Source organism: Callorhinchus milii, unplaced genomic scaffold (genome assembly GCF_018977255.1).
Source record: "Callorhinchus milii isolate IMCB2004 unplaced genomic scaffold, IMCB_Cmil_1.0 Scaffold3, whole genome shotgun sequence".
In the NCBI taxonomy this organism is placed as follows: Eukaryota; Metazoa; Chordata; class Chondrichthyes; order Chimaeriformes; family Callorhinchidae; genus Callorhinchus; species Callorhinchus milii.
Genome location: NW_024704744.1, coordinates 31,566,843 through 31,711,021, shown reverse-complemented (window position 1 = coordinate 31,711,021; position 144,179 = coordinate 31,566,843).

Below are 144,179 nucleotides of genomic sequence, written 5' to 3'. Positions count from 1 at the left end.
TTCACTTAGAAGAACAACAACAACAACAACTTGGATTTATATAGCGCCCTCCATGCCGGACGGCATCTCAGAGCGCTTTACAGTAACAGATCCCGGGACCGAGCCAGGGAGAAGGGGCGAAAGGTGACCAAAGGCGCGGTCGAAAAGAAAGGTCTTTAGCAGAGACCTGAAAATGGGAAGGGAGGGAATGAGACGAAGGGAGTGAGGAAAGCAGTTCCAGAGCCTCGGGCCATAGTGGCTGAAGGCATGGCTGCTGAGGGTGGAGCGGAGGACTCAGGAGACGAGGAGGAGGCTAGACCCGGAGGAAGGCAATGGGTACTGTTTTGAGGAGAGAGGAGGTCAGAGAGGTAGGGGATTGCAGAGTAGTGCAGGAACTTGAATATACGGGCGAGGATCTTGAAATCGATCCTCTCTGGGACAGGCAGCCAGTGCAGTCTGGCAAGGACTGGGGTGATCGGGGAGCAGAGTTTTTGCGGGTGAGAATGCGAGCGGAAGAGTTTGGAATGATTTGGATTTTATGGATGGCAGTGGATGGGAGACCAGTGAGGAGGGTGTTAGAATAGTCCAGCCGAGAGGTGACAAAGGCATGGACCAGGGTTTCAGCGGCTTTTGGGGAGAGGTATTGGCGGATACCGGCGATGCGTCGGAGGTGGAAGAAAGCAGTACTGGTGAGGGACCGGATGTGGGGGAGGAAGGATAATTGGGGGTCGAACCTGACACCTAGGTTTCGTATGGGTTTGGAGAGTTTTAGGGGGAGGTTGGGTAGATGGAGGAGGTGAGATCCATGAGATTTTAGACATCGACGAGAGCGAAAGAGTATGGCTTCCATCTTGTCAACGTTCAGCTGAAGGAAGTTTGTGCTCATCCAGCCCCTGAGATCTGACAGGCAGGCTGACAGAACATCAGGGGACTGGGGGTCACAAAGAGAGGTAGAAAAGTAGAGTTGGGTGTCATCTGCATACATGTGGAAACGTGCCCCATGTCTGCAGATGACATCCCCAAGAGGGAGCATGTAGATCAAAAAGAGGAGGGGGCCAAGGATGGATTCTTGTGGTACCCTGCAGTTGACCCGGTGAGAGCGGGAGGAGAAGCCGTTTGTGCAGATGTACTGCTGGCGGTTTGTGAGGTAGGACTCGAACCAGGCGAGTGCGGTCCCACTGAGGTGGATGACGGAGGAAAGGCAGTGGAGGAGGATGGCATGATCGACTGTGTCGAACGCGGCGGAGAGGTCCGGGAGGACAAGGAGGCAGAGGGAGCCCTGGTCACAGATAGAGAGGATGTCGTTTGTGACTTTCACAAGCGCAGTCTCTGTACTGTGGTCAGGGTGCAAACCAGACTGGAGCGGTTCGAAGAGGGAGTGGGGGGAGAGGTGTGCGCGAAGTTGGTTGGCAACAACGTGTTCTAGAACTTTTGAGAGGAAGGGCAGATTAGAAATAGGGTGGTAGTGGCTGGGGTTTGAGGGATCTTCGGAGGGTTTTTTGAGGAGGGGGTTGATGACAGCAGTTTTGAGGGTGGCCGGGACCGATCCGGAGGAGAGGGACTGGTTGATGATGTCAGCCAGTAGTGGGCAGAGGAGGGGGAGATGGGTGACCAATAAGTTGGTGGGGAGGGGGTCGAGGCAGCAGGTGGTGGGTTTCATGGAGAATATGGGTTAATTAAGGAGAGCCAGCATGGATTTGTTAAAGGCAAATCTTGTCTAACAAATCTAATAGAATTTTTCGATGAGGTAACGGAGAGGGTGGATAAAGTTAGTGCAGTTGATGTAGTTTGTATGGACTTTCAAAAGGCATTTGACAAAGTGCCACATAAAAGACTTGTAAGAAAAATAGAAGCCCATGGTATAAAAGGGACAGTGGCAGCATGGATCCAGAACTGGTTGGGAGACAAAAAGCAGAGAGTTGTGGTGAATGGCTGCTTTTCTGACTGGAAGGAAGTGTACAGTGGCGTCCCCCAGGGATCGGTATTAAGACCACTGCTCTTCTTAATATACATAAATGATCTGGACTTGGGTATAGCAAGTACCATTTCCAAGTTTGAAGATGACACAAAGTTAGGTAGGGTAGTAAACAGTGAGAAGGATAGTCACCAACTGCAGGAAGACATAGACAGAATGGTAAAATGGGCAGACACATGGCAGATGAATTTTAATGTGGAGAAATGCAAGGTATTGCATTTTGGAAGAAAGAATGAGGGGAGGCAATATAGGCTGGTAATACAATCTTAAGGGAGGGTGAAGGAACAGAGAGACCTGGGGGTTCAGGTAAATGACTCCTTGAAGGTGGCAGGACAGGTAGATAAAGCTATAAAGAGGTCATATGGATATTTGGCTTTATAAATAGAGGTATAGAGTACAAGAGTCCGGAGGTTATGATTAACCTATATAAAACACTGGTTAGGTCTACAGTTAAAATACTGTGCCCAGTTCTGGGAACCACACTATAGGAAGGATGTTAAGGCATTGGAAAGGGTGCAGAGGAGATTTAAAAAGAAGGTAAAAACTGTTTCCACTGGTGGGTGTGTCGGTGACTCGAGGTCACAGATTCAAAATAGTCTCTAAAAGAAGCAGAGGGGAAGTGAGAAGAAATTTTTTCTCGCAGTGAGTTGTTTGAATCTGGAATGCATTGCCTGAAAGGGTGGTCGAGGCCGATTCGATAACAACTTTTAAAAACGCAGTGGACGGGTATTTGAGGAGGACAGGTTTGCAGGGTTATGGGGAAAGGGCTGGGGCGTGGGATTCACATTACATTGTTCTTTTCAACAAGTCGGCACAGACTTGATGGGCCAAATGGCCTCTTTTTGTGCTGTACAATTCTATGATTCTATGATAGAGTTACCACCGAAAGTTGGCCTTTTTTAAGCATGGGAAGCTAAAAATTGCTGACGTCCGGTTCATTGGATCATGGACAATTTCACTTCCTGTTTGTGCATGTGCAGCATACATAGTATCATCTCCCCAAACATATTATAACTGTGGAATAAAGTGCTGTCAGTGGAATGTTTGTGGATTTATTTATTTATTATTGTCATTTGTAGGTTAATTGCATTTCTATTACATGAACTACTTACTTAATGTTGTCAAATAGAAATTCCAGTCTGAGTGTTTTGAAGTTTGTGGAATCCTGTAGCTCAGCGGTTAGAGTACTCGCTTTGCAAGCAAGAGACCTGAGTTCAATTCCAGGCAGGTCAGGGCGAAACCTTGGGCAAGTTTCCTTACTCCACACACCTAATAATAATCCCTCCAAAAACCAAAAACAATAATAAATTGGTCATTTTCAATCTACGACTGTTTGTGGGACATTGCTTTGCGCAATTAGCTGCCGCGTTCGCCCACAAATATACAGTCAATTCACTTTACAGTGTGTTCTGTGAAGCGCTTTGGGACATCCTCCCGATGTGAAAAGCGCTATATCAAATGCAAGGATTATTATTATTATTAGAGTAGGAACTGGACACTGGAGGCAACATAATGACCCAGAAATTGATTAATTTAGCAAAACGCCAGCTGGTATGCAAGAAACAAGTGGGCTGGCTGGTTCTTCTCAAGTGTGTGAAAAGGGAATTAGCGTTTTAGTGAAGCGTGCTATAATGGGGTGGAACTGTATTTGAAACAATACATTTTGTTCTCTCAAAATAATAAGCTAAGATGATAAGACCAATGTTTTTGCTGGAATGTATAATGAAGATTTCTAGTTCCAATAATAGCAATTCTTTTACACACTGTTATTGAACATCATTGTATTCTTTCTGTGCCAATTGGAACCTTTACAAATGTTAGTATTTGTGAAATAATATGAATACAGTGTACTTGCATAGCAGCTTATATTGTCACTGATTTAAAACATATTAATTTTCTTAAACTTTGTTGACTTTTTTTTAAACTACTTATTGCAATGTTTCCATTTCAGTGAAGGTGTTAATTTCAGCATCATGAAAATATCACCAACTGACTTCATCTATAATGTTTCAATACTCTATAAGTTCAGAACCTATTGGTATAGTTCAATTGCACAGATCCTTTCTGGACCTTGTGTGTTGTTCATTCGATTTGGTGCACATCTTATCAAAGTTTGCCCACAGTAGCAATGAAGCCAAAAGGTGAGGCTGTGAATAATGTGAATAAAAAAAGTGCTTAGATTTGTTGACACTTGTTTATTTTTTTATAAATCTTCAAATGCAGATCAACTATTTGAAATACAGGAGAATAAACATGTGACTGACAGTTGTTTTATTGCGTTTCAAATGTTTTGTTGTTTGTTAAGGAATACCAGATGCTGTGCATATGATGCCAAACATATGGCATTTGGCAAAGCTGCAGTGATCTGCAGTAGATTGTTGTAATGCACGAAAAAAGAACCTTTTTACAGACTGCACTGACATGTTAGGTCTTGCAGCTGGATTCAATTTTGCCACTCGGCTGGGCTTTTCCTTGCAGCACACTTAAGATTTTTTTTCTGACATTGGCATATATTTTTCTGAAGTGGTTTATTTTATGGTAAATATTGCAAAGGGATTGTATACAAGAGATTGATGGAAGGCTTTCTATTGATGACTTTGTGTTTAACCGTTTCCAGTTTGTTCGAGGGATTGTTACTGAAGGAAGAAATATAACAAATGAAGGGGCCAAAATTGGCCTGTAACAGGTGTGGTAGAAAAAATATTTTGCTTGACAATATCTAAAGTACAGGACATTTACAGTTTACCGAGAGGCAATTTAGTTACCAAGAGGCAATCGTACAGAATCATTTTTCATCATTAGCCTTCAATATTTATATTAATGTTTATGAAAAAAGTCAGAAGTAATAATATGTTTTAGACTTAAAGCTCAAGCCACAAGTATATGTTGTGCCAATTTTATGAGCTTCATAGTTGAGGGAGTAGTTAAAGCATCATCTCCCCAAACATATTATAACCGTGAAATAAAGTGCTGTCAGTGGAATGTTTGTGGATTTATTTATTTATTATTGTTATTTGTAGGTTAATTGCATTTCTATTGCATGAACTACTTACTTAATGTTGTCAAAATAGAAATCCCAGTCTGCGTGTTTTGAGGTTTGTAAAACTGACCTTACGTGACAAGGGAATCATTGCATAAGGAACACACAATCTGAAAACAATATCCCATTCTTCCAAATAACCTACTTGGCAATTTGGTCAGTTTTTCATGAAGTTAAATTCAACCAAGGAGCGTACTCTGGCTGGTCTTTTGAGGGGTTGTCACAGGAAAAAAATGCTGATTTAAAACCAAACTAATTCTTGAACAAAATAAATGGAAGATTAGTATTACTCTAATTCAAACAAGTTATTTTTTAAAATAATAAGAGCTATTTTGAGAATATAAATTATAGTTTTACTGTTTTCTAAATGTTGAATCTGCAAATTGGCACCTGGCAGTACTCAACAAGTGAGTTATTTGTGATCAAAGTGAAAAATTTGAGCCTGAAATGCTATTTTCCCAAATTTGCAGAATGCTGCGCTTTCTTACCCAACCTTAATCTTGGAATTCCACCTAGTCTTAGCCAGTAACATTTAAGAATTCAATTTTTTAAAAAAATTTAAAAATTCAATTTTTTTAAAAAAGGATTTTTCACACTTATTTGCCACTTAATACCAAATCTATTTAAGGTTCATACTAAGTGAAAGTTTGGCCATCATATTATAATAATACTAATAACAATAATAATCCTTGTATTTGATATAGCGCCTTATCACATCTTCAAGACGTCTCAAAGCACTTCACATAATATACTGTAAAGTGAATTGACTGCATATTTTGAGGGCAAAACACGGCAGCCAATTACCCACAGCAGTGTCCCACAAACAGTCGTGGATTAAGTGACCAAATTATTAGGTTTTTTTAAAAATTTGAAGGGATTATTACCCTTCAAAATATGTTTAGGCAAAGCCCAGTTTGGACAACCTGAGTCCAATATCTCAACCCCCTGTGGCAAAATGGATAGCGAACAAAATGGGTTACCACTGATTTCACTTTCTGTGTGTTGCTTGCATAAATCCTATTGCATAAGCGCTCTGGGACGCTATCCTTTGAGAAGGTCACTATATAAATGCAAGTTGCTGTTGTTGTTGTCCTTACATTTGATTTTGGGCATTTCACATTGGGAGGATGTCCCAAATGATATTTGGGAGGTGAATGTGGCAGCCAATTTGCTCAAAGCACCATTTTTCAGGTAAACATTAGGTGAATGATCAAATTTATTTAGAGGATTGCTGGTCAGGACATCGGGAAAAATGCCTTTTCTTTTTGAATAGTGTGATAGGACCTTTAACATCCACCTGAACAGTCAGATGGATGCACCACATCCCCAGCAGGGTAGACCACAACAACAACACAACTTGCATTTATATAGCACCCCCAGAGCGCTTTCAAAGTCCCAATGCGGGACTTGAACCAAAAGCCTTTTAACTCAGAGGTGAGATTGCTAGTAGCTGCATCATGCTGGAGTCCTGTAGCTCAGTGATTAGAAAGCTCGCCTCGCAAGTGAGAGACCTGGGTTCAGTTCTTGGCATGGCGAAATCTCAAACAGAAAAGTCTCCATACTCCACACGCCTTTGTTTACCTAGCAATAATAGGAACCTGGTCACTCATCAATTGGCAGATTGCTTTTCTGCGGCTAATAATTTCTTAAAAAATATAATAACAATAATAATTCATGACTGTAGGACACTGCTGTGCGCAATTGGCTGCTGCGTTTTGTGCACAAAATATACAGTCAATTAACTTCACAGTATATTCTTTGAAGCTCTTTAAGATGTTCAAAGATGTGATAAGGTGCTATAGCAAACGCAAGGATTATTATGCTGGCATCTTATATTCAGGAAGCACTGCTGACGTTACTTATAATAATAATCCACAGTGTTTATTGTGCATAGTAAATATGTTAAACATAAGTAAATAAGTCAATTAATTTTACAGTATATTCTGTGAAGTGCTTTGAGACGTCTCAATGATGTGATATACAAGGAATATTATAATTATAATTATTATTATTATTATTATTATTATTATTATTATTATTATTATTATTATGTGTGCTGCCCAGGAAGTGAAGTCAGCGATGATCTGGAAGTCAGATATTTTTAAGTTCGGAAGGCAGTCGTTTCGCACTAGACACTGGAAGGATACTAAGCCTCCAGCAACTGCAGGGCCATTGAGAACCACATTGAAGCTAACCTACTCTCCAGCCCTGTACATATGGTTTGATGCGTTCTCTTGACAAAACACACTGTATATTGAAACTACGTAGATGAGATCAAAAGATAAACTGTAATGTTGGAAATCTCAAACAGAAAATGATGGCAATGCATAGAAAGTCCATGAATATTGAATAATACAATGTTACAGCATAGGAACAGTCCATCAAGTCTGTTCTGGTGTTTTTTTTAATATTCTTTGTTTTCAAGCTTGTGGAGGAGAAAGATGGGTTAACATTTACCTGTGTGATTTTTCATCAGAGCTAGTACTAATCAACTCATTTTAGGATTGGAACTAGTATTGCTCTAGTTATGATTAGTCCTTACCAAAATGTTGGCCTGTTACTTTTCAATGCTTGTAGACTGGAGTTTTTGCCCATTGTCACCTGTTATGAAACAATAAGATTCTTATTCACTGAATATTTGTCAACAGGAATTCCTTACTTGAAAACAAATATTCCTAAGGGCATGGCATTTTGATAATATATTGACATAGGCAAATAAGTTATTGATATACAGCAAAAAAGTTTCACTAACACTGGATCAAACTGAACATACAATGACTTAGGGTATGTACTGTGACTGGCACAGTTCCAGTAATATCAATATACAATGTTTAAATAAGCTTCGCCAAAGAGTAAAGTTACAAATAAAGCAAGTAATCACAGCGTGGAACCATAAACTACAAGAATGCAGGGATGAAACAAATGTTCAATGCCACTAATTTTACTATTTTGCTTTATTTTACATTCCAACAATCATTTTTATTTTTTCTATCAGGAATGTTTCATAATAACAAAATGACACTTTTTGGAAAAAGCTGCCATGGTCAATGGCCCATTGCTCCTTTATCAGTAAAACATTATGCAATGTTGAATGAACCACGTCACACAAATTGCATGATAAATTGATTTCTCATACACACTGTTGGAAAAATTGTCACAAAGATGTATATGGCTAGTAGTCAGATTGTTGAAAACAATCTGTTTTCAATTTAACTGTTGTTAAAAAATAGTTCCCTCAAAACTTGTCAAAGCCACACAAATGATCTTAAAGTATTGTTACAGGTGATAATGGTAGTTAAAGAAGATCCTGTGTCAAATAAAATATTTTACGTGTGATTGCAAGAGCAAGTACCCACACATTACAAATGGTATTCTGTCAAATATTTCAAGAATGAGATTTGTATTTATATCAATAGTTCAGTTATGTTGTGATTTTTTGCTAAACATATCCAAATATTACTGCATGCAGACCTGCAATTCAGTACCATGCGATTAAATTTGGAATGTAGCTGCTTGATTTGTATTCAGTTCCCAATCATCCAGTCCTTCTGGTTCATGTTTGCTTATATTTATATATTGTATGTTTGGTGACTTTTGACATGGAATGTAGGTAAACAGTATTATTATCAAGTGGCTAATAATAGTTCAACCTCAAATCAAAATGGTTTACTTATTACAAATTGGCTGTGGCCCCTGTGTTTGCCTACAAAATACACTTTGCCGCAACTCCCTGTAAAATGCTTTGATACAATTTAACATTTTCGGTACTATATCAAATTAAAATATATTTAATTATCATGTCCGTCTTTTAAAATAACTTATATTAAATTGTAAAGCACTTAAGGATCAAATTAAGAAATATCTGCCAATTTGTTTGTATGCAATGTATCTGTGTGATTGCTTGTATCCTTTTCCTTAATTTAGGACTTGATGTTCAATAGGCAGCAGTCTCTATCTGAGGCTGGTTTATAATGTGTTAATAAAACATGTGAAAGTGATTTGTGCTGAAGCCAGGCTTTCAGAACTCCTTTGAGAAGTTGTTTCGATGGGACATTGATTCACACCTTAGCTGTATCAAAACAGTTTGTGGGAATAAATTCAGGGTCTACTTATAAATATATATAATAATAATTATTCTTGCATTTGATGTAGTACCTTATCACATCATTAAAATGTCTCAAAGCACACTTGGTTCTTTGCCTTCAAGAACTTTCAGTACACCTTGTTTTAATGTTAGCAAAGAAGCCAGCCATATATTTGACCCTTTACTAACATTAAAAAGGTAGCAATGATTAAGGGATTTATGCACATAAAGATCTCACCTCTGTCTCCAACGTATGTCTGCTTGCCAGATTCCTCAGCTCCTTCCTACACAAGTTGTAGACCATCCAAAACTCTGCACTCAGTAAACTCTCCCACACCAGGCTCTTCAAGCCCATCACCCCTAACCTTCCGTGTGTCAATTGGCTCCCCATCCTCCAGCAGATTGAAATTAAGATTCTTGTCCTCACTTTAAAATACCTCCATGGCCTCGCCCCTCTGTACCCCGTACCTCCTGCAATCCTACTGTCTACTCCCTCTGCACAGCAAACACTGCTCCTCATCTCCCACCCACACTGACCCATCATTGACGGCCAGAATGCAGCTAATCTGCTTCCACTCTCTGGAACTCCATCCCAGAATCCCTTTGCCTCAGTCCTGTCTCCATCTTCAACCACACCCCCCCCCCCCCCCCCCTTTAAACCCCAAATATACTTATCACTTCAACGGCGCTTTTGACCACCTTCTCCTCTCCCCCCCCCCCCCCCCCCCAGCATGGGTTCTTACTCACTTCTGTGAAGTGTTCTGAGACGTCCTAATGTGAAAGGTGTTCTATAAATTTAAATGTTTTTTGTTCTAAGGCCATTTTAAAATGTACGATCATGAAGCATTGTGGAAAATTCTTAAATTTTCATCCTTTTAAAAATAGCTGGCTTCATATTTAATTCGACTCAAATAGGTAGAACAGACATAGAAAAACAAGTGTTATAATGCTTCACAGGATTTTACTGTAAAATGGAGTGACACTTGGAGGTGAAGGCACATCCCAATTGCATACTGAAAAGCTGTGAAACAATGACCAATTTTATCTGGACGACTATTGGCCAGGACAGGACACTTTGTAATGCCATGGGATCTTTAACGTCCAGGCATAGATACATCTCATCCAAAGGATGGCACCTCTGACAATCCAATCTTACATAATATGAAATATGTATCAGATAATAAATTTCTCTGAATAGTCTGGAAATATCGCTCCTCCATTTAATTCTGTGAAGTTTTAATTCATGCCAGTGATTTTACCACAATAATCTGATATCTGGATTACAATGGGAAACATAAAGTGCTGAGCTTCGCTCTCACGGATGGTGATGCCATCTCACCCGCTCAATTAGATTACTGTTCTATAATTCACTGTCATTCAGTATCATTTCTATCTGTGTGTTGTATATGTGATGTTTAAAATTCTTTACATTGAAGCAAGTCACATTTAATTTAAGTCGACTTATCTCATGCATGCAAATGCAAGTAATAGCTACAAGCTGTCAGAAAGGAAAGCAATGTTGATTTACGCTTTTAAATACCATAAACCTAAATGGGTATTCCACTTCTGACTGCCATAATTTGGCATATTAGCATGTAGTCTTGTAGAAATCTGTATCCCCTTTCGTATCTCCTTCCTGCTTTGATTTCCTGAATATTTACTCTTATGACTAATGAATTTGTCATGTTATTAGGTGGAACTAATAAATGGCATCAGATAACAGTGGCATTCAGGTGTTACACAGCTGTTAGTTTGGTTCAGTGTGACCACTTGTATCATTAAATGTAAGAACTTATTTATATTAATAATATTCCTGTTTATCGTCCCAAGAGACTATATTAATCAACAGTACCAGAAATACCATATGTTTTTACAGGGCCTTATCATGTCAAAACTTCTCAAAGCTCTTTCCAATAGTTACTGATTGCTCTTTGTACCAACAAATGATCAGAATTGTTCATGGAAATAAATTATTTTAGCTGCATAAAAAAGTAACCAATTGTTCTCACAATTTAGTTTCTATAATTTTGATAATCATGTGTTTAACTATAATAATAATAATCCTTGCATTTGATATAGCACCTTATCATGTCTTCGAGATGTCTCAAAGCTCTTCACAGGCTATACTGTAAAGTAAATTGACTGTACATTTTGTGGGCAAAACACGGCAGCCAATTGTGCACAGCAGTGTCCTTCAAACAGTTGTGGATTGAGTGACAAATTTATTATTTTTTTGAAGGAATTATTACCCCCAGAAAAGCGATCGGCCAATCGACTAACAACCAGGTTCCTACTTACTGCTAGGTAAACAGAGGTGTATGGAGTAAGGAAACTTGCCCAACATTTCGCCCTGAGGTGCGGACAGGTAACAGTTAAGTTACCCGTTGGCTTTGAACAAATTGGGGTTAATTTAGCATTTCATCCAATGTTTATCAAATTGAACTTGCCTGGGTTTTGGATGCTCTGGATGGATGGGAAGAAAGATACCTGTCCATAAAGCTGGGATCTTTCTGTCTTGAAAACCATGGTCTTTATAATTTTAATACTCTTTATAGTGACTGTGCATTATGTAGTCAAAAGTCTTTTAGCATCTTTCAGTGCTTTGGGATGTCCTCCCGATGTGAAAGGCGCTTTTGTTGACTTCTAGGTAGAAGGAGACTGATTACTCAGGGTTTGTTCCGTAAGATGTGGGAAACCTGATAATTGGCAGTGAAAGCCATGACCCAAAAGTCAGATGTCCAATGCTGGAAATCCTGGTTTCAAAGATGGTAAAAAGGAGCTCAGGGATCTATAACCGGGTACGAAAGAACAGTTTAATTTTCTTATGTGCACCATGATGGAATTTAGTTCAACTGCTGCACAGTAATACAACAACAACTTGCATTTATATATCACCCTTTCATAGATAGTGTCTCCCAGTGCTTAACAGCGGGGTGGTTTCACCCCAAGCTGGAAAGGAAGGCACAGTCAAAGAGGAAAGTCTTCCAGTGTGATATAAAGATGGGCAAAGCGTGGTCAAGACAGAGGGCTTGAGACAGAGCTTTCTAGAGATTTGGGGCATAGTGGCTGAAAGCACCTCCACAAATTGTTGAGCAGAGGGGGACAAGAGACGTGCAGAAGACCTGAGCCAACTGAATGAAAACAGCAGGTAGTGGAATGGGGTGTGACCAGAGCGGAGAAGTAGGGAGGTGCCACGTTGTAAAGAAATTTGAAAGTGAGAGTGAGAATCTTGAAATCAATCCGTTCTGCAACAGGGAGCCTGACAAGAACTAGGGGAGTGGAGTCTGATACGGATGAGGGCACCGCAGCAGAGTTTTAAATCATTTGAATCCTGTTAATAGTGGAGCTGGGGAGACTGGCGAGGAGTGCATTGGAATCTCAAAGACAACATATAAATTCATTCAAGACATTACTTTAATGAAGCCCCAATCACAAACTGTTGAAGTCTGCCTTTTTGTTTGAACTGCATTTACTTGAATGTAAGGCACAGGCTTTTCATTAAAAAGCACTCCAAATTTAGGGTGCATCTTGAAATCAGTGGCACTTTAGAATTGCAGTAAAGATACTGTTAATAACTCCCTGATTATTGTTCCAAAATAATAGCCCTTCACCTGAATGTTCCAATGGTTCCTTGGTAAGAGCTATGCTAAAATTTCATGTTGAGATGCTTGTCCACAATGTGACTGATTTTTCTCAACAAGTAACTAAGTTACATTTCAGTCAAAACTACCCAGTCAAAGGTATAAAGTGCTCCAGACAATGCAAAAGATGAAAGGCCCACATTCCATGACTGCCATGGTCCCAGACATATTTATTCATGTTACTGAAGTTTAGACCCAAATCGGTTCCATCCTAAGTAGACACAGGGGTTTTCCCCACGATTCAGTGCAAAATAATAGCACTTCATCTGAATGGTTATCAGTCTCCAACTGCAGCAGAATGCTGGTCTGGGCTCTGTCAAAGGACTTGATTATAACTGTATTAGACATCTCAGTTAACTGTTTGCTTAAATGTCAATAGAAGGGAATTGCCTCCATGCTTTAATGGATCTTCAAATTCCTGCATGGTCTTGCTGCATCCTACTTTTGCAACCTCCTGCAACCAAACCAACTCTGCCAAAACTCTGAGCACCAGCTTACATCATGTACCCCAACTTATCTGTCCCACTCTCAGCAAGCAGGCTTTCAGCTTTGCTCTCTGGAATTACATCCTGAAGTCCCTCCAACTCACTCCCTCACTCCCCTTGCTCAAGGCATTTGTCAAGATGCACCTCTTTGACCAGGTTTTCGGTCATCTTTCCACTCCCACCCCTCTCAACTCACACCAAGATACATTTTGGGAGTGAGGGAGTGAGTCAGAGTCAGGAAACAGATGGAATTCCAGAGTGTGGGGTACATTACAAGTCATGTATCTGTAAGCCTTGCATGACAAGTAAAGAATGTGGTCACACATGTAAATGTGACAGTCAGAATAAAATTAGTTGCTGATAAATGTCTAAATTCATCCTTCCATCGCATTCTCCAATTACAGACTTACTGTGATCAGTATAATGAAGGAATTTAAAATATATTTATAAAACAGTCATTTGCCTTGCATTGCAAGGAGATATAAAACTCGTTAAGTATTCACGATTTGAAATTAATCCTGAATTGATTCCTTTTGGTTGCTGCGGGATTGACTTTTCATGGTTGTTGGGGAGACTATTCTGGACCTAATCCAACTGATTTCACAGTCATGTCTCCAAAAGATGTTAAGACCTCTGCAATGAAGCGAATAAAGAAATGGTAGTGACTTTTACAGATTAATTTTTCACTGTGAAATTTATAAAATTATAAAATTAGCATTTTATAATTATTAAAATTAGAATTCTCCACCCCCACTCTTTTCAACTCCCCCTTCCCACTGGCTCGAGTGCTCGAGTGTGTAAAGTGCTTTGAGACGTCATCCGAAAAAGATGCTGTATAAATATAAATTGTATTGTAATAGTAGAATTATTGGCTAAAAAGTGTCACCATTTTGCTGAATATTGCAGTCAAGCCTAAGCAGCTACGAGTATGATCACCACCTTCCTGATCCCTGAATATAGCACCTAGTTCAGCTCAAAACCCTCTCAAAGCCACCGACAACCAACATTGGAGCTGCCACACGTGGAGTGGTATTTGAGTAACGCTTCATGGGATAGCATCTTAAACTTAGGGAGAAGAGAAGAAAGGGGAATTGAAAAGAGGATTAGGAGGGTTGCAGGGTCATGTGGAGTATAAACTAGTAAGATAGTCTAGTTGGGCCATTGGCCTAATTCCTTGCTGTAGAGTTCTATGTAATTCTATGTAAAACAGCCCATTGAAAACTTGCAGACAGGACATCATTTGGGCCATCATGTCTGTGCTGTTGCTTGCTGTAGTTATTTGAAATTCCTCTGCTCATTCTCAATGCCATTTGATATTAGTTTTGCTCCAGTATTTATCCAATTCCCCATTAACACTGTTACAGACTCAGCTTCAAATAGATGTTTGTGGTAAAGTATTTCATGTTCATATTCTAACAACATACTGTGTAAAAAAANTCCTAAACTCCCCCTTTTTTATTTCTGATAATATTTCTTGCAGTTTTTTATAAGGAATGTGACTTTAATATCTGTGTCATCTAACCAACTCAAAAAATAGACATTGGTAACCATTCATTTTAGAAGCTTTCAACCAGTTAAAATAATGAAAGATAAAAGAGTGCTTGCCCTGTTTGGTGGCTGCGATTAGGAAGAGTATAGTGCTCAAAGGGTTAAGTTGCAAACAATGTTTTCTGAGGGCAGCTTGAGTTGTCACAATGACATTACAACTTACCTAGGTCAGTAAATATAAACTCCAACATACAAATGCAAACCACACGTAGAACATTTTTTCATTAAAGGAAAGACTTGTCTATTTAAAAAAACCTGCACTATTGGCCTCAGAATATCATGTTGACTTTATCCAAGAAGGAAATACAATTTATACTTTATCAAATTTGGCTGAAAAGTTGCAAATCATATTTCAGAGGCTCTTTTATTATCTTATTGACATTTCTCCTACACTCTATCGTTTGGAATCTAACCTATTAAAAGAGGAACTGCAGCATCAAAGCACATGGTACACACGTGGCCTTATCTCTGTGACCACATTTCTAGTTTCAGCCAACAGATGGCAAAGTTTGGAAAATGTGGAATATTATCAGCGTATACTTAATGTTTTCCAAGCTCGTGTAATAAAAAACAAATGCAGTTAGTGCAGAATGTACAAATTGCTTTCCTATGTAAAAGTGACTTTGAACATTTTTGGATGAAAATAGCTTGTTTTAGGTCAGGTCACATAAATTGAGTTTGCTTTGTAAATGTAGAGAAAGGAGGCAGGCAGCAATCCAATGCAGTGGAGGGCAGCAGCTAGTGCAAAGAAGGGCAGCAATTCATTGCAGTGGAGGGCAAGGGCCTGTGTACTGGAATGCAGCCATCCATTGTAGAAAAGTGGAGCCATCCAGTTTAGTGAAGTGAAACCTCCCAGTGCAGTTCACCTGCAAGTGCAGAGGTACAACACAGGTTCTATCTCTCACATCTCAGTTTGCAAACTCAGCAATCCGTCTTCTGGATGAGATGTTAAGCAGAGGTACTGTCTGCCTGTTCAGATGGACATTAAAGATCCCATTGTACTATTTGAAAAGAGAAGGATGTTTCTCTGACATCCTGGCCAACAATCCCCCATATAAAATTGGTCACTCACTACATGGCTGGTTGTGGGACATTGCTGTGTGCAAATTGGCTGCCACATTTCGCCACAAAAAAATACAGTCAAACCCCTTTACAATATATCGTGTGATGCACTTTGATATGACTCAAAGATGTGATAAAGATATATCAAATGCAAGTATTATTATTATCATTATCCTTATCCTGCTGTAGAAAGGCAGCAAGTAAGAGGTCAGGCTTCTCCTGTTGGCAGTGAGGAATAAATAGGGGGCAAAAATTGTGTAGATTCACCATTCCTAAACATTTCTTTAGGAACATTTTTAATAACAACCACAGGATTGGTTGATATGACACAAGGGGCTATCCAGGCCCCAGATACAGTGCAGGGAGAGAGAGAGCAATGAGTATAACCTGAGGTTTGAGAAATGATTAGACAAGCTAGGACTTTTCATGCTTGAAAAGACTCATGTTAGTGTGTAGATGGGTATGCAATATAAAGAGTCACCATATAGCATCTCTCCCCTGGCTGTTCAAGGATAGCATGATTATGATGTGGGAGAAAATATTACATAATACAGGTCAGACCCAGTGATGGCTTTGGTGCTTAAAATCAAACTCCATTTTATAACAGGGTGCATTCTAAAACGACATCTGATCATCATTTCCGGGTCATCAGGTCGCCACTGATATTACTTCCTGTGCATGGAGCAGAATCATGCAGTGCATCTTAATCTGCCAACACTCCCACTATCACTGCTGGATGCCAACCAATCATTCAGGTAAGAAGCTGAAGGGTATTTCATTTCTGGTAAACCACAGTGTCACAATGCGACAATACTATAAATGGGTCTGACTGTAATAATAATCCTTGCATTTGATATAATTTTGAAACATCTCAAAGTGCCTCCCAGAGAAATGCTGTCAAGTGTCCTGACTTTATAATAAAGTAGATAATCGCAGTGGCCAATTTGCAAGCAACAAACAACACAAAGTGAGTGTTTCATAAATCTGGAGGATTGTTGGCCAGGACAAAAGATGCTTTACACAAAACAGAGAGTGGAGAAAATTAGAGGGTAGGTGGGGGTGAATATTAGAGTGGGGTGGATAAAAAATAGATTTGGCGGAGAGAAAAATAGAGTGGGGAGGGGAGAAAAGATGGTTAAAAAAAATTGATTATTCTTAGCGAAATTAGCTGAAAAATAACTGGGATGTAAAACAATGTCAAAGCTGCTTCATGATGGGGACAGTTGTGCACGGCTGGAAATCAATCAAGGGTTTCTGATGGTTTGACCGTAGCAGTGGAGCTCAAGTGGCTTATGGATGTCAGCAGAACCAGTGAGATTGTATTACAGCCTTAAGCTCACTGACAGCTGTTTGTCATTGTATCTAATATATGCTGAGTTTTTTTCTTTAGAAAAATCTTTTTTTCACTAATTTTCTTGCCATTAGGCTGACTGAGCAAGGCAGACATAGGGAAAGGCGTAAGAAGGAGCTGATGGGGAGGTATTCAACTAAAAGATATATGGCTTCATGTCAGGTTACAAAAATATTTTGGATTACAGATGGTGGGTTAAAGAACAATTCAGGTCACTTTATATTTTGTAGTTCCCTAGGGATTTCATGCCTATGTTTTTTTATTGGTTTCATTATTGCCCATGAACTCAAATATTGCTATATTAAACAGTTGCCTTCTGCTTTTAATAAGCTGTCAGTGTTCGATCGCATGTTAACAACAAGGGACTTGACATTGCACCTAGTCTTAGCCTGAAAGACCTTTTAGACATAAAATTTGAAGATGGAGCAGAATTGTAGAAAATTCTGTCTTAATTTGGAAAACATTTATTTTTAAGAAATGTGGAACATTGGCTTCCATATTAAACAGAATTTAAGGACTTTCCACAAGTATGCACAACCTTAAATTTCAGTGCAAAATAATCTTACAGGATAACCCTAGCTGAAATTTAGAGCCTATGAGAAGGTAGAAAGCTAGGTGTGATTCAATAAGGGAATGGGAGTTTTTCCAAGTGTGCTGGCCAACAATTCCCCAGGTAAATTTGTAAGTAAAGTAAATTCACTTCATGGCTGTTTGTGGGACATTGCTGTGTGCAAATTGACTGCTATGTTGGCTTACAACATATAGTTATTACACTTTAGAGTAAATCCTGTTAAGTGCTATGAGACGCCCTCCCAACATTATATGAAATGCAACGAATATTGTATTGTTAATCAGTCTTACTTCACTTACATCATTCTAGGCTGAAATGGATCACAAATCCACATGGTAGTTTGATTGTTGTCTTAAAATACTTTAACAAATGTTTAACGCAGTCATTGCCAGTGCAATGAATATCAGTTAGAAAATAAAACCAGAGGCGCTCTTTCAAATCCTGCAATGACAGTGAGTGACGTTTATTAATTCAGTATGTTTCTTCACCATATGAGAATTTTTCCTTTCCTTGTTCGTGTAAAATGTGCATGTATAATCTGAGCCCTTTAAAACCAAATGTCAGATTAAGAGTAAACTATTCATTATTTGTAGGAGGGGAAAAAAAGTTATACTCAGTGCTTAAGAGCTAAGAGGTTGTCATAACAACAAGCTGTCTAAGGAAGGATTTGGAACTCTAAACATTACTTCTGAACATCTTTTCAGGTTAGGCACTAATCTTATTTTACGGCAGTGGCTGGATACCGTGATACAAATCAGAGTTCTCCTCAGCAAAAAAAATGTAAAACTCTGAAATGAACCATGAACCACTTTGAAGAAAATGAAAGAAATCAGAAGATAGACATTTAAAGGTTGGCAAACCGGCTATTTTATTAGATTGATGCTTTGCAACCGTTGTAACAACATTGATGACATTTTCCACATAGGAAAAGATCCTAAAGTGCAGCTTGAAATTTAGGTTGCATCAAGCAGACTATTTGTGCTTCTTAAAGCTGACAGAACTGCCTTGTGACAGGCATGGAAAAACAGCAGGCATTTCGTTCTTCTCTCCAGAAAGATCACATTATAACTGAAAAGCGATTGGAATAAAAAAGGAGGAAATGGAAGCACTTAAATTCATCTGACAATTTCAAGCCCATCTTCCTCTACAGACTCTCCGGTGTTCTTAATACATGAGAATCAAACTAACTGCCAGCAAAGGAATCAAATCACCGTGCGGAATTCCTGTACCTCTGGACACTATTAAACATTGACATGAAGTAGAACCAATTTCTTTTTGTAAGTTTTCTACATAATCTTGCATTTGTTATATCCCTTGATCATGTCACCAAAACACTTCACAAGAGTTTACTGTGAAATATAGTGACTGTGTATTCGTTGGCAAATGTGGCAGCCAATTTACTCACAGCTGTCCCACCAATAAGCATGAAGTAACAATTTCTGAGGATTGTTGGCCAGGACACCATGAGAAACTCGTTTCACTTTTTGAATGGGTTGATGGGATCTTTAACGTTCCCTAAACAGGCAGATGGAACATCTTATCCGAAGGACAGCATCTCCAACAATGTATCAGAGCATCAGTCTAGACTATGATGTGGTACTTGAACCTACAACCTTCTGACTCAAGAGGTATGAGTGCTACGAACCGAGCCATAGAATTATACAGCACAGAAGAAGGCCATACGGCCCATCGTGTCTGTGCCGGTTCTTTTAGAAAAGCTATCCAAATCAATCCCACTTCCCCACTCTCTCCCCATAGCCCTGCAAACTTGTCCTCCACAAGTGCTGATATATTTAAATAATAGGGGCTAATTTTAGGTATTTCCCAATGGGATTCCTCAATAAGAAATCTGAGTTGCTCAAACAGGGACTCCTTGGTAACCGAAAATATGTCACACCGATCTGCAGGAAATCCATTCCGACACAATCTACTTCCGAAGCAGAGTTCTGGTGAGTCGACATGAAACCGAGAGGGATTCCCATTAAGAAATATGACAAATTAGACTCCAATGTTTGATCTGAAATTGAATGAATAGGGAATCACACTAAGATCCGAGTGGTTTTCTCTACGTCCAAGATTCTGAACCCATCAACTCACAACAAACAAAACACACCACAAGTTACAAAAAAAATTAAATTGCGTACCTTTCAACATTTTGTTTATATATTTATATATAAGACTTTGATGCAGGGATGTGAAACTAATTTAACTTCTTGGATTAGAACTTGTTCCCACAATTGCATTCCTTATTCAGAATTCTAATCTAATTTCTTAGATTGGAATTCTGAATAAGGAATGCACATTGTGGTAATTCAAAGATACCTACCTGTATTTAATAATTTACTATAAGCATTATTTGTGTATATGGTGTACTATGTTCAACAAATTGTTTAACTGAACTACACAATAAATTAGTGGCTTGGGTACTGGAGTGATCATTTCTTGGTAGAGTATCTATCACGCATTCTAGCATCTGAGATAGTTTGGCAAGGCCTGAGGAGGCCACTAAATCCATTCCTTTATAGGATAATCAACAGTGCAGGTCAGGAGTGTCTGATTAGGGTCTGTAATCCTTCAAGGGTTTAGCTGGGTATTGGTGCAGCAACTCCGCAGACAACTAAAAATTACCATAAGCTCAAAGAACAGCAAGAAGGTTACAGAACTTCTTAATGCTTTAAATCCCTGCTCATTATAATTTGATTACTGAGACAGATTTCTCCTTAAGGCTTAAGTGAAGCTTCTCTTTTGTAGCTCAGTATGAATGGGCCAGCATGCGCTTCTTGTGAGAATTCTCTTTCAGGTATGTTGCCTGAAGATATGGTACATTTTTCAAACAAAACTCTTTCTTTTAAAACTGTTACTAAAAAAGCTTGTCTTTGATGCATGGTTGGTTCTGTTAGTTGATAGTTAAGAGACGTATTCAGTATTTTCAGCATGTTCACAGATGTACATTAAGTATTGTTTTTTTCCCCCCTTTATCGTGTATAAAGTCAAACAAAGATCGTCTTTTATGTGGCAAGCCCTCTGTTCAGCCATGTAGATACTGAATTGAATCAATTCTCAACAGAGTACTCAACACACTTTCATCCTTTTCAGCAAAACGCTAACACAAGGTCTATTTGTCAACCCTGCTTCTTGACCTACACTAGTACGGAGGAAGTCATTGAGAAGATGCATAGGCTTTAAATTAAAACGGATGCTCTTTTATTTTGAATATCCACGAATAGAAGTGCTCGAGATCATTCACTTACATCTATTTCGGTGGGATTCATCTCTCAGCCTGAGACTCAGTGTTATAGAATATCCAGCTCCGTCATACTAATTCCCACCAGTGCTAAGAATGCAGAGGTACTTTATTTATCGTAACCTATTCAGTGTTATACTCAACAGTATATTTCTACTAGGACTCACACCCATTTCAAAAGAATTCATTTGCTGAAAACATTGCTAACTAACAAATTCTTACATTTATATAACTTAGAGTAAAATATTGTTGTTCAGAAAAATCCTATGCAGGAAAGGACATATTAAATTGTGGTTAGAATGCCTATTTTATGGTCAATATAAAATTATATGAGCCAACCTGATGGTATTCACACAGCACCTACATAAAGTCACAAAAAACTTTACAGTAGTTACTACAAAATAGCCTGTAAAATACACACTGACCACGATTTACAGTAAATCTTGTGAAACGTTTCGAGATGTCCCTCCAACATGACTATATCAAAGTGAAGGATTTGATATAGAAATTTACAGGACAGAAGGAGACAATTTAGTCCAACAAATCTGCACTGGCTCTCAGAGCAAGCTGTTCTTTTAATCCACCATCTTGCTCTCTTCCCATACCTCTAACCTGTCTACTTCTCTCTTGAAACTCACAATGTTTTCTGCCTCTACCACTTACTTAGCAGGGCATTTCACATCCCAACAACGCTTTAATAATAATAATAATCCTTGCATTTGATATAGCGCTTTTCACGTCGGGAGGACGTCCCAAAGCGCTTCACAGAACACACTGTAAAGTGAATTGACTGTATATTTGTGGGCGAATGCAGCAGCCAATTGCGCACAGCAATGTCCCACAAACAGTCGTAGATTGAAAATGACCAATTTATTATTGTTTTTGGTTTTGGAGGGATTATTATTAGGCGTGTGGAGTAAGGAAACTCGCCCAAGGTTTTGCCCTGCCTGGAATTGAACTCAGGTCTCTCGCTTGCAAAGCGAGTGCTCTAACCACTGAGCTACAGGACTCCACAAAGGACTATAGGACTTCACACGCTTTGTGAAAATGTCTCCTAAACTCCCCTTTCGCTATCTTAAATCTATGTTTCCTCGTCACTGACTCCCATATTAGTGAAAGTGAAAATAGCTTCACTCTATTTACTCTGTTAAAATCCCTCATAGTTTTGTATACCAACAACAACAACAACCACAACAACAAGAAGATTACATTTGCATAACGCCTTTCACATCAGGCGGACAATCCAAGGCGCTGGACAGTATACAGCATTTCAGACCCGAGCTGGGGTCAGGGGGGGAGAAGGGAGGGGAGGGGAAGAGGGGTGGCCGATGGTATGGTCGGAGAGGAGGATCTTGAGGCAGGACTTGAAGGAGGCTAAGGAGGGGGCGAGGCAGAGTGACAGGGGGATGGAATTCCAGAGGTTGGGGGCAGAGTGGCCGAAGGCTCTCCTACCAATGGTGGGGCGAGTGGGTCGGGGGACGTAGAACAGGCCGGAGCCAACTGAGCGGAGGGAATGGGCTGGTTAGTAGAGGGTTAGGAGGTCACAGACATAGGGTGGAGCGAGGCCATGGAGGGCTTTGTTTTTGAGGACCAGGATCTTGAACTGGATCCTCTGAAGGATAGGGAGCCAGTGGAGTCAGGCAAGAGTGGGGAAGATGGGGTCATGGAGTTTGGTGCGGGAGAGGACACGGGCTGCAGAGTTCTGGATTATCTGCAGCCTGTAAAGGGAGGAGTTGGGATTGCTAAAAAAGCAGGACGTTTGCATAGTCGAGCCTGGAGGTGATGAAGGCATGAACAAGAGTTTCAGTGGCCTGAGGGGGTGAGGTAATGGCGGAGTCGGGCGATGTTACGGAGGTGAGGGAAGGCAGAGCGGGTCATGGCTTGATTGTGGGGAAGGAAAGACAGTTGAGGGTCAAACAAGACACCTTGGTTCCTGACTGGCTTGGTGAGTTGTAGTGAGCAACCATGGAGGTTGATGTTGCCAGAGCCTGAGGTGCTGAGGCGCTGGCGCGAGCCAATCGGGAGGGCCTCAGTCTTGTTCACATTCAACTGCAGGAAATTTGCCATCATCCAGGACTTGATGTCTGACTGCCAGTCTGTCAGGACAGCAGTGTTCCTGGAGTTGAGGGTGGAGGCAGAAAGACAGAGTTAGGTATCATCCGCATACATATGGAAGTTGACCCCATGTCTGCGGATGATGTCACCAAGGGGGAACATGTAGATATTAAAGAGGAGAGGGCCAAGGACAGAGCCAGACATGACAGTGCGGAGGCTGGAGGAAAAACTGTTAGAGGCAACAAAATGGAGACGGTGAGAGAGATAGGAATCGAACCAGGCAAGGGCAGGTCCATGAAGATTGAGGAAAGTGGAGAGGCGGTGTATGAGGATGGAGTGGTCAACAGTTGTCGAGAGGTCAAGGAGGACAAGGAGGCAGAGGGAGCCCTGCTCACAGATGTTCAGAATGTCATTAGGGCTGTTTCCGTGCTAAGGGCAGCCAAATGTGGTGAAGCCAAATCTGCTGATGGACCGTTAGTTTGGATTTGGTCCAGGCGCGTTCGGCAGCTGGTGTACCTGGGAGATTTACGGGAGTATGAGGTAGTTCGGGAGGTGAGGGGGGCAAGGGAGTCCAGAATGGAGGAGAGGGAGTTATGGAGAAAAGAGAGTGAGGAGGGGAGGTCAGTCAGTGAGGGCCAGAGGTCTAGGAGTTCGGATGACTCCAGGGCAGTGAAGAGGTAGAGAGAGGAAATTTTTTTCCATGGACGGTATGTGATGGTGGAGGGTTGGGAAAGGGGAAGGGGTACTGAGGTATTGAGGGAGATGAAGTGGTGGTCCGAGATGGCTTTATCGATGATGGTGATGTCCGAGACTGTGAGGCCCCGGGTGATCACCAGATCAAGGGGGTGGCCACGGTCATGGGTGGGGGAGTGGATGAGGAGGGAGAGGTTAAGGGAAGAGAGGAGGCAGGAGAAGTCGGCAGAGGTAGAGCAGGAGGGTGTGAAGTGGAGGTTGAAGTTGCCTAAGATTAGGAGGCGTTCAGAGCAGTGGGAGAGGGAAGGTAGGAGGATGGAGATCCTCTCTTAACCTTTTCTACTCCAGTGAAAACAGACCTAACATCTCCAATAATGCCTCATCCATGGTATGATTCTCATAAATCTCCTCTAAGCCCCTCCCAGTTTATTATTATGGATTATTATCAATATTAATATTATTGTGCATTTATAGGAACTTCTGACAGCCAATTTGCTCACAGTGAGGTACCACCAAAAGCCAGAAGGTGAATGATAATAATAATAATCATTGCATTTGATATAGTGAGTGCCTTATCACATTGTTGAGACATCTCAAAGTGCTCCATAGGATTTTACTGTCAAGTGTAGTGACTACGTATTTGTAGGCATACACAGCAGCCAATTTACACAACAATGTCCGACAAACAACCATGAAGTAAATGATCAATTTTATCTGGAAATTTGTTGACCAACACCAGTAGAAATTCTCATCTCTTTTCAAATAGTGTCATGTTCTTCAACATTCACCTGAACAGGCAGAAGGACCTTCCACAATGCAACCGACTGCAACACGGCACTGGATTGCAAGCCTACACTGTTGGGTTGAAAGTCTTGCCATGGAACTGGAACCCCAACCATCTTATCCAGAGGCACGAGTGCAAAAAAAGCCAGGCTGACACTTATTATGTGACAGCAGGCTAGGATCAATAGTATGTTGATGAGTACAAGCAGATAATAAAAAAAACTTTACATTTGATATAGCCCTTTTATGTCAGAAGGACGTCAAAAAGCGTTTCGCATAATTTACTGTAGTGACTGTATATTTCATAGGCAAATGTGTTAATTTCCACACAGCAATGATCCACATACAGCCATGAAGCGAGTGACCAATTTTACTTGAGTGATTTAGCTGGTGTCCTTGTCTGCATCAAAGTAAGTCATTACACATCGAAGTAAGTCATTGCATTGTTTAGTATTTTTAAATAAGATATAGATGTAGTGTATAAACACAAGAATGTGTCACTGGCATTTTATAGTCCATTAGTCCATTTATAGTATTTGGCATATTGGTCACAGTTATTTACAAAATAGGTAAAGATATTTAGAAAGGGTTCAAAGAACCTTTAAGTGTATTTTTGTCTCTTCTACCTCTGGTGTACATTAGCTGGCACATTTGCCTACATAATATTTACTTTCATTTCTAATCAATTTTATTTTGTAAAACACTTCAAGATGTTTATTTTATGTGAACACGCAATATAAATGGAAGTCAGAAGGTTGTGGGTTCATGTCCGACTCATGGATGTGAGCTCATAATCTACTGCAGTATTGAGCGAGTTGAAGGTGCTGTCGTTCAGAATAGACGTTAAACCAATGTCCCTTATGCTTCCTCAGGTGGATATTAAATATCCCATTGTACTATTTCACAGAAAAGAACAGATGTTCATCCAGTTTCCCACAGATTTTTATTAACAAATTCCTTTTAAAAAAAATTGAACAATATATCCCATTGTGTCTAAGTGTCTATCAGAGGGAATAGAGGAGTGAAGAAGAGGGGAATAGAGAAGTGTAACAATGGGGAATAAAGGAGTGTAGCAGAGGGTAATAGACGAGTGTAGCAGTGAGGAATACAGGAATAGAGGGGTGTAGAAGAGGGGAATAGAGCGGTGGGAGTGCATATGGAGTATAATCATTGGCATGTCTTATGTTCTCAACAATGTGTAGAACACTCTGTTATTTCAGCAGTTATAAAATCCAACAGTCACACCAAGAATCCTCCACTCAGTTCTTTCTGCTTTCTCTACCTCCTGATCCCCTTCCATTGGTCCTAGTCAATTGGTTCTTATTTATTAATTAGTATCCAACAACGTGGACGAGCTGGGCTGAATGGCCTGTTTCATTCTATGTAACTTTATGATGTCCTGGGCAGTATTCTGGCCTCTTCAGAATTCTTTAAAAATAGGTTTAATGATTATCTTGTTTGCTTTAAAATACCGATTAGCTTGCCTACATAACAATAATTAACACATTTCAAAGTAACTCATTGTGCTTTTTATTATTTTAAAGCAAAAAGGCATAACATCAAATTCATATATTTTCTAAGGGCCAACAACAATTATACTGGGTATTAGATCAATACTTTATGAAAAGAAACTAAAGGAGCTCAATTTGTACTTATTCAAGTTATTAAAATCATATAAAGGGAGTGGATAAGGAGGAAGATTTTTTAAAAATAATCATGGCATTTGAGGTTTATTAATAATCCTTGCAACCAATCCTGGTATTGTGTTGAAAAAATTGGGAACTAGGGGACATGATTAAAAAACCAAGCAATGTTCAGTTTTATATCACTGAAATATCAATCCCTTCCTTCCTACCTAGTTTTTCTTAGCTAGGGAAAAGACTGCCGACTAACACAATGAATGTGGAATAGTTGCAACATTCAAGAAGGAAATTGATCAATTCTTGAATCCACATGAAGTGGAGAAATCAGTTAGTTTATCCATCAGGACAGAAGTGAGATTTTAGTTTATGCAAATAAACATGAACGGTAGAGTGAGATTGATTGAACGATTGAATTGTCTTTTCTCATTCTAGCATTCTGTTTTGATGATTGTCTTACTTGTGAAGGTTTCACCAAACATTTCATCTCTTACATACATTAAAAAAACATAAGAAATTATTTTAAAATGTCACTTTTAATTCTTCCAAAAGAAACCCATTTTCAGCTCTGTATGATAATTAAAATGTAATATTAGTTAGATTAGGCATTTCCCAACATTTACAATAACTGTTCAGATATTTTTGATTTTAACAAAGGTGAAAGATAATCTACAAAATTAATCTGACTCAAGAGCATCATTAAGACATCTCAAAGTGCTTCACAGAATGCAAAGTGAATTGACTATATTTTGTGGGCAAAAGGTTGTAGCCATTTGAGCACAGCAGTGTCCCACAAACAGTCCTAGATTGAGTGACCATTTTTTTTAGATTATTATCCCCAGAAAAGTGGTCTGCCAATCGACTAACAACCGGGTTCCTACTTACTGCTAGGTACACAGAGATGTGTGGAGTAAGGAAACTTGCCTAAGGTTTAATAGATCATCAGTCAAAATGCAAATTGGCTGCAGCACTAACTAAAACAATGTTGCATTAGGCGTTATACTGTCACTGTAGTACTACACAGTGCCAGCCCTTCTCTCTCTTTCACTTTCTCTTTCTTCCTCTCAAACTTTCCATCTCTTGTCTCTTTTTATGAATTTCTCTATCTCTGTCTGATTATATCTGTGAATCTAACCCTACATTTCCCATTACTGACAAGAAATCTAGTTGTGTGCATGCAGGAAGTTGTGATTATGCACATGAGATTACTAGAGACGGTGTACTCAAGCTGTGCAACTACATTATGATCTGAACCTGAGCACAATGGATATTTTGATGGTAACTTGCAGGTCCACATTCACTTCTGCACTGGAGCTCATGTGGATATGCAGGCTTGTGGATTAACAGGCTGGTGTATGGATAATTGATGCTTTGATGTATCTATATAAGCAAGTGTTTTCCTGAGTTCCAACATGTCGGCTTTTTTTACAACAAAGCAGAAAATGTCTGGCTCGAATGTCCTCATTGCTATCTCATCGGCTTTACTGTAATGTTTAGAAGATCACTATCTTGTGATTTGCAAGTTTTTCCACTTAAAAAGATGTGGCTATAAAGCAATTTATTCATATCCATCAAATCTGGGATCGCTTAGTAACAGTGAATTAGTAACAGCAGAAGGTAAATTCCTAATATGAGCAATTCCTGATGTAAGCAAATCTTTTTTGCTTGGCAAATTCAATTTGTTCTCAACATGAATTGGCTCTTCGCAAGGAATATTAAACATTTTAAGTTCAAAGCTGCAATCATAAGATGTTATGTTGCTGAATTGACTGCTTATTCTGCCACTGCTCAGTCCCTCTGCCTCATCTCCTTCCACCCCACCTTAAAGCTTGCCTTAAGGCATCTCTTTTCAATAGTGCTTTTGGTCACCTTTCCCCCCATCTTCCTCAGCTTTCCCACCCCCACCCCCAGCTCAGGCTGTGCTTTGAAACATCAAAGGCACCATATAAATGTAAATTTACTGTATTAAAATTTCACATGAGAAATATGTGAAACCATGTGAAAATATGTGAAAATATGTGAAACCAGGAAGCTAATGGAGCATAAGAAGACTTATGTGAACTGGGAAAAAGATTTTTAAAAGAAATAGTTCTTATGTTTGTGTACTGATTGGACTATTTCCCTTCAGTGAATCAATAGGGAAGCGTGGTGTAGGAAAAGATTTGAAATTCCCGTTGTTTATCACCTTCGTGTAACAGAGGGTGCTCTATATGGTTGGAATTGTTACAGATTGGAGTTGAAGAAGGACTTGCTGGAAAAATCATGTCATAAATGGAACCTCAACAGAGCAAAAAATATCTCAGGAGATAAATGTGCAGCGTTTCCTGGGAGCACTATCAGGTACACTCTGTGGGATCTCAGCTCTCTGGCAATCTCAGGTCAGAATCAAGGCCTCATTGGTGAGTGTGACTTACTTAAATGGGATTCTCTTGTGACAGATGCACTTAATATCCCAAGGTGATTTTTCCAGCATCAAGGTGCCATTTACACTGAAACATCTCGTGTGTCAACCTGGCTCAGTTGGTAGCACTCTTGCCTCTGAAGTGTTGCGTTTAAGCCCCATGTCAGGACTTTAAATTCACAGACAAGGCTAAAACTCCAATGCAGTACTGGGGGAATGTTGCATTGTTGCAGATGCCAGCCTTTCAATGAGACATTAAACCAAAGTCCCGTTTCCCTATTCAGGTGAATGTTAAGAAATCCTGCAGTACTATTCAAAATGAGAAGGAATTTCTCTTGGTATTCTGGCCAACAATATCTCCACCCCTGATAAACTTGTTCATTGATGTTAGTGGGACATTGCTATGTGCAAATTGTTAGCCTATAAAATAGTCACTACACTTTACATTAAATCCTGTTGCTATATCAAATGCAAAGATTATTATTATCTTCTTGGGATTCATAAATGCTTTACTTGGTCTGAATAAACCATGTGGAGGATAATTTCCCAGATTTTCTCTTCCTGCGTATAAAAATTCAAGAAATATTATCCACATTATAGAAAAGTGCAGTCAGTGTGACTGACTCTGGGTTGATGACTGTTAAATACTTTGGCGCATTGCACTTTTCTCAATACTAATGCTTCTTGGTAGTTGGATTATCAAAAGCTTCTAGAGAAAATAATGCTTGAAACCCAGTCAAAGAAAACAATATGCAAGATCTTAAATATATCTCACCACTGATATTTAGTATACGAATGGTGTAGTCTGTGAAAATGTTATTACACAATTAAGGGCTATAATTTACGACATTTCCTAAAACTCTTGTTAACAACAACAGAAAATTGCATATATATAGCGCCTTCCATGTCTAGAGGATATCCCAAGGTGCTGGACAGTCGAAGGTTTGCACTCGAGCTGGGAGTTGGATTCAAGGGAAGTGGAGGTGGGAAGATAATAATAATAATCCTTGCATTTGATATAATGCCTTATCATGTCTTTGATGACCGATGGTGTGGTCAAACAAGAAGGTCTTGTGACTGACATTGAAGGAGCCAAGTGAATGGACGAGATGAAGGCACTCCAGGATAGAATTCCAGAGAGAGGGGGGCCAGATAGGCTGAAGACCTGAGTGCCGATGGTGAATTGGGAAGGGCAAAGGACGTGAAGTGGAGGTTGAGGGCAGGTTGGTAGTGTTTAAGAAGATCACAAAGGTAGGGTGGGGCAAGATTGTGTAGGGATTTAAAATTTTAAAAAATATTGAAAGCATTTTTCAGCACATTTGATGGTTTAGAAATATTATAATTATACATTTTATATTAAGAAATACTGGAAAATTAACCCATCGGATTCAAATCTTGGGAAATATTATACATGTCATCTTATATTTATAGTGCAAATAGGAGTAGAGATGTGTACACTATTTAACCTTTTATTACTTTCACAGTAGAACTCAGATTTTAAACATGTCGATATTGGTATTTTATTTTCCTGATAGTGATTGTGAAACTATGGTCTTACATTTCAATAGCAAATGTTGTTCCATTGCCAAGATGTGGAACAGCTGTGATAAACACACAGTGAGACAGGAGCTGTTCCTGACAGCACTGTATCGTGTATTTGCAGTCAAAGCAACAGAAAGCAGAATTACTTTGCCAGAAAATTTCATGCTTGGGTCAGGATTCATATAAGCTGCTCATAAGTCCAGGCAATTGTGAAATCTTTATACTACAGCACATTGAGTGAATCCTTCACTAATACAGTTTAAGCCAAAACAGAAAGGACTTCTTAAAAAACATCTATTCTAAAAGTGCTCAGATTGCTAAATATGTTGCTGACTCTAGCTGCAATATTATGCTGAGTTTGCTGAGGGTTAAGAATCAAGTATGAAGGTAGTATTTTATGATGGGGTCAGGAAGTTTAATTGTCAATATAAAGCGGTTTAGCACATTGCAATTGATCTTTTGTTTATGCATTTTGTTGCTTGATTATATCTTGCCACGGCATAAGGGGCAGGCATGTAGCTTAGTGATTAGAGTCAATTCACTTCACAGTATATTCTGTGAAGCGCTTTGAGATGTCTCGAAGATGTGATGAGGCACTATATCAAATGCAAGGATTATTATTATATTCTATATACAGACCACGCCTTTGATTCCCGGCAGGGCAAAACATTGGGCAAGTTTCCTTACTCCACACGGCTCTGTTTACCGAGCAGTAAGTAGGAACTCGATAGTAGGTCGATTGGCACATCGCTTTTCCTGGGGTAATACACCCTTCAAAACAATAAACAATTTTTTAAAAAATTGGTCACTCAATCCATGACTGTTTGTAAAACACTGCTGTGTGCAATTGGCTGCTGCGTTTCGCCCCCAAAATATACACTTTGAGCGCTATATCAAATGTAAGGATTATTATTATTATTAAGGGAGTTGAGGCCTGAGAAATAATGCTGAGGAGAACAGAGGGCTTGATCCCCAGTTTGGTTAAAGGTGATATGGGTAGTTAGTGAGCAGGGATGGGTCCAGGGAAGACTTTTTTTGGATAGGGGTGATGACAATTATTTTTAGGGAGGGTGGAAATGGTGCCAGTTGACGAGGAGAGGTTGACGAGGTCTGAGAGTAAAGGGGTGAGGAGGTGGAGCTGGGAGATAAGGAGAGGGGTAGGGATGGGGTCGAGGGAGCAGTCGGTGGGCTTCATACGAATTATAGTGGTGGTGAGAGAGGAGGGAGAGATAATTCTAAGATGTGTAAGGAGGGATAGGTAGGGTCCGGAGTGTGAGGGAGAGATGGGGAGGGGGTGGCGTTTGGGAGGGCGGAGGCAGCTGAATGGATCCCCTCAATTTTGGTCTCGAGGAAATCCAGCATCTCCTTGCAATTGGAGTTGGAGAAGAGAATGGGTGAGGCACGAAAGGGTAGATGGAGGAGCCGGTTGGTAGTGGAGAAGAGAAGCCTGGATTTGTCCTTAGCCTCCAAGATTACCTTGGAATACAAGGAATAGAAGATTACCTTGGAATAGAAGGACTATTTAGCGGGGGCGAAGGTGGAGAGGTAAGTTTTTATGTGGTCCAGCCATATCTGCAGGTTGACCGTTAAATCAGCCAGGTGTGCTCGGCGGCACGCACTTGTCCCTTGAGTGAGCAATGGTGGCTCGTGTACCAGAGTGAGGTTCATGAGTAGGAGATGGCTCGGGAGGTGAGGGAGGCAAGGGCATCGAGAATGGTGGAGAGGGTGTTGTGGAGGAGAGTGACCGAGGAGGATAAGTCGGTGTGGGGCAAAGGCCAGAAGTGGAGGAGTTCAGACGACTCCAGAGCAGCGGAGAGGGAGTGCGGGGAGATTTTTCAGTTGGGTGGCGGTGGGAAGAGGGATGGAGAAGTTAAGGGAGATGAAATGGTGATCTGAAATGGTTTTAACTTTGATAATCTCTAATTCACTCAAGCTCTGCAGCCCATATCTTCGTTTGCAGTAGTACACCTATTATTTCCATCGTTATCGAAACCCACAGGCTCCCAGTACTCTAGGGAACCAACTTTTAAATCCTTGTCCTGACCTTCAAATCTCTTCATGGTTTAAGGTGTAAGGGCTGCTGGGTAAATTCAACAAAATCTAGATATGTTCTCTCACATGTTATAGATTTGTCACAGTATGAAAAGGATCAATATAAAATCCAGATCAATGTTTCCTTTACTTGAAACAGAGAGTTGTGTGATTGCTGGGTACTTCTCTTTTAATGCAAAGAAACCCCTTCACAGATCTTTTCCTGGAAACATTTGAATTAAGTGATAGGCGATACTTTTGCTTTATGAATCCCTGGAAAATGCTTTATTTCCTGTGGCTTGAAGCAAGGAACGCATGAAAGAGGGGAGGCTTGAAGAGATTTTCTGAAGTAAGTTTCCATGGTTCTATGGTTCAGTCACCCAATGGACAATGACTTTAGCAGCTTAGCCATTGGAGAAGTATCTTTAATTTTCTAAGTGGGAAACATAACTTCAAAAAATATTGGATGAGGACAGGGTTGATTTGAATTGTCCTCTGCAGTTGAATGGCTTGATAGACAGCCATATATTCAAATATGAAGAATGGTCACTTGGGCAAATTACTAGAGGGTAGACAGTGTCAGCTGAACCATCTGCCATCAGTCAACACCTTCACGGGAGGAGGAGGGACAAACAAAAACAAATTTAAAAGAAAGTTAAGCTTTAGTGGTCAAGCTTGAACATCTCAAAACATGATATTTCTGCATTTTTCATTTGGAAAGAAATAGCAAGAATCTAATAAACAGGAGAAGATTTTTTTTGTGTGGCTGTGATCTTCCTGACTGAAGATATATGATGCTTTGTATTCTTAGACTTTTAACTTGTGCTGCACACAGAGACCTGCTACTTGTTAGAAGTCTCAATGCATCAGTATTATCAAGAAAGAGAAAGACACATGTCAAAAATCAATGGGTGGCATGCAGATTTATCCTCCAGTGAATGTTGAATAAATAAGTAATTCTCCTTTAGTTTTCAAATGGTTGAGTTTATTTAGAAAATGAAAACCAAATCACAGCCAATTGGACACATCAAAACTTTTAAGTACACAGTGAGATTAATGTGAAATTCCTTGCTTCTTGTTTTCATTATTTTCAGCCATTTTAATGCTACTTTTGCACTGCAAATTTTCATCCGGAGGCAACCCCAAACCATTGGAGACAACCTGGACTCCTAATTGACCAGTTTTTAAGGCCCCAAATATCCAAGGATTTTAATTGGAGTTGGATCTCCTGTTCTCCCTCTGAAGATCTGATTCCATATTTTTTAAAAAATCTTTGTTTTCTAATGAAATTCTTCAATACATTATGTGCCTTCACCATTCACTACCTTTTAAGCCAGACCTTAAACCTGTTTACCACTTTACAATTCTCATTCTCATTGCCATGACATTACTACCCTCACCACACTCATCCCTCCCCTCATCACCCACATCCCTACCCTCACCACACTTATCCTTACCCTTATTACCCACATCCTTACCCTCACCACACTTATCCCTACCCTCATCACCCACATCCATACCCTGATCACGCTCAACTCTATCTTCACCAACCACATCTCCACCATCAGTAACAACACCCTAGCCTCATGCCTCCACCACCCAGGTTGGAATTTTGATAGTAAGTTTTACTACATGTTATTGCAATAAAATTGAGTGACTGATCAGAACTTTTGTTTGTTTAGCTTTTTCCCTCACACCTTCTCCCCACCACCCACCCACACAGAAAATGAATAACCATGTTGAGAGTTTGGAGGAATCTAATAACTGCTTATTTGGCTTAGATTGTTGGAGCTAAATATCTCCTCTGCCATTTATATGCTGGCTGATTGATGTTTGTTGTACAGTTCAGTGAAGTTCTGTTATTTATTTGAGACCCTTGCTTGCTGCCTGTGTTTAGAAACAGGGGAGCTAGCAGTTAAAATGGAAATAGCTTCCAATACTTTCTGATACAATGATGGGTGAGTGGTGGTGGTGGATGGTGTTGGGGGTTAATATTACAGTTTCTAGAAATGGATATTTTTCTAAACTTGAGGAGTCCCAAAATTTCACTGCTTTTATCCTTTAGGACCATTTTGTATTAAAATGGAAGATCACGCAGAATTATCAAAGTTTCTTAAATTCAACCATACACGTGGATTTAAGCATTTTCCACAAATCTGCGCAATCTTAAAATTTCAGGAAAAATGGACTGAAAGGCTTAAGGCTAAGTGGAAATCTGAGTCCAAGGTGTCTCGCCAGCTTGCCCTGAATTGTGTCCACTTTGTCTGTGTGCTTTATACAACTGAAAGACAAGAATGATGGCCTGGGAGAGGGAAGTAGGGGGCAAAAAGATAGTCATTATGGGAAGTGCCCGATTGCCAGAGCAATTAAACAGCAGGCTATAAGAATCTTCCTGTGTGAACAATACCTGGGAAGCAGTGAGAATAGAAGCTCACTGCAGTGTTTGGCTGGAATCCACTCCCTACTAGTTTAGCTTGATTGCTTTTTTGGATACCTACTGTGGGCTTCAGCTCTTCGACCCCTACGACTAAATGAGCAGCACTGACCCATGATGAGGCAAGAAAAGACCTGGAATTTACACAAAAAATCTCTTCATTTGGGCATTTGACTGCAGTTGAGGTCCTTCTTATTTATTATGCTTTTTGCTGGCTTTTGTCCAGACTTTCTCAGAATCCAGTCAAGTTGCATGTAAAGTGCAAATCTCCAGTGAAATAAGGCTGTCACTCTGGTATTTTAGAGCGCGCCAGTTTTAGACTCCTCTTTGGTTGTAGATAATATGTATTTGTCATTTAACATGTTTCACAATTGTTACGAATGACTTTAACCAAAATAAATATGGGAATAGACTTCCGTCTTTCATCCCAACGTCTCCTGCTTATAATGTGCATGTTACCAGAGGCCCAAGTTAAGAATGTCTCCCACTGAACCACTTGATTATGTAACAGCACTAACAACAAAAACAACTTGCATATATATAGTGCCCTTCACGCTGGATGGCGTCTCCGAGCACTTTATATTAACTATATTAACATAAATACATACAACAATGTTACATAAAAATCATTGCTATCCTGCCCTGAAATCTGTCCAATATGTATTTAGATAAAACAGCTGAGTGCTCCAAACATCTGTCTTCAATAACAGCAACTTAAACAATGCAGTCCAGAAGGAATAATAAGGTGTATAAATCTTGTGTTGAATGGTTCACATTTGTTTCTGCTGGAAAGACTTTCGGTTTGTTGCTCAAGGTTTCTGTGGCTTTGATGTGAGTCTCAACTTCAGGTTCACTCTTAAACATGGACTAAATCATGTAGTTTTCTCTTATTTGTGCATATCTGCACTGAAACAGTGAGAAATCATGACAAATTTAAAGGAACTGGGATTTGGAAGAGGTATTGAACACAATGGTGTGAGCTTGATGAATTGATATGCAAGACTGACATTTGGGCTCCCTGGGCTAATAACAATGTCAAGGATTTTCTGACCTGCACTGAGATCCCAATATTTTTTCACAACCTGAGGTACTATTTCAATCTTTTACAACATAGTGACATAAAAAGACAATTTGTACCCTTTCCTAAAACTTAAAATAGGACTTTGTGGAGTATTTACAAAATGATTCTGCATTGGTCTGCTGCGATTTTGGCTATGTATCTTATCTGATTTTCTGCAGAACCAGGTGATAATTATTACATTGGTGAAAATTGCAGCTGAACCAGTTGTTAACTGAAGACTAGCTGTAAGTGTGAAAATTCATTATTCCCCACAAATGAGTTCAAGATCCTTGTTTCACTTTTAAATCCCTTCACAAGCTTTTTTGATGGCATTTTATGTCATCTTTCCTTTCCCCTCCATTTTTGGCTTCCACCCCCAGCTCTTGCGCCCATCCAGCAGTGTGAAGCACTTTGTGAAGACCTCCTGATGTAAAAGGCATCATATAAATGTAAATTGTACTGTATTTGGACCTAACCATTGTGCTGGTCAGAGGGGAGGGCAGTTCACATCTGTGCTCAGTTATCAACTGATTTGATCAGAAATTTCATCAATGTGGAATGGTCACTTCCCACCCTTCTATAATTTAAAGACATTTGTTATTTTGTGTCCTTTGACGCTCTCTGTCTCCTCACATCAAGTACAGTTTCTAGCTGGCCTTTGTTTTTTGGTCAGTGTGGTGACTGACACAAGCAGAAACCCAGCACTCTGTTTAAGAGTATCCAGACCATCTGGAAGGCAGGTGGGCAGGCTGCTCCCAGGGCATGTGCTATCGTGGAAATTTCTCTTACTGGCCACTCAGCAGTGTGTGAGAGTGGCCTGACCCGACCTCCTCTCTCACCGTGGAGCAGTGTCTGACCTTCACTCAGCACCTCCTCAAGATGCCTGAAATTGAGATTTCACTCAATGGAAAACTGTGATAGCTGCAACACCACTGCAACACTGTGCTCTTGGAACTCTTGAAAAGGCATTTGCAATTTTGTAAAAACCTTAAACTAATTCAGATGGGCACTACATCCATTAGTCACCCCACAACTGTACCATTGAGCAGAACTGCACATCGGGGTAGAAATGAGCCAGGGGTTAAAAGAACAGCTGAACCTTCTCCACAATTAAATTGAACTCTCAAAATATTGCCTTCACAGTGTTTCCTTTCAGCAGAGAATTAACCCTTTGAGAAGTGAAGGACTCTATCAGTTTCTGAAAAACGGAGAGAATAACAAGTGTTTAACAGGAATGTAGCAGATGTGAATGAGTTATGATGATCTTTCACATAAGTAAAAGACCACCTATACTTAGCTCTGAACAATGAATTATTCTTTATTTCTTTTTGTGTCTACTAGTAACTGTACAGGATATATAGGTTTGAACAAAGAACAAGAATCAGCATTCTGTGCACTGTAGTAAAAAACTCAGTTGGGGAGGGTTTTTTTCTAAAGAAGGCAAGGGAAACTACTTTATACAGAGGGTAATCAACAGCTGGGACTTCTTACCAGGAAGAGTGGTAGAAACCAAAATGCTGGACTCATTTTTAAAACAGTTTTATATTACTAATAGAAATAATCAAAAATAAATAATAATTATTGCATTTGATACAGCACATTTATTGCAGAGACGTCTTTAAATGCATCACAGGATTTACTGTAAAGTGTAGTCAGTATATGTGTAGGCAAATATGCCAGGCAATTTATATGTGCAAAAATGTCCCATAAACAGCCACCATGTAGTGAATGACCAATTTTTATCTGAGGGTTTGTTGTCCAGGACACCAAGAGAAACTCCCTTCTCTTTCTAAATAGCATATATTTTACGTCCACTCGAGCAGGCAGGTTGGACAGCACCTCTGACAATCCAGCACTGCACTGGATTATCAACAACAACAACAAAATTACATTTGTAAGACTATGAGACTATAAACTCATAGTCCCAATGTGGAGCTTGAAGCCATAACCTTTTGACTCAGAGGTAACAGTGCTATCAATTAAGCCAGGCTGACACCAATTCACCAGAAAGTATAGCTGTAGCAGGTACAGTAGAATGTCAGTTATCCATAAGTTTGTTTGTCTGCACTGGGCTCTGTTGTGGAAGTGAACACAGGACTATGAGATACTGGCAAAAAAGCCAGTTGATGCACATGTGTGAAGTTGCATGCATCTGAGCGAAATTGCCTGCAATATTATTTAATATCCTTGCCAGCCCAGCTACATCATGCTCCTAACAATCTAACATGCATGCAACTGGGCACATGTGCACCCCAGGATTCTTTTTGCTGTTAGCAAAGATACATCTTGATAATTTTAGGCTCTATAGAGTGTGGGTTAGAGTTAGAAAAACTGACATGATAAAGGTAGAAAGAAAGCCAGAGAGACTCATAAAAAGTGTGTGCGTGCGAGAGAGAGAGAGAAAGAAACAGGAAGAGAAAAAGGTAGAGTGAAAGAGGAAGAGTCAGAGAGAGTGAGAGAAAATGAGAGAGTGAATAGCACAGTATAATTTGACAGTGGCATTATAACTGCTGATGGAATAATTTTTAGTTAGCATTGAACTGTATTTTCGCACACATGCGTGCAACTTCACACGTGCACATCCAACGTGATTTTCTGCCAGTATTTCACCACCTTGTGTTCACTTCGAAAACAGAACCCAATGCAGATAAATGAACATGATGTACAATTATCCGCATTGTCTGCTTATCTGTAAGGAGGCTGGTCCCAATTAATACAGATAATTGTATTTTTACTGTTTTGTGATTGTATTTGTACTCCACTGTATGCTGAAAGGGACTTCCGCACCCAAACGTTTCTTGTGAGTTCATAGTTTTGGAATTCGGGAATTGATCCTTTAGTCAGGCCTCTTTGCACTCAGTCTTAATTGCCTTGAGTAGCGGACACCCCAGTGTAAATAATATGCCTTCTTTAAAATGAAACTGTTCTCAACTACAGTGCACATCTGTTATTAGACAACACATTGGCTGACAATGAGAAAAGAGGGTTAACATGCAACAACAACAACAACAACAGCAAAATTACATTTATAGAGCGCCTTTCATGTCGGGAGGATGTCCTAAAGCGCTGAATAGTCAGGTGTCGGGGCCCAAGCATGGGGGAGGGGTGGTGAGGGAGAATGGTCAGTTGAGTCTGCTCAGTCTGCTAACATTAGCCTTAGTGCTGTTCTTTGAAATACAAATACAAAGTCTGTTGATGTAGTACCTCCAACAATGCAAAATTAAGAAATACTGCTCACTTAATTCCAATTGAGGTGTATGGGAAGTTTACATCTCTATTGTAAGTCCTTTGAAAATTGTTTGGAGATACTGCACGAGGGACAAGCATTTGTGAATTAACATTTTCAGTTTTGCTGGGATTAAAGGAAAAACTGTGAATGGTGGAGGTTTAAAATAAAAACAAACATTGTTGCAAAAATATAGTGGGTTGATCAGTAACTCAAAGAGAAAGGAAGAGAGAGACAGATTAATTCTTCAGATGTGGGTTACACAAACTTATGTTTCTTATTTTGAGTTTAGTTTTCTTTTGGATTTTCACTCATGCGAATTGATTGATTCAGAAGGTGAAATGATAGCTTGCAAGCAAGCAGACTTCTATGTCTATTTTCTCTATTTTTTTGCAGAGAACATATTGTATTACTTGTAGTTATTACAATAAATAGGAGCAAGGTAAATACCATTGTGATTGTACAAAGCAAAGGAAACACTCACCGTAAGAGCAAGGGTACAACAAACAGAGCAGGTCTGTAACAAGGGAACCAAAAATGGTAACCGTGAAATGTGATTACATTTCACATGTGCTGCAAACCTGCACTTGTAACTCCCACAATGGAAAGAATTCAGTTTGTAGGTTGGAAATATCAGTACACAAGAGCAGCTCTTTATATTAATGTGCTTTGTTATATAACTAGTTTTAAAGAATGTCTGCTTTATATATCATTTCCTGTTCCCATCTGGTATTGGGATTTTATGCAAGGTATCTTTTAAAAGCATGGATGTAACATTAAATGTTAAAGGGTGTGGGGGGAAAAAGCCAGGAGTTGGGATTAAATTACTGTAAGTAGCTCTGGAAAGAGCTGGCAGCGATTGAGTTTGTTGGGTTGAATGGTCTCCTTCTGTGCTATAAACTCCATGAACCCGATTCTGTACGTATAATAATCTGAGCTTGTATCAGATAAATGAATCAGAATATACTAAGGTTTACAGAGACACTACTGGGGCTGGGAGACAGTGATTATGACTAGATGTATATGACCAATATAAACACGAGTCCAAGTAACAGAAAAATCATCTCCAATCGATTGGGCTCAGCAGTTATACCTGTTGGTTACATAAAATACATAGAACGTTACAGCACAACAATAGCTCATTCAGTCCATCTATTTTATATACAAGTCTCCATACCTCCTAATCCCCTCTACTCGACTCCACTATTCCCTTCTCCTTAATCTATGTATGGTTTTACCAATAGTAGTAACATACTATTGAAAAAATGATTTACAAATTATAAAGTTTTTATTCTATCCATGTTTTTGTTATGTACAAAAAATTCTTCTATGATTTTACTTTCCTGATAGAAGTGATGGAGATAAATAATGATTAGCATTTTCTGGATTTTTAGTTTCTTACAAAAAGGAAAAATGTGCTAAATTTGGAGTTTTTTTTTGAGGTTGTAAAGCAAGAAGTAGGTTGAGCCATTCGTAACACCATTTGACCCCCCAGCATTGTAAACTCTGAGAATTGTATGGAGCTGGCACTTTCTGTGGCCCAAGCGCCTCTCCAGGAGTTCAGGGCCTGAGAGTGACATTGATTTACTACCCCAGTACAGTTCATTTTATTGCATTTTAACTGGTGTTAAGAGGAGCTGTATGGAGCACTCCAGTTCTGATTAATTAAACAAATACTTCTATATGGCAACCGTAAAAGTAAAATGGGAAAAGGCATCTTGATTCATTGGCTTCTGTGCATTGAGGCTGTTATGCTTTATTGACAAAAGATAGATGACAGAATTGATATATATATTGAGGTGAAGGTTAAGGAGTGTTAAATTGTACTGGACATTGTCCCGTTTGTGAGCGGTCAGTGGTTAGCTTTAAATTATCCTGGATGTTTCCCAGTTTTTGAAGGGTCAGCACTCTGTGTACACTTAGACACGTTATGAAGACGAAGAATAGCCAGCATGCCTGTCCCTCCAGGAGGCCGGTAGCTCACAGCAGTTTAAACTGCTGTGCCATAATAAACTAAACTTAAACATTAGTCAAAACAATCCATCTTCGTCTCACAGCCCATTCCTGGTGATGCTGCCCTTTATACCTTCTTGTTCCCACTTGCAAGCCGTGACACAATGTATTGTTCTCTGTTCAAAGTCCTCGAGTTGATCCTTTAGCCTGCGTCAGCCACCACAGTGACGCCAAGCCCCCTGAGGGACAGTGCTGTGCTATGCTATTCACATGCTCTCTCGCAAATCTTTCTCCCAGGCATGGAAGGGTGGCTGTCAATAGAGTGACAAATTATTTACAGCCAGCTATTTGTGGGAGAGAAATGCCACTTGGTCTGGTGATCATCGCATCCTTAAGGAAGACAGCAGCATCTTTGTTTAATCTGTAAAACCAGTGTCTCAACTCTTCAGAAAATCCAATAGAAAACCTACAAACAAATTTATTAATTCTGCTCCACTTTTATACTACTTGTATTGCTATGTTATAATATGTTGTATTGCATTAAAATTTCTCTGTTATTTGTTTGTCCAAATTTCACAACAAATGTTTGTGTATTTTGTTGTTTCCACTGTTGGGTAACCAATTTTGTAATTAAGTACTGCGGGATCAGGCCCAACATGGGATAGGTGAATGGTAAAGTTCCTCTTCACTGCTCCAACAACAAGCCTTCACATAAATTCACAACTCTTGCTCAACTCCTTCCCATTTTCTCTTCAGCTCTGGCATTTGTTGTCAATATATTGCCATCCATATGCTTGAGAAGATGCGGCTGGCACAGCCTGAATGACCTCTCTCATAACTTGCAGAAACATAATAATGAGCCTTACATTTAATACAGGAATTTCACCTCAGGAGTACACCTCAAAGTGTTTCACAGGATGAACTCTAAAGTGTAATGACGATGTATTTTCTAGGCAAACACAGCAGCCAATTTATACTCAGCGATGTCCCACAAACAGCGATGAAGTGAACGATAAATTTTATTCAGGGAATTATTGGCCAGGACACTAGGAAAAACTCCTTTCCTGGCATACTTACGATGTTGAAATGTCTTAAAGCATTTCGGTTTTCTGTAAAGTGTAGTGACTGTGCATTTGCAGGCAAATCTGGCAGCAAATCTGCACATAGCAACATCCCACAAACATGGGTCTTGAACTTGCAACTGTCTGACCCAGAAGCAAGAGTGCTGCCAACCGAGCCAGGCTAACACCTTGAACGAGCTGAGTGGACTGGGCATGACCTTCTGCTAAGTTTACTCCTTTAGATCCCAGCATTGAGGTAGACAATAGCGCTACATTTACTGCATTATAATTTTAGTTGTAGCTCACTTGAAACTAATCAAGAAATGCAAACATTCTGACAAATGCAGAATGTACCAACAACAACAGCAAGATTACATTTGTATAGCGCCTTTGAAGTCGGGAGGATGCCCCAAGGCGCTACACCAAAATCACATGTACCAAAATTGAATGAAATGAAATAAGTTTTTCCTGATGAACTCCTCCCTTGCTTCGTCATGTAGGATTACAAAATAAAAGCAAGAAACAAGCCACTCTGAACTGACCAGACTCAAACTTCAATTCCACTTCCGTCATCAACTACTATCACAAGAGTAACAACATCACCTGCCTTTGCTGATTTTAACACCTCTTAACTCTATCTACATGATTGTTTACCCGATGTTCTCAAAACAAACATTGCAGATTATTTTCTTCCAATCCTGTGCCAGCGATTGATGGCAGCTGCTTTTGCATGCACAGTCTGGGAATTTCAGTTTCTCCTGCATTCCCCTAATTAGACTTTTATGATCCCCAACTCTTGCTGGCTAAACTGCACAGACAATTCTAAAAACAAGCAGATCACCGCTTCAAAGTTCTTTTTTGGATGGATGTCTGACACATGTGGAAACTCATTACCATGCTTAGGAATATCCTCACCAAACTGAGACCTCCACACATCCCACCACTTTATGGAAATTCCTGTGTATTGGAATGGAATGCACACTCTCTCTCTGGAGGCATGAATTCTGCTTACCTCATTCCTGAGAGAGTACGTGATCCAAGGTGTTTTCAAAACAATGAGAGGGGGAGACGTTGTAGATCTGCGTAGGTTAATTGTTTTAAACTGTGGAAACAAGAAAAATGTTGGGTGGTGTCTGACATGCTGAGAATTCTATGCATTCCACCTAAGCACTGAAATTCTAGAAATATTTATTGGCATAGAATGCACATTCTTTCCATGGAGGAACACATCCTGCTTACTTAATTCTGGAGAGTATTAGGCACAGGGTGGCAAAAGGCCAAAGCCTTAGGGACCCCAGAGAATGCACGGGGTATTGCTGGCATCTAACAGCAGCTAAAGCCCCATAGGTTATCATTGAAAGCACTGCTTGGCAAGCTTTCTCACTGCTTGTCCAGCTGGGACCAATTACACATTATCAGTAATAATAATTCTTGCATTTGATATAGAGCCTGATCACAATTTTGAGATGTCTCACAATTCTTCACAGAATATAGTGTAAAGTGAATTGACTATAGTTTGTGGGCGTAATGTGGCAGCCAATTGCGCACAGCAGTGTCCCACAAACAGTCGTGGATTGAAGTGACCAATTTATTATTGTTTTTAACAAAATGTTGCAATGCTTTGGCTTGCAGGTTTAACAGGAGCTGAGAGGGTAGCGTCTCTGCCCATAGTGACCGGTCTGCCCTTACAAGTCCTGCTGATGAGCTCGGTTCGCTGAGCTGTCATCAGCAGTGCCCTGGAATACTGGGGACCCACTTGGCTCAGGAACTGGACTACTGAGACTGCAACAGAGGCCCTGCTCAATTCTAACATTCAGTTGTCAAACATTTCATCTTGGAGCCAGTTCAGTATAATCATTATAAAGAAAATAGCTCAAAGTGGAAAACCTGCAAGAGAATTCTAGAGATCAGAAAAATAATATTTTTTATCAGAAATTTATCATTGATTTGAGATTGCAAACCTGACTGGATGGTGGAGGCACCTAATGATAGCTGGCAACTGTAGTAAAAATGGATAAATGGTAATAAAAATATGTTTAAATTATTTAGGGAATAATGGTGTCTAAATTGTGACATTTCCTAACAACGTTCTTTTAGGTGTCAACTTTACTCAGTTGGACCATTATCACCTTGAGTCAGAAGGTTGTAGATTCAAGCCCCATATCAGAGAGTTTGAGCTTAATGTCTAGTCTGACAGACCAATGGGTTACTGTAGGAGCTCTGCATTGTTGAAAGTGCCATCTTCGGGATGAGACCTTGAACCAAGGTCCAGGTAGACGGCCTGTTCAGGTACACATTAAAGAACTCGTTGCACTATTCTAAAAGAGGAGGAAGTTTCTCATTTAGAATTGATCATTCAAGTTCTGTTTTGGGATATTGTTATGCACAAATTGGATGCTGTGTTGGATTACAAATATGCAGTCATTACACTTAACGGTAATTGTTATGAAGTATCAAATGCAAAGATTATTATTAAAATAGCAACACAAGTTATCAGATTGGAAATTGCTTGTGGTAACAGGAGTTCGTCATGTGGATCTACAGAATCTCCTCTCCAATTTTCTGTACATCCAGAGAGAAGTTCCCATGGGCCAATTTGCCAAATTTTGGATCCTCTAAAATGCCATATTAATAGTGTAAATTTAGACCTAAGTGAAATTTCTCCTCTTAAATGTTTTGCAGGGCAGAGACTGTTTAAAATATCCCATAACATTCTTCTCATAATAATCATTTGGGATGGCAGATGACTGTTGGATTAACGTTTAGCAGAATACTGGTTAATTCTGATATTTTTGTTTAGCTAAGGTTCTGACTAGTAGTTTGATGCCATAATTTGTAAGGCAGAATTTCAGTGCATGGCATGCCTGGTTTTCAGGTGGAGCCATTGTCCTCAGTGAGGGTTGTGTTACAGAGGGATTGTCAAACAATGAGGTACAACAACAACAACAAAATGACATTTGTACAGCGCCTTTCACTTCGGGAGGATGTCCCAAGGGGCTGGACAATCAGTGTTTCGGACCTGAGCTGCGGGTCGGGATCGGAGAGAGTGAAGGGCAGGTGGTGGAAGGAAGGTGACCGAAGGCACGGTCAAAGAGGAGGGTCTTGAGATGGGTCTTGAAGGAGGCAAGGGAGGGACTACTGAATGGAGTTCCAGAGGGTCGGGGCAGAGCGGCAAAAAGCCCGGCCGTCAATGGTGGGGCGGGCGAGGTGGGGCACCTGAAGCAGATGACCCAAGGCATGGTCAAAGGAAGACGGATGTTGAAAGAGGTGAGGGAGGGTCGAGTCTGAGGTACTCTGGGATTGAGTTCCAGAGGGTATGGCAAATAGGCTGCAAGACCAACCACTGATGGAGGGGTGGGTAGGGTGAGGGCTCGAAACAGGCCGGTACCCACTGAATGATGGGATCGACTGGGTTTCTAGAGTTTGAGGAGGTCACAGAGGTTGGGTAAGGATGAGGATCTTGAACTTGATCTGCTGGGGGGTTGGAGAGCAAATGAAGCCAGGCATGTTTGGGCGTGATAGGCTTACGGAGCCTAGTGTGAGAATGGACATAGGTGGGTTCTGGGTAGTCTGCAGCTTGTGTAGGGATGAGATGGATAGTCCAGTAAGCAGAGCATTGGCGTAGTAATAAAGTAGGGATGTGATAAAGTATGTATTAAGGTCTCGGTACCCTGAGCGGACAGGTAGTGGCAAAGGAAGGCAATATTACAGGTGGGGGAAAGCTGAGTGGATCAGAGCACAAATGTGGGGTTTAAAGAACAGTTGGGAGTTGAACAAGACACACAGGTTCTGCAGCGGCTCCACATCATGGATTGTGCCGTGCCGCTACCCTGCATGAGGGGCGCTATATAAATTCAAGTTGTTGTTGTTGCTGCTGTTGTTATTGTTGCATCTATGCTAGCTGATGCTGTCAGTGCCAGAGGTGAGAAGACGTTGAGGGGAGCCCAGCAAGAGAACCTCTGTCTTGCGACATTGAACTGGAGAAAGTTAGAGCTCATCCAGGCTTGATATTTGACAGACAATGAGTCAGAACAGCAGTAGTCCTGGAATCAAGGGTGGAGGTAGAGATAAAATGGGTGTCACCTGCACACATGTGGAAATTAACCCCATGCCAAGTCATTGGGGATTTTTGGTCAGTGCATTGGGACAAATTCCCTTCTCTTTTTTAATTGTGGCATAGGATTATCAAATACTCACCTGAACAGACAGATGGGCCCTCGGTATAACATCACTTTCTTTTAACATCCTTCGGTTGAGCCGTTAAACCAAGGCCCCACTGCCTGTCCAGGTTGATGTTAAAGATCCCAGGCACTAGCTTAATTACTATGCAGCAGGGAAAACAAAAGCCTTTTTTTGTAACAAAGAGTTTCAAGTTCCAGCCTTATCCTTATTACTCTTCTCTGAGCCCTTTCCAAAGCTTCGGTGGGATTTTAACAGTAGGATGCTAAAAACTGCACACAGTGGAGTCAAAAATGTAACTAACATGCAAATTTGCAACTGAAAATTGCTGCATGAACTGTGATTTTTAGTTTAGGACTCACACCAGATTTGTTATCCTATTCAAAAACAAATTTGTTCAAAACAATCACAGACAATTGACAATGCCCAAGGGTCATTTTGCTAATCCTGTTTTGCTTTTTCCAGTCATTTTGAACTTTTTCCCAACAGACCACAATGTATAAAATACCTCTTGATGTGCTGTAGACACAATAGTTAAACTGTTGATTGCTCTAGAACAGGACAGCAGCAGCATTCAGTCATACTGCCAGCTCATACACAACAACAACAACAAGATTCAATTTATAGAGCGCCTTTCACGTCGGGAGGACGTTCCAAGGCGCTGTACAGTTGGGTCAGGACCCGAGCATTGGGGGGAAATGGTCAGGGTGAGGGGAGAGAAGGGAGGAAGCGAGGAGGGGGGAGATGGTCAGGGTGAGGGGAGGGAAGGGAGGGAGCGAGGAGGGGGTAGAGAGTCAAGAGGCGAGCTGAAGGCACGGTCAAAGAGAAACGGCCTTGAGAACGGCCTTGAAGGAGGAAAGGGAGGAGGCGGCGAAGGCACTGGGGGTTGGAGTTCCAGAGTCTCGGGACTGAGAGGCTGAAGGCCCGGCCACCGATGGTAGGGCGGTTGGGGCGGGGGATGTGGAACAGACCGGAGCCAGAGGAACGGAGGGTATGGGCAGGTAAGTAGGGGGATAGTAGGTCGGAGAGGTAGGAGGGAGCAAGGCCGTGAATGGCCTCGTAGATGAGGATGAGGATCTAGAATTCGATCCTCTGGGGGAAACGAGTTCTCCACATGTGTGACTGAGAAGATATGCAGAGCTGCTATATGATTGTTGGTGAATTTCTGGTGTTCGTGAGGAGCTGCTCTCTTGTCACCTCTTTTACTGATATTAAAATATTAAGGTGGTCTAGCCAATCACTTAGAATCTCATTATTCTTTTAAAACAAAGATTGAACTCATTGAACTGCCAGTGTTTGAAACATAAATGGTGTGAGACTAAGATATCAATCACCAGGCTTTTGATTCCCTGGAGAACTGGTCTTTAAATGTGGCTGTCAGCCAAAATATGACCCAAATTCAGATTGCAAATTCATATAATTCTACATAGCATTAGATGCAGGTTGGCAGGAGCCAAGGCTTGGGGACAGAGTGTGTGTTGCATTATAATGATAGAGAAGACTGGTCTTACTGCCATTCAGTCCAGAGCTAAGAAGTCATATCACTTGAGCAAATTGTCTAGGGCTTAGACTCTAGGCTGATTCTCCAGTGTCGTGTTGGGGGAGCACTGGATTGTTGGAGATGCCATCCTTCAGAAGAGATGTTAAACAAATCCATTCCACTATTTGAAAAAAGGAATGATGTTCTCCCATTGCCTTGCAGTTAAATCTATAAAAAATGTGTCAGCTTGACTTAGTGGTAGCACTTTCACCTCTGAGTCAGAAGGTTGTGGGTTCAAATCCCACGTTGGGACTTGAACTCATATTGTCTAAGCTGACATTCCAGTACAGCGCTGGGGAGTTGTTGTATTGTCAGAAGTGCGGTCCTTCAGATGAGACGTTAAACCAAGGTAGTGTCTGCATGTTCAAGTGGACATTAAAGATCCCGTGGCATTATTTGAAAAGAGAAGAGAGTTTCTCCCTTCTTTGGCCAACAATTCTCCCAGATAAAATTGGTCACTCATTTCACGACTGTTTGTGGGACATTGTTGCGCGCAATTGTGCTTCTGTGTTTGCCTACAAATATGCAGTCACTCCATTTCACAGTAAATGTTTTGGAAGTGTTTTGAAACGTCCTTCTGACATGATCCAAATTAATTGGGAACATCACTATTGTGGATAATAATAATAATAATCCTTGCATTTGATATAGCGCCTTATCAGTGTTCGAGATGTCTGAAAGTACTTCATAGAATATACTGTGAAGTGAATTGACTGTATAAGGTGCTATACCAAATGCAAGGATTACATAATTGCCCTCCTGGCTGTTTTTGGGACACTATTGTGGCCACATATTGGCTGCCGCATTCACATACAAATACACAATTGCTAGACTTAACACTAAGTGCTGTGAGACGCTTTGAGATGTTGAGATGTGATATTGCATGATATTGAATTACAGGGAATTATTATTAAATTGTTATTATTGGTTGTTCAGAAGACACAGACAGCCCATTGAAAAAGCTTTGAAATAGAAACTGTATATAATTATGTTAAGAAAATGAGTGCATTCAATGCTGTAACACTCTCTGGCAGGTGGATGTGTGTGCACGCTGCATAAGTTTGCTTTTATTGTTTATGGTGTCATCCCAACCTCTCCAGAATGTTGCAGCTCTCGTAATGGAATCCTAGCCACTATTCAGTCTCTTGTTATTTTTTTGATTCACTGCAATGTAGAAAACCAGATGTAACAACTTGTTGCAAAATCAGACAGCCAGAAGACATAGAGATTTTAGTTAATTTGTACCCTGTTGACATATAACTCAACTTGCACAGTCAGTGCAGTTGAAAAGCATTTGCCAAGAAAACAGCAACTTAAATATTACCCCAATGCCAGAAAAAGGTCTTTGGGACGTAAAGCACATTTCAGGAGGGAATTTCATATAAATAATGCTGACTCACAAGACCTCAGCTGTCAGACAATCTGAGGTGGGAGCTGCTGTTTTCCTGATAGTGCTTTTCCACCTCACTGCTTAAATATTGGTCCCCTCAACCCTTGGGTAGCTGGCTTCAGTTAGTTAAACAATTGCAGGAAATAGCAAGGGAGGGTGTGGTGAATGTTTTTAAGGTATCACATTGCCAGTTGCACACAGCAATGTCCCACAAACAGTCGTAGATTGAAAATGACCAATTTATTATTGTTTTTGGTTTTGGAGGGATTATTATTAGGCGTGTGGAGTAAGGAAACTTGCCCAAGGTTTCGCCCTGCCTGGAATTGAACTCAGGTCTCTCGCTTGCAAAGCGAGTGCTCTAACCACTGAGCTACAGGACTCCAAGTAAGGAAACAAACTTCCAGTATCTGGAAGTACATCATACACAAAAAAACATTAACCGGAATTCTGATCCAAAAACAGATCATGTTGGAGTGGAATTCACGCATAATGTGTTTAATATGCTTCCTTTTCTCCTTATTAAAAAAATCTAATAGGAATCACTGCATATGATACCTTAATAATTGTCTACGTAAGTGCAAATTATCTGTTCCTCATCATAAGCTCCTATCCATCCTTTTAATAGTAGGGATGAGCCTTGTTGCTCACCTCTGTACTTTTCCTACAGCATGTGGAAACCCCCTTATATTGTAAATGGTTGACCCTATACAAGGATTATTATTATATCTATTTATTTGAGCCACTTTCCAATTTGTATGTTATATTTATTGCACCTTAGCTCTCTTTCCTTTAATTTTCCTTTTTATTGCATACCAACATCACTAGAGGGCTCTGTGACCGTGAATAAGATCAAATATTTTGGTCACCATTGCAACATATTGAGTCACAATCCAATGATTTCATAGGCTGTTAGGCATGATTTTTAATAAAATTTTCTGAAAAAAAATTGTTGAAATTAAAAAGAACAATCAAAATCTTTACTGTTTGTTTATTGTTGATACCGTGTTTAGGTTATCACAGTTAAACTTGGAAAATCTTTATGTTACACATAGTATTGATGGAAAAGTAGCAGCATGGACAGTTTAGCGAAAAGATAGGAAACAGAGGGTGGGAATACAGAATTGTTATTCATAGTCGAGAGATGTAAATAATGGTGTCGCCCGGGGTCAGTATTAGGATCACTGCTTTTCTCCATTTATATAAATGATCTGAATTCAGATGTAAATTGTATTTCTACTATTCTATTCAGTAGAAATTTCTAATTTCTATATTTGCCGATGATTCAATCATGGGGAGTATAGCTAACAATGAAAGAGATTGCAAGCAACTCCAGGGGTACACAAAGGGATTACTTAATTGAATGGAGCAATGACAAATTAAATTGAATCCGGACTATTATGAGGTTATGCAATTTGGAAGGAAGAATAAGTAGAACAAGTATATGTTGGATGTTAAAGTATTAAAATGAGAGTAGTAGAGCAAAGGGACTTGAGGGTGAGGGGGTGGGTTAATGTATATAACGCCTGATAATAATCTCTCAAGAAAAAAAACAATAATAAATTGGTCACTTTAATGCACGACTGTCTGTGGGACACTGCTGTATGCAATTGGCTGCCGCATTTCACCCACAAGTATACAGTCAGTTCACTTTACAGTATATTCTGTGAAGCGCTTTGAGACGTCTAGAAGATGTGAAAAGCGCTATATCAAATGCAAGGATTCTTCTTCTTCTTTTATCCATTATTGATCACCCCACTTTATGAAGATGTCAAGGCAATAGAGAGGGTGCAAAGGAGATTTACTCAGATGATACCGGGAATGAATGGTTGGCCTACGAGTGGAGACTAGAAGAACTGAGACTTTTTCCACTGCAACAGGGAAAGTGGACCTAATAGAGGTCTTTAAATTTATGAGAAGTTTTGATAGTTATTAAGGAAAATATATTTCCCCTGATCAGTAACAAGATAGCATTAATTTAAGACAGTTAGCAAATGAGAAAATGGGGAGGACACATTTTTTTTCACACACAAAGGAGTTAGGATATAGAATGCCCCGCTGGGAGCAGTGGTTAAGGCAGCATCATTATTGGCGTTCAGTGGAAACTAGATAAATACCTTAAAAAGAGTCAATTACAGGGGTAATTACAGGGGAAAGAGCAGGTAAATTGCATTGAGGTAGCTGGCACCGACATGATGGGATGTACATTTCTATGGTTTTATGATACCTACACAATTACCTTTGAGATTCACAGACATGAAAGGTACTATATTCAATGTAAAGATTATTTATTAGCATTATTATTCCCTTACCTCACAATGTTTTTCGTACGAGGTAAGCAGGATGCGTCCTTCCAGGGAGAGAGTGCGCATTACATTCCAACAATCTATCTCTGGGATTTCCATGTGTAGGTGGGATGCATGGAAATCTCAGCCTGGCTTAGATACTCTTAAGCATAGTGATGGGTTTACACATGTTTCTTGAAATTTAAGACTGTGCAGAATTTTAGAAAAATTATTAAATGTAGTATTAATTTCAAATTTGGAAATGTTTTTCCACAGTCCAGGCTCAATATCTCACATAGAACACCATACAATTTCCAGTTTTATTGTGCCTTTAACATCAGGAGGATGTTTCAAAGTGCTTGACAATGCTGGTTTGACAAGCTGGGGATGGGAGTCAAGGGGTATGGGTGGGAGATGACAACAACAACAACAACAAAATTATATTTATAGAGCGCCTTTCATGTCGGCAGGACGTCCCAAAGCGCTGAACAGTCAGGTGTCGGGGCCTGAGCATGAGGGAGGGGTGGTGTATGGGTGATGGAAGGCAGAGAGGTGCGAGGGGAACCAAATGCACGATCGAAGAGAAGGGTCTTGAGACCGGCCTTGAAGGAGGCAAGGGAGGAAGCGAGGTGAAGGGACCGTGGGATGAAGTTCCAGAGTGCGGGGGCAGAGAGGCTGAAAGCCCGACCACCGATGGTAGGGCGGGTTGGGCGGGAGACATGGAGCTGGCTGGAGCCCGATGAACGGAGGGAACGGGCAGGTTGGTAGGGAGTCAGCAGGTCAGAGAGGTAGGAGGTGGCAAGGCCATGGATGGTCTTAAAGGTGAGGACAAGGATCCAGAGAACAGGGATCAGAATGGCTGAAAGATCGGCCATCAATGGTAGGGCAGAAGGGTACCACATTAAACATGAAGTGTAGAAAAATAGCTGACTTCTGGGTCACCAGATCACCGGTGACTTCATGTTCTGTATGAGGTGGTGCATGTGTAACGTGTGCAAGAAGTGGCATCAGCCAACAGACAATTAGTATTTCTTAATTTGGTAATTATTAAATCATGCATTTCTGTTGGGCAAGTCCGGCTTATTTAAATTGATAAGATTTAATCCAATTTATTAGTTGTTCAAACATTGGCAAGAAAACATCAGAGGTTTGAATAGAACATTCAAAAGGGCTGCATCCCATCATAAACACATCATTCAATTGTAATTTGTGAACAGCATCAAAGTGTGGATGGAAAGTCAGCAGGAAAGAGCCTCAAACACACTTTGAGTAGTAAGCAAAGGCTTTTTGAATATGTAGCAGTTAGATTGGAACAAATTGTTTTTTTAGCACTGTTACACTTGGGCCCGCAGTCTCTCAGTGTAATAAAAGCTGATTGATAAGCCAAAACAGAATGTGCTGTGCAGTAAAAGAGGGACCTTCACAACCCCTGATCTTTAGCTGTGAGGGAGGGCAGCCATGTTAGTTTTGTTTTGTGAAGTCATACACTCATCCAATAGCTATAAATTTAAAGTGTGCTCGCAGCATCTAAAGACATACATCCTGTCAGAAACGCCATCAACTGATCTGCAATAATTTGAAATGTTAATGATTCTTTGGCATTCTTAATTTTGTTTATGACTTTTTTACTTAAGAGAAAGAACATAATCAAATTGGCTTATTTTATACAGATAATTGACATGTAAGTAAATGAAAGCATACTGCAAATACTAGGGTAGCATATGTGTTAAAGATTGCTTCCAGGAGCATTGAGTCCCTCACATAGGAACAGAAGATTATAGAGAATGGAAAAAGAGCATTGCAGTCTATCTGCCCGGAGATGAAGAAGCGTACGAACATAAGAAATGCTAAACCAACAAAATACCAAGGTCCATCTAGTTCGCCTTGCACCTTCCTGGCAGTTGCATGCAGATATGTTCTAAACTACCTATGTACTGTATCCCATAATGTTATTTCCCCAAAGAAATCTGTCTAATCTGTGTTTAAGGAAGTAACAAAATCACACACTGCTTTATCTCTCACACCTCTTAATACCATTTCATTACCAATTACTATCTAACTGCCTCTTTAATCTGCCATAAAGTTCTATTTGTCTCCACCTTTTCCCTGGGAGGGAGGTCTATGTCACAAATTGACCACGAGTGGTGTGTTCCACTACGATGAGTCTGTCTGTTGACTGCAAGGCTGCTGCCAGGCCTTAAGAGATGCCACCAGGTTCTTGGCAGCCCATTACAAAGTGATACTGTATCTGCTGGAAGCGGATAAAACAACTTCAATCTGTATTTCATTTAGTTCTGCTGTCAGACTTTAGATTTGCTTTATTTCTGTCCTTTGTCTCTTTTAGTTTCTCAACGTTGGCCAGTTGCCCACAGACGCACTTCTCCAGCCAGGACGGCGGGATAGATATGTAAGTGGAAGAGAGATGAATAAACTATTGGTTTAATGAACCTTCCATAGCAATTAAAAAAACAAATGATCCAAGTTAAAATTAAAATGAAGGTTCTCCTCACAAGCTGTGCCAACTCTAATGGAAGATTTTGTTCCACGAGAACAGGGTATTGAAGCAGTTAAAATTCTGGCTAACCTCTGGAGACAGACACAAATGCTGACACAGTTTGTAAGTAGTTATCTTGGCTTTTGCATTTGCAAGTGGAACTCCAAAGTAAATAAACATAAAGTGTTGTATGAGAAATCAAAGACTGTGAATCTATGCAGTTTGACGTTCGTAAAGTAGCCCAAAGAGATTACGATGAGATTGCACTTTTCCATGTCTTACTAGTGAGTCAAACGAGCAGTTTTTGTTTGTTTTTCTTCCTTCCACATCTGTAGAAAACACTTGCAGAATTGTTTTTCTTTTCCCCAAACCTTTATTATGAATTTGAACGGATATTAACTATGGAACAATAATGAAGTCCACACAGCATCCATACTCGAGTGTGCAAATAAGCATTAAAGAAAACAAACAAAATGCAAACAACTACCACTATTCGGAAAAAAATAATTTGCTCAATCAACTTCAATATCCTTACTGCTGTTTCCCTCTATTTTGGAATAATCCTTATCATATCTTTTTGTGTACCTTTCTCACTATAATACTCTCCCTAAGGTAATGACAAACTGTTACACTGTAACACTTTCCCCAAGTTTTGTAAGTGATAACACATAAGAAAAGTGAGGGTCTGCCATTGAAGCTCTTCCCACTAATAAATTAACTCATATCATGATATGTAATTGTATTTTGAATAACTCTTTATGGTTTTGCTTCAATTATATAGCTTGGTAGATTATTCCAAACATTTATCCCTCTTTGGGTAAGGACGTTTTTCCTGATATCTGTTCTCAATTTGCTTTACACTAATTTCCATTTATGTCCTAAGGCCTTAATTTCTTAACTTACTTTGAAGTAATAGTCTGGGATTACCTCTATATCATTTAATATCTATACCATTGATGAGGTTTCCCAATAACTGCCTGCTTTTCTTTTCATGTAAAACTCTTTTCTATTTTCACTTTCTTTGAAGCAAGTGTTATCTTCTTCTGGTGCAGTGACCAAAACTGAATACAAGATTCTAATTATGATCCAACCAGTGCATTGTGAAGCCTTAGAATAACTTCTGCAAAATGGATTCAACTCTCTGGCTGCATATCCAATCCTGTTAACATTTTTAACAAGGAGACTAACAAACAAGCAGGCAGGCAGATATATACACCAAAAAAAGACATAAAAAGGTGCTCAGACCCACATATGAAGAAACAAAGATGTACAAACAAGCAAACTTTTTAAAAAGAGGACACAGAGACATACAAACCAACAGGTAAATTAATGAAGACATACAGGCAGACAAAGATACACACAGGCAAATTGCAAAATAAGCACTACCATACACAAGCAGAGACAGAGAGACAAGTTAGACGTACAGAGATGCACAGTCACACACAGACTATTGAGAATTCTACTTATGCATGGAAATTCCTATTTGGCTGGAATGGAGAGCACAGTTTCTGCCTAGTGAATATTCAGCTCCCTACTCACTCAATCCTGGAAAGTGTTAGGCACATTTTGGTAAGAGCTAGACTTGGAGATCCCAGATATTGCATTGAGGTACTCCTGGAGAACTAACTAAAACCACACAGCTTGCCATTGCAAACACTGTCTGCAAGCTTCCCGCTACTTGTTCAGCTAGGACCATCCTTGGTTTTCAGCGTGAATATGAGCCGGGGGCAAGGATATAATTGGAAATGCAACTGAAATAATATTGTTGGTGCCATAAACTATGCCATCAAAACAAAGAAAAAAGACTTTCAAATTGCTGTGCAGTAACAAGAATTGCTTATCTACAACAAATAATAGCCCAGAGGTTCCAGCCACCATTGTTGTTGGCACTGCAAAATGCTAAGAAGGGTTGATTATAGCTAAGTAGAAACATAGTATGCTATTCAGCTATGTAGGCTGGTCATTGCTGAACACTGGAAGCAATGGCTGCTCAATAATGCAAAAAATAATCACAAAGTCTTTCAAGATGTTTCCAATATCATTGAATAAAGAATAACATCACATCCATCATATTAGGGATTTAATTTATGCAGAGCACAATGGAAGTATGGAACAAAATACAAGTGGTTAATTTAATCAAGGGGTTCAGATAAAAAGTTATGACTAATATCAGAGAAGGGGTACCCAATAAAGGTGCACAAAATAATGAGGGGACTTGACAGAGTAAACAGGAAGAAGTTATTTCCATTGATAGGGGAGACAGTGACTAAGGGACACAGTTATAAGATACCCAAGAACAGAGAAAGGAGAACTTAGGAGGATTTTTTTCAACCAGAGAATTATTGGGATGTGTAATGCCCTACTGAGTAGGGTGGTGGGGATGGAGTCCATTTCAAGAGTGAAGTGGATGGCATATGAAAGATAGGGCCTTGAAAGGGTATGGGGATAAGGCAGAGTGGTGGGATTGAATTAATCTCCTTGCTCTATGAGCCAGTGTGGACTCAATCGGCCGAATGGCCTCCTTCTGTGCTGTAGATTTCTATGTTTCTATCTATTCTATATTTTTAATTTGTCAGTATTGACTTCAAGCCATTTATACCACCAAGAACCCCAAAACAGGTATGACCAATTCATGTGGAAGGTGGTTGGCCAGGAAGATGGTTGGCTAGGAGGAACACCCTTCCCTTTCCAAATAATGTCATGGGTTCTTGAGTGTCCACCTGAACAGGTAGATGGGACCTTGATTTAAGGTCTCACCAGAAGCACAGCACCTCCAACAATGCAGTGCTCTCTGGCATTGCATTGGAATGTCAGCCTGGATAGGAGCTCAAGTCCTCATGTGGAAGATACCTCTTCTGTGGACTGAATTACTTGTACATTCTCAGGCCAGAGAAGAAGCTTTGCCGGGAATCTGATTCGTGCTATGTGTGGGAGTATTATTTTTGATTCTCTTTCGAGAGGCGTCAGTATTATGATCGTTGCCTGATGTTTGCAGACTGAACACAATTACATTTCTAATGTTTCATGAATGTATATTCTGTCATTGATATATTGATTTTGTTATTCACAACAGGAAGCAAAGCTGTTAACAGCTGCCAGCTCATCTTGGTCTGCGTCTTCAGTACTTTCTGCCTAGCTGTGTTGGAGTGTTAGTACCAGTGTCTCAGCAGCATCACTAGCACTTGTTTATGTACTGTCTCTCTCTCAGGGAAATTGTTTATTCACTCCAGACACATTGAATGCCTTGAATCTTGCTAAATGGCCTGATGTCCTCTCTCCCTCTGTCTCTTGGGAGTTCATGGGGCTCTAAGCCAACTGTGTCTTCCTGTTTCTGAGATAACAATGTTTCAGTAGTTTATAGGACACCCGGCCAGCCACCTCTCCAGCACACTTCAAAAAGTGCATTTAAAATTAGCTTGCCACGCTTCTGAGACTTTTGTCATGTTACTGCTTCTTGTGCTGCTTTTACATTATGCCTTTGACTCCAGAAGTAAGCACATCAAAAAGCATCAAACGTATTTAAGAGGAAACTTGATGCATACATGAGGGAAAAAGAAATCCAGGAGTACAGGTGAACGCACTAGGAAGGTGGATACTTATTATGGAGTATCAGCATTGGCACAGACTAGTTGGGGCGAATAGCATGTTTCTGTGCTGTACAGTTCTATGAAATTCTATGTCTCTGCAGCAACTCTGAAAGATGATCAACCAGATCTTCTGACCTGGAAGTTGGCAGAAGAACCCTTTTCAGAGTGGCATTTCTAATTGCCTCCATACAAAGAAGATCTGGCTTTATCGTGAGTTTTGATGCTATTAGACACATTGATGTTTCTCACACACCAATGTCTCACATTCCCCCTGAGTGGCACAATGGTGTTAGATGCCTTTATTCATGTACAAAAATATTACAAATTTATTTTCATGTTCTTGGTGAAATTGGAGGTTTTAAAATTCTGAACACTTTTGCTTTTCAGTCTACACATATAAATTATGTCCAAAGTAACCTATATATAAAAATAATAATAATAATAGTTGCATTTGATGCAGCACCTATAACATCTTAAAACACTTCAGAAACTTCTGTAAAATGATACCATTTTATTGTACCATACCAATGGTTACTGGAAGCACAGTACACTTCAGGCTTATGGTGCAGATCGGATGTTGTTCTGTGCATGTAGAGAGTGCGCAGGAAGCTGGCCAGTCTGGAAGTGCACTTAGTGTCAATTTGAGGACCCCAAAAGTTGGATGGGCACCCATTTATTTTCATGGATTCATTGTAAAGCAGAGCCTAATTGTCGTTTTTTGATCTGAAGCAGCACGTTGCAACGGGGTTGCCCTATATATAAAAAAAAGTTGAGTTTCAGGAGATAAGTGGTCAGCAGACTTCCTGGTATTGTAAATGTGATTGTGCAGAACCTGATTCACTGTTAAGGTGTTAAGATGCCCTCACTGCTGAGACACGCTTATTCCTGAGTCACACTGAGATATTAATAAATTGACTATTCTATTTTACAATCTGCTCCTGTTACAAAGTTATGCTATAAATTCTGATCGGGTCTCCTATGTGGTGCTGTAATATGAGCGAATTAGTTTGGGGAATATGGTATTTAAGTATTCACATAGCAGTTTAGATATAATTGTAACCCTATGGATTCTGTTGAGGAATCATAAATCAATACTGGAATTGGTGCACAGCTTACCATGTTTTGTCTCAGTTATGAATTTGTTATCATAATCATGTAACATTTGATACAGAGTCTTATTACATTGAGGCATCTCAAAATGCTTCTAGAATATATTATAAAGTGAATTGACTATGTATATTTGTGGGTGAAACGCGACAGCCAATTGTGCACAACAATATCCCACATTGAATCACTAAATTATTATTATTTTTTTTGAAGGGTTTATTACCCCTGGATAGCTATCTGCCAATCAATTAACAACTGGGTTCCTATTTACTGTTAGGTAAACAGAGGCATGTGGAGTCAGGAAACTTGCCTAAGGTTTCCCATCCATACCGGGAATCCACAGTGGGAACTGTCCAGTCACACAGTGTGTAAGATCATTCCTCTTCTGATCATTTTGTCCAATTTCATTGAGTGAAGTTGAGAAACAACATTTAAATAATCAATGGACTGCCTCTACTGAAACCCTTGGAGTCCCATGATACCCCCTCCAACTAAACAGTCATCGGCAGCAAAGCCAACAACAGCAACGGAAGCAGCATTCCAACTGGAGCTCAAATCTCTCCTCTGCAAACTCCAAACTCATTTTTTATGGGTTCCTTTCCATGTTGACCTAGCAATTGTCCATTTACCAGCCTTGCCAGCTCCATGGATTTTCAAACCAAGCTAATCTGAGTCAATAAAAATGTTCCTGCATCTCCCTTACACCCACTCCTTCAATATGCACTACTGACCTCACTGTCTGCTCCTTATGAGGTCAGTTAGTGCTGGAGGACTACATTGACATGATTGATGCTTTAAATTTACTGAACCATGTTAGTGCTGGGCTGCTCAGCAGAAAATTGTGTCTTATCCCTTGTTTGGTACATGGGCAGATTTCCCACCAATTTATCTCTTAATGTCCAAATGTCGCCTCCTCTATTTTTAACGCAGCATGTTTCCAGCCCACCATTGCAACATATAGAGTTTCACTCTAAACAGCGTTAATTTTTATATTACGTGGTGCATTTCAATTTCTCAATATTTATTTGAGTCAGGATTTGGCCTGAATTTACAGATACCTAACAGTAAATCCTGTGTGCTTCCAAGAATTGTAACTGAAGCAGTTTGTTGAATCCGAGAGCTGAAATATTTATACACATTTTCCCCCCACAAATGTATCAAATGTTGGAGAAATGATTTGCTATTGAATTGTAACAACAGAATATTTTAATTAATTTGCAACCGGCTTTCAAGAATTACATTGTTTATTTTTGTTGGATATGGAAGTAAATTTGTAACATTTCAAACTCAGGACTTGGTAAATGTGAAATAAATTTATTATGTAAATTGCATGCTGCAAGCACTGATGTATAATTGTGTCACATGCAAACTCCACTCTAATGTGGTCTACGTCTGGTCATGTTGGAGTGATATCATGTGCACTGGGTGAAAATCAATTCTGGGGGGTTGGAGGGGGTCGGGGGGTGTTGTATAAGGCTCAGTTAAAGGGTTGGTCCTATTTACAGCAGGGGAGTAGGTTATCATCCAACTAGGTCTATCGGTCAATCAGAGATAAGGACTCCCCGATGAGCAGCCCGCTTTGGTTTCAAACTGCTGAAATTGAAATGCTGAAATTCAAATTGAAGCTGCTTCAGTTACAATTTGTAGGCAAGTACGGTAATGTCCCACAGACAGCCATGAAATGAATGAACAAGTTATTGGCATGAATGTTGAATAAAGGAATAGTGCCATTGGATCTTCAATGTTGACCCACAGAGGAGACCTTGGTTTTAATGTCTTATCTAAAGAATAGTGCATCTGACAATGTGGTGCAAACCCAGTACTGTAGTGGATTGTGAGGTTCAACTGTGAGCTTGAGTTACAAAGTTGGTCTTGAACCCACAGCTCTCTAAACAGGCAACAAGAGAGCTGCAAACTGAACCAAGCTGAGCTTTGTAAACTCACTTTAGATGAGCATTTTTAGTAAAATTGTTTTTTCAAGGTGTGATAATAATCAACTCCAACACAGATATGACACGTATCCCGGATACATATTTAAATAGAGGATCCTTATGAAACATCTAAAAAATAGATAAATGTAGATTACAAATTGTGCAACTGAAGATGGAATGATTAATGAAGAAGTAACAGAGCAAATAACAGAAAAACATCCGATAGTGCTAACAGATGATTCAAACTAAATATCAGAGGAGCAAGTTAAGGCTTGAGCTATTGGAACAACTAGTTAAGTGGTATGTAAGTGTTGTCTTATTTTCTGTGGAAGTTTGCATTTGGGATCTGTGTCACATTTCCAGTACAGAAGATTTTACAAGAGTTTAGCTTGTCATTTTGGTTTACTTCAAGTCTGGGCACTTTTACTGATCCTCAGGTCAGAACTGGCACAATTTCAGAGCAAACAATTTGAAAAAGAAAAAGATGAAGAAACAGGAGGTGAAGAAACTAAACAGTTGTGAAGTCTCAAGCTATAAAATGAGTCCAAAATGTGCCCAAGCATCTCCGAATTGGATTAGGTTGACGCTTTATTCTTATTCACAACATTTAAAATCTGAAAAAAGTCGCTCTTTGATTTGAAATAAGCAATATTTGGAAATAACAATTTAAATAACTAGGGAATGAAAAATGCCAGGTCAAGCCTAAATTTACTTTCCACAATAACCAGATACCAAATTAAAAAGAAAAAAAGTCGCATTTATATAACGTCCGTCATCCAGCGCAGTGTCTCAGAGTGCTTAACAATGGCATAGTTTGGCACCAAGCTGGGGAGAAAGGAGAGGTGATTGTTTGCCTCGTGGAAGAAGAAAGTCTTCAGGGTGTGATCTGAAGACAGGCAAAGAGAGACAAAGCAGAAGGACTGAAGCAGGGAGTTCCAATGTTTCGGGGCATGGTCGCCTAAGATGGAGCAGAAGGGATGAGGGATGTGCAGAATTGCAGACGTGCAAATTAAGAATTTTCTACAATCTAGACAATCTTTAATTGTAAGACATAAAGATTGTACAGGTTGAAACTAGTTGGGTTTTCACTCCAGTGATGTGATAACTAACACCAGTGATATGATCAAACCATCGGATGTTTCATCCCCATAGACAATGTCTGAGCTATAAACTGTCAAATGGTTGGGCTTACAGCCACTTTAAAAATTTAGTTCAGCTCGTATTTCGCAAGCAAACATTGCAATGCACAGCAATGTACACGGTGGGAGGGATTAAGGCCAAGAGTTCAGGGTCTTAGGGTGTAGCAGCTGAAAGCATAGCTGCTGATGGTGGAGTGAAGGAGACAATGTATGCACAATGCACAAAATAAAATGAGTAAAATTGGTGAGCTAGGGGCCCAAATTGCTATTAAGAAGTATGATTTAATGGCATTAAAAGTATCTAGGGAAACACAGGAGAATGGGACTAAATGGATGTCTCTTTTTGAAAGTTAGCAGAGGCATGGTTGGCTGATTGCTGTAAATTTTTATGGTTCCAGATGCATGGCACATTATTCTTAAACATGATTTATACTGAACTGTTTAGGATTGATTTGACCTGAAACAATGATAAATTAATGCTGTGTATATTGGGCAGGGTTGGCCAACTTGGGGTCCACAGGCCCATGTGGGCCATATTACACATGCATAAAATAGTCACTCGGCTGCATGCGGCCTTCAGGTCACAAATTGGCAATCCCTGAATGCCTATTTCTAAAGGATATGGCTCAGTTGGTAGCACTTTTGCTTCTGATTCAGAAGATTGTAAGTTTAAGAAACATGTCAGGACTTTGCGCTCATAGTCTAGACTGAAACTGCAACAGAGTGTTGTATTGTCAGAGATAATAATAATAATCCCTGCATTTGATATAGCGCTTTTCACATCGTCTAGACATCGCCACATATGATACTTTCAACCAAGGTTCCATCTACCTGTTCATTTGAAAAAAGAAAGGAGTTTTTCCTGATGTGATGAGCAAAATCCTTCAGATAAAACTGGTCATTCGTTTCATGGCTGTTTGTGGGATATCGCTGCATGTAAATTTACTGTTGCCAATAAACAGTCTTTAGACTTTCGGTCTTTATTAATACTCCTATATTATTCCCAAAGTGAAATATATATTTTTTAGAGATTTGCTTGTATGTTGTTTTTACTGTTTTTAAGCACACTACAATGTCCTCAGTTAAATTGTAAGATTATTTTATCCTATCACAAGGCAATTATATCAATTTTTTTGATGTACTTGAGGTTGTGGAAATAAATGTTCTCCATTTATAAGAATGACTGATATACACACTCCTATGAAACATTCAGCTTTCCCGCCACAGGATGGGTGTGATTTATAGTTCTCTTGTTGTGGTTGCCACCATAATTCGATTGATTGCTCTTTTTTGACAGGATTATGAAAGAGAGCTGAGGTCCAGGTCAATTCTTCCATCCTTTGCGCACTCATACTCTGGAGACAGGGGGAAGATTTGCCACCAATCCTCTTGTACAAAGTCACAAGCAGTAAAACAGTAGTTCAACTCAGATGGAAAAGCCGCTAACTCTTCTAGTCAATCAATAGAGTGAAATAGTGATTGAAAGCCAATGGTTGGATTAATGGCATTTATCTGATGTGGACATTAGAACAAGAAGTGTTACTTGTTTAAGGTTTACTTTGAATACCATACAGCATCAAATTGATTCAGATCACAATGATATTGGCTGTCAACATATAATGTTGAGCATGTATTATGATAATGATCCTTGCATTTGATATAGTGCCTTATCACGTCATCAAAATGTCTTAAAGCACTTCACAAAATTTACTGGAATTTGCAGGCAAACATGGCAGTCATTTTGGGTGCAGCAATCTCCCACAAACAACCATGAAGTGAATGACCAATTTTATCCGAAGGATTGTTGGCCAGATTGTTGACCAGCGCCTTGGGATGTTCTCCCAAGTGAAAGGTGCTATACAAATGTAATTTTGTATTGTTTTGTAACACCAGCAGGAACTTTGTTCTGTTTTCGAAAAACATCATGGGATCTTTAACATTCACCTGAACAGGCAGATGGCCCTCAATTTAACATCTCAACTGAAAGAAAGCACCTCCAATAATACAGCAGTTTCTCAGCTGTGCACTGGAATGCCAGTTTTGACTATGATTTCAAAATCCTGACGAAATCCTGGGGCTTTTCAGCAGCTAGCCATAGATCAGGCATTTATTTAAGAAGGCTTCAACTTTTTGAAGCCTTTTTGTACCCTCCGTTCCTCCGGCTCCGGTCTGCTCCACGTCCCCCGCCCCAATCGCCCTACCATTGGTGGTCGGGCCTTCAGCCTCTCAGCCCCGAGGCTCTGGAACTCTATCCCCCAGTGCCTTCGCCTTGCTTCCTCCCTCTCCTCCTTCAAGGCCAGTCTCAAAACCTTTCTCTTTGACCGAGCCTTCAGCTCCCCTCTCGACTCTCTTCCCTCTTCTCGCTCCCTCCCTTCCCTCCCCTCACCCTGACCATTTCCCCCCTCCTCGCTCCCTCCCTTCCCTCCCCTCACCCTGACCATTTCCCCCCTGCTCGGGTCATGACCTAACTGTGCAGCGCCTTGGGACGTCCTCCTGATGTGAAAGACGCTTTATAAATGGAATCTTGTTGTTGTTGTTGTTGTTGTTTTTGGGGGGCGTTTTGCCCACAAAATATACAGTTAATTAACTTTTACAGTATATTCTGTGAAGCGCTTTGAGATTTAAAAGATGTGATAAGATGCTGTATCCAATGCAAGGATTATTACTGTTAATTTATGATAAATCTTCTATTTAAGATATTTCACATATGCTTTGATCAAAAGTAATCAATTACTCAATGGTCCCACAGTGCAATACCAACTACAGACCAATATATCAACAGCTAAATCTCTTACAATTTTTCATCTCACATGCAATTGAGGCAGATGAGGTGTAAATATGCCATTGGCTCAGGATCAACTGTACTCTGTCTTTGGTAACATCTCCCTGTGCAAGGATCCAGATGTGAATACCAGTAGATATCCTAAGCAATGGATGGATGGAGGGGAAAGTGAAGCGATCACCCACATAGGAAGAAATTTGACACATTTCATAACAGATTCAATAACATAATTATCACATCAAATCTGTTGTGAAATGTTGCAAATTTTAGCCCCACTGTGTCTCTGCAAGCCTATTTGCATTTTCTTCACAGTTATTTACATCTCATAGAGCTGAAAAAATCCAGATATATTTTATCATCTATAACTGACATGGTAGAGGTAAAATTCCATCTTGGTCTAAATATATTCTCTTAACAAATTTTCAGAAAGTTTGGCAGAATTTAGCAAATTGCTGAATTCAGTTCTAACTTTGAAAACTGGCTTCAAACTTTAGAGTGTATTTAAGAATTCAATAAATTCTGGATGTTCTACATCAATGGAATAAATCTAGACCCAATTATTTTAACTATTAACTAACAAAACTCTTTTAAATCCACAGTCATGCAAGAAATATTTTCATTTTACTTTGCCACTTTGCTATTGTTATCTCACCAACAGTAACAAATTATAGAGTCCCCGGCACTCTGGAAAACTACTTTTCCAATAGTTAAACTAGTTTTTCAGAATGCTGCAGACTCCCTATAAGTTGTTACTATCGGTGACACCTGAAGACTCTGAAATGTAATGTTAAGAGAGTAAATTTAGACCCAGATGATATTTTACTCCTGGTATGTCTGCTATAGATGGCAAAATGGTAAAAATATATCTGCAGCTGTATGAGATGCAATATCTCTGTATGACACCTTGAGAAGAATATTTGTCCTTGCCATCCTGCATTGTTATTTTAGTGTCAGCCTGACTCAGTGGTCGCAGTTTCGCCTCTGAGTCAGAAGGTTGTGAGTTCAAGCCCCACGTTGGGACTTGGAATCACATAGTCTAAGCTGACACTCCAATGCAGTGCAAGGGGGGAGGTTGCATTGTCGTAGGTTCCATCCTTCGGATGAGATGTTAAACCGAGGTCCTGTTCAGGGGAAGTAAAAGATTTCACGACATTTTCGAAAAGGGAAGGGAATTTCTCCTGGTGTCCTGATGAATAATGCCCCAAATAAAATTGGTCACTCACTCCATGGCTGTTTGTGGGACATTGCTGTGCACAAACTGGTTCCCGCGTTTGCCCACAAAGTACACAGTATATCCTTTACAGTATATCCTGTGAAGCGCTTTGAGATGTCTCAACGACATGATAAGGCACTATAACAAATGCTAGGATTATTTCTACTGATAACTATTGATAACTAACCTGTGTACAGAGCAAGGATAAGATTGGTAAGAGTCACAGATTGCCAGCAAGGACGTCGTTGCTCACTTTATAATAATCCTTGCATTTGAAATAGCGCCTTATCATGTCTTCGAGACGTCTCAAAGCGCTTCACAGAATATATTGTAAAGTGAATTGACTGTATATTTGTGTGTGAAACGCAGCAGCCAATTGTGCACAGCAGTGTCCCACAAACAGTTGTGGATTGAGTGACCAAATTATTTTTTTTGTGATTTATGATTTTTTTAAAGGAATTATTACCCCCCCAGATAATTGACTAACAACCGGGTTCCTACTTATTGCTAGGTGAACAGAAGCATGTGGAGTAAGGAGACTTACCCAATATTTTGCCCTGCCGTTAATCAACCCACTCAGTTGCCGGATGAGAGCACTAACCACTGCGCTACAGGACTCCAACTGTTTATGAAATGGACACATTATAGGCTCCCAGTTTCGATGTTGCTAGATGAAATAAATCATTGATTAGTAACCAGGTTGCATTGATCAAATATGCTTTACAATAAGGTTTCATTAAGGAGGGTCATTATTTATTCAGTGGGTAATTAACAACTTGATCAGGTTGCCAGGAAAAGTGCTTGAGGCCAGGACAATGGTACCATTTAATACACAGCTTGAATGCTGTGATGGGAGGATGGGAGGTATTCTGGAGAAATGAGAATCAGAAGGGCCTTCTTCAACCAAACTAATCTTGTGATCTAGTAACCTCTACACAGGACCCAAAAAACAAATATGAGGCTTATGTGTTACTCTGTCTGTTTTGAATGCCTTGGGAACTGCTACCTGCATACATGTGTCTCTGTGCTCACTGTGAGAGTAAAGAAACATGATTTGAACATAAATCTTACGATTCAATGAATAAGTTTTGTGCGATGACGAATGCATCATGACAAATGGTGCAGCAAAATTTCCAAGGTCAAGCCATACCACAAGTAATTGAAAGGACTATTAACTTTCTTGAAAGGCACTTCTAAAGCCCAGAGAAAGTATTCAGCATATTATGATAATAAATAATAACACTTCTTACATTTGATATAGTACCTTATCATGTCAAAATCTCTCAAAGCGCTTCAAAGGATTTACTACAGAATGTAGTAACTGTATTTTGTAGCCAAATACCTGCTGCACTGAATCCCAAACATTGCTGATATTACAAGGCTGACTGTGGCAAGATCCCTCTTGCAACAACACAGTCCTTACCTTATCGTCGACAGGGCAGGAATGTCCGGGAACAATTCATTTGAAGCGTTTCGGGAAATTGGTGGGAAGTGGTAATTATGGGAAGTGCAATTAAAGAAATACCTTTGAATTCAAATTAAGTTTAAGACTAGTCATCTCAGTGTTGTGTATCGGATGTTGCTGGCACGGGTTAGCTACAGTGTTCAAACATAACATTTGCTTAATTTCTAATCAATTTCACCTTGTAATGGCTTGGAGACACTTATTTTTATATGAAAAGTACTATATTTTGTCTGCAAATTCCCACTGCGCTGTAAGAAACTAAGCATTTTAAAAATGTTTACAGAATAAAGAAAATCATACTCGAATCAAGATTTTTCCACAATGTCAAACACATTATAGAGATCTAAACTTCCATCAGTAGCAAACTCACAAATTAGGTTTAATAAAATGCATTCACTGTCAAGGTTTGTAAATATAAGTAAATAAATACATAAATAATCCTGCATTTCATACACCAGCTATCATGTCAGGAGGACATCCCAAAATGCTTCACAGGATTCGCTGTAAGTGTTGGGACTTGAATGAATATTTTGTAAACGACAGCTAATTTGTGCACAGCAATCTACCTCCAAAATAATAGAGTGAGTGATCAATTTTATTTGGAGGATTGTTGGCCAGGACAAAGAGCAAAACTTTTTTTCTTTTTCAGTGGTGCCATGGGATCTTTAACGCTCATCTGAACAAGCAGATGGGACTTCCTCCTGTTCAGGTAGAGATTTAAAATCTCAACTGAAGGATTGCACATCCAACACTGTGGTGGAAAGTCAGCCTAGACTGTAAATTCCAAGTTCTGCCATGGGACCAGAATCCAAAACATTTTGACTCAGAGGCATGAGTGCTACCAATGCCACGATTTACTGAAAAAGGAAGAATAATGCTGATATTTGGATTTCAAGTGCTGCATTTAATTTAAAAATATCATCGTATGTTATCTTTTAATGGTCAGAAAATGCATATCTTGAGCACAATGTTTATTTAAGCTGCGCTGCCTGTGCCCAATTCTCTGTTTTTTATATGATGGACCTGCTGGGATGGCATAAAAGTGTGAATGCTTGCAGCAGCCAAGGTTATACCACATTAGTAAATGGAAAAGCCACAACTGTTAATGATTGTAACAAGCCTGCTAACCACATAAATACATCCAACAGTGAAAATACAGCTGTGATGTGTGAAGGATTCATGAGCAATTGGCTGACAGGCAAAGGTGTGAAGCAGGCTATTTTGGAGTACAGTGAGATCCTATTCAGCTGAGGAAGGAGACTTGTATGCTGAGCAGGAAGTGTGCATGGCAGGAGGCAATTTACTGTAACAATGTAGTGTTTTAGAACCAGCTGGGCAAGAGTCAACTCCAAGTCCTGAATTTTAGGCATTATCCACGTTGGACGTTTATAGAGCAAGACTCTCTCAATTTCCAGGCTCTTAGCTATTGATAACTGTGACACCAGCCTCACGCCAATAATAACAAGATTACATTTGTATAGCGCCTTTCACGTCGGGAGGAGGCACTGGACAGAGTACAGCATTTCAGACCCGAGCTGGGGTTGGGTGGGATTAGGGATGGAAGGCGAAGGGGGGGTGGCCGATGGCATGGTCGAAGAGAAGGGTCTTGAGGCGGGACTTGAAGGAGGCTAAGGAGGGGGCGAGGAAGAGTGACTGGGGGAAGGAATTCCAGAGGTTGGGGGCTATCCCACCAATGGTGGGGCGGGTGGGTCGGGGGACTTGGAGCAGGCCAGAGCCGGCTGAGCGGAGGGAATGGGTGGGTTGGTAGGGGGTTAGGAGGTCAATAACAACTTAAAATAAAATTGTTCCTGGCTTCCAAAGTAGGAAGCAGAAACCGAAAGAAAATTAAGTTTAAAAAATTGAGTTTTGGTGGTAGAAATGGTTTGGAGTTGTTAGGAAATAAAGGTAGAAAATAATCAAAATATTCATAAAACAATAATTCTATAATTAAAAATGGACAGAAAGGAAAGGAAAAAAAAAATTGAATAAAAAAATCTAATATTTTCGGTGAGAACAACCAGAGACTCGCAAAGTAATTTGTGAGATTTATCTATTTACCCACAAAATATACAATCAATTCACTTTACAGCATATTCTGTGAAGAGCTTTGAGTTGTCTCAATGATGTGATAAGGCACTATATCAAATGCAAGGAATATTGTTATTCCAAGATGCTGCTGAGGAAGCAGTATCAATTGGGGTGAAAGATAGTTAGTTAGGAAGATTATCAAGACGTTTAGGGGGAAATCAGGGAAATGGGATTAAAACATCTGCCATGATCGCATACACTGTGGGACAGATTTTATGGGCTAAATGATCTCTTGTTCCTATGTTCCCTTGTAGCTGTGTTCTCCTTTGGCTGGGTTGATGATAAAAATAAATGTCTGGTGAATTGAAACTTGGAGAAACTTTACTGCCCAGTCTTGTAACATAGCCAATAGTCTCATCTTGCTGCTGGAACATCAATGGACACAGGTTGCTGGAATGAAATTAAACCTGGAACTTCTTCAATCTGCTTGCAAAGTTTCCATTCAAAAAATAATTATTGAATTGGCTGAAAGCAATTCTAATGTTTCCAGGCCCAATTATGATTTTTTGTTAGAAACTTACATTAACTCAAGGAAATGTGGTTCCCTTGCACAATTAGAAATAGGTCACGAGACAAATGAAAGCTGAAAGTCCTATTGGTTTGAATATAGGTAGGGAATGACTCTTGAGAATTTGACATTTTTCTTGGGAATTTGGCCAGGAAACCGCTAAAATATGGAAATGATTACCCCATTCATTAATTAACAGCAAAATTCTGCTCAGAATTATGGGTCATCTAGTGGGATTAAATACGAAGGTTTGTTAAACTCAAAAATGAAACAGCTGATGGAAAACTCCTATTACATTGTAACAGCTGTCATGAAAACCAATAACAAACTGCATGCTCATTTCAATGAATATTAGCTTTATTTTCAAGCAAAAACTACAAAATCCCATGGAAAAAAAACAATTAAACAAGGAAAATCATTTTTTTACTGGGTTTATTTTATGGGTTTCTAACTTGTTGAGTTTTGTTATAGTTATATAATAGTTATATATAGTTTTGTTTGTTATAGTTACCTTTCAACAACAACAACAACTTGCATTTATATGCACCAATGACATCCTGACCATCTATGACCAGGGCTCCCTCTGCCTCCTCGTCCTCCTCGACCTATCGGCAGCATTCGATACGGTCGACCATGCTATCCTCCTCCACCGCTTCTCCTCCCACCTAAACCTTCAAGGCCCTGTCCTTGAGTGGTTTAGGTCGTACCTCTCCCACCGTCTTCACTTTGTCTCCACAAATGGTTTTTCCTCCGGCCCCCGCACTGTCTCGTGCGGTGTCCCTCAAGGCTCTGTCCTCGGTCCCCTCCTCTTCACCCTCTACATACTCCCCCTCGGTGACATCATCCGCAGACATGGGGTTAACTTCCACATGTATGCGGATGACACCCAACTCTACCTTTCCTCCTCTACCCTCAACTCCACGACCACCGATGTCCTGACAGCTGCCTGTCCGACATCGAGTCCTGGACGAGAGATAACTTTCTCCAGCTCAACGTGCGCAAAACTGAGGCCCTCCTGATAGGCTCACATCAGCGCCTCCGCACCTCAGGCGCTGACAGCATCAGCATCCAAGGCTGCACTCTCCACCTCTCAAAGCCAGTCAGGAACCTCGGGGTTCTGTTTGACCCTGAGCTGTCCTTTCTCCCCCATATCCGCGCCACAACTGGCACCGCCTTCCATCAACTCCGGAATGTCGCCAGACTACGGCACTACCTCACCCCTCACGCTGCTGAAACTCTGGTCCACGCCTTTATCACCTCAAGGCTGGACTATGGGAACTCTCTCCTCACCGGCCTTCCCGGCACCTCCCTCCACAAGCTGCAGGTCATTCAGAACTCTGCAGCTCATGTACTGTCCCGCACCAGGCTTCGGGACCACATCACTCCCACCCTCGCTCACCTCCACTGGCTCCCCATCCCCCAGAGGATCGAATTCAAGATCCTCATCCTCACCTACAAGGCCATTCACCGCCTTGCTCCCTCCTACCTCTCCGACCTACTATCCCCCTATCTACCCGCCCGTACCCTCCGTTCCTCTGGCTCCGGTCTACTCCACATCCCCCGCCCCAACCGCCCTACTATCGGTGGCCGGGCCTTCAGCCTCTCAGCCCCTAGGCTCTGGAACTCTATCCCCCAGTGCCTTCGCCGCCTCCTCCCTTTCCTCCTTCAAGGCCGGTCTCAAGACCTTTCTCTCTGACCGTGCCTTCAGCTCCCTTCTCGACTCTCTATCCCCTCCTCGCTCCCTCCCTTCCCTCCCCTCACCCTGACCATTTCCCCCTTGCTCGGGTCCTGACCCAACTGTACAGCGCCTTGGGACGTCCTCCCGACATGAAGGGCGCTCAATAAATGGAATCTTGTTGTTGTTGTTGTTATATAGCGCCTTTCAAACAGGATAGTGTCTCAGAGTGTTTTAGTCATTTAGCTACTGTGCGATGACTCTCTGGAACTCCCTGCCTACCCATCCCTTTTGCTCAGGTGGCTCTTGTATTCTTACATGTCGATCATCCCCTCCACTCCACCATTAGCAGCTGTGCTTTCAGCCACTACGCCCCAAAACTGGAACTCTCTGCTTAATCCCTCCACCTTGCCCATCTTCAGGTCACACCTGAAGACTTTCCTCTTTGATTGTGTCTGCGGTCACCTTCCTTTCTCCTGGCTTGGTGTCAAACTATGTCATTGTTAAGCACTGCAAAATGTTACCCATTGTGAAGTTTGCTGTACAAATGCATGTTGTTGTTATTAATGAAATCAGTGCGAGGCCATCCTCACTTCAACAAGCTGATAAATTACCTTCCTCAGAACCTTTTTTAAAGCAATAGAATTTGATTTGTTCTTTATTTTACAATAAAAATAAAGAGATGCAGGAAACCTCCAGCGACAATTTACATTTATATAACACCCTTCACATAAAATAATGTCTTGGAGCACTTTAGATTGGAGGGGCAGCTGCCAATGGGGGCGTCGAGGAGAGTGGTGGAGGATAGGGGGAAGGAGGTGTCCATAGGCACCGTTGAAGGGGTAGGTTTTGAGGTGGGACTTGAAGACAGATATAGAGGATTGAGACAGAAGGATTGAGAGAGGGAGCTCCAGAGGTTAATGGGGTGGAATTGGAAAGCTCGGCTACTGATGGAACCATGGGGAGGATTGGAGTCAGCCAATCGGAGGGATGAGCAGAGGAATGAGTTAGAATGAAGTCTGAGAGAGATGTCAGAAAGGTACTAATCTATGAAGGGATTTGTGGATGCAGTTGAGGATTGTGCAATCGATCAGAGGAAAGACAGAGAACCAGTGGAGCTTGATGAGGACTGAGGTGATGGACATAGAGAATTTGGTTTGGTGAAGTTGCAAGTGGCAAAGTTTCGGATGAGTTGACGTTTATGGATGGTGTTGCCAGTGAATCCGTGGAGGAGTGGGCTAGAAAAATACAACCAAGAGGTGACAAAGGAATGGATAGGGTTCGGGCTGCAGTTAGAGTAAGGTAGGAATGGAGGCAGGTGGCATGGCAAAGATGGAAAAAAGCTGCCTTGGTCAGTGATCAAATGTAGGGAGAAGGAAGAGCTAACGAGTTTGAGAGAGGTCAGGGAGCTTGAGGAGGTTAAAGCAGAAGTAAGAAAATGTTGACAGGAGTCAAGGAGGATGGCTTCCATCTTGTCCATGTTTAGTTGAAGGTAGTTTTGGCTCTCTAGGCCTTGATGTCTGACAGGTAGACACACAGAATATCTGTGGACCTGGAATTAAGAGTGGAAGAGGAAAATAGATTTGTGTGTCATTCGCATACATATGAAAATTAACCCTATGTCTGTAGATAACATTGCCAAGATGGGGTGTGTAGTTGAGCAATAGGAGGTTGGCTGGGGATAGAGGCCTGTGGGATTCCACAAGTGAGTGCGCAAGGACGAGAGAGGAAACTGTTGGAGGAGACAAGCTGAAAGCGATGCTTCCCGAAGGACTTGAACCAGGAGAGCATGGTCCCAGGGAGGTGGATGATGCAGAAGAGGTGATTGAGGAGGATGGAGTGATCAGCATTCAAAAATGGTTGAGAGATTAAGGGGCTGAGAAGGTAGAGGAAGCCCAGGTCAGAAAGAAAGACTGTCATTGGTGATCTTGGCGAAGTTTGTCTCAGTCTTGTGAGCAGGACGGAAGCCAGACTGAAGGAGCTCGAGCAATGAGTAGAGGAAAGGTTCAGGTGGAGTCAAGTAGCAATGTGCTCTAAGACTTTGGACGAGAAAGAGGGAGACTACATTGCCCAGTTCAAAAATCATTACTTGATGTGCAGCACTATAGCAGTAACAATCAACTCACAACAGAAATTCTGTTTAGAGGTGCAACCTACTCTCTGAACAGAATTTCTGTTGTGAGTTGATTATCAGTTCTGTTGTGAGTTGATTATCAGTTAAACACTTTGATTTTCTTTGTTGTGCTCTTTGTGGTGTGATGATAACAACCTCAATTTACTTAATTACTTTCACATAGGATCAACATCTCAAAATGCTTTTAAGAGAAGTGGGGATCACTGAGCACGGGAGGAATGGAAGGAACATTGAGGACATTAACCAAATGGTGGCCAAAGAGATATGTTTTTAAGGTATTAAGTTTGGCAGTCAGAAAAGGGGAGAGAGTTCCAAAGAGCAGAAATATAGTGACTGAAGCTTCAACCACCAAAGGTGAGATAAATGGAGTGAGGAATAAGCAATGGGCACTGTTGGAAGAATGCAGGGTGCAAGCAAATGAATAGGGCTGAAAGAGATTGGAAAAGTGGCGAGGCAAGATCGTGAAGGGATTTGAAGATCAGAATAGGAATCCTGTAGTTGATCTGATGAGACCCTTGGAATCAGTGAAGCATGAAGATACAGGTAATGGGTTTGCAAACTGGAAACAAACCAAAGCTTCAAACATTTAATTTTAAATACATTTGGAATTTTCTTATTAGCTATTGTTACAACTGTCATTGCTGATAGTATTTACACAATGATGCGTCAATAATAAACACTTTCAGAAAACAATGAGATCTAAATTTAGCTCTTAGATCTAGCTGTCGTCAATGAAGATAGTAAACCATATGGTTCTCTCATGCTTTCTCAAATTGTGATGATTTATCTGCAACACCTGTGTCTATGAAACCAGGACATTTTAGCATCTAAGGAACTTATTCTTTGTGACACGTTTAACACATCTCCCTTCATTCTGTATGATTGCTTATCCTCACCCAAATACAAAATCATTTTCTATCTTTCCCAAGTGAAATAATGATGTGACAGTCACCTTCCTTTTATCCCCTGACCTTGGGTACTCAGCGTGTCTCTGTAAAGCAATCCAAGACATAACTCTATGTGAAAGGCCCTATATAAATTGTTAATGTTGGAATGTTTTTCTTGTTCTGGCCAACCATCCAGGATGAATTGCTTTTGTATCATTTGAAGGCATTCTCTCTTGCATTACTTGCCTCACTACCTTGCAGTTATTGCTCTAGAGCAGACAAATCTGTTGTATCGACTGTCTACAACTCTTCCTGTAAGGTGTCCTTAGAATTATTAGGTAACTGTTTTCTGTTTAGGGCATCAGCAATCTGGACTGCGACTGAATGAGTATTATACAGCTGGAATCCCATTAACATCTTTTTTAGGCAATTTGAAATATTATTATTCATTAAATGTTTATGGTCTGTCGGTACAGGCATTAGCCTGCCAAAACATACTGTTAGAGTCTCTCAAATCCAAGTATTATGACTAGTGGCTCTTGTTCAATCCAGGCATGGTCTTGTGTCCATGAATTTACACAGGCAGCAGGCTGTGCCATCTCTGTGAGTACCGCTTTAGAACTAATTTCTGAGGTGTCCACTTGCATAACTAATGCTAACTGCAGATGTTAATACTTCAGTAACTAGTTGAGTTTCCACAAGCAACTTGACATAGAGAGTGGTTTCATTTTGAATGTGTAACCAACACCATTCTGCACCCTTAAGCATTTAGCTTTTTTCAGTGGCATCAACATACATCATGAGCTTAGGCAAACATTTACTGACAAAAGGCCAAACCCAATGAACCTTTGAATTTGTGCATGAATTGAGGACTTCGACATCTCCAGTGCTGCTCAAATTTTGTCTGCATTCAGGTTGACCTTGATTTGTTGGGAGATGAACCCTCTCAAAGCTTCAGTTTACTCTCACCTTTGTTAAGTGTTAGGTTTCACTTATGGAATCTTTCAATGATTCTGAGCTTCTGAGCTGGTGGCCTCTTCAACTGTACCACTTTTGCAATGGTCTTTGCTCCTGGAGTCCCTCTATTTCTTAATGCTATCTATACTGATGTTTGTCTGATGTGTTGAAGATCATTCACAATCATCTGATGAATGGATTAAATGTAGTAAAACAGTATCTATTTTCAACCAGAACTAACTGCCAAAGTCCATATTTTAATAAAATGTTCATACCAGTACCATTTTTTGGTAATTTTCTTCAAAAATGCATGTGATTGGGGTTCTCCTTTAGACTAGTTGGGCCGAATGGCAAGTTTCCATGCTGTAACCTAGTAGATGATCTCAATGTCTGTATAGATTCTTATCTTCTCAAGCTCATTGGCAACTACCAGGCTGTAGATGCAAGATATCAGCTTGGCTATTTAGACAATACCATTTGGTTTAAGTCAGCCTTTTGAGTTTCTCCTTGAGTCACATTTTTATAACAACAGGTTCCTGGGTGGCTGAATCAACAGTTTTCACCTCAGGAATCAGATTGAAGTGATATTTCTGCCTCTGATCAGCTTGTTCCTTGAAAGACATCTGGATATGCTTTTCTGAGTTAATCCAGGGTGAGTGGCCTTGTGGGTCTTGCTTCTGACTGCAGTCTGCCTTTAATTGTGGAGGCAAGTATATTTTCATACTGGACCTTGACTAATTTTATTTTGTGCATCCACTTGCTTCCAACCTAAGGTACATAGTTGCTGCCTGTAACATCAACAAACTCTCCACTAGTCAAATAAAGCCTTCTATTTACAATATACGCAGTCATTTATTTTCTAGCCAGTGTGTTGTTCATTCTTGCTTTTTATCAACATTTTGTGTTTTGAACAAGTGAACTAAATCAGTGAATATAAATAAGTGTATTCATGTAATTGTAAAATGGCTAATAATGCACATGATGTGGAAGGAGGACTGAGACAGATTTATATTGAAATTTAATATATATATATATATATAGTATTTATTAAAATGATTAAATCCTGTGAAGTGCTTTGAGACATCTTAACAATGTGATAAAGTGTTATATCGAATGCAAAGATTATTATAAAAGAGCCAGTTCATATTAAGTCATACTGAAGAAGCTGAGATACTCAATAAAGAAGAATTTAGATGTTTAGAAAGGCATAACCATGTTGAAATGTCACAAAGTGTTTTACAGTAATTACCATCAAGTGTAATGACTGATATTTAGGCCAGCAAGGTCCCACAAATGGTTATGAGGTGAATGAGCAATTCACTTGGCGAATTGTTCCCATGACAAATGGGGATGATTCTCTCTCTTTTTAAAAATTTTCATGAGATTTTTAACACTGACATGAGAACAGGCGGACAGAACCTTGATCAAATGTTAAGAAGTCTATGGTGATTGATTTAGTGTTTGTTTGGAAATAATAAAACTAAGATGTGTGTATAGCTGGATTTGCCCCTATCAACACCATTACTATTGTGTTAAAGCCTTCAAATTGATTGTTGTCTCATGTTGGCATTATTATCATTTTTAAATGTTATTATTTATTCTACTTGTGTGTCAGCTTGGACATGAGCTGAAAGCTCCACATAGTTAGATCACAGTCTAGGCTGGTACTCCAATGCAGTGCTAAGAGAGCACTGCCTTGTTGGAGGTGCCATCCCTCAGTTAAGATGTTAAACCGAAGTCCCATCCATTGCACGGTTAAAGATCCCATTGCACTGAAAAGAGAAGGGATTTTCTCCTGGTATCCTTTCAATCTCCCAAACAAAATTGATCATTCACCTCATGGGCTGTTTGATATTGCTGTGCACACATTGGCCAGATGCGTGAAGGACCCAGAGATGTACTCCTGATATGGAAAGTACTATATCAAATGGAAGGATTATTATTAATATTTACGAGTCATATTAATAAAAACTTGAGATGTGTGCTATTTTCCCATATGGACATCTTCCTTAACATACGTTAAATTAAGCAGATAGTGACATCTGCTCCTTACAGAGTTGTTTTCAGCAAGCATGTGTCTTTATGTATCAGTGTAAACCACACAGCAGTCGTAATTCCACTTGAGGCGGGGGCTTGGGAGGGATTTGCTGCAGATCAAGTGATCCATGCCCCATAGAAAAAGTAACGAAATGGGCTCTGTTCCAACTCTTTGCTCATTGCATTGATTTAATGACCATTTACATATTTATCCTTTCAAAATATTGAGTGCACTGAATTTAACTTCCAGCTGTTAGTCGTAATGTTTTATAGTACACCAACTTACATCAATGTTAAATAAATTACTATAAAATATTTTTTCCTTGTAATATATAGTTTCAGAGTTTCTTTTCCAAAATAAATAGCCTTGCAAGCCCTGCCATCATCCGTTGGTTGACAATTTGCAGGACATTACCTTATTCTTCAACATCATTATTTCCATTGTAACATTGTAGGTTCTAATGGAAATGAGATGGACATTAGCTCACTTTTTAAATCACATTTTCCAACCCACTGAGAGCTGATGGGCAATCGCTGCAAATGTATCGTTTTTTTTGCCAGGCAGTGCAGCAACAGATTGATAAAACAATTAAAGGATTATCTGGCTATAAACCAAGCCTGAACACCAGTGGACTTCTGTAGAAAAAATGGATGACTGTTTCTTTCATAAACTTTTAGATAGATTAACAAGTTATCTCACTGACTTTGAGAAAGTCTTAAAGTTTCATAGCTGATGGTATAAAATATGCCTTTTTGCCCTCCAGTGGAAACTGTGATCTATGAACTTCAGCTGGGTTATAATAAATAATAATCCTTGCATTTGATACAGTGCCTTATCATGTGTTCGAGATGTCTCAAAGTGATTCACAGAATATACTGTAGAGTGAATTGACTGTATATTTTATCGGCAAAATATTTTTGTGGTTCTTTAATAAGCAACTATATACACGCACACACACATATATATATATATGCAAACAAAAATAAAACTTGCTGTACAAAACCAACCCTTCTATGAGTTGGTGGTACTTAGGTTGTTCATGAAATCTAATCACATCTCAATATCAAGGATTGACTGGATACTGTTAAGTTTGATATTTATTGAAATTTCAATTTATAGGAATTGCCTGATCATTTTTTTTTACCAAATCTTTGATTGTAGCTACTTATTTAACCTCAAATCAATTTTTAGGACACATTTCACCATTGGCTTCATCCTATTAACTCTGGGTGGATGTTGAGGGACACAGTAATGTTATTTCAAAGATAATAACAATACTTGCATTTGATATAGTGCCCTTCATGTCAAGAGGATATCTCAAAGAGCTTCAGAGGATTTACTGTAAAGTGTAGTGACTATGTATTTTGTAGCATAACATTTGCACACAGCAGTGTGCTACAATCAGTCATGAAGTGAATGACAAATTTTAACTGGAGGATTGTTGGACAGAACAAGACAGAATCTTTAACATCCACCTGAACTTGCATATGATACCTTGGTTTAACATCTCATCTGAAGGATTGCACCTGCAATAATTAAAAATGCTGGAAAACTCTTCAATCCAATATTAATTTGAAAGCGTTTTTTTCCACAGTTAGTAAAATACCAGCTTCTTGAGACAGAATTTATGAATTTTCCAAGATATTAAAAGATTTTAAATTTTAAAACAAATCGCCTTACAGGCTAGGATCAGGGGAAATTTTTTGTCTACAGTGAGGTATTGAAGAAGTCTGTCTGCAAGACAGGAGACAAAATGTATCTGATGCTGAATGAGGACAAGAGCAGATGTATTTTCATACAAACATTTTAAGAGATACTCAAAGTGAGCAAAGAGCTTTCTCCAAACTCTGCAACGCCATCCCCCCACTCCTTGTTAATCTTCCTAATGCAGAACAGATCGACTTCAAGATCCTCAAACTTATTTACAAATCAATTTGTGGCCTAGCACCTCCCTACCTCTCCAACCTGCTTACATCCCGTTCCACCACCCATTCCATTCATTCAGCTGGCTCCAGCCTTCGACACATCCCTCGCTGTTCCGCTTCATCATCAGGAGGCCTGCTCTCAGTCACTACATCACAAAATTCTGGAACTCTCTGCCTCAATCCTTCTGCCTTGCCTATGGTCACATCCCTGTCTTCCTGATTTGGCGTCAAGCTCCATCACTGTTAAGAGCTTCGAGACACTACTCACTTGAAGTGTGCTACATAAATGCGAGCTGTTGTTACCTTAAATGTTCTTTACTGAACCAAATCAATGTTCTGATAGCAATTCTCAATGTGGTCTTGCAGCAAGGGTAAATTACAATGAATTTGTTATTGTGTATCCTGTACATAAATTTATACAGAGGTAAGATTTGGGGCTTTTCAAAACTATCCCCACGATAATTTAACCTTTTCCGGGTTTAAAAAAGCAAACATTAGTTCAATATTTTTTCAGAGGAAACCACAGTGGAAACACATTGTATAAAGTGAAACACTGTTAAATTGCTGAAGCGTAACATAGATCTGAACATGACTGCACCTATTTTAAGTTATTTATCCACTCTTTTGTAATGCAACCCAATCGTAAATATGATTGTACCTCTCAAACATGAAAAAAAATCTAAGATAAAAACAATGGTCCCTGACACGCTGTTACTCAGGTTAGAATATTGTCTTTCACCACCAGCTTATGATCCTACAACGTATGCAGTAGTGTACAGCTGCTCACAAGGCAGCAGTATTTTATGTGCTGTTTAAGAAACATTATGCTTATAAATGGTAAAGCTTTGATTGTGGCTGCCATGTGTCCAATGCACATCTGGCAGAAAAGAAAATATATAAGTTGCACTACATAATCAATGTAGATTAAAGTCATATGTGTTCATTATTAATGTGGTGTAAACCATTTATTAATATGTTTGTGCAATCTGCTATTGGAATTTAAGCTTCTTAGTGTTTGGAAAACTGACGACTTTGTCAAAGCTTTTAATCGACATTAACACTGGATTTTCAAATGCGGAGGATCCTTTGGCTTTTGGTGCCTATTCGTAAGTGAATCCATGTCCTTAGGATGAAGTGTGAAACTAAGGCTCTATCTGTCTATTCTTCAGATGAATGTTAAAGATATCATGACATATAGAAGACATCGGTGAACACTCGGGGTGTAATGGTATTAAGGAATATGGAGAAACGGCAGAGAGATAGGAATAACATTTTTACAGAGGATTATTAGGTCATGGAATGCCCTATTGCAATCTGTGGTTGAATCAGAATCCATAATAACTTGTAATATTTGAAAGGGTTTGGGTAAAGAGCAGGGGATTGAGTAAGTGGATAGCTCTTTCATAGGGGCGCAGGTATTGATTAGATTTAGGGATCAAGGAACATTTACAAAGAACCTTTTCACAATTGAGTACGATTGGGGTGAAGCCCACAATTGCCCACTGGAAGGAGCAGGTTTGATGAGTGAAATGACCTTTTATCATTCCATGTTATTTTTATGCTATTAGTGTAGGAAAGCCATTACCACATTTAACCTGTGGTACATGTGACCTGGGAGTACTTGATGCTTACACTGGTTGGAAAACATATCGCGGTAAAACACTTTTCACTTTAATCAGGTCAAGTGACTTAAAAACATTGATTTAAAATGTATGGTGCCCTAAAAAACAGGCAAAAGATTATCTTTTCCACCCTGAGGGTTAATATTTTCAGTACATCTTAAATTTAGACAGAACCATTTTTTCTTTAACATTTAAAGCCTTCTTGTTGAATATTACATTATCAAAGTGACATACGGTGCACTTCTAGAAATAAAAGGTAATTGCTGGTAAGATTTGACAAGATGAAGTAAAGCTTATCAGAATTGCACCATAATGTGACCATTTAAATGTGCACATTTGGTACATTTCCTGCTGAGCACATCAAAACCATATGAAATTGTGCTAACCCTTTAATATGAAACTGTAACCAGTTAAATTTAAGTGCTAACATATTTAAGTCAATAATAGTTTAGACAGTGGAGCAGCGCGTGGAGTATTCTTTCTTTTTAATTGGGAGGGGGAGGTGTAGCCTGAACATATCCTGCTCATTGATTTTGCATATTTTCCTGTATGTTGGTGGTATCATTTATTTTCTTATAACCAAGTTCAATTAGAGGGCTCCATTGTGTGACATCAAATCACATGGAAGATAGAAATTACTGCAATAAAAGAGCAGTTCATAAATGCAGCTAAAAAGAGATATGTGTGTGTGTGAAATTAAATTAAATATTTAATTTCAGATGATATCATTAAAAATTCCTCCAAATGCTATTCTCCTCAAGTCAATTCCTAAAAATCACTGGTTTTACACATTATTGTATTTGAAATAAAATGTTTGAAATATATTTAAAACTATTCATAGATGGTTGCTGCTAAGTGTCATAGTGTACTAAATGCTTTCTAAACTGAACTTTCTAAATGTGCAGAACATAACTGCTATGGGCTGACTATGGAATATTTTGATGAAATGTGAAGGGTGCCTTGCCTAATCTTTCTGGCAGTAAATTGAATTGGTGTCTGAACTGGTCTCCTGTGTGATGTGCAAGCTGAGCACTTGCCCGAGAGTTATAGCTGCTTTTCCCCAATTTTTTCGTGCATCTCCCTGATAACTGAATTATTTCTGCAGCAATTTTGAAACCTTTCGTTTTTATTTAAAAAAAGGATTGGTTAAGGTGAGTCGATATCTGAAGAGTCTGTCACTCCATGTCTGTTAAACTGCCTGATCCACTGAGTCACTGTTGCTTTGAAATAAATATTTAGTGAATTTTAATCGCAGGAATAAATATGGAATAAATAAGTAATAGCTGTGCTGATCAGAGACAGCGATATTACAGGCATTAAATGGAGGTGATTCCTCAAAGGACTTGTCAAAAAAAAACATATTTACAAAGGATGTAGGGCACAGAAACAGATCATTTGTCCTAACCAGTCCATGCCAATGTTTCTACCCATTCTCCACTCCACTCCCTCCTATACCAACAAGGGGCATAACCTCTTAGCCCACACCTGAAGAGAGACATATTGAAGGTCATGTCACATGGCTGATGTTATTTGTCTTCAGTGAAACCATGGGGACCATTCTACAGCTACAATCCTGTAATCCCTCCATTATCAGAACAATATATTGCTGCTGTTGAAAAATTAGAGTAACAATAATCCTAAGTAATAATGCTTTGATATAGTGGCTTTCACACTGGGAGTACACAGCAAAACACTTCACAGGATTTAATGTACGGTTCAGTTACTGCATTGTTTTCTAGGTGAAGCTCTTTAAATACATAGGAATATACAGGAAAGGATCTTTGAGGTACATCTGGTCAGTTCCAAGGTCATTGGATGCGAACAAATTTAGGATTGCTGCTCAAATCAGGGTCAATTGGTTTGAGTGGGATAAAACTGCTGCAGCCGTTATTTTAGGATTAACCCTTAGTATGCCACTGAGTCAACAGAAATGTGTTGCTGGGCAGGTTCAATTTCGCACTGGGATACTGAACAAAATTAAGACTGCATTTGTCCAACTAATCACAAGACCAGGAGAGTTTTATTACTATAATTGTAACCACAATACATGAAATACAAGCAAATCCTACTTTTAAATTTAATAAAATGAATTATTTTAACTCTTAGCGTGCTGACAGGTCTATTGTTTACAAGTGGTAGGTAGAATGATATACTATACTTCAATAGCAATGTTCTCTTTTATTTACAAAGTATTTAGCCCAAACTTAGCTTACCTGTCTCCAAACTGTCAAAAGTGATAAATGTGCATGTATGCAATTAATCACTGATATGTTTTCAGCTTGTGCCATAGATTTCCTTCGAATTTACTTGCATTTGATATAACACCTTTAACATGGGGAGGACCTCTCAAAGTGATTCACAGGATTTACTGTGAAGTGTCATAGCTGTGTAGTTTGTAGACAAACTACTTACTCAAAGCGGTCAAGAAATTGGCTTGAACTGTTTCCTTCAGTCCTTTGATGTATCATTTTGTCCTTCCAAAAAGAAACTTGGAAATCTCAATATTTATTTGTACTGAAAAATGTTTACATTTTGAAATCCAAATTCTACTAAAACTGTAACAACATCATTGCTTTGGTTTATTTGGAGAATCCAGTGAGTAAATAAATGATTTATACTTTCACACATAGTTCTGTTTTATGATACTCAGAACTACATACTTTAAGCGTACTGTTGGGCAGATGTTATGCGACAGGCAATGTTTGGATTTTATCAAAAAGTTTAGATTGTTAAACAGGAGTTTTAGAGCGTTTAGGTGCCAGACTGGCTAACTTGGTAGCAATCTTAACCTTGAGTCAGAAGGTTGTGTGAACTCAAAGTCTAGCTTGACACTCCAATACATGCCTGAGGGATTGCTCAAACACAGTAGAAAGATTAGACATTGATCATTGGGAATCAAATTATTTTCTCAAAGTCATTATTGCGTTTTACTCTCAAATCTAGGCTTTGAACTCACATAATCTAGGCTACTCCAATACATTGCTGAGGTTATGTTGCATTGTTGGAGGTGCCATCATTCAGATGAGATGTTAAACCAATACCCCATTAACCTGTTCAAGTGGATGTTAAATATCCTATGGCATTATTCAAGAACAATAACTAAGATTTAGATACTTTCATGCCAGGATAGTCTCTGGGAGTGCTTAACAGTGGCAGACTGTGACCCTGCCGAGCCAGGGAGAGGGGGGAGATGACTGTAGGCCTGGTCAAAGAGGAAGGTCTTCAGGTGCGATGAGTAAGGAGGGGCAAAGACAGAAGGATTGAGGCAGGAAGTTCCAGAGTTTCAGCCCATAGCATCTGAAAGAACATCGGCCGATGGTGGAGTGGAGGGGATGAGGGATGTACAGAAGACAGCTAAGGGAGGAGGTTAGGTAGAGGAGGAGGGTATAAACAGATCGGAAGGGTAGGGAGGTGTTAGGACATGAAATGGTTATTCAACAACAACAACTTTCCTTTATATAGCGCCCTTTATGCCGGACTGTGTCATGGAGCACTTATTCGAAAAGAGAAAGAAGTTTCCCTGTTGTCCTAAAAAAACAATCCCCCAGATAAAGTTGATTATTTACTTAATGACTGTTTGTGACATAGCTGTGCACAAATTGGCTGCCATGTTTGCCTACAAAATACAATAATGTTAGTGTACATTACAGTAAATCCCTATATCAAATGCAAGGATTATTATGATACTTTTTCTTGAAATACAAGGAAAGTCACAGGAGCTGCATGTAATTATTATCACAATCAGACTACTCGAAAAGAAAATGACAGTGTATTTTGATACAGTTACACCATGTGTTCAGAAACAAATGAGGAAAAATTTACAGAGCTCTTTTTCTGAAAAGATGGTCCTTTTTTAAAAAAAAGCATGTGCATCACAGACATTCAGGATCAGAAACACTGAAACCAGTGGCAAGAGACGTCAAAGCCTGAAGCACTTTAATGCCTAATGACTCTTTAATGACTCTTTGTAAATGAAGGACATCTCTTTCTCAAATTTGCATTGGGGCTGTTGGGGGTCTTTAGAATGATCATACTATGTGAAGTCAGCTGGCAGACAGCGGTGGGTTCATTTTGCAGAAGTTTTGTTTTAAAAAGAAAGTCAACTACTTTAACTGAATATAAATTTTCCATTCTCTGAACGGTTGGAATGGACAAAGTGTACACTGAGGTACAGATGTCATCCCTCAAAACTAAAGAGGGCCCAGTCCTTAAACATACAAATGATGTTTTAGATCTGTGTTGATCTTGGTTGCTATGAAGTAGTTTTCACATGGCTTTTTAACTCAAAGCCTAGAAGATCCAATGGAAATACCCCAGAGTCATTGCAGTTCTCTGCTTTGTGCCTCTCCAGTATCAACAGAACTACAGTGGGATCTTTACCTCACGCAGCAAAGGTTTATTTTGTTTTGCTCACACAATTTGCTGTTCATTAATTTATTTACCTTTCACAAAATGCGTTCCCTCAAAGATCCGAGGCAATTGCTATCTTTTAAAAGCCAAACTTTTGTTCTTGGCACGTGTTCCCTCACAATGGTCTCCTACCTGTGAATAATTAGTCCTAACTGTTTTTGCTCAGTGAAGAGTGCTGAGCCTGATGTGTAACTTGAGGATGCTGGTAGTCATGCTGTTGATAGATTCATTCAAGGTTATACACAGGGTCAGCAGAGAAAAAGAATTCTTGAAGGTAACACCTTCCAAAAGTACTTACAACCCGCAGCTGAACGTTAAGGCTTCATTCTGCCATATTGTAAACATTGTTAACCCTACTAGGTACAGCAGGCGCCAAACCAAAATAGTTTAATTGGAAAATCATTACCTGAGGTTAATTTAATGAAATCAACTCGCTAAAGTAAAGAGCTGCTGTCTCTAGGTACTTAGTGATCTGTGGCTGGATTGAAATGACAGGCTGCCTCAGAGGGCAACATTCTACAATTACATTGAATTCTTGCATTTCAAAAAGCTTTCCGTATCTAGGTAAACAAACCTGCGATCATTTATTTCTTGTGTAGGTAAGAGCCATGTAGCTCAGTGATAGGAGTCCTGTAGCTCAGTGGTAGAGCACTTGCCTTTCAAGCGAGAGACCTGGGCAAGTTTCCTTACTCCACGCGCCTGATAATAATCCCTCAAGAAACAAAATTATAACATTGGTCGATTCAATCCATGACTGTTTGTGGGACACTGCTGCGCACAATTGGCTGCCGCATTTCGCCCACAAATATACAGTCAATTCATTTTACAGTATATTCTGTGAAGCGCTTTGAGATGTCTAGAAGACATGAAAAGCTCTATATCAAATGCAAGGATTATTATTAGTACGTACCGTTTGTACACTTTCAAAATAAATTCCAGCAATTTCAAAGCAATTTAAAAATTATTCCTTTTTTTAAAAAATCATCTTTTAAGCTATTGAAGACCCAAGGTCCTGTTTGCCTGTTCAGTGGATGCTAAACATCCCATGGCACTTTTCAAAAAAAGAAGGGTGTTTCTTCCATTGTACTGGCCAAGTCTTACAGATAAGATTAGTTATTCACTTTAGTGCTGTTTATGGCTTACTGCGGTGTGCAAATTAGACGTTGCATTTGGCTAAAAATACATGGCCTTTTACTTGACAGCAATTATCTGCAAAGCACTTTGTGACATTTCAATGTTATAGGCATTATAAATGTAAGGATTATTATATTACACTATTATTTTCAGGTTTCCTTCAGATTGGAGTGACATACATAACATACTTCCAGATACTGGCACGAGTCCCCTTGTAATAATCACACAGCAATGTCTACAGCCACTTCAAGTTAGTCAATATTTTCAGTGAGACGTTAATTATAATTTTCCAGACCGTGATCTTAATTGTAGTAATTTGACAACTCTTTTGAAGTCTTGTTATGGCTTACTCCCTGATATAATCAACTTCAGATGTGAGATATCATTCACTAATGGCACTATGATCTGAGGACAGCCCGGCAGCATGTTGGGAATGTGGTCAACTGAGAAGAGCAGCTCTCAGTCTATCTTTACTAACATTAGACAACATTTCTTCAGAATTGTTTGAGATTGTGGGCTAGATGTTTCTGTGTGGAGTTGCAGGCACACATTTGGTGGTGTAAACATATGCACTAACTGTCTAAATACATGCCTGTGCACACAATTTCAATGTTAGCCTTGGGTGAGTCAACCAGTATTAATTTACAAATCGATATAATTACTCCCATATGAGTTGGGGTGTAATCACTGCCTTTAATGTGGGCACACACTGTATATAGGATCACAGGAATTACAACGCAGGAGGAAACCATTTGGTCCATCAAGCTGGTGCTATCTCTTCCACTGGAGCTAACTATATTCTCAATTCCCTGCTTTTTTTTATATACTCCAGCTTTCTATGTTCTTCCACTTGAAATGCTCATCAAATTACTTTTTAAATGGTCTCAGCTTGAAAAGTTACTTATGGCAAAGCATTCTGCGCCATAATAACCAGTTGCAAATACAATTTCTTCTAACCCGCCACTCAAGTCTTTAGCAACAATCCTGAACACGTATGATGATGACTTTCCTGGAAGGTGAAGGTCTATACTTCAATTGTAAAACATAAGAAAATTACTGTCAGTTACTGGGCTCGTCTTAACAAGAACAGAAGCAATTCATCCCAATTACCATTAAACAAGGTTAAGACTCAGAAGTGAAATTCCACTGAAAACATTTGCAAAGCCTGTTTTACGCCTGTGTGTACTAGAACTATTAGCAATGTCGCATTATCCCTTGAAATTCCACAAAGGCCAAATGTGGTAGAGTTAAAGATAACGCCTAACTAGCAGCCAAGGAGCTGCTATTACATTGAATATCATTAAAGCTCATCTGAAGAGTTCAGATATTACAGGAAGAGCAGTTAACATGAATTAAAAAACAACAGGACAAGCCTCACAAATATCGTCAAGTTTTTTTGGGGACAACTGAACCAGTTGATGGAGGCTGTTGAATTAAAATAATTTGATACTCAGAAGGCAGTTCGTAAATTTCCATATGTGAGATTTTAAAGTTTTAAGACTCATGGAATTAAAGAAAAAATTAATGAGTTTGATTGAACTGGCCCAGCATTAGGAAGTCGAAGTAGGTCGTAAACAGAGAAACCTCTGCTTAGAGACAGTGGCTGGTAGAGTTTCACAGAAGTCTGTTCTAGGTCCTATGTTACCATCAATGTACATTTTTGGCGAGCCTTTCAGATTAGGAGGACTTCTCAAAGTGCTTAACCTGCTGGCTTGGCAGTTTAGCTGTGGGGAGCTGTTATTCACGTTATTTATAAATGACTTGGAGATGAGCATCTCTTATAATATTAAATGATTTTGTGATGCCAAACTATATGAGAGTTGGTGAATAATGGAAGGAGGATACAGAGAATGCATGATAAGATTGACCGATTCATGTAAACTCATTTGCCTCTGGCATAGAAGCTTTTGAGTTCAAGTCCCAAGTTAGGATTTGATCTAATAATCTCGGCTAACACTCCAGTGCAATACTAGGCAAACTCTGATTTGTTGGAAGTGGTATCTTGTAGATGTGCTGTTAAACCAAAGTCACTTCTGCCTTTCCAAGTTGAAGTTAAAGATCTCAGTACTCTATTCAGTCAGAGCAGAGTTTGTCCTGGCCAATAATCCTCTATATAAATGATCACTTCAAGATTGTTTGTGGAAGCTTGATAGACAAAATGGCCCACCACATTTGCTCCCACAGTAAGGCATTATATTGACAGCAATTAGTTGTTTAGTGCTTGGAGTTCTTTGTGACCCATCTCAAAACATCCAAACAGCCATGAAGTGAATGACCAATTTTATCTGGGGGAATTGTTGGCCAAGGGATCTTTACGATGGATGAGAAATCGGTTCAATTTCTCATCCAAAAGGATGGCACTTCCACCAATGTAGTGTCCTTTCACTGGAATGTCATCTTAGAAAATTAGCTTAAGAACCTAAAATGGGCTTCCAACTCACAGACTCAGAGCCAGACTGCCACACATGATACTTTCTTCATTGACTCCAAATCAAAACTACATGGACATAGTACTCATTGACATAGTACAGTATATTCTGTGAAGCGCTTTGGGACGTCTCGAAGACGTGTAAAGCGCTATATCAAATGCAAGGATTATTATTATTATTATTATATTATTGATGACAGACGGAAAGAATCGGGTACACAGATGTAAATTTACCCTTTTGCGTGTTTGAAATAAATCTATCCATTGCCTCTTTATAGGAACAAAAGAATGCAAACATGTGAAAGAAAGCAAACATATATTCAAAGAGAAAATGTGACCCTTTCGGTTTAGCAATAAATTTATAACCTTTTAAACAAAAACATTTCATCGTTATTTTGCAATTCCTGCTTCTCATTGGTCTAAGTGGCGCAGCAGATGGTCTGGGGAGCACTGTGATAATTGAAGAAATGTAATACTTACATTTAATCTCAAAAATGACACATTTGGACTTTATCTATCAATCTTTATAGATAGGCCCATTGTGGAGCCCCAGCTGGAGTGTGCCGTTGGTGCCATACGCATAGCTGGGCACTGCTTTATAATGGGATACACTATTCTCTTTGGATGTCTGAAGTTCTTCTTTCTCAGGAAAGGCAGGAAATTTACAATTAAGTATCTAAATTGCAATTGTAAACTTTTTCTAAAAGAAATGATGTTGTGTTCTCATTTGCACAGAGGAGTGACAGAACTGTCCTCCATTTACACTCCAGGTGGTGTATGACATGTTAACCAATTAAGTAGCTAAGACTGGCTTCCCTACAATAAAGACTGGGAAATGCAAGAGGAAAAAACACTTGTATTTCAAATGGATGTTATTTCACGTGTGACGATTAACATTTACATTGTGCAATACTGAGTTTTGCTCTGGAATTATTTTGTATATGTGACTTAATGTATATATAGTGTGTAGTTGGTGTGCTGTGTATTTATGTTTACTTCTGTGCTGTACATTTTGAAGTCATTATACTCCAAAGCAACAACAACAATGGTGAACTTGCATTCATATAGCGCCCTTCGTCTAAGGCACTGCTTGTGGCTGTAGCAGGCTTAAAAAAAATGCTCCACCATATTCATGCCTATTTATACCAAATTGTATTGAATACACTGCTGAGGCTAATGCACCCAATCTGGAAATTGAATCCATTCAAAAAATATAAGTTAATGAAAATTATTTTTTTACTAATTTATTTTTCAAATTTGAAAATAAAACTGCCTTTGTCACCTAATAATAATAACCTTGCATTTGATATAGTGCCTTATCATATCATTGAGACATCTCAAAGCTCTCCCCCAGCACTGATTTGAATGCTAGTTCAGAATCCCAATGTGGAGCTTGAACTCACAACCTTCTGACTCAGAAGCGAGAGTGCTCGCAACTGAGCAAGACTGATACCTACTACTTCTTTGAAGCGATATCCATTAACAAAGGTAGAAATACAAAAGGATACTCATGTGATTATTAATCATTCACCAAATATAGCCAGCAGCAGTTCAGATGGGTCAATGGATCATGCTTTTTTAGTTTGTTCCACATTACCAGGTTATGAACTACTCATAACAACAGTGGGGAAATCCAGCTGCTCCCAGATATCCAACAGTACAGTTCTCAACTGGAAGCTAGGCGTTGTGTGCTTACAGCCCAGGAACAAACCTTATGTTCACAAGAGCAGAAGAGAGGTTGGATTAACAAATCCCTTTGGCTCATTTAATCTCATCCTCCAGAATATCCACTCTACTATCCATCCATTAAAAAAAATGTTGCTCTTAAATGAATCCAACATCCTGTGTAAAAAGGTGCTGTCTTTTGGATGAGAAGTTAAACCGGATGTCCCATCCGCCTGTTCAAATGGATATTAAAGATCCCATGACACTATTCAAAAAGAGAAGGCAGTTTCTCCCAATGTCCTGGCCAACTATTCCCCATATAAAATTGGTCACTTACTCCATGGCAGTTTGTGAACATTGCTGTGCGTAATTGGCTGCCCTGTTCTGCCCACAAAATACAGTCAATCCACTTCACGGTATATCCTGTGAAGTATTTTGAGACATCTCAACAACATGATGAGGCGCTATATCAGATGTAAGTATTATTATCATTCATTACATATTATCTGACCTTTATTGGATGAATGATGTGACTGAAAATAGAATTAACGCAGATTTGAAAACTGCCACAGTAGATGCTATATTTTTGTGCTCAAAACACATTATGCCCCCACACAATGCATGCAAGCAGTTGAGTTGAGAAGTCATTCTCAAGCTGTGCAATGCTTTGTACAGGCCTCGCCTAATAAAGTGTTATGTACAGTTCTGATTGTCACAACATAAACAGACCCTAGAGGAAGTGCAAAGGAGATCAACAAGATCAATGACATTTTACAAAGATGAGCTATTAGGAACATTTTGAGAGGCTAGAGTTCTTCAGCTTTCAATAGAGATGTCTTAGAAGAAACATTTAAATGGATATTTAAGATGCTTAAAAGGATAGAGAAAGCAAACTAGCAACAGTTCTTTCAGCGTGTCAAGGCAACAGAACAAGAGGGCACAGGTTCAAGGTTGTGTATAGGAAGTATAGAACAGATGTTAGAGAGTATTTCTTTCCCCATAGAACAAACAGCTGGAAGAGGGTTCCAGGAAGGATGTTCGAGATCAGGGCCCTGGACTCATTTAACAAAGGCTTGATGGAATAGTTTCCAGAAGAATTATGTCAAATGGACTGATTAACTTTCCTCATTCAGACTTCGTATCAACTTACTGATCTCAGTAAGAGTTGGAAGGCAATTACTAAAGATCATATAAGCTCAAACACTTCTTCTTGACTTATAACATTTTCTCTGCTATTCATTGTGGTGTCGTGCCCTAGCATTTCAATAACGGAAACAATTGGAGGTTCAATATCTGAACAAGGCGTTCAAGCTAGGGCATGTGAGAACTATTAATCTCTTGAACCTGAAGTCTGTTATCTGTATCACCCAGCATTGCTATCTGGTTAACCGATCTCTGAGTCTCACGTCCCACAGTCTTATTGACTTTCCTTCAAACAGCCAGCACCTAAGTGTTCAGGATATCACAGTAAATACTGAAACTCAGAATGACACCATTAAAGTAAGATCGCATGTTGAACCTATTGACATTTTATATGTGTGTCTGTGTAGAGGGCAAAGTGCAGTAGTTAGTAATGGCCTCACTGAGGTCTGGCCTCTATTTTTGTGCTGATGATAGTATCTGCTCCGATTTGAGTGCGGAAAGGAACCAGCTGGTTATGCTTGTGCAATGGTCTTACATGTGTACCTCTCCTTATTTTAATTAAATAAACTAGTTAAGGAAATGACTGAGACCTTTAGTACATCAGGAACTTACTGTTTAACATCCTACCAGTTCGACTTATGGGCTTAGACACAACGATTTTGCCAATGTAAAGAAAAATATAAGTGGCCGATGGGGTTAAATAAAACGTTCCTATTCTGCTGGATCAGTACTATAACAGTATAAATAATCAGACAATTTTCCCAATTGGACATTCCTATAGTTTTCACAGTGATATCTGTTTTAATTCTACACAGGAATGAATGAAGATCATTGAAGCCAGCAACTTTTTTTAATAACTGCTAAGGAAAAATGTAACAACTTGAGTTGATACAGGGTCTGTCATTTATTTGGTCGAAATCTGCCCCAGTGAAGATCTATAACCCATGGTGCACGCAGTTCAGCGCAGACTAAATAAAAGTCTGTAGCTGTTCTTGTTTGCAACAATTTGAGTTCAATTCCTCTTTCTTCTCTGTAAAATCCTATTAAATGGGTTATGGATAAAACATGGGTCTTACCTTCTTCGTTACAGCTATCAAAACATGATAGAAATTCTGCTTACAGCTGCTCTGGCTTCATTTTAGATGCACAAAATTGTAATTCCACAAGTGACCAATATTTTTACAGCAACAAATGTTTTAGGAATGCTTGAAAATAAAGTGTATCCTAAGACCATCCTCAATTATCCCTTTAAAAGCAGATATTCCTGGAAAGTGAATGAAAGATTCAATTGTTTTAAGGCAGCTGTAATAGATTTTCTAAAGGCAAAAAAAGGTCATAAAATGAGGGTAGACAGTCGGAAATGACCCTTACCCAAACTGGTCATTTTCAGCATCATCAGAACTAACAGATCAGTCTGCATGCTTACTGAAATTTTAAACCAGCTCATTAGTGAATGTGGGTTTGTTTAATTTTTAGATTATATTTGCCAGGCTCGCTCTCTGAGGGCTGCAAAAAAAAGCCTCTGAACTGTAAACAAAACAAAAAAGGGGATGAGAGCAGCCCCGATGCAGGGCTGTTGGCAGATCACATACTGAACTTGTTTCAGCCAGAGCACACTCCAACGTCATGGTCAGTGAAAGTCATAGAGCTTCAAAGGTGCGCCCTTTGCTGGAAGCGAGACATTGCAGTGACCCCAAACTCCTGGCAGATTCGGTTACAGTTGCTGGAAAATTCTCAACAACTCAAAGCACTCCAGCTGCCTGGAGATTCAGTAAACTGTGGCAGAACTGAAGACACGGTTTTGAAACCAGCATCAGCAACTGAGCAAAAAATTTGCAACTTGAATTTTGCTCCAACAGATGTTATCTGCTAGCAATTACCACACTTGTCATCACTTGTGGAAAAAGGCACAGAAATCTATAGTTTCCAACCACAGAGTATCCCAAACACAATCCCGTCACTCACTGCAGTTTCTGCATTAGCTGTAAAGTATACAAACACTTCTAAAGTCGTGCAAGTACAGAAGAGTTCAGAACATTCTTAAGAGCCGTCTTTTTACTTTGCTCAGTCAGGTGGTAAATATAAAGTATTAAAGAGCGATTGCTGGATGAACTGTTTATTGTTCCTAATGAGTTAGCTGAGCTTGACATTTGGTTACAGTGGTAAGCCTGTAAAGCAGTAAAGTTCAATTGTAAGCCCAAGGCTAGGGAAAACACAGAGTAAGAAATCATTCATCCACTGTTCATTTCTAATATTTTAAAGCGGCAGCCTGGCTCAGTTGGCAGCACGCTTGCCTTTGAGTCAGAAGATGCTAGGTTCAAGCTTCACGTTGGGGCATTGAGCTCACAATCTGACACTCCAGTGCCATGCTGGGTAAGCACTGCATTTTTGGAGGTGCTGTCCTTTGGATGAGATGTTCAACGGTGGTTCCGTCTGCCTGTTCCGGTGGACATTAAAAATCCCATTGCATTATTCGATGGTTGAAATGGTCACAGCAATCTGTTTTCAGGATTATCATTTGAGTCTAGTCACTTTGCATGGAGCCCATTATTCCGAGTTAAACTGCTTTTATTCCAATCCCTTAAAACTAGACCTAAGCCAGTTGAAATCATCAAACCTGAAAACATTTCTTCACATAGAGGACTGTGACAAAATTAAATGTACTTTCCCCAGAAGGTCAAAGACACAGAATTGATTGAGGTGTTACATAGATACTAAAGGAGATAAGACTTCAGGTTGTGCTATTTTTTCAATGGGATCCCTATAAAGAAATCCCATTAGAATTCCAGGCAACCCCTGGCAACTTTGCTCTGAAGTAGATTGTTTCAGGACAGAGTCGGCATGACGTGCTTCCATTTACGTGTGATCTAGATTCCATATTAAGCAATTGTGGATTGAGTTCAAGATCCTTGTCCTAACGTTTCAACCCAGGCTCCTCTTCTCCATAACCAACCAGCTCATCCGCCCATCATCTCACACCTCACCCAACCTCTCCTCCAACGCCAACTGAGACTGAGAGGAGATGTTGGACTTCCTCAAAACCAAAGTTGAGGGGATCAGCTCAGCTGCCTCTGTCTTCTGACCACTATCCTCTCCCCATCTTCAAAAGTCTCCCACTTCTCTCTCATCACCACCATAACCTACATGAAACCAACCACCTGCTCTCTCAACCCCATCCCTACCCCTCTCCTTGCCTCCCAGCTCCACCTCCTTGCCCCACTACACACAGACTCATAAACCTCTCCCTGTCCACTGGCACTGTTCCCAACTCCTCCAAAAATGTCCGACATCACTCCTATCCTTAAAAAATCCCTCCCTGGACCCATCCCAAATGGGTGGATGCTCTCAAATTATCACCCCATCTCCAACCTCCCTTTCTTTTCCAAGGTTCTGGAATGAATTGTTGCTTCCCAGCATCGCTCCTTCCTCTTCCACCACTCCTTTCACAAACCCCTCCATTCGGGTTTCTGTGCCGCCTACAGCACAGAAACAGCTTTGGTCAAAGTGACAAATGACATTTTATCTATCTGCGACCAGAGCTCCCTCTGCCTCCTCGTCCTCCTTGACCTCTTTGCTGCCTTTGATACCATTGTCCAATCTATCCTCCTCCACTGCCTCTCCTCTCACCTCAACCTTCATGGTTCTGTCCATGAATGGTTCAGATCCTATCTCTCACATCATCTCCATCTCCACAAACGGTTTCTCCTCTAGGCCTCGCATTGTCTCATGCAGAGTTCCTTAGCGCTCTGTCCTTAGTCCCCTCCTCTTCAATATCTATATGATCCCTCTTGGTGACGTCTTCCACAGACTTGGGGTCAATTTCCACATGTATGCAGATGACACCCAATTGTATCTCTCTGACTCCACCCTCGACTCCAGGACCACTGTTGTCCTGACAGAATGTCTGTCAGACATCAAGTCCTGAATGAGAGCTAACTTTCTACAGTTGAACGTAGTAAGACCGAGGCTTTCCTGATTGGCTCCTGTCAGTGCCTCCACACCTAAGGCACTGACAGCATCACCATCCAGGATGCACACTCCACCTTACTAAGCCAGTCAGGAACCTTGGCATCCTGTTTGACCTTCAACTATCCTTTCTACCCCACATCCGTACCATGAGCCACTCTGCAGCCTGTATCCTCTCTCGCACCAGCCTCTGCAACCCCATCACTCCCATCCTTACCCGACTCCACTGGCTTCCCGTCACACAGAGGATACAGTTCAAGATCCTGGTCCTCACCTTCAAAGCCCTCCATGGCCTCACTTCCCCCTACCTCCATGACCTTCTACCAACCTGCCCGTTCCTTCCACTCAGTGGGCTCCTATCTGCTTCACATCCCCTGCCTCATTTGACCCAGGATTGGCAGGCATGCCACTCTGCCCCCAACCTCTGGAACTCCATCCTGCAGTCCCTCTGCCTCGACCCCTTTCTTGCTCCTTGAAGACCCATCTCAAGACCCTCTGCTTCGACCATGCCTTTGGTCACCCTCTGTCCCCCCTTGCTCTCCACCCTCCCTGATCCCAACCTCCAACTTGGGACCAAAACACTGATTGTCAATTTCCTTGGGATGTTCTCCTGACATGAAAGCCCCTGTACAAATGGAATTTTGTTGTTTCAACTCCTCCATGATCTTGCCCCACCCTACCTCTGTGATCTCCTCAAACCCTAACAACTCGTCCATTCCCTATGCTCAGTAGGCACCGGCCTGCTTCACAAACCCCAGTCCTTCAGGTGTTGGGCTTTCAGCATATCTGCTCCCACTCTCTGGAACTTAATCCCAGTGTCTCTTGAATCCACCCATTCCCTCACCTCCTTGAAAGTGCATCTCACAATCTTCCTCTTTGACCATGATTTTGGCAACCTTCCCCCACCCCTTCCTTGCCCTAAACCCCCTCAGCCCCCATCCCTGGATTTGGTGTAAATTCTGGCATATCCAGTGTCTTGGGGCGTCATGCCACGAAAGGAGCTATAGAAATATAAGTGCGTATTGTATTGTGTGAAAAAATAATGAAAATTAGACTCCTTTTAAGGAATAATAATAATCCTTACATTTGATGTAGTGCTTTTCATGTCTGGAGAAAGATCCAAAGCGCTTCACAGGATATAGAAAGTAAAGTGCAGTGACCATATGTTTTTGAGTGAATGGGTCAGCCAATTTTGCACACAGTTATGTCCTCAAACAGGCTTGGAGTGAATAAACTTTTTTTTATCTGGGGGATTAATGGTCAGGACAGGCACCCAGAGAAACTCATTTTCTTCATGTTTTCCATTCTCTGGGAACAATAGAACATTATAACAACAACAACAAGATTCCATTTATAAAGCGCCTTTCACGTCAGGAGGACGTCCCAAGGCGCTGCACAGTTGGGTCATGACCCGAGCAGGGGGGAAATGGTCAGGGTGAGGGGAGGGAGCGAGGAGGGGGGAAATGGTCAGGGTGAGGGGAGGGATGGGAGGGAGCGAGAAGGGGGAAGAGAGTCGAGAGGGGAGCTGAAGATAAATGTTCTTATCTCAGCATTTTACCTGAAGAAACGTGACTTGGAGAGGTACCACACCATAATTGGAGTGTAAACTAGGTGTCAGCGCTTGAAACAGGCCAATTTTATTTTGTTAAATTCTTACAAATTCATCTTAAATCACAATATTACATGAATAGTTTACGTGGAACCTACAGCATCAGAACAAGTCATTCGACCAATTAGTCCGGGGCTGGTGTTGATACTTTACATGAGCATCCACACATCCTGATCTCTCCTTAACTCCCTCCATAATCCTTGCCATCTATTCCCTTCTCCCTTCTCTTCAACCGTGCCTTCAGCTCCCCTCTCGACTCTCTACCCCCTTCTCGCTCCCTCCCTTCCCTTCCCCCAACCATTTCCCCCCTGCTTGGGTCCCGACCCAACTGTCCAAAGCCTTGGAACATCCTCTCGACGTGAAAGGCGCTCTATAAATGAAATCTTGTTGTTGATGTATGCACAAAGAATATTTCAAAAAAGAGTTGCAGTAGCAACTTAATCATAAAGATGAACAAATTAGAATTTACTTACTTTAGTTCAGGGGTGGAAAAACCCAAACTGCTTGATTGGTGGTCAGGAGAACTTGCAGTTTTTTTTTAAATGGCTGAATTTGTGCTTTATCAGCAAGAAATGTATGTGGCACGTTTGGAGGCAATATGTGTGGATACAAGTATGATGAGATCTGTGAGGTAAAGACACAAAAATTTGGCGTTTTTAAATTTGACCTGTTATATTTAGCCACAAAAATATTTGCTTCCAACAAAGACACACAAATGTTTATCCTTATTCTTTGTAACTCCTGATGTCCAGGAGTTGTTGTTCCGGGTTTATTTTCTCAATCTCATTTAAAATCTTCTATATCTCTATGAAAGAACATCTCTGTTCAAGACCGAACTCTATTGCTCATAGCTCATTCCCCTAAAACTGGGATCAATCTTGTGCTGATTGCCTAAAATCCATCATGTTAAACACAGTTTTCCATCTGTTCACAGGAGGATGTTAAAGATACCATGACACGATTTAAAAAGAGAAAGGACTTTCTCCCAACGTCCTGGCCAACAGTTCTCCAGATTAATTGGTCATTCACCTTATGGCTGTTTGTGCTTGCTGACCTTGCTGTGCGCAAATTGGCTATCACGTTTGCCTACAAATACGCATTCACTACATTTGATAGTAATTACTTGTAAAGCACTTTGAAACTTTTTGACGTTATAGGTGCTGAATTAAATTATTACATACCATATTGATGCTTTCACAGCTTTTTAGCTGGTGTGGCTAGGTCACCAATTGGCAAGGCTCCTGCAAGCACTTTATCCCGACCTACAATCTCCTCTGCAGTCAAAATAATGGGCACATGTTCTGAATTAGAGATCAATTTTTACCCTGCATATGACCCCTTTCTCATGACTCAGGTGTCTTTTCTCATTAGGACTACGTTTTAGTGTTTATTTCTTCTCATAATGTAATTCCAGTGTTTCTCCTCATCTTTCCACTGGTGTTGAAAACGCTATTGATTTTTTTCAATGACCTTCTTCCTATTTTCACATTAGGGGTGGGTGACCTCTAAAATCTTTGCAAATAAGGCATTTCTCATTTTCATTGGTTTCTTCAATTAAAAATTCAACTCTTTTTTACACACAAGTCTTCATTTATACAATCAATGTGTTACTTACGATATATAATAAATATTAATATGCAATCAATGTGTTACTATTTGTAGGACACTGCTGTCCGTGATTGGCTGTTGAGTTTCGCTCACAAAATACTGTCAATCCACAGAATATTTTGTGATGTGCTTTGAGACGTCTCAACATCATGATAAGGCACTCTATTAAATGCAAGGATAATTATTACTATTTTCAGCCCATTTTGGTCTTTATCATTTAAACAGATCCTTGTTAAGGTTAGGCTATAATTCTTTAAGCTCTAAGAGTCCCTTCAGTTTTCAGAATCTGTGGGCTACATTTTCAGTGCACAGATTGTGGCGTACAAAATAAATGATACAATTGCAGTAATAAAGCTGCTCAAAAATTAGGAGTAGTTTTGTTAATGTAATATAAATCCAAACTGTTAAAATAAAAATAAGTTTCTCCCTCAGAATTTAAACATAAAATATTTTAGAAATGACTAGTTACTGCACTCATCACTTTTACTCATTCTTTTTTCTTTCCTTCCCAATTCTCCTTTGTCCTTTAGTTTAAGTTTTAGGGGAGCCACCAAGTATTTCTTTATCCAGAGGGTAATCAACAGCTGCAAAACATTACCATAAAGGGTGTTAGAGGCCAGGACATTAGGACTCATTTATGAAATAGATTAATGCCGTCATGTTGGAAAGATAGCAGGTTTCATGTTCTCAAATAAAAGATAGGGGTTTCCTCATCTGAACCTTTCTTGTAATCTAGTGTGATCTATTCTGAACTGTTTGTTCCCTAACTATTCTACCTTTCACTTTATTTATCCCAGCCAATCTGAAAGGCTTGATTTCATAAAAAACGCAGGACTGATGAGTTATAATAATCCTTGCATTTGATATAACGCCTTATCACATTTTCGAGGCACCTCAAAGCGCGTCACAGAATATACTATAAAGTAAATTGATTGTATATTTTTGTGGGTGAAACACAGCAGCCAATTGCATACAGTAACCAAAAAANCTGAATGTTTTTCACTCATTCTAAAAGATTGTGGAAATGTTCTGAGATCAGAGTAGAAAGTTCAGTTTGGTTGGATATTCTTAAGGGTGGTGATGAGTTCCCGCATCTGTGACCCGGCTGACCAAAAAAAGAGTAGAAAGTGAGTAAGAGAGTATGTCGGGAACTTGAATACATGACCGTGGCACCTAAAAACGACCCAGATTATGTCTTGCTAAGAGTTAATTCTCTGTACTTATTTCAATACTCTATATGTACAGTACATTGTTTACATATATCCAATAATTGGATTTTCCATAACAATTTTCTGGTCCAAGCCATTATGCAATCCAATGTGTTTGTGCTCAGTCAGAATACTATCGTACCTGTTCAATTCGATTAAGGTTCCCTCTATTTTATATCACACAAGAAGTTTACTTAATTAATAACATAACATAGGACAAGATAGAGCAATTTACAAATATAAGATATTTAAATCAAATATTCAACGTGAAACATTTCTTATTCAGGAATCCTGTTAAGAAACATTTCAAATTAGAGCCTGTTAGTTAAAATAATAATCCTTGAATTTTGATGTAGGGTCTGTAAAATCAAAATGTTTCAAACCACTTCACAGGTAATTGATGTCACATCTAGTGACTATTTTGGTTAGTATATTTGTAGACAAACATTTTGATCACAGCAACATCTGACAACCAGCTATTAAATAAATATTCAATTTATATTGACGAAGGATACCAGGAGATCCTCCCTCTGTTTTCACGTATACATACAGTCACTACATTTCACAATAACAACAACAACAAAATTACATTTGTATAGCACCTTTCACGTTCGGAGGATGTCCCAAGGCACTGGGTAGTCAGTGGGTTGGACCCGAGCTGGGTGTTGGGATAGGGGAGGGTGGAGTGCAATGGGGGAAGGAGAGTGATCGAAAGCACGGTTAAAGGGGAGGGTCTTGAGATGGGTCTTGAAGGAGGCAAGGGAGGGGGCAAGGGAGGGGGCAAGGCAGAGCGACTGCAGGATGGAGTTCCAGGGGGTGGGGGGCAGAGTGGCAGAAGGCCTGCACACCAATGGTGGGGTGGGCAAGGCAGGGGACATGAAGCAGGCCAGCGGGCAGGATGGTAGGGGCTAGGAGGTCGCAGAGGTAAGGGGGAGCAAGGCTATGGAGGGCTCTGAAGGTGAGGAGCAGGATCTTGAACTGTGTCCTCTGAGTGATGGGAAGCCAGTGGAGTTGGGTGAGGATGGGGGTGATAGGATCAAGGAGCCTGGTGCAGGAGAGGACACAGTCCTCCAGAGTTCTGAATGATCTGCATCCTATAGAGGGAGGAGTTGGGGAGGCCGACAAACAAGGAGTTTAAATAGTCAAGCCTGGACGTTATGAATGTGTGTATGAGGGTTTCAGCAGCCTGCAGTGTGAGACAGTGGTGGAGCCGGGCGATGTTGTGGAGGTGGCGGAAAGCAGAGCAGGTCATGGCACGATTGTGGGGTAGAAAGGCTAGTTGAGGGTCAAGCAAGAGGCCAAGGTTCCGGACTGGCTTAGCAAGGTGGAGTGTGCAACCATGGATAGTGATGCTGGTTCCTGCAGTCAACAACAACAACTTGCACTTATATGGCGCCCTCCAAGCAGGGTAGCATCTCAGAGTGCTTAACAGTGGCGGAGCCTGACTCCGAATCGGGGGGAGGGTAGAGGTGGCCGTAAGCACGGTTGGACAGGCAAGACTTCAGGCAGGATTTGAAAGAGGGGAAATTGGGAGCAAGGCAGAGGGATTGCTATGCTATTGCTATGGACTCACAAAATGATGGCTATGCTTTGCTACATATTTCAAAGATGTGTGAAGCCCTTTTTCTGGTTAACCTGGGTTTGCAGGCAGCTAAAGTGTAAAATATAATGTGTGACAGCTCACAGTGCTATATTTTTCCTTAACTATCATTTGTCAATTGTGCATTAACAGTGTACAGTTAAAAGACGCATATATTTCAAAGGGTTTATCATGAATTGTTGTCACTTCCAGATAATGAGCAGATTATGCAGTGTCAAATAACCTTGGTGCTTCAGAATTTTCTCCATAAATCATTGTTGAGCCTTCTCCAAAGGGCACAGATATTTATGATCCAGATCATTGTCAAAGGGCAAGGTTTAGGATCCGTGTAGTAATAAGGTGCCACATTCATTTTGGAGATTGAGGCTAAGTCAATGCAGAAATTGAACAGATTTCAGAAGGACTTAAGCTACTTTAATACTTTTTTGATTTTGAACTATTATTTTACTGCCAATAGAAATATTATTGCTATTACAATAGTATCAACTGTAGTTGTTACTTTTCATTTGGTAGAATCTTCAATGATAACTAAGATACGATTTGTAATTTAAATATTGCATTCAACTGAATCATCCCACAATGAAAGAATTGGGAGTTTTATTTAGGATGCTCTATGGATGACTCATTTTATAGTTTCAGCAGGAAATTTTACTGCATTTCACAGAATATAGAATGGTAGATAGCTTACAGCACAAGAGCAAGCCATTGATTCTATTGTATCTATGCAAATTATGTGGTATTTCTTAATGAAGCAAGCTGGATGTCTATGATACCGGCTTGCAAGAATGCTGCTCCAACTCAACCTGTTTTCAGAGGAGGATTTCCTCAAGTCAAAATGACATGTGTGATGTACTTCCATTTACTAGAGTGAATTCCCAGCAGTAATGATCTAGCTGTACAGTGCTCTGGTCAGTCTGCATGTGGTGTGCAGGACACAGTCCTAAATGTGACAGAATAATAAAACTATCCTAGCATTTGAGAAAGAGCCTATCGAGATTTCTCAAAGTGATTTACAGGATTTACAGTGGAATGTAGTGACGGTATATTTGCAGGTGAACGCAACAGCCGATTTGCACTCAGAAGTGTGCCAGTAAAAGCTACAAAGTGAATCACAATTTTTATGTGGGGAATTTTGGTTAGGACATGTTTCTCTTATTTAATAGTAGCAGGAGATCTTTAACGTCCACCTGAACAAGTGGTAGTTTGAACAACGTTTTAATGTCTCATCCAAAATACAGCAACTATGACAATGGAGAGCTCCCCTAGAGTGTCAGCTATGAGCTAAAGAGAGCTCCCTAGGCCCTAGAGACAGCAATAAGGATGATCCTCAGTAATAGTGCCATGAGCAATAATGAGCAAGAGCTCTTCAGCCTTGAAAAGAGATGCCTCAAAGATGAACTTATAAAGTTACATATTATTCTTTATGGAATTAAGTAAATAAATCCAGAACAATACTTTCAGATATGTCAAGGCAATAGAACAGGAGGCCATAGGTTTAGGACAGCAAAGGGCAATTTCAAGACAGACACTGGAAGTATTTCTTTACACAGATAGCGATTAGCAACTGGAATGAGTTATCAGGAAGGGTTGGTGAGGCTGGGATAATGGACTTTAAAAAGGCTGATGATATAATGGTTTAACGTATTCCTGAAGGATGCGATACATTTGGGCCAAATTATTTTATTAACCTGAATCTCTCAGAATTGAGTCCCTACTCAAATTTCTTAATTAAAAACATTTATTATAAATTACCTCAAAGTTCACCTGATCTACTCGAAACTCATTCTCTGCTCCTTCCCTATAACTTTTCTCATTATTTTTCTTTAAGTGTTTATTCAATTCCCTGTTCAAGGGTGCTACGGACTTGACTTCAACAGCCCTTTGTGATGAAATGTGTTTCATAGTCTAACAAAATATATGGAGTCCTGTAAGGTATTGGTTAGAGCACTCGCTTCACAAGTGAGAGTACTCGGGTTTGATTCCCGCGCAAGGCAAAACCTTAGGCAAGTTTCCTTAAACCACACTCCTCTGTTTACCTAGTAGTAGGTAAGAATCCATTTGTTAGTCGATTGGTGGAACACTTTCTGGGGGGGTAATAATCGCTTCAAAAAATAATAATAATTTGGTCACTCAATCCAAGACTGTTTGTGGGACACTACTGTATGCAATTGGCTGCAGAGTTTTGCCCACAAAATATAGTCAATTCACTTTACACTATATTCTGTGAAGCAGTTTGAGATGTCTCAATGAGTGAAAAGTCTCTATATCAAATGCAAGGATTAATATTATTATATTCCAAATTTTCCCTTTTCCCTTACTCCTGATGACATTCCTCAACCTAAGTCTTCTTGTTCCTTTTCTCAGCACCAGTCCAACTGTGTTGTATGTCTATTGGTTCTGAGGCTGGGTAACATTCAGACTCATTACTGATAGAGAGAAGTAATAATAATAATAATCCTTGCATTTGATATAATAATAATAATCCTTGCATTTGATATAGCACTTTTCACGTCGGGAGGACGTCCCAAAGCGCTTCACTGAACACACTGTAAAGTGAATTGACTGTATTTTTTGTGGGCGAACGCGGCAGCCAATTGCGCACAGCAATATCCCACAAACAGTCGCAGATTGAAAATGACCAATTTATTATTGTTTTTGGAGGGATTATTATTAGGCGTGTGGAGTAAGGAAACTTGCCCAAGGTTTCGCCCTCTGCCTGGAATTGAACTCAGGTCTCTCGCTTGCAAAGCGAGTGCTTTAACCACTGAGCTACAGGACTCCACAAGTGTCCAGAAGCAGAGATTTGTGGCAGAGCATTTATCAAGCAGCTTTGGAAGGAGGAGGAGGTCACAGGTTCACTTGGGGTTTCTTCCCAGTAACTTGATCCAGGTGAATCAGTAGGTGATAAATGATTGTCAATTCCCAAATGCCTCACTGCTGGTTCCCTCTGCCATTTCCCCCAATACATTAAGTTTTGTAAAAAGCTGCATAAATGTAGATAAACAAAGGACAAGAATGACAAAAAGTGCTGATTCCTTTTTTAAATTGTGTTTTCACATGGGACTCCTCAACTCTTCCTCCAATAAACAAATACAATATCTAATCTCCAAAAGAGCTTCGGATTTCCTCACAAGCAGCTGTGTCTACAGTCTTTCACCACAGCATAAAACTCATTTGAAATGGCTTACCTCTGCTGTTATCTGGTGGATACCAAGGCTCACTGCATACACTGTGCACCATGTAATACCTGTAGCAAAGAATTATTGACATGGAACTTGACCCAAATCTTCTGATCCTAGGTTGTACTCTGGTTACACACACAGCAGTCAAAATTCCAGTAGCCGAACGGTATTAGAGTAAGGAATTTGCACAACGTTTGCATATTTTGTTTTGCGTCAAAACAGTACAATCTGCTGGTGGCAGAGGAAATGATGGCTTCCCTAACTAGTGCCCAAACAGTGGGGAGTTGTTCAGGGTTGCGGTGAATGACGTAACACAAGGTGCTTTGTTATTGATTATCATTTAGCTGAAACTTGTTGCATATCTGTGCAATGAAGTTCAGGAGGGAAAGTCAACTGTATCTAATAACCAATTTGCATGTTCTTCTCATTTGGTTCTTTCAGTCTCCTCACCATACCCTCCACTTGTCCTCCACTACCTCAACACATTCTCTGCTTGCACACACATTTTCTTTTGCACATGTGTTCTCTGCTTGCATACAGCCTCTTTGGTTGCATACATGCTCTGTGGTTGCACTGTAAACCTGGCACATAGCAGCTGATCAAAGAGCGAACTAGCTTTCTGAAATGTGGATAATACCAAGCGCTTCATAGTTCCATAGAATAGAAATGCAACAAACACAACTCAAATCTCCTGCCTCCTTTCTTGGCCTCATTTACATTCTAAATATAAAAAAAACAACTGTTCTCTATCTTAAATAAACTAAGGATCAATTATTAAATCTATTTGCAAATAATATACACTGACACTGATGTATTTATATCTCCAAGTTGTTACTGACTGCAATCCTGCCAAACTATTTTAAATTATTTGATGCCAGCAGACAGCATCAATCTGCCTGGCCACACGCAGTGATCCTAAGCTGGTAGCATTACCATTCCCAATTAATAATAATAATAATCCTTGCATTTTGATATAGCGCTTTTCACGCCGGGAGGACGTCCCAAAGCGCTTCACAGAATATACTGTAAAGTGAATTGACTGTATATTTGTGGGCGAACGTGGCAGCCAATTGCGCACAGCAACGTCCCACAAACAGTCGTAGATTGAAAATGACCAATTTATTATTCTTTTTGGTTTTGGAGGGATTATTATTAGGCGTGTGGAGTAAGGAAACTTGCCCAAGGTTTCGCCCTGCCTGGAATTGAACTCAGGTCTCTCGCTTGCAAAGCGAGTGCTCTAACCACTGAGCTACAGGACTCCACAGCGAATAGACTTTAAAACCTTTGCTCTAACCTTCAAATGCTCCACATCTCTGCACCACCCCACCTCTGTGATCTAGAAACATAGAAACAGGAGTAGGCCATAACAGCCTTTTGGCAGAGAGAGTGCCAGATTTCCACTAACCTTTAGGTGAAAAATTGCCTCCTAATTTCACTCCTCAATGGCCTAGCTCTAATATTAAGATTATCTTGTTCTGGATTCCCCCACCAGAGAAAATAATTTCTCTATATCTCCTGAAATCTTAATCTCTGACCTCTCCCTCTGCTCTGTCAACTCAGGCCAGCTTCACATCCTTATCCCCACCACAACTCTAGCAGTGAATAAGCCTTCAGCTGATCTGGAACGCTCTTGTCTAAATTCCTTCATTTTACACCATCTCTGCTTTCAAATCACACCTAAAAAACCCATATCTTTGACTGTGCCTTCAGCCGCTTTCCTCCAATCTCCTTGACTTCCCATCTGAGCTTCCTCTCCATCTTGTAAAGAGCTTTGAGATCTTTCCCAACGTGAAAGGAACTATATAAGTGCAAATAATTGATGTTTACCGGAGAGCAAACTTTCTTCATCTCAGGTCAGTTGGGAACACTGCCACCTTTAATTATATGAGATGTGCTAGTCTAACCAGTTCAGTCCCTTCCCTTCCCTTTTTCTCTTTGATCAAAAAATTATTGCTGCTCAATTCGTTTATAGTGCAGTAGTTATGAGTGAGCTTTATACAACAATGTGAAGGAGGGCTTTAACTCCTAGTGACATTTGCCTGCAAAATACACAGTCACTCCAATATTATTTACGGTATATCTGGTGAACTTTTTGAGAGGTCGTTCCGGCGGGAAAGGCGCTACAGCAAATGTGAGGATGACTTTTATTATTACATCAGTTCCTGCAGCACATGCTCTGCATGTCTTTTCCACAAATTGTTTGGTTGAAATGTTTGATGGTAGCTGATAGCACCCAGTCAGTGACCTGTATTCATCTTTGTTCAAGCATGGAGTGGAGTCGCTTCTATCCCTGTGTCTCCCTTTGTCCTGCAACTGCCGACATTTAGTTAAATGGTTCATTTCCAGTAATGGATAAGAATTACGAGTCTTTTGTTCCCACTTTCCAGGGGAGCTCTGGTTTCTGTGTTGCAGCTTTCCTCCTATTGCCTGACCCAGTGCTGTGCTTCAGAGCATTCCCTGTTATCCGCTGCTAACTGAATATCACTATGTAGCAATCGGGAGTCCAAGAAGTCTCTGGGTCTTCAGAAACGAAATGACAGTAATATAATAATATAATAATAATCCTTGCATTTGATATAGCGCTTTTCACGTCGGGAGGACGTCCCAAAGCGCTTCACAGAACACACAGTGTAAAGTGAATTGACTGTATATTTGTGGGCGAACGCGGCAGCCAATTGCGCACAGCAATGTCCCACAAACAGTCGTAGATTAAAAATGACCAATTTATTATTGTTTTGTTTTGGAGGGATTATTATTAGGCGTGTGGAGTAAGGAAATTTGCCCAAGGTTTCGCTCTGCCTGGAATTGAACTCAGGTCTCTCACTTGCAAAGCGAGTGCTCTAACCACTGAGCTACAGGACTCCACAATACCAATCAATTTAAAAATAATGATAATATAATCCTTGTATTTGATATTGCACCTTATCACATTGTTGAGATGCCTCAAAGTGCTTAATTTACTGTATTTTGTGGGCGAAATTTACATTTATATAGCACCTTTCACGTCAGGAGGAGATTTCAAAACAATTATCAACGCAGGCTGGGCACTTAAGCTGGGGGTGGGAGCCAAAGTGGGTGGGGATTAGAAAGATGACCAAAAGCATTGACAATGAGGTAAGTTTGAGGTACATGACAGGTAACCAACAGCAAAAACGTGTCACATAGGATAGCATCTTGAGAGCTTTATAGAGGCGGATTGTACACACAGATGGGAATAGTGTTACTACGCTCCTTTATTTGTAGCGAATCCAACTACCAACAATTCACTGTAGTCGTTGTATGGTTTGTGCTGATTTATGCAGCGCCTTTAATCACCAAGCCATCACAGGAGCCTTGACATATTAAAACCATTTAAAATAATACCATTAGTTTTACACCTATCATCTCAGCATGAAAGGGAGAAATTCCACCTGGGTCTAGATTTACACGATCTTAGCTTTCAGAACACCCTGAATTTCACAAATTGTTGAATTCACTCTTAACCTTGAAGATGTTTTTCTTTAGTTCTTACAAGAAACTTACAGAAAAACAGCTTAAAAATCAAAATCTAATTTAAGAAATTGTCAAATTTTACATGCTCTGAAATGCTAAGAAAATAGAGTAGAGATCCATGTCAAATCTCTGCCCCAGAGTTTTAAAAGTTTGGAGCTAGTCCACCTGACATTTTAATATTATTGAAAAACAGAAGGTCAAATTAAATTAAAACATCACCATCACTCTAACACTGAATATAACTGTTTGTGGGACACTACTGTGCACAACTGGCTGTAGCATTTCGCCCACAAATACACAGTCAATCCACTTTACAAGTTATTCTGTGAAGCGCTTTGAGATGCCTCAATGCCGTCATAAGGTACCATATCAAATGCAAGGATAATTATTATTATTATTACAACGGATCTATTAATATCCCTTGTATATTTTGTGATCCTGAGTACAGAAATGCAGAAGCAATGTGAAGTTTCAGAGCCCTGGTCTTTTTAACTTCCTCTAGAGTTGCTTTCCTGAAGGCCTTGGACTGTTTTAACAAACAGGGACACCAACAATAGTTGTTGGTCTTGGTTCGGGGTTTTTTTCAGCCCTCACTCCAGCAAAAAAAAAAGTAGATCCACTCTGATCTATTACTGGCAAAAGAGCCCATCATACAATGCTGGCTGTCTCCATAGACAGTCCAGTCCCGAGGAATAATGTACAAGCGGTATCAATTTGTTTTCTTCACAAAATAACCTCAACTTTCACATGGCTAGGTCACTTTAATTTCTCTTTGTTATTACATTTTTAGACAAATAATGACATGTATTTCTCTTTGTCTTGGATGAGTGAGTGTCACAACTTCATGAACTGGGGATACATTCACTCCAGCAATTCACATAGCATGAAAATAGTGCTCAGGGATTTTCCAAATGCAGCCCCACGCAAAACACAAAACGTGACTTCAAAACCCTCGAGAAAGTTAAACAGGGCTGTGAATTCAACAAGCTGTGACAGAATTATTAATAATAATAGTCCTTACATTTGATTATAGCATGTTTCACATGGGCGTGGGCATCTCAAAGCACTTCATAGGATATACTACAAAGTGTAGTGACTGTATATTTTGTAGGCGAACAGGCTCCCTGTTTTTCCTTCACCCATGAGGCACCTGAGCCATGAGAACTAATGGTCGATTTGATTTGCTCTTCGTGTAATACACTCCTCTTTCCTGAAGAGGCAGGATTAAGTGACCTAGCAGCTTGGGCCTCATTACAGAGCCACTGACAGACAGGCATATTTGTTACTGCCAGTGGGTGTGTGAATAGAGATGGGGGGAATGTGCCATTAACTGACAGACGAGTCACTCACATGCAGCCGCAGCTGTTGGGATCAGGGCACCCAAGCCTCACAGGAAGGTGCAGTGAGATAAGGGAATCAGCAGCACAGGATGCCACTATCACTCAATCAACCTCTTCATTAAAGTGTGGTGTAGGTCTAACCCTGGGAATACAGCGAGGAGTGTTGCTGCACCCGGGTGGCATCTGTAACAAGGCTGGAGCTTCACAAACCCTATTAACAACGTAATGCCTTGTGTGTGACTGAAACTAAATAAGGCAGTATCACTTTTCTAGAGGGGCGGAAAGGGGGGGGGGGTCGGGAAACGACACACCATGAAAGTATTATGCTGTGGGTGTTTTTTATACAAAGCATATGGAGGGGATATGTTTTAAGTGTACATAAACTAAAACTGGCAGCTCCTCACATACAGTCAAAAAGTCCCACTCTGGTCTTAAATCATCAGATGAGTCACTGTGATAGCCCAGTGACAGCAAAGGAGCAAACGCATTACAGTAAGTGAACAGGGAGATAACTTTCAGAGGTTATAATAATAATCCTTGCATTTGCTGTAGAGCGTTTCACATCTTCTTAGACGTCTCAAAGCGCATCACAGAATATATTGTAAAGTGAATTGACTGTGGGCGAAACACGGCAGCCAATTGTGCACAGCAGTGTCCCACAAACAGTCGGGGATTGAGTGACCAAATTATTATTGGGTTTTTTTTGGGTTGCAACCCAAGTGTGACCTGAGCCCGACTCGGAGCACATGATCCAGAACAACCCTGGCTCCCTGTACGGAGGTCTAAATTATTATGTTTGGAGGGGAGGTTGGAGATTTATGTACTGAGATGGAGGCGAGGTGACAAGAAGGATTTGGATAAGCAAGGCCCTGAAATTCCACCTACTCTTAGCCTGTAAGGGATTTTTGTCTCAAATTAAAACAAGATAACGCAGAATTGTGGAGAGAAATCTACTCTTAATTTGGAAGCAGGGTTTACACAGTTCTTAAAAAGAACCGGTTTCTTGACTAAATTGAAGTACTTTCCATAATTCTGCATTATCTTAAATTTTAAGACAATATAATTTCAGGTTTCATATGATTAATTCCGGGGGAAGAATTTTGTAAAAATTATTTTTAGCAAACATACATTATGTTCTGGCTTTGTGTCTGGGTATGTTAGTTCTTAACACAGCCTTATTTCTTAATCTATATTCTGAAGAGCCAGGATTAATTGATTTGTAATTTGACTCACCTTGGACTGCACTTTTCTTCAGGGTTTCAGCTCACAGACCATAAAAATCAAATGTCATCTAGTATTAGATGATAACACCAAATCCAAGGATTATTCTTATCAAGGCAATGTCCACACATATACAATTCACATCAAGCAAACAAATCAGCACAGGAAATCAAACCTGTAGCCTTCTATGGGGAAACCTCATTATAATATGATCAACTGGGTCCAGTTTTTCACCAATCACATTATGGAAAAATGGATAACTTTCAGGTTGTCAGGTCATCGCTGGTCAATAACTTCATGGGTGCCTTGCACAAATGTCAGCAATTAGACCAAGTACATAAAGTGGCATTAGGAATGCTTGTTGTGAACAGAGTATGTGTATGCAACAAGTAGGAAATCAGGTCAGAAATGACCTGACAACCTGGAAGTTGGTTTGTCTGTGCTGAAAACCAAGTAAACCATGCTTCTGGTAGAATAGGTCCATGGTACACCAACGTTATTAGTGAGATAGTGCTAAATTAATGGGTTTCACCTAGAGTCTGTATGGCTTAATGGTATACCAGTTGGTGCCTTTACCTACTTGTCCAACTTGGCTCAGTTAGCAGTACTCTTGCTTCTGGTTCCAGGCTGACACTCAATAATGAGGACATTATCTGAGGAGTCAAATTCATATAAGGTGTTTATCTGAGGTCCCATCTACCTGTTCAGGTGGATGTTAATAATCCCATGATGCTAAATGAAAAGCAAAGGGAATTCCTTCCAGTATCCTGGCCAATAACTTCATGGGTGCCTTGCACAAATTGGTTGTTACATTTCCTACAAATACACAATCATTACTCTTTACAGCAATTATCTGTAAAGCCCTTTCTGTTGTTGCTGGCTCTATATCAAGGGCAATGATTATTGTAGGTCATTAAGGAAGCCAGGAAATCTTTATTCTTATATCTGCATGCATGTAAATAACATTTTGGCATTATATTTGTTATCAGGTTGTAAAGATAAATGCAACAAGTTCCTGTAAGAGCACAATTGATGCAACATACACATTTGTTTTGGTTTACAATGCAGTTTGTCAAACAGTTTGCAAAAGTATATAAAACAACTTGAATTTCAACAATCACTTTAGTTGTACAACTACCTCCTGCTTCCTTTCTGCTTAAGAAGCCTTTCTTTTATGTTCCACTTTAAAAATAGCAAATAGCCTGAAGATGATTACAGGATGCACACAACTGTTAAATGATAAAAGGACAAGGGAAGCTCTATAATTACAATGTTTGTCATGGGAAACAGTGTCATATTTGTTTCTCTTCATAACCAGGCTCGTGTGCAGGTACTTGTGAGTGGCATTCAGTAGCTGTTTTTATTACACTATTATGAGGGTTTGGCTAAATGTTCAACAGGGAGGTTTTAGTTAAAGTGTCCAATAATAGTTTTGAAGACTGCAGATATCGTTGGCTGGTGAGCCTTCAGCCACTCTGCCCCCACCCTCTGGAATTCCATCCCGCAGTCCCTTCGCCCCCTCCCTTGCCTCCTTCAAGACCCATCTGAAGACCCTCCTTTTTGACCGTGCCTTTAATCACCCTCCTTCACCCTCTGCCCTACACCCTCACTGATCCCGATCCGCAGGTGAGGTCCGAAACACTAATTGTCCAGCGCTTGGGACGTCCTCCCGACATGAGAGGCACTATTCAAATGTAATTTTGTTGCTGTTGTAGATGTTAAATATGCTTATTTTTTGACTGTTCCTGGTTATCTTTTCTTCTTGGGCATTTTTATTGCATTTCTAATGTGCCCTGACCACCACAATATATACGATGTGCAGCCAAAACAAACCTTTACTTAGTTATGATTTGGATACTGTCCAACGTTAAATGTCCAGAAATCTCTGGTGAAGAACTCTCCCCTACTTTGAAAAATGATGCAATGGGACTTTACTGGGAACAGCTGCTTCTTAACTAGCTGAATCCAGGTGGGCGCTGGGTGGAGTTCCTGGCAACAGTCTGTACTCATATTCTTCCTACACCAACTGCAAGTGTCCTTTCAACTTATCTGCCCTCAGAACTGTCTGTTTTATTTATAGGTTGTGTTCAGTTAAAAAAAAGTAGCTCATAAAGATTTGAGAATTGATCTTCGTGTGGAGTGGAGAGAAGAGAGTTCACCTCTGAAGTAAATTTCTGTTTAGTGTCCTCTATTTACCCTGTTTCCCTGTAAATCAACTCTTGCAAATATATACAGAAAAATCTTCCAAATATTACTTTGACTTGCAAAGCATGTTTCTGGATTATTTGTGGAGGGGAAGAAATCTTTACCATGTGTGAAGATGCCCTATTAGATGCAGCTGAAGGTCAATTCTGACCAAACCAGGCCCATGGGGGCACAAATTGTAGCTATTCAGCATTGGTTACAAGCGATCTCTGCAGTGCTGTTCTGCGGCTGTGTTTAAATATGCGTGCAGTCTTTCTCTCAACTTACCATTAGTTTTTCACATTATCCCAGCGTATGAACAGCAAATACCTCTGTAACTGTATTAATGGAGACACCACACACAGTTAAAACTCTGGCTGTTACCACAACACACAAATAGGTGAGTCGTTGAAATATTTTACAGCAATGATTTGCCATCTGCCATCAATCGCACAGGAGTCTATCAGACATTTCATTGTAATATGTAGAATAGTCTGCATATTTAATACCATTGTCCAAGTTGATGAAATGGAAGCATTATAAGGAACATCCCAATAATAAAAGGTAAGATAATACTTTTTTTAAGAACATAAGTATGGATGCAGAATACATTTACATGTAGAATATGATTGTTTTTCAATAGTTCAAAATATTGTTACTGCAACTTGCCACAGACAAAACAATCATAGAAACAGGAGTAGGCTGTTCAGCCCCTCAAGCCTGTTCTGCCTTTCTATAAGATCATGACTGATCTGTACCTCAAGTCCAATTACCCACCCTTGCCCCATAACCCTTAATGCCCTGACCCAACAAATATCTATCCACCGCAGTTTTGAAGATGTGAATGGATCCAGCATCCACAGCCCTTTGGGTGAGAGAGTTCCAGATTTCCACTACCCTTTGGGTGAAAAACTGCATCCTAATTTCACTCCTAAATGGCCTAGCTCTAATTTTAAGATTATCTTGTTCTGGAGGAAATAGTTTCCAGAGGAAATAGTTTCTCTGTATCTCATATTTAATATTTCAAGTTTAAAGGATTAAACAGCTGTTTGTGTCACCCAGAAGAGGTTGGTCTATTAAACTGATAGCTCAAGTGATCCTTCTGCAAGCTTCCTGCAAATCAATAATCTTAAAGGACAAGCACGTCAGGAGCCATCTGTGATATTCGGAAAAGAACTGGATTCTCAGAGGAAAGGTAATTACTCCTTGTGTATTTTTAAAAATCTATAAAATTCACAACCAATCTGCTGCTTTCTATAACTTTTTTGTGTGAACTTTGTACTGATCAAGGCGAATGATGGAATGCTAGGAATTGGAGCAATCTGTCGTTTTGGGGAGGAATAGAATAAAATTTCATTCGGTGATGAAGTGACTGATGGGATTTACTTAATGGGATTTTGCTATTAGAGTCATAGAACCATAGAAATATACAACAGAGAAGAAGACCATTCAGCCCATTGTGTTCGTGCTGGCTCTTTTAAACAGGTAAAAAGTCCCAATTACCTGTCCTTCCTCCATATCCTTGAATGAGCAGTTTGCTTTTAAGGATAGCAACTTTACTTACTGACCAACAGAATTTCTTGCCCCTACAACAACACTTATATTGCGCCCTCCATACAGGGTAGCGTCTCAGAGTGCTTAACAATGGTGGAGCCTGATTCCATGTCGGGGAGTCAGGGAGTAAGCACAGTCGAAGAGGAAGGTTTTGAGGCGGGACTTGAAAAAGGGGAGAGAAGGGGCAAGGTGGAGGGATTGAGGGAGAGTGTTCCAGAGTTAACATCTCAAGCATAACTAATATCATAGGTAAGTTCCCTTTTCTCTGTCTTAGTCCCTCGCCCCAACCACCCTACCATCGGTGGTCGGGCCTTCAGCCTCTCAGCCCCTAGGCTCTGGAACTCCATCCCCCAGTGCCTTCGCCGCCTCCTCCCTTTCCTCCTTCAAGGCCAGTCTCAAGACCTTTCTCTTTGACCGTGCCTTCAGCTCCCCTCTCGACTCTCTACCCCCTCCTCGCTCCCTCCCTTCCCTCCCCTCACCCTGACCATTTCCCTCCTGCTCGGCTCCTGACCCAACTGTCCAGCGCCTTGGGACATCCTCCCGACGTGAAAGGCGCTCTATAAATGAAATCTTGTTGTTGTTGTTAGTAATACCTCAACCTCACAATCGCTCCTGTTGCACCAACAAGGAAAGTAATTTCTTAGCTACTCTCACCCTTGCTCAAGCACATGGATACATGATTATTAGTCACAGAGTAATACTTGTGCATACTGTAATTACAATATTATAATGTACTCTTATGTTTTATCAGAGATTACACCTGTTTTATGGTATAATTCCTTCCTTTTAGTTTGTAGATTCAGATCTATGATGTGAGTTATGTAAACCATAGGTATATAGTAATTGCCTCTCCCTTCACTTAGCAAGGAGCTCCATAGTTTGCATTCTGTGACTGAAGGGCAGGTAAAAGCAAAAAACAGGCCATTAGATACGGTTCCACTGAAAAGATACAGGACCATAATGGGATTCTGATGGGCAAGCAGTGGACGGGGAAACAATGTCAGATGTAAAAATAATCTTTGCATTTGATATAGCATTTTTAAAACATCAAAGCATCTAAAGTACATAACAGTTAAATGTAATGACTGTATACTTTGAAAGTGAATGTAGCAACCATTTTGAGCAATGCAAAGTCCCACAAAGGCCAAGAGGTGAATGACCAATTTTATGTGGATGATTATTGGCCAGGATACATGGAGAAACTCCCTTCTGTTTTCTTATAGTATCATGGGCCAAACTGAATAGCCAGATGGGACCACTGATTAATGTCTCCTCTAACAGACAGCACCTCTAACATTGCAACACTCCCCAGCATTGCACTGGAATTCATAGCTCCCTAGAGATGCTATTCAGGTGAAGAGGGCTACATCAATGCAAGTTGTTGTTATTGTTGAGTGTCAGTCTAAACTATGAGCAAAGTCTCTGACGTGGGGTTTGAACTCACACTGTTCTGCCGCAGAGGTGAGAATACTTCCACCTGAGCCGAGTTGACACATAATATAATAATTTAAGAAAAATAGGGAAAAGCATTAGTGTGTTTAGATAATTTATCTACAGAGAGCTAACAAGAAACCAAGAGAAATTGGAGGTAAATAAGACTGGGAAAGTGTTTCAAAAATCCTTCTGATCCTGCCTGGAATGAATTGAATTTCTTTAGTCAAACATTGGAGAGCTGAAGACTTTCAGCAAGTTACTTAGGATTTTTTTGTGTGTTTATATATATATATTTTGAATTTACATGCACATGTTTTGCAAAGCTATTATACATTTCGGTTTCACAATACAGGAAAGTCCATTGGATGTGTCGGGAGCAATAAATATTTGCACAGCAGCAAGCTGTTTATGTTGGAAAGTCAAGTGGGAACATAATTCAGTCGCAAGATGTTTCCAATGTTGTATGATAAACATAACATACATAAACAGTATTTAACATGCAATGAGAGAAGCAAACTGGAATCATTTTCCAGACAGTTAGGTTGGATTGAATGCAGAAGCTGAGCTAAAGGTTTATATGATATTCATCAGTGCTGAGCCAATCCTTTAGAATTTTGTTTTGAACAGACAAGAGTAAAACAATTCTAGGTTCAGTTGAACTGAAAGCTATAAATAAAAAGGAAGAATACCATTTTTTTTTAAAAAAACTCAATAAATGACAAGGCCCTGACAGCCTGAAAAACCTGACAAAATACAGACACTGCTCTCTACAGTAAACCAGGGCACTTATTTACTTATTTTGTGAAATGCCTTTTAGTTTTTGTGAAGGAGAATTCTGCAATATAATTCATTTCCAATTTGGAAACCTTTTTTTTAATAACTCCAGCTTCTAAATTAATACTCGATTTAAGAATTTTCCACAATTCTGTGCCATTTTAAATTTGACAATGTTACAGGCTAAAACTAGGTTGAATTTTGGGCCTAGTATCAGAAACTATTGGGAGCTGAAATAGCCCCTTCTAAAATGAAAGCTGCTATTTTGAATCAGGTGTCAGCCTGGCTGAGTTGGTATCACTCTTGCCTCTGAGTCAGAAGGTTTTGGGCTCAAGCCCTACATCAGAACTTAGAGCTCATATCTAGGTTGACATTCCAGTGCAGCGCTGAGGGAAGTGCTGCATTGTTGAAGGTGCTGTCCTTCAGATGAGGTGTTAAACCGAGGTCCTGTCAGCCTGTTTAGATGGATGGTGTAGATCCCATGGCACTATTCAAAAAGAGAAAAGAGTTTCTCCTGATGTCCTGGCTCACAATCACTCAGATAAAATTGATCAATCACTTCATAGCTGTTTGTAGAACATTGCTGTGTGCAAATTGGCTGCCTCATTTGCCGACAAAATACAGACACTGCACTCTACAGTAAATCTTGTGAAGTGCTTTTAGATGTTTCGATAAGATATTAATGTAAATGCAAGAATTATTAAAAAGAGCATGCACAGCAGGCAGTTGTGGTGTTTTTCAGTAATGCAGCATCTGGTTATAATACAAAGTAAATAGAATCACGTGAAAGTTACAAGTTGAGAGATAAGCTATGGCATCTACAGGTGCATCTTCTGTTCTTGTTAGACTCATCTTATTGGTAAAGGACCAAGAGCACCCAAATGACAGTGAGAGCAGAGAGCTGTAGTTAGAGAACCACTGTGGAGCAGTAAAGGGACGGTGGGGGGGAGGAAAATATGGACACACAGACTGGCAGATGCCCACGCATTGAGTAAACTCACAGAACTCTGCTCAGACTATCTACTGGTGAGATTATTTTGGATAAGATCTGACATGACAGTACATTGATTGCAATGCAGTTAAAAGAGATTGGAGTTACCAGTACACTTAAATTACAAATAGATTTGTTTTAATCTTGTCAGTTCTCTTCACCACCTCTTCCCCTCCCACCTTTCGGAAGGTGTAATGCCTCTTTTTTATTTCCCCTGAGGTAGAGGCCAGACGCCATCTGGTACCTCGCAAAGCGGTCACTTTTCAAGTGTGAGCCCAGCCAATAAGTGCTGGTAGACAGTTTGAGCATGCGAGTATCATAGCTGTCTCCAATCCCGACATGGATTCACACAGTAGGGGTCTCTTCATAGTGATCAGGTGTTAGAATTCTGAGAGATTTACCTCTCTTTAACCCAGAGCACTGAGGTCTGAGGTCTGCAGTGTACTGTGGAACCCCTACTGTTTCCTCAGGCTGGTCCAGGGGGTTGAACACAGGATCTTCTGGTCTGTAGGCTTCATCACAGTACTGGATAAACTGGCTGAGCTGTCGGGCGGGCTCCGATTTATTTTTACAAAAATAAAAAGTAATTAATGTCAGGTTACACATCAGTGACATCGATACTACCAACGATGTAAAGATAAAACACAGGTGCTCTGGTTTTGCTAATTCCAGCCTGCACCAGCAGTGTTAGATTCCATTTTTGGCACCAATGCACTGAGAACCAAAGTACGACACCAGGCTAAAGGTGATCTGTACAGCCAGCATGAGGAAACCCTCCAGAGGCTGAGGACTCAGCAAATCGACCCAAGTAAAAGCTTGCTGACTGCGTTTTCCTCTTCCCAGTCTCTATTTCCTTCATACTGGTTTTCCTTGCTTGTTTGGCAGAGATTTCAGCCTGACACTAGAAAGTGTTAAATAAATTCCCTGCCCTGCTGCACTGTAGTCAGTCCTGCTGAACAAACATTTCAGGTATACCAATAAAAATCTCAAACCGAATTGCCTCTTAATCCCAACCTATTATTACAGCAACAACAAAATGACATTTATAGAGCGCCTTTCACATCGGGAGGACGTCCCAAAGCGCTGAACAGTCAGGTGTCGGGGCCCAAGCATGGGGGAGGGGTGGTGTAGGGGTGAGGGAAGGCAGAGAGGTGGGAGGGAGACCAAAGGCACGATCGAAGAGAAGGGTCTTGAGACCGGCCTTGAAGGAGGAGAGGGAGGAAGTGAGGCGATGGGACCGTGGGATGGAGTTCCAGAGTGTGGGGGCAGAGAGGCTGAAAGCCCGGCCACCGATGGTAGGGCGGGTCGGACTGGAGACATGGAGCAAGCCGGAGCCCACTGAACGGAGGGAGCGGGCAGGTGTTACATTTGCTCATGTTAACAAAATAATTTTATCTGTGAATTCCTGTTAAACCAGTAATGATTACACACTGCATTGTTTCAGCATCCAGACTGCATGCTGGATCATGTTTTACACAACGTCTCAGGGAAATAGTTCAGAGCTCCCTTTTCTTGGAGGCTTCACCTGTGGTTATTGGACTCACTCAGGAGAATAAATAGAGTACAAAGTCATGTAAACTGTATATAGTCTATTGGAAGAAGCAGGGTCCACAAATCGCTTTGCTTTATTCTTGTAGGTTCAAAAGAATTCAGCAAACTACAGTAAATTAACCTGGATTTGAATTCCCTCTGTGCCTTAGTGGCTAAACCCAGTGCCAAGGGTGAGCTTCAACTATATAGAGCCAGAAAGTCTTAGGTTTGATCCTCAGTCTTTCCTTAGTTATCTGGTGACAGCCAAGGTAGCATTTGAGGGCATTAAAATTGGTTTCAACATCCCTTAGGCTATTGGGAGAAATGACCCAAGCTTTCTGCTTCTGATTGTTTTCCAGTGACCACCCCCATCCCACTAACCTTACTGGAAACTACATGTTTAAGGATAGGCTTGGGCTAATCTGTGATCCTCCCCACTTCTGAATATTCTACTGACATTTAATCAGTTGCCCACTGTGGTATAATTGTTCCAAGTCATCACCTTCACAAGAGGAATGAAAGAGGAAAAAAACTGAATTTAATAAAAGTAATATTGCACTTGGCAAATGTAATCATTTTAGGGAACAGATGTGGAAACTCCACTCCAAAGGCAGGTTGTTTCAGAGAACATTGCCATGAGTTGGCATAAAATATTTCTGGAAACCTTAGTGAAGAACAAGCATAATAGAGAGAACCAAGGTTCAATTCTCGGGCGGGCAAAACAGTAGGCAAATTTCCTTATTCCACATGCCTGTTTATTGCTTTCTGGGGGCAATAATAATAATAATCCTTGTATTTGATATAGTGCTTTTACACGTCGTTGAGATATCTCAAAGCTCTGTACAGAATATATTAATAAAGTGAATTGATTGTATATTTTGTGGGCAAAACATGGCAGCCAATTGCTCACAGCACTGCCCTGCAAATAATCATGGATTGAGTAACCAAATTATTATCATTATTTTTTTATAGCGATTATTACCCCCCAAAAAGTGATGCCCCAATCGACTAACAACTGGGTTACTTACTGCTAGATAAACAAAGGCATGTTGAGTAAAGAAATTTACCCTGCCCGGGATAATAATCCCTCCCCCACCCAAAAAATATTTGGTCACTCAGTCCACAACTGTTTTTGGACACTGCTGTGCGCAATTTGCTGCCACATTTTGCCCACAAAACACATTTTGTATCAATCCACTTTGTGTCTCAACAACATGGTAAGATGCTATATCAAATGCAAAGTTTATTATTTTTGTTATAAAATGAAGTGTGCAAAAATGGCAGACCTCTAGGTCATTATTGTCGCTGCTGATCACTTCGGCTAGTCCTGCTGATGTCATGCAATCCATACTTAGTAAACAGAAGGTGACATTAGAGGTGCTTCCTGTGCTTAGCATATAGGAACTTACATCAGTAACACTTCTGGAATATATTGTGCATGTGTCCAACATGTAGGAAGTAATGTCAGGCAGCAACAAGATGATCCAGGAGATGACCATTTTTTAGAATTGAAAGCCGGCAAATCAGAGCCAGTCCTGGGTGTATCGCACTTCCAGTAGAGCGGAAATTTACAGTAAACCTACATATAAGTGGAGCTGTGCTAAAGTGAAGACATTCTCGGTGCAAACCCTTGACTGTTCAGTACCTTGGTACGTCCTCCCAACGTGAGATGGGTTTGCCGTGTAAATATCAGGAAATTGTGGGTGTAAAAGTACTCATTGGGAAAATAGCAGCATAACTTGTGCCTCAAGAGAAAAATGTAAAGTTTTTTTGCTTCTTGTAGGGGATCTTGGCTCTGAGGTGATCTTGGTTGGATGTGAAGTCTTATGGGTCCTATGATGACATACATGGCATTCCCTGCAATAACCAGGAGATGGAATCTTGTTTCTGTAGTCTGATTTCTGGTATCAAGAAACTACTTATTTTGTAATTTTCCTATTAAACGCCTTTACAATCTCACTGGGGACATAATGTGAAATTAGATTTTTAAAATTACCTCAGATACTTATAAGCATTAAGGGACAAATTCACTTAGCTTACAGAACAGAGAAGAGCACACGACTCAGTGCATGGAGCAAATTAACCGTTTATTGCAATGCCTTCCTGTGGCATACAAACACACAAGTACAGTACTAATGTTCACTTCACATTGAGTGGCATCTGTTACATTGCTCTGTTTGTGTTATTGACCAGCAATAGCACTAATGGTTCAGCACAGAGGAGACTTTGGAAGAGGAGGTGAATTCCAATAAGTCCCTAAATTAAAGAAAATAGTATCCAGTCATCTGAACCTAAAAGAATATCTGATCAGGGCAGTTCCACTGAACAGCAGTTGATCCATGTATGGAGTCTTCCACATTCACTACTACGACATTAGTCCCTGATACAAACCTGCTGTTCTGCTTCCAGGCAATTTCTTTTTAAAATTCTAGCAGCCAGTCATCTAAGGTGACCTTGTACTCTTGTTATTCTGCATCTTAAAAAAAATCCTGCTTAGGTTAGGCACAGTTTTTTTAATTTTCATTTTTAAAATTTTGTTTCAAGAGTCCTGAATAAAACTAAGAGAAGCAATATGTGAGATGGGAACCTCTGAAGTGATTTTAATTGAGGGCAACTGGGGGCATATTATTATTTGATATTTTTGATATTTTTCATCACCACCGCCTCTTCACTCGTACCATGTGCTCTCTCCTCTCGTGTTCCATGTGCTTCATTGTTCACTCAGAAACAAGAACAATTTTCATTTATATAGTGCCATTTATGTTCAACATGCTTCACACAGCTGACGAGCTCAGAATATGGCAAGGGAGGGGGGAAGCTGAGTAGGTGGGGTCTTGGAGTAGGTAATCAAAAGTATGCTCAACAACATAGGTCTGAAAGTGAGCTTTAAAGTTGTGGGGGTTGGTGGAGCAAGACATAGGGACTCTGGTATGAGGTTCCAGAAAGCAGAGACAAAGTGGTCGAAAACCTGCCCACCAATTTAGCCCTTTACACATGTTTTGTTCCACAGACCATGTTCTATATACCCCATTATGATTGTTATGACAACTATTTAGTCATATGGGGGAAAGCTCTGCAAGCATATTCTCTAATTCAAATAATAATCTAGGCATTTGATGTGGCACTTGTAACTCTGAAAAGGTTTGATAAACACTTCACCTGAAAAGGTTTGTGAAGGGTTCAGATACCAGGGACAAATCTGGAAGTTTGGATTACAGAAACGTAATAGTTGTGGATTAATTTGCCAGGAAGCCATGGAATTGGACAGTCTAAATAAGATGGGTTTCAGCAGAGGAAAGGAATTGATGGAGACTGTGGGGAAGGGGAGGTGAGAAATTAAAAAGGGATCAGCTTGTTGTCTCTAATGGGCTTTTCTTGTTTATAAAATTTCTAAAACTTATTATAGTGGGGCTGGCAAATATCCCAGGATCTGTGTTGCAATTGAGGTGCAAAGAAAATGGCTGCTGAGTTCCAGGTCATGAGGTTTCCGCTAAAGTCACTTCCTGTTTCGCACATGCCTATATGTGCAGAAAAACGTCACTGATGGAAGTCGACCCAGACTTTGCAAAAATCCTGGTTGCCAGCGCCAGAAGCTAAATATACCATGCTTCAAGTTAATACGGGCTTACAGTAAGAACCTTGTTATAAGTAAGGTAGCACTGCAGGGTACTGAAATGGGGTTCCCCTGGATTCAGGAGCAAATTCCTATTCAAGTAATTTTAGGTTGGAATTCCCTGTAACATTCATTCCTAATGTTACACAACAATGAGATGTTTTCCAGTTATCGCAAAGGTACATCTGGATCTCTTAAATGGTTTGGTTCCGCTAACGCCTGCCTACTATCTATTTGGTTGAGTGGACTGGGTTACCAGGGAGAGAAAGCTTAGTCTGACCCGTTGAGTACAGTAGTCTATGAACCTGTTTTTTCATGGCTTTTTGAAATACGAATGTTGCATCTGGCATCAGTCCAGACAACATTTGGAAAGCAGTAGTTGTGAGGCCCAATTATGAGCTGCAACAGCCTCTTGTCTGGTTTTATTTAACGTCTAATTGAATAGGTACTCTCCATGTTTATTTTAAAGGGAGATTTTAATTCTTAGCGAACAAAGTAGTTTAAGCCATGAACAGATTCAGGAATCAACAGTTTTATATGAAACAGATGGCAGTGTACAGTAATGCAGAGATAATAAAGCAGGATTTTTTTTGTACTTACTGGTTATCCCATTTCCTTAGAAAGATGTAACACTGGCTTAACCCCATTTATGTTACTGATGCCTTGGGGGCAAAACAGCAGTTGTAGCTTTGGGATATCATGGAAACAATTTTCAATGCAACCTGGGATTAGAGGAAAGAAATGGCAGGTTTTACAGATGTCGAATCCAACTGCAAAACCTGGGCAACAATGTTATCACGGTTCAGAAATAAGTAATATGAACGAGGAGACGTCAGTACACAATCTGGGTTCAACCCAGTTCAGATTACAACAGTATTAGCTCTGCCTAAAAGCCAACAAAATCATTCTCAGTCAAGCATCAGAAGTTTACAACTGGCCTAAGTTTTGGGAAAAGTGGCCACAAGATGTTGATCCCCTCAATACAAACTTTTTGTGTGACCATAAAAAGTAGCTGGTTATCTCTGAACACGTAAAGAAAGCAACTGTTTCTGGGTTGTGGTGTAATCCCATCGCAAATGAATGAGGGATTCCTTTTATCTTTAAGAGAGCCACAATCTGAGAAAATACAAGAGTTTTTAAAGAACTTCCACCTTCTTGCTTCAAATTCACAGAACAGGATCGCATAACAAGGTAAAGTTGTAGCTTACCCCCTCCCCATCTTCTCTGTTTTTATTCCATTCTACAACTTCAAAATAAATATCCTAATTTTAAATAAAAATACATTTAGTGTAACGTTTTTTCAGTTGTCATGTGGACCAAAACATAACATGCTTTGAAAGCTGCAGAAGGGAATCAGCTCTAAGGGCTAATAAACCAAATGCTTTTGCCACTGTTTTCTAAGTTGGTTTTTTGACTCAGCTAAATTGAAACACTGGCTTCCATTCTAGACAGTTGCAAAGCGTTATATACAGTGTGTGCAAACTCACATGGGAGACGGGCCAAATTCTGTTTCCTAGTCATGTTCTTGGCCATGGTGCTAGACTGATAGTAAGGTCTGGTTCACCGGTGACAATTTCCCTGAGTGGCTGATGCAAAGCAGTTCTAAGGGAGGCTTTGGTTGAGAGACTCAGCCCCAATATCGCCCCACTGTTTAGATTCCAGAGTTCATGGGTGCAGAGCAGTCTTTCCTTGCAAATGCTGACAGAATGTTGTCACTTGCCTTTTATTATAAATTCATAATTGACTTCCTTTATAATTATTTGATGGGAACTTAAACTACAGTCAGCAAAGGTGAGTATAAAGAGTAACACTGACATGCAGAAAGTCTCATTCTGAGGAATTTTACTGACTTAAAAAGTTTGTTCAGCTGGTTTTAATGTCTGAAACGTTTCAGCCATCTGTTTCCAGTTGTATTATAAAATATTTGACCTGTAAGAAGAGTTTTGTTAAAATAATTATTTTGGCTTCCTTGTTGATTGCAGGCAACAAAGAACTTAAAATTCAGGTTCAATAAACATATCAGGTCATCTATGGATCAGGAACAGTCCTCCTTCATTTTCAAAAATGTAAGTGTTTTGTATTTCATAATTCTGTTTATTTTGCCCCTCACCAAAAGGTCGGTGTTGCAAGAATAGCATTTGATACCATTTGACCATTGTGTTATTGAACTCATAATTTAAATACAGCTATTATTAATTGTTTCCAGTTTTAAACATTTCATTCAAGTGGACTAGAGTGGCCATCTGCAATTTTTTGTAGCTTTTGTTATTTTGATACCAAATCTACATTCTTGTTGTGGAAGAACACTGAAGAAAAGTTATTTCAATTAGGTTGTGACAAATAGAAAGGTATGGCAACTGTGGAGTCTTCAGCACAAGAGAAGCTGCACCATGCTAGTTCAATCATGCACGGCCAGCTTCTGGATGAACATTTCCAGGGAAGTAGCAAACGTAATTCACTGTGTGTTATCCTGGTCAGTTTCTCAAACCAAATTTGGCTAGAACCTGTAATAATGTGCACTGGATCAGTCAGACATATTCCTGGAGTGCCTCACGCAGCTGTAAAGTGCTGGTCTATTTCCATGGTGCTTTGCAACTTACAAACTCAACACTGGCAGATTTAAACCATTAGAGTGCCTGGCTTTTCTATCTTCCTTCCTCCATAATAAAAATACTGGAGTGAGTAGGATAATAGCATCCAAAGTAAAACATAAATAACATCCTTTGTGGAAGGAAAAGTTACAAAGAAATTACTTTTTACAAATCTAATACAGTGATTCAAAAAAGAATTCGTTCATTGAGAATCCAGGTATGCTTCACGTCAATTCACAGAAAACTTTCTCTGATCTACCATCAGAGTGGAGTTCCTGCGAATCAGTATGTCGTGCTCTAGTTACTTGAAGGAATCCACATTCAGATTTCTTAACGAAGGGATTCTGTATTACCCCCCACCCATTTTTAAGTTAACCCATTATGAAAGCATATTTCTGTAGTTTCCATCTCTTCCTAGTGCAGCAAGTGATGAAAGATCACTTCTGCAGTCGGGTGTTTCTAAACAGATATTAGAGCCTGAGGAGAAATCCACTCATAGCTCAAAGGTAACTAAATGAATCTGCCAAGTTTTAAAATTTTATTAAAGAGACAGCCACATAACCTGTTGTAATGATCCCTTACACTTTCCAGTGTCAGCCTGGGCCAGTTGGTAATATTCTCGCCTCTGAGTCAGAAGGTTGTGGGTACAAGCCCAAAGTTGGGGATTTGAGTTCATAATCTAGGCTAACACTCCAATGTAATTCTGGGCCTGCATTGTCGGAAGTGCTGCCCTTCAGATGGTATGTTTAAACCAAGATCCCATCTACCTATTCAGTTGGATGTCAAAGATCCATGTCACTATTCAAACAGAGAAGGAAATTTCTCCTAGTGACCCAGCCAACAATGCCCTCGATAAAACTGATCATTCACATCATGGTTATTTGTGGGACTTTGCTGTGCACAAATTGGCTGCCGTATCCACCTATAAATACACAGTGAGTAATAATAATAATAATTCTTTCATTTGATATAGCGCTTTTCACATCTTCTAGATGTCTCAAAGCACTTCACTGAATAGACTGTAAAGTGAATTGACGGTATATTTGTGGGCGAAATGCGGCAACCAATTGCGCACAGCAGCGTCCCACAAACAGTCGTGGATTGAAGCAACCAATTTATTATTGGGTTTTTTTCTTGAGGGATTATTATCAGGCGTATGGAGTAAGGAAACTTGCCCAAGGTTTCACCCTGCCGGGAATCGAACCCAGGTCTCTCGCTTGCAAAGCGAGTGTTCTAACCACTGAGCTACAGGACTCCACACACTTAGTAAATCCTGTGAAGCGGTTTAAAGCATCTTGGTGACATGATAAAATGCTATACCAAATGCAAGAAATTAAGTATTCTTGGGTAGTCCCTTAGAAGGAGCAACACTCCTAAGGACTGACAATTATGTGTGCAGATACCAATACAGTAAATCTGGTCTTTACTGGACTCTGGATATCCAGAATATGTATCTCATCAGATTAGGCCCAAAACAGAAACAATTAAAAAATTCTGCAGACCCGCTCAAGTGTGGACTTCTGCCAGTCCAACTCTCCTAGCGCACTCCTCCACCTCACCGCTTGCTGACCTTTAATGGCCAGAGATATCGACTTTACTCAGTTTGAATCCCCTGAGCATATCTTTTGTTTGACTCAAGCACTTAGAATGCCTGTACTGGCATTGCAATTACACTTAGCTGGAAATTCCATCTTGCTGGACCAGACGTATGTACATATAATACATTTTGGAATAGAATGGAAATAGGATCAATGTTGATTTTGCTCTTGCATTCCTCTGCTTTGTAATATAAAGCTCAGTATGACTGACCCATGTGCAGGCTGCAGTTTGGATTTCAATTTAGTTTGAAAATATGCCCATAAAAAGATAATATATGAAATATCTGTATGAACATAATATAACGTACACCAACAGATGATATCACTTTGTATCTTGCCCGCCCGTTCAGGCCATCATCAGATCATATAGAAAATGGGGTAGTTGATAAAAACATTAGATCCAACTGTGTGTCACACATGGAACATTGCACTCTATTATAGAAATAACCCTTGCTTTTGAAATAGTGTTTATAATATCTAAACCTACTTCACAGAAAACTACTGCTCGGTGTATTTGCAAATACATTCAGTTCACAGCAAGAGCTCACAAATAGTCATGAAGTCAATAACCAATTTGTGTGGAGGATCATTAGCTAGGACACCAGAAGAAACATAGAACTATAGATGTGTATGACACAGTAGGAGGTTATTTGGCTCATATTCTCATGTTGGTGCCTGCTATCCAAGAAGCCATCCATCCTAATCCTAATTCATATTTCTTCCACTATATTCTCTAATATCCCTTCCTTTGTAAGTGTTGTCAAAATTCTTTCTTAAATGTCCCATAAACTCTGCTCTAACAGCAAATCATTCCAAAACCTCCCTTCTCTTAATAATATCACTAGCAGACAGGACCTCAGGTTAATGTCTCATGTGAAGGATGGCATCTCCAACAATGTACTGTTCTAGAGGCTCAACCTTGACTATGAGTTCAACATCCAAATGTGGGGCCTGAACTCATAATTGACCTAGAAGAAAGAAGGAATCAATGAGTCGATAGGGTCAAGGCTCTAGCGCACACTGATAGTAAACTGTAGAATCTTTTTAAAATGGTTTAAAATGGAATTTCCCATTATAACCATACATCAAAAAGAATACTAGATTAGTGATTAGCATGTGATCATTGTTATATTTCTAACAAGGAGAAATTTAATTATAAAATTGTTATCTTAAAATATCACTAGTGTCACTTTGAAGCATTTTACCTATCTGGTGATGCCAGTACTGATTTACTATCCAAACTGAATGATTTCTTACCAAAATCCACTAATACAATACAATTTATATTTATATTGTGCCTTTCACATCAAGAGAACATCCCAAAGTTGGGGGTGGGAGTTGAATAAAATAGGGAGGGGAAAGATGATCGAAAATGCACAGCAGCTGCACTGCACATTTTGTTTTTCTTCTGTTATGCCATTTCAATGATTTGTTTTGCACATTTTATTCTGGTCACATACTTTGAATCAGAGTGGCTTCATAATTTAACATCTATGCTTGTTCCATGTTTTTCCTGAGGTTTAGCAGTTTATTATGCAAGCCAGCTGCTACCTGTACGAATTTACACCCAGTCTGTCATGTTCAAATGTCATAGATATGCCGTCCAGTTTCAAGCCATTGTGGTACAATTGTCTTGTTACTTTTCTGTTTGTTTGTCGCTTGTTGTGTCCAGGAAGATCAGAAGATATGTTCGCGAACAGTCAGTCAGTGTTTAGCCTGCAGGTGCAAATAAGGGCTGCACTTTGGCAGAGATGATTTCTGAGTTGTAACTGACACCTACTCAGAGGTGTCCTCTACCTTCAGCCCATCACTGAAGTATGTCTGGTATTTAGTGTCATGAGCATTGCCTTGAGTGCTCCTTGCAGTGTCATGTTTTTTTCACATATGACTGCAATTCCAAAACTTGAGTGATGAAAACCACACTTCTATAATCTTGTGGTTATGCTATTCGGACAGAAAAGCCATTGTTTGACAATTAGTAGAATCATTATTCAACTATGCACGTAAGACAATCTCATGCGCTTTACAATTTTGACAAAAATCTCAGATCTGGGATCAGATTTTCCTGGTTTAAGTTCCAATAACTCAATGAACCACTTCTAATTCCCTTCATTGGTTTTTTGACTTTTTTTAAATGCTCTGTAGCAGCAATGTAAACCAACGAATCCTCGGTGTTTCGATCAAAATAAAATATATCACGTAAATTTACACTCAAATAGAAATTCCAAAAATGTTGCATTTGATTGCTCATAGTCCTTTGTGGCAAAAAATCTTCTTGAAGTGAATCATCAACCTCTTGGCTTTTTTATAGTTTTATGCACAATATTGCTCTGTGGCTGAGCTAGCAGATTATTGGGGATCAGCCTAAAGTCTGACACGTGCAGAATCCCGCCACCATGCTTAAGAGGATCCAAACAAGACTGAGAGCTACATGCATGCAACCTACATGTAGAAATTCACATGCTGAGCTATCAGAAGTTTTTTCTCTTTGCAAGATGAGACAAATGGAGTCTGGGCTTTCATATATTGCTCTACCGCCCCTCACATACATCCCTCAAGGAATGCAAGGAAGGAAGAATGGCAACTTAAGGAAAAGGTTTTCAAAGAGTGGCTGTGAAAAGATGGAATTTCAGCCACTTCTTGGATTAAAGTTCTTCATCGCAGGAGTGCAAAATGAGGATTGCCATCATCTTATCCTATAACTGAAATTTTGCCCAACTTGCATTGCTCATACTATAGAGTCTGCCCAGTAAGCATGAACGGCATTGAATGTATATAATGTCCAGAATGATAATAGCGTATAAATCAGATCTAAAAAGGTTTTCAACAAAAGCCAATGCATGAATTGGCCAAGCTTACTGGGTCAGTTATATGACTTTTACATCTGAACTGTAAGGTTTTTAGTTCAAGTCTGTTTGAGTGATTTAATGTTGCTTTTACTGTTGGAAGACACTTGTATAGGTGATGTTCTTGAGGTCTAAAGTTTTGATGGGTATTAAAGTTCCAATCTTTCTTTGTTTGGCAGAATATCCGCACAACTTCTCTTCCAGAAGCAAAAACTGCATAATTGCTTGGGCCTCACAAGATTTTCACAGACAAGTTCAGGGCTGGTCTACGCTTGTCTGGGAAGCAGCCTAACCTGGCCAGTGGAAGATGGGCGAGGCACATAGTGAAATGCCACATGTCCATGTGTGACTCCCTCTACTGGCCCATCTGAGAATTATGTTCAAGGAACTGGCAAACTTGCTTGTCTCCAAATTTAAGCACATGTTTGTCAATGCCAGGAGATTATGAGATTTTCTGAGTTTCTGATTTTATCACAACAAAAGAAATATAGGGCCCCAGTGCATTTGCTTTAATATTCTTATTTTAAAGCAATAATGCAGTTCATTTATGAATTCTAACCAATGTGACTTTGAACATAGTTATAATGTTGTGCAACATCTTTGTTCCATATCTGCTTACAGGAACCAAAGATAGAAGTCAACTAGTTCACTTGCCAATATTTCTCTCCAGTTTTCTTTCTTCGTCCAAAGGCCTTTTTCTTAGTACTGAGGAGGTACCCTGTTCTGGGGATACCCCACAATATCTCAGCTATTTTCATGCTGCAGGTTAAATTAGTACCTGGGCAGTGTCCTTATCCTTGCCATCAACTTTGATTATTTATCATCAAGCAATTCTGTTCTCACTGGGGGTAAAGGTGCCTGGTGCAGAGGCTGAGAAAGAAACCAAATGCAAAAGGGCATTTTGTATCCGTATTAGGACAGAGGTCCCCATGCATTACTTGTTCAGAACTGAAACGGGTAAAACGCCAAGAGTTTTAGCACCTTCTCTGACTAGTCCAACTAAATTCAGTATGTGATAATTATTATTACAATTAGAGCCTATAACACTGAACCATTTCAGAATGCTTCATAGGAAATTGGCGTCAAGTGTATTTTTAGGTAAATGCAGCAAACAATTTATATACAGAACCATAATGTGAATGATCTATCTATTGTGGAGGATTGTCAGCCAGGTCAAACTCTCTTCATATTTTTGAAGATGTCATAGGATCTTTAACAATGTAATGTTTGCCAAGTACTACATTGCAGTGTCAGCCTAGGCTATGAGCTCAAGTCTCGACATGGAGCTTGAACTCTGAACCTTATACTCAGAGGTGGAGAGTACTACCAACTGAATCAAGCTGATACAAGTGGCACCACCATACATTATATAACATACCACATCCCTTCCCTCCACATCCTTTTTTTTCAAAAAGGGAAAGTGTGAAAGAAGAAAGTAATGTGCGAGGCACATGTTAAAAACTAGACGTCTTGTCCAAGTGGCCACTGTTATAATAATAGCACAATGACGTCAACAACTTGCATTTATACAGCTTCCTTCACACCAGATTGGATCTCAGAGAGTTGCATAGTGGCAGGTGTTGGACACCGAGCAAGGGAGAGGAGGAAAGGGAGGAGACCGCAGGCATTGTCAAAGAGGTAGGTCTTAAGGTGGGATTTAAAGATAGACCAAGAGGAGATGAGGCAGAGGAATTGAGGCTGAGAGTGTCAGAGGGTAGGGACATAGTGGCTGAAGTCAAGGTCACCATTAGCAGCGCAGAGAGTTTGGAGGACGTGCAGCTGACTTGTGCACGCTGAGCAAAGAGGCTGGACCGAGAATTGGGGTATAAGCAGCTAAATATTAATAATGATAATAATCCTTGCATTAGGTAGAACACACTATCACATTGTCAACACATTCTCAATGGATTTCACATGGCTTTACTGTAAAGTATAGTAATTGTGTATTTTGGGGGTGAACATGGCAGCCAATTTACCCCCAGGAATATTCCACAAACAGCCATGAAGTGAATGACCAATATTATTTGGGGGGTTGTTGGACAAGAAGCCAGGGGAAACTCACTTCTCTTTTTGAATAGTGCCATAGGTTATTCATATGTGAGTCCTCAACAGGGAGGGTTCACAGGCTATTCAACAGTGGGGTATTATCCCAACCCCCTCCCCTCCCCCAAAGCAGGGGTGCTAAAGACAATTGCATCCCTAATTGCTGGTCCAGTTGAGGTCAGTTAACAACACTGATAGGGGTGAAACCTATAACGATTCCCTTTTAATTGGCATCAAAACCAGATTGATTTGGTTATATTACAACAGAACCTTTTCAGAAGAGGTCAGTGTGTGGGGGTGTTCTGTGTGAACAGTCTTGACACTGAGTTGAGTCGTGCTGTCACAAAAGAATTGTTTGCATGACATACACTTGATTTATTTTGTGTAAGCTTTGAATAAAGCCCAAGTTCTGTTGCTTTTTTCCACCCGATCTGCCTCACAGAAGTTTGAAGTCAAGCCAATGAATAAGCAAAGGCATATTCTGGATCTGCTGTCTAAGGGTCAGGTACACACACATCTATGCTGAGCCCACCGCATTCCCAAGGTCTCACAGTGCAGGCCAGATACAATTTCAGCATTAGAAATTACCCTTGTTTTGGTAGAAGCTCAACTTATTTTCATTAGCTGGTCACCTGGGGCTTGACCAAAGTCAGCCCTAATTCTCTGGGCTGACAGCACAGCTAGTTATATTCAGCCTGTATTCCTTGCTCCCAGCGGTACACGTTGAGGATGTTTAGGCATTTTGTTATGTTTTCAATAGGCTCAGGGTAGAAGCCAGGCTAGCTGTTTTAATGCAAGGCTGTTCTGGGTAACTGGGTGAAATAATTAAAACTTCCAATAGCTCTGAAAGTGCTAAAAAATAAATCAGGAAAAAAAAGGTTTAAAAATAACAGAAAGACAGATTGTAATTATTTGGAAACAGTTTCACTTCCTCACTTTCATTTTGTGAATAAAATACAGATTTAAAGAAAGTAAGAGTGTAAAACATAGCTACTGCTGACTGGTTTTCTATAGAACACTGGAATATACTGTACTTACAAACACACAGTTGACAGAAAACTTCCTCTAGCTTTCTCTTTCCCTACTTTCTCAGTCTCAAACAGCAACTGTGCCTGATAGGGTTGGCAGAGGGCTCTCTCCCAGGTCTTTGCCAGTATTACACTGAAGCAGCTGTGAGGAGGTGAGTGAAAGTAGACTGGCTTCACTCTCCTATTACATTTTCTCTTTCTGTGGAGAAGTGCCTGGCCTCTCTGCTTAATGCCCTCCCGTTCAGTTGAAAATTGGGAGCTGAGCAAAATGGGGCCAAACACCTAAAGTATATGTCATAGTTGGACAAATAGCTTGCAGCTATTTGCTACTAATTTATTTATTTTGTGGCTCAGTCCCAGCAACGGAATGTAAGGATTTGATTCTGGCGAATGTTTGGAATAAACTTAATCTGCTCTCCTAGGATTACAAGTTTTATTTTGCGCTACCCAGTTCCTGTTCAAGGATTGATTACCTCGTGGTCTCCAAAGCTCTGGTTCCTACAGCTAATTCAGTGCAAGATTGTCTCCAATGGGCTCTAAGATTATGGCCCATTAGCCCTGGTTGTCTTTCTGCCAGGACTTCCCAGTAGGTCGAGCAAATGGCGTCTAAATGTCTCTCTCCTTGGGGATTCACAGTTCCTCGCCAAAATCCAGGAATATTTCACTTCTTTTCTGGACCTCAATTGCTCCCCTGGGATCTCTCCTATCCTTCTGTGGGAAAGAGCCAAAGCTATTGTATGTGAGAAGATTATTGTTTAAGCCTCCAGCAAAAAGGGAGGCCTCACTGTAGTTACTGCAACAATGCATTTAAGAGAACTCTAAAAGTCAAAAACCCTCTGGATCATGTTTCTTACCAATCAAATGCAAGGATTGTTTTAATCTTACTTATCTCCCTAATAAGAATCACTTTATCACAGCAAAATAACTCAGTTCTTCACAGAGGATTCTGTAAAGTGTGAAATATAGGATAGAGAAATGTGAATACAAAATAAATGAAAGTTGTTGTCGTTGTATATTTTGAGGTGACGCAATAGTCAATTTGCACAGCAAAACCCCACATTCAGCTATAATGTAAATGACCAATTTTTTTTTATTTGGGAGATTGTTGATCAGGACAGTGGGAGAAACCCTCTTTTTTCAAATAGTGCTGTAGGATCTTTAATGTCCACCTGAACAGGCAGATGGAGCCTCAGTTTTAATATCTCGTCTGAAAGGCAGCACCTCCAACAATGCAATATTCCCCTGAACTACACTGGTGTGTCAGTCTCGACTATGAACTCAAAGTCCTGAGGTGGGGCTTGAACCAACAGTCTTCTAACTCAGAGGCAAGAGTGCTACCAATTGAGCCAGGCTAATTTTTTAATGATCAGAGGAACAAGGATTGGTCCTTGAGAGCTAGTTTTGTCTACCCTATCCACCATTTCTGCATCCAACACAGCATTGAGTGAGTGCTGCATTGTCAGAGGTCCAGTCCTCTGGAATCAACATTAAATCGAGGTCTTCTCTGCATGTTCAGCTGGATTCCATTCGAAAAGAGAAGCACATTTCTCCCTATGCCCTGGTCAACAATCCCCCAAATAAAATTGATAATTCACGTCATGGTTGTTTGTAGGGCTTTGCTGTACACAAACTGGCTGCCATCTCACCTGGCTTAAGACTGGATTGATGAATGTTCCATAATTCTGTTCAATATTAAATCGCAAGAGAAAATGGCCTTAAAGGCCTAAGAAATTATAGGCCTTAAGTGGCCGACCTTATTGCCACAGATCAAGTTGTACTCAATCTCTTGGTTTTCGTCATGAGACCATTGGTTGTCCCTTGGTGCCTTCTATTTCTCTTCTTCCCTATCAACTTATTAAATGTTATAGATATTTAGGTTTACTATTTTTGCACCAATTCGAATCTCTCCTCTCTATTGTTTGGGAAAAATTCCAATGAATGCACATGCATTGCCTTTGCCAATGTGGGCCACAAATGGAATTTCCCATTTTAATTCCTCATTGCCCAAAGGCCTTGTGTGTAGCTCTATATGGAATTTGTATCCAATTACGCCAAACTATAATATGTATTTCTTGCCTTTTTTAATTTTTTCATTGTACAAAAACTATCTTAATAGGTTAGGTATTTTGTACCAATGAAATGCTGAAAACTGAAGACTAAGAGGTCTGCATTGCCAATGCAGTTTAACCCTCTACGGTTTTCATTCCAAAGCAGGAAGTGTGCGATGGGGAATGAGTACACTTATCAATGGATCCAAAGACCTGGCAGGGCCTGTTCTTGAATGTCACTTCAAACTTTAACATCATTTAAGTTTTCAGTGAAATAATCTCATTACAGTTGAAGCTACTGCTGACATCTGAAGAGCATTATTACTGTGTGTGAGCTGAAATCTTAAAAAGCTGGCTGGCTCTGGATTCTCTGCAGCTGCTGGCACTCTCAAGGCTAAAGGACCCATTGTGATATTAATGTAATTTGACATTTCACACCGCGCAACATTTTACAACAAATCTATTGTCATAAATTAAAGAAGTCTTTGATCAGGGTTGGCTGAAAGGAGTGGTCAAGGATAGGAGAGTGGTAATAGGAATAAAAATAATCCTGCATTTGATATTGCACCTTTCACATTGGGAAGACCTCTCAAAGCGCTTCACAGGATTTACTGTAAAATGTAGGACCTGTGTATTTTATAGGCAAATGTAGCAGCCAATATATGCATTACAATGTTGATCTTTATAATCCACCTGAACAGGCAGATGGGGCCTCAATGTTAAGTCTCATCCAAAATATGTCATCTTCAACAATATGGCATACTAGTAGTATCTTATTGAAATGTCAGCCTAGATTATGTAATTATAATCAAGTCTTGGTGTGGAGAACTGGGCCCACAACTTCTGACTCAGAGGAAAGAGTAACATTTAACTCTATGAGCACTTCAGAATTGGGAAGAGAAGGTGAGACATGGGAGGGTGGTTTGTTCTACAAGAACAACAAAGTGAACTTAAGACAATGCCTTTCACATAGAATGAACATTGCAAATCATTTAAGAAATATGTACCACACAGGATTACCAACCCAGCCACTTCCTTTGCTCACTGAGCACTGGCTTACTTCATGTCCCCTGCCCTATTTGCCAATCATTGGCCATTCTGCCATTCTGCTCTCATTCTCTGGAATTCTATCCCAGTGTTTATCTGACTCCTTACCTCCCCTCTTCCAAGGTCAGTCTCAAACTCTATCAGTGCTTTCGGGCATCATTCCCCTCTCCATCCCTTTTGGGTCCCATCCCCAGCTTGGGTGCCCATCCAGCACTGTGAAGTACTTTGAGACGTCCTCCTGATGATATGTAAATTGTATTGACATGTTTAAGGACAGAAGACAAAAGAATGGAGACCAAAAGCACAATTGAATTGGCACATTTTGAAGGGTTTTGAAGCCAGTGAAATTTGGAGTGAAATAGTGTGGTTTGGAAAAACAAAAAGCAGGGGTATGGTAGTTAAAGGCTTGGCCATCAATGGTGAGATACAAACATTGCTACAGGTATGTGCAAATTCACTGCTCTGTTTACCTACAAATACAGACACTGTACTTCACAATATGGGACTTGAGATGCCTTGACAGCATAACTTGCTATATCAAATACAAGGCTTATTATTATAACTACACTTCAAACTCTACATCTGGGCTCTCACTCCCTCTTCTTTCTCTCACCTCCACAACATTGCCAGTGCAAAGGGCAAGGAGGGGGAAAGATTCCTAAAATGCATACAGGACAACTTTCTTGATCACTACGTTTCCAGCCCAACGAGGAAGGAAGCAGTGCTGGATCTAATTCTGAGGAATGAAGTAGGGCAAGTGGAGCAGGTTTCAATGGGAGAGCATCTGGGCAATAGTGATCATAACATCATTAGATTCAGAGTGCATATAGAAAGAGACAAGGAACCATCTAAGGTGAAGATACTCAACTGGAAGAGGGCAAATTTCAGTGCATTAAAAAGGGACCTAGCCAAGGTGGACTGGAAAGAAAGATTGGCAGGTAAAACAACTAAAGAGCAGTGTGAAGTCTTTGAGGATGAGATAGCTTGGGGACAGAATAAATACATTCCCACAAAAGGGAAAAGTAGGGCATCCAAACTTCCCTGGATGACGAAGGTAATTGTATCTAGAATGAAACAGAAAAAGGAGGTGTATGACAAATGTGAAACCCAAGATACAGAAGACAACCAAATAGAATATAGGAAGTGCAGAAGAGGTTTGAAAAAGGAAATAAGAGGGGCAAAAAGATTATACAACAAAAGGTTAGCCGGTAACATTAAAGGGAATTCTAAAATATTTTACAAACATATCAAGAAAAAAGGTTAGTCAAAGGTAGCGTGGGGCCAATTAAGGACCAAGGCGGAAATCTTATTGTAGAGGCAGAGGGCATGGTTGATGTATTGAATGCGTACGTTGCATCTGTCTTCACAAAAGAAGTGGAAGCACCAACTGCCGCAGTATCGGAGGAGAGGGTAGAGGAAATGAATAGGATAAGTATAAACAGAGAGGAAGTACTGAAAAGGTTGACTGGGCTGAAGGTAGTTAAATCGCCCGGTCCAGATGTGATACAGCCAAGGGTACTATGGGAGGCAAGGGTACAAATAGCAGAGGCTTTGGCTACAATTTTTCAATTTTCGTTGGAAACATGGGTGGTGCCAGAGGACTGGAGAGAGGCCAATGTTACTCCCCTGTACAAAAAGGGACAGAAGGACAAACCTGGGAACTACAGGCCAGTCAGCCTAACATCAGTAGTGGGGAAACTACTGGAGACTATAATCCGGGACAGAATAAATCTTCACTTAGAAGAATATGGGTTAATTAGGGACAGCCGACATGGATTTGTTAAAGGCAAATCTCGTCTAACAAATCTAATAGAATTTTTCGATGAGGTAACGGAGAGGGTGGATAACGTTAGTGCAGTTGATGTAGTTTATATGGACTTTGAAAAGGCATTTGACAAAGTGCCACATGAAAGACTTGTAAGAAAGATAGAAGCCCATGGTATAAAAGGGACAGTGGCAGCATGGATCCAGAACTGGTTGGGAGAGAGAAAGCAGAGAGTTGTGGTGAATGGCTGCTTTTCTGACTGGAGGGAAGTGTAGAGTGGCGTCCCCCAGGAATCGGTATTAGGACCACTGCTCTTCTTAATATACATAAGTGATCTGGATTGCAAGTACAATTCCCAAGTTTGTGGATGACACAAAGTTAGGTAGGGTGGTAAACAGTGAGAAGGATAGTAGCCAACTGCAGGAAGACATAGACAGAATGGTAAAATGGGCAGACACATGGCAGATGAATTTTAATGTGGAGAAATGCAAGGTATTGCATTTTGGAAGAAAGAATGAGGGGAGGCAATATAGGCTGGTAATACAATCTTAAGGGGGGTGAAGGAACAGAGAGACCTGGGCGTTCAGGTAAATGACTCCTTGAAGGTGGCAGGACAGGTAGATAAAGCTGTAAAAAGGGCATATGGGATACAAGGTTTTATAAATAGGAGCATAGAGTACAAGTTAGGAGGTTATGATTAACCTATATAAAACACTGGTTAGGCCTCAGTTAGAATACTGCGCCCACCACAGTAAAGGAAGGATGTTAAGGCATTAGAAAGGGTGCAGAGGAGATTTACAAGAATGGTACCAGGAATGAGGGACCTTGATTATGAGGAAAGGCTAGAGAGGCTGGGATTATTCTCATTGGAGCAGAGAAGGTTACGAGGAGACCTAATAGAGGTCTTCAAAATCATGAGGGGATTTGATAGGTTAGAAAGTGAAAAACTGTTTCCACTGGTGGGTGTGTCGGTGACTCGAGGTCACAGATTCAAAAATAATCTCTAAAAGAAGCAGAGGGGAGGTGAGAAGAAATGTTTTCACTCAGCGAGTTGTTCGAATCTGGAACACATTGCCTGAATGGGTGGTTGACGCCGATTCGATAACAACTTTTAAAAACGCGGTGGACGGGAGAAAGGGCTGGGGAATGGGATTGACATTACATTGCCCTTTTCGATGGGCCAAATGGCCTCATTGTGTGCTGTACGATTCTATGATTCTGTCACTACCTCTCCTCCCAAGTGGCTGAGACCCTAATTCACACCTTCTTCACCTCAAGATGTTATTCTAACATTTGCAAATCTCCCTAGCTCTTCCCTACATAAGCATCAGACCATCAAGAACTATGTAGTCCATATCCTTTTTTCACCAAACTCCACAAGTCCATAGCCATGACCCGCTCTGCCTTCCCTTAGCTACGTAACATTGCCCAACTCTGCCGTTACCTCACCCCTCGGCCGCTGAAACTCTTGTTCTTGCCTTCATCCGACCATGACAACTACCCCCTCCCTATCTCCCCCTCACACCCCAGCTCCTAATAATAATCCCTCCAAAACCGAAAACAATAATAAATTGGTCATTTTCAATCTACGACTGTTTGTGGGACATTGCTGTGCGCAATTGGCTGCCGCATTTGCCCACAAATATACAGTCAGTTCACTTTACAGCGTGTTCTGTGAAGCACTTTGGGACGTCCTCCCGACGTGAAAAGCGCTATATCAAATGCAAGGATTATTATTATTATTACCTCCTCCCTCCACACCTTTGAACCTGTCTCTCCCTCCTCTCTCATCACCACCAAAACCCACATGAAACCGATCACCTGCCCCCTCGATCCCATCCCTACCCCTCTGCTTACCTCCCAGCTCTACCTCCAGGCTCAACTATGCAAATGCTCTGCTTGTGGGTCTTCCCAACTCCTCCCTCTACAGGCTGCAGATAATCCAGAACCCGTGGCTTCTCCTGCACCAAACTCCATGACTCCATCTCCCCTATTCTCGCCCAACTCCATTGGCTCCCTATCCTTCAGAGGATCCAGTTCAAGATACTGTTCCTCACCTACAAAGCCCTCCATGGCTTTGCCCCACACTACCTCTGCAACCTCCTAATCCCCTACCAACCCGCCCATTCCCTCCGCTCAGCCGACTCCAGCCTGCTCCATGTTCTCTGACCCACCCGCCCCACCATTGGTGGGAGAGCCTTCAGCCATTCTGCCCCCAACCTCTGGAATTCCACCCCCAATCACTCCACCTTGCCCCCTCCTTACCCTCTTTCAAGTCCCGCCTCAAGACCCTCCTCTTCGACCATGCCATTGGCCACCCCCCTTCCCCTCTTCTTCCTTCTCCCCCCCTGACCCCAGCTCGGGTCTGAAATGCTGTACACTGTCCAGCGCCTTGGGACATCCTCCCGACATGAAAGGCGCTATACAAATGTAATCTTTGTGGAGTCCTGTAGCTCAGTGGTTAGAGCACTCGCTTTGCAAGTGAGAGACCTGAGTTCAATTCCAGGCAGGGAGAAACCTTGGGCAAGTTTCCTTACTCCACACGCCTAATAATAATCCCTCCAAAACTAAAAACAATAATTAAATTGGTCATTTTCAATCTACGACTGTTTGTGGGACATTGCTGTGCGCAATTGGCTGCCGCGTTCGCCCACAAATATACAGTCAATTCACTTTACAGTGTGTTCTGTGAAGCGCTTTGGGACGTCCTCCCGACGTGAAAAGCGCTATATCAAATGCAAGGATTATTATTATTATTATTATCTTGTTGTTGTTGTTGCTTGGCTTACACACCAAGCTGTTTCGTAAATGAATCCAGCATTCTGGACTCTACCATCCTTTCTGGGCCTGGGTAGATTTTCACATCATAAGGACCAGAACTGTATATCAATAATAATAATAATCCTTGCATCTTATATAGCACCTTATCACATCGTCAAGATAAACAATGAATAGTCTTTGCATTTGATATAATGCCTTATCACGTCTTCGAGACATCTCAAAGCGTTTTATAGAATATACTGTAAAGTGAATTGACTGTATATTTCGTGGGTGAAACACGACAGCCAATTGCGCACAGTAGTGTCCCACAGTCATGGACTGAAGTGCCCAATTTATTATTTTTTGGGGAAAAAATTATTACCCCAGAAAAGCGATCCGCCAATCGACTAACAACCGGGTTCTTACTTACTGCTAGGTAAATAGAGGTGTATGGAGCAAGGAAATTTGCCCAACGTTTCGCCCTGCTGGGAATCAACCCAGTTCTCTCACTTGCAAGGTGAGCGCTCTAACCACTGAGCTATAGGACTCAAAGTGCTTCACAGGATTTGTAAAGTAGGTTGACTGTTTATTTTGTGGGTGAACCACAGCAGCTAATTTGGCACAGAGCAAATCTCCAGGTGCAGCCCAATCAGTGCAGCTAGAGGATTTCATTCTCGGGATTTGAATGCAACTGATTTAGTAGTATAGCTGTTTGGCTTGTTTATTGATGTTTCAAACTGTTTATAGATATGAAGCCCATGGCTAGAATAAAAGTTTTGAAATGCAAAGTGGGTGTAAGATGGAGAAATGACATACGTAGTGAAGTTTACATTGCCAATTGCACTCGGCAATGGAATCAACATAAAAACAACAGAAAATTGCCATTGCCAAGCCAAAAAAGTTGTTACAGTGTTTTTCTCACTTTCAAGTTATTTGTCAACTACTACTTCAGCGTGATGGACATGTTGTTTTGCAGCAAAACAGCCAGTGTTAAAGGGGGACTGGTTTGAAGGAAACCTTTTTCTGTCTGTTTACAGACAAGTACGGAGTGACAAATAACACTTATCAGAACACGTTGGGTTGAATGTCAGGAAATTGACAGTGTAATTGTGTAACCTTGACACTGGAAAAGGTGTCTCAAGATGTAAAATGCATCTCCTGCAGGGACTGAATAATTATACATCACCCTGACTCACAAGACCACAGCTGCAACCTGTTACATTCCATAGGGCAGAGATTTGTGGGATTTGCAAAAGACATCCTCGATTTAAAAACACACTCACAGTTAACTGACTATAAAATCAGTTCTATGCACTATTTATACTGACTTTTACACATGGTTCATTTTCTCTACGCAATGTTTACCCTCCTCATTTGGAGTTTGACCAGCATTCTTGCAACCCATGTCAAGGGAAGCGCTGCATGTCAAAAGTGCTGTCTTTCAGATTAAATGTTAAATCGATGTCCCATCTCTCTGTTTAGGTGGATGTTATCTCTTGGTACTATTCAAAAGAGAAGGGAGTTTGTCCAAACCGAAATAACTAAAAAGTCATTCAACTTTAAGGCTGTTTATAGGACATTGCTATGCACAAATTGGCTTCCACGTTCATCTACAAATGCACAGTCACAACACTTTAGTGTAAATCCTGTGAAGTGCTATATAAATTCAAGGATTATTATTATTGAATGAGGTGCACAAATATTGCATAGACTGGAGTTAGACTGGCATTCCCATGACCCATACCAGGAAACCGTTTTTCCGGTTGGTTTCCTGTATTTTTACACTCGGCTGATAGTAGCTGAAATGTAGGCATGACTGTGAGGATCAGGGAGCAGGGTAGGATCACTTAGATAAGTGAAGAAGAGTTCAAACTGATACTTTTTATGTAAGGAACAAAATTGCAGATATTATTTAAGGACAGATATTGCAGATATTCATTTTTAGTACAGGAATGCTTTAAAGTATCCTATACCCATGTCTTTGTCAAAATTGCACTGTCTCCAAAATACAAAAGTTTCACCACACTATTTTAGAGGACGACATTGACCCTTTAAAACTGCTCATTCTTTGCTGGTTGATTTCGTAATTGTTCTTGGCTAATACTTTACTTTAAGAAGATGTGAACAAACATGAGCTAATAGTGCAGCAAGTAACTCAAACTGAAACTAGTTCCGATACAGTACTCACAAATTTTGTTCTTTTTACACAGGATTGATTTTAATTTTGGGGTGTAATTTGCGACATCTCATAAGATTTGAATTGATAATTTATCACAACATTTGTGAAGAACCGTCGCTTATATGAAGCTATACCTAAACACTTCCCTCCTTCACAAGAAAGTTTGGGATGAAGAAAGCTCTTCAGCCCATTTGATTCTTGAGTAATGCCTCTCACTAAGTTCAGTCTTCTCATAACCTTGTGTTTACTTGTCTTTGATCCTATTCCCGATTAGAAAACACTCAGTGTCACCTTAATGGAAAATCCAATGAAACATTGTTTTGAACATTGTTTGTACAGCATTTAAGAACTTTTTCATAGGATACTGATTCAATTAGTAAATATTGAATCAACAGCATAAAATAATGAAAAACTAAAGAAAAGTTAACAGTTTTAAAAAACAAAGTATTGATTTACTTCATCCCTTTAAGAAGAAAGAGATTGAATTTCTTCTATTTCCAAATTTCAATGAGACTCTTCATTGTTTTTCAATGCCAATGGTTTGGATCTTCCTGTGGGAGCAATGATCTGACTGCCTGTACCCAGTGATTTCAGCACATAGCCATTGTCAGTGCAGTGAAGCTTCTGGTTATTGCTGTGATTCAGCTTCATCTGTGGATTATTTCCATGTGTTTACCTAGAACACTGCCATCTCACTAAACATAGTCTTTTTTTATATTTGTCCAACTTTCTTCCTTCCCTTCTTCCATCCACCAAAGACTGTTGACTCTTTTTCAGTCTAATGGATATTTTTCATGTGTGTTGGTTGACAGTGAATGTCCGCAGATTATCTGACCATGGGAGAGGAAGGGAGTAGAAATCATAGCCAAGCCTCCAAGGTCCTCATCTGACATGCACCTCCAGCAGGGGGCGCAGAATAGCAGTCAGAGACAAGACCCTGACAAGTGACAATCAAAAGAAGCGAACAAGATTGTGTTATTAAAATCCCTTCCAAGCCCACATGTACCATTATGACATTTGTGCTCTCAGAGATATCTCATGTGAGTTAAGAAATCGTTTTGGACATTGATGCTATACTTCAATGAAAGACAGTGATGAGGATAAATATTCTATTGATAAATTCTCAAGACCGGTGGTGGCCAACCAGTGATCTTTGGCCCAGAAGTGGCCCTTGAGGCCGTTAAGAAGTGGCCTGCTGAGCATTCACACTTGTCCAGGTAAGTCTGTGTTCAATCTATAGTGTGCTTCCAGTTTTTTCTTGATTCAATATTTCTTGATTTACGGCATACTTTATGGCATCATGGTGATCCAGAACAATGATAATCCTATCAGTCACAAGAGATCAACTACTCCCATGGTGTATAGACAACTTGCTATGCAAAGAAT